Source organism: Microtus oregoni, unplaced genomic scaffold, assembly GCF_018167655.1.
Source record: "Microtus oregoni isolate MIOR12 unplaced genomic scaffold, Mior012 000015F_ref0000493, whole genome shotgun sequence".
NCBI lineage: Eukaryota > Metazoa > Chordata > Mammalia > Rodentia > Cricetidae > Microtus > Microtus oregoni.
Window position 1 is genome coordinate 29,328,541 of NW_024543074.1, and position 121,896 is coordinate 29,450,436.

Sequence of the window (121,896 nt, forward strand, 5' to 3'; positions counted from 1 at the left end):
GGGAAATGTTTTTTTATTAATTTGCAAGTGTGTGTGTGTGTGTGCATAAGTGTGTGTATGCTGTGTGTGTGTGTGTGTGTTTCAGTACCATATATGTGACTGGTGCCTAAAGGTATCTGATCCCTTGGATCTGGAGTTACAGACAGTAGAGAGTCACCATGAGGGTGCTGGTAATCAAACACAGATCCTCTGCAAGAGCAGGTGTTCTTAGTTGCTAAGCGTCTGTTCAGCCCTGGAAGCGTTACATGCTCGCTGATCGCTCTCTGCTACATAGGTAAGCCTGTGAAGGTTGTGTCTACACTGAATACTACATGTGAACAAACCTTTTGTGTGTGGTTTTTCCTTCACAGTGCAGTGTAACTGCTATTTCCACAGCCCTGGCATTGGTAGGTGCTGTGTATGAGTAGTTAAGTGATGGCTTAAAATGTATGGGAGGAGGCGTAATACAGTTCTGTGCACAAAGTTTCTGCGCAGACACAAACCACTGCACACACTGGGTGTGAATGAGTATCCTGGTGTGTTGGTGTTGGTGGCAGTCTTGGAACACCTGCAGCTACTGAGGGGGTAACTCTCAGCATGAGTTAACATACAACATTAAAAAAAAACATTAGTTAGGTGTGGGACTAAGTACTCAGGAGGCAGAGGCGGGAGGATCTCTGTGAGTTCAAGGCCAGCCTGATCTAATGATTTCCAGGCCAGACAAGGCTACATAATGGGACCCTGTCTCAAAAATGTATTGTGTTTATTGATTGGTTGTGTTTATGTGTGTGAGCACACACACACACACACACACACACACACACACTTGCCACAGCAATTGTGTCAAAGTCAGAGGACAACTTACAGAATTTAACTCTCTGCTGGGTGGTGGTGGCGCACACCTTTAATACCAGCACATGGGAGGCAGAGGCAGGCAGATCTCTGTGAGTTCAAGACCAGCCTCGTCTACAAGCACTAGTTCCAGGGGAGGCCCCAAAGCTACAGAGAAACCCTGTCTTGAAAAACAAATGAACAAAGAATTTAGTTTTCCCCTTCCATCATGTGGTTCTAGGGATGAAACTCAGGTGTTAGGCTTGGTGGCAAACACCTTTATCCTCTGAGCCTTCTCACCAGCCTACGTTATTTTAAAATAAAATGTCAAATAAAATTAGCTTTGTGCACTACAAAGCCCTCGTGATCCTTTCATCTTAACTAGTACGGTACTGTTGGGCTAGAACGCGCAGGCTCAGCAGGAGGCTCTCCCCTAATTCTCCCTCAAACCACCAAGCGAAGCAAATAAATGTCCACCCACCCTCTGGCTCTGCCTCTCACCACCATTCCTGCATTGATGACCAGTGCTGGGTCCCAAACACCTGCCGCTAAGCTGTTGTCTCCATCGAACACCCCTGGTCTGATTCTGGGCCCCACAGAGTCTCGTGCATATCACTTGCAGGTCCCTCACCGTGGTCCCTAAGGTTATCTCCCTCTCTGTTTAGCCTTCCAGGTCCGATTGATTTACAGAGGTCCCGCCTTACTCTCTGCCTGATCTGGGGATTGGGAGGGTGATGGACACCCCCCCCCCCAACTGCTGCAAGACCTCAGGAAACCGAGGTTCACAGTGAAAGGCTCCAGACAGACCTCACCAGGAAACAGAGCTGGGAAAATTATTGCTGAGCATTTTATCCTCACTACAGCTGCTAATGGAGCCTGGCCCTTGGAGGACAGGTCTAGACCAGACCTCCTCCTCGGGGGAGTCCCTAGGCCCCGGTGGTACTGGAACACAGGGTAACACCCATGTGCACTAAAGTGGTTGAACCGGGTGATCTTAGATTTGCCCCCAAAATGGGAGCTGGGCCCAGAAACTGGTCCTTCCAGGAGTCAGAGCTGCCAAAGAAGGCCCAAGGCACGCCTTGTGCTATTCCTTTGCAAGTCAGAAATTGGGGGGAGGGTTTGCAAGTAGAGATTTGTGAGCTTTTTTTCTTTTGAAGATTGGAGAGATTTGAGCCCATCCACATGATGAAGGGAAGAAGCCAGTGTTGATGGAGAGACGCTGGATGGGGTTCTAGAGAAAGGTAGTTTGTATCCAATGGGAACAGACCGGGGTATGAGAAAGATTACACCAGGTGGGGAGAGGGACGACATCATAAAGGAGTCCAGAAGGATGGCGCCAGCCGGGACTAGTCCTTTGTAAGCTAGTTCACTGCAGATCCTGAAGCTCTCTGCTTGTGTGTGGTGAGTTTGTCCTTTGAGTGTGCCTGTAGCGTGTAGCGGGGCGGGTTGGGGGGCAGAGGGAACGCTCTGTGTTATTAGGTGTTTACTACATGCTAGAAACCATGCTAAGCATTTTTTCCTGAGAAAACTCACTTTATAGACTCCAGAACCAATGAGTCAGGGGCCATTATAACCCCATTTCACAGCTGGGGGGGACACAGAGGCTCACAGAGGTTGTATGACTCATTTCTGGTTACAGGTTAGCTACCCAGTGAGTGTCAGGACTGTGCTTTTCCTGACTAACAAAGGGGCAGAAACTGATAGGATTAAGTCCCTGGGGAAATGCAAGTAGCCAAACCACTTCCTCAGAGGCAGGGAGCTGTGTATGCAAGTCATGCAAGTCGTTATGGGAAGTTGCCAAGGAGCTTTCTGGACTCTCAGCATCAGTGGGTGTGAGCAGGGAAGTCAGAGGAGGCTGTGAAAGGACTTGAGGTTAGATGAGGGGGGAACACACAGAGCAATATTCATCAAATATCCACATCCTCGAGGTCGTCAACTTCCTAGGTCCCAACACCCCTGGATGTGGAGACTTTCAGGAAAGGGCCAGTCCAGTGTCAGATATTCACAACAAACATTGTATGTGGCCAGGAAAGCACACAGCGTGGAGTCACCAGGGGCGATCCAGGAGCGGAGCAGCGGGCACTCAGGAACAGCTGCGATGGATGGAAGGCATGGGACAAACAAGCGAGAAAGGGCTGGGGTCTGCTCAGTCGTTGCTGGAGCAAAGGGCATCTCCTCCCTCACATCTTAAAGCAGACAGAGGTCTTGTGTGCTTCAAATTTGTCTGCTTGGAAAATCGTCCCAATTAGGGTCACTGTTTCCGTGACGAAACACCATGACCAAAGCAACTTGGGGACAAAAGGGTCTATTTGGCTTAAACTTCCACATCACAGTTCATCACTAAAGGAAGTCAGAACAGAAACTCAGATAGGTTAGGAACCCTAGGCAGGAGCTGATGAAGACCATGGGGGCGGGGGGTGCTGCTTACTGACTTAACATGATTTGCTCAGGCTGCGTTCTTAGAGAATGCAGGACCACCAGCCCAGGGGCTGGGCTCCCCAGCAATCACAATCACTAATTAAGAAAATATCCTAACCAAAAGAGAGAGAGAGAGAGAGAACACTCTGCTAGCTTGTCTGATTTTATGATCTTATTCCCATAATAAGATCATAAGTCCCTTCTCTCTGCTGACTCTAGCTTGCATTGGGTTGGCATAAAAACTAGCCGGCAAAGACGTGCATGAGGAAATCACCAGACTTGGTGGAACAAGCTGCATTCAGAGCTGGGCGTGCTGACATTTGCAGAGGCCCCCAGACATTTGGTTCTTATTTTCTCTCACAAAGCTCAGCAGCAACAGGGGCCAGGGAGTAGGTGGTGACTCAGCCAGAGGCATCTGGGACATCACAAGGGTGGGAGGAAGATGTAGGGCAGTGGTTCTTAACCTGTGGGTCACAACCCCTTTGGGGGTGAATGACCCCTTCACTGGGGTGACCTAAGACCATCGGAAAACACAGAGATTTACTTTATGACTCATAACAGTAGCAAAATTACAGTTTCGAAGCAACAGTGGAAATAATGTTATGGTCACCACAACATGAGGAACTGTATTAAAGGCTCACAGGATTAGGAAGGGTGAGAACCACTAATGCAGGGTGTTGGAGAGTGTGGTTAAGTTTAGGAGCTGCTCTCACCCACTTGTGGTAGCAAGTGTCCTCCTGCAGCCAGCTACACCCCTAGCCTGACACTGTCTAGTTTAAAACCCAATTATTCTTGCAAGGAGCCACACTGAATGGTGTAGAGCATTTTACGCTGCAGTTTCTACCGTCCAGAAACAGTCTCCTCACCGCTTCTGAGAGCCGCACCACCCCCACCACTCATGGCATCTTCAGCCTGGCTACAGTAGGCACAGTCTGTGCAGCGAATTCTATGCTCTCCTCCCACTGAATCAGGGGTGGCCCCTGCCTCAAATGGAGTCAGGGAGAACCCTTTGCTAGGGAGCTTGGAACTGGAATGAAGACATTCCAAAACCTGTCTGTCTACCCTCACGAACATGGATCCGACGCACAAAACATGAAAACACAGGATGCGCTGGTAGCCGTTTTCTGCCAGTGGAAAGGAACGGGAAGAGGAACAGTGAGGGTGGAAGGGAGACAACAAAGTAAGAGCGCACAGAGGACAGATGAGAGCGGTGAATTCCTGGGTCAGACCTCTCGGCTGTCCCCGAGGCCCTGTTGCCCGCCTCGGCCTTACACTCTTCTAGTAGAGCCTCCATTTCCCTCAGGTTCTCTCTAGGGAGCTCTTGTTAGTTATGAAGGATGAGTCCTAATTAACCCAACTGCCCCTGTCTCTGAAGGACAGCACTCTGGTTCTGCATCCCTCTGTTACGGATCCGTTACCCTCCTTCTCTTCCTCCCTCCCTCCCTCCCTCCCTCCCTCCCTCCCTCCTCCCTCCCTCCCTCGTCCCTCCCTCCCTCCCTCCCTCCCTCCCTCCCTCTATTCTTCCTTCCCTCAATCCACCCTTTCTCTTTCTTTCTTCTCTTTATCTCTTTCTTTGTTACCAAAGCGACGCTCTGTGTAAGTGTCTTCAAGTCTTCCTAATTTTACAGCTTATAACTAGGCATATGTTTCTAAATGACGGGGGGCGGGGGGAGATTCTTCCTTTTGTTGTTTTGTTTTCAAACCTCAACATGTGCTTCACAGTGGTCAAGTTCCAATGAGCCAGGCATGGTGGACACATTGATAATCCCAGCACTAAAGAGATGGAAGAAAGAGAATCAGGAGTTCATGGCCAGCCTTGACAATATGGCAAGTTCAAGGCCAACCTGGGCTACACGAGACCCTGTCTCAAAAACAAAAGAAGCTCCGAATGAGACAATGGTTCTCATTTCTCTGGGGCTTGTCGTCCATTGCCTTTTACTTCCTGTAGAGTTTTCTAACCCTCAGACTCCATGATGGCGCTAACCAGCTATATGTGAGGAACTGGATGCACAGCCATAAGACTACAATACCTGCCAGGTATAGTAAAGAGATTGGGGGAGGGGTGTGCACGCACACAAACAGCTGCGTGCCGTGGATTGGCACTCTTCCCACCCACTTCCTTCCCAAGAAAGAAGAGACTGGACACTATCTGAGGTGACCTAGAGAAGGGTGGTGGTACCTCTGCCACTGCTCTCATCTCCTCTCCTGCCCCCATCTTCCTCCTCATCCTCCCCCTGCTCCCAACTGAAGCCAGGCTTCCTGCATGCTAGGCAGGCTCTACCACAGAGCTACCCCTGGCCCATTAACCTTTATCATGTGGGTCAGCTCCAATCAATTGATTGTCCTGTTTGTCTAGTTATGATGAGAAAGATTTTGCCTCAGGCCAAGGGCAGAAGGCAGTCACATCCTTTGCCAAAATATCACACGAACCATCTCTAGCCCTGTTGTAAGGAAGCTGCTTGTTCGTCCCGGCTGCCCAGAACTGAAATAATCACACAGAAACTGTATTATTTGCAATACTGTTTGGCCAATAGCTTAATCGTATTTCTGGGTAACTCATATCCTAAACTAACCCATCTCTATTAATCTGTGTATCGCCATGTGGCTGTAGCTTACCAGGTAAAGTTCTGTCTATCTCAGGTGGGGGCTACATGGCTTCTCTCTGACTTCACCCTTCTTTCTCCCAGCATTCAGTTTAGTTTTCCCCTCATATCTCTGATCTGCCCTGCTATAGGTCCAAAGTAGTCTTTTATTAACCAACCGTACGCACAGCATACAGAGGGGAATCCCACATCATAGTCCAGTTGCTAATATTGTCCCCCTCTGAAGTCCTGAAGTCTCTTGACCTGAGCCTCCACAATCTGCAAAGCTCTCAGCACCACTGTCCTCCAAAACTCTGCTTAGATAGTCCATTAAATCCCTTACAGTATTCGACCGCTTTTCTAGTCCAAAGTCCCAAGAGTTTCCATATTCCCCCACCCCAAAAAATTACTGTCAGGTCTGTCCCAGCAATAACCCATTCCAGGTACCAACTTCTATCTTACTTACTTTTCTATTGCTCTGACAAAATGCCACAACCAAGCTAACTTTTTGTTTGTTTTTGTGGACCAAGTTTCTCTACGTAGCCTTAGCTGTCCTGTGACTCACTCTGTAGACCAAGCTGGCCTGGCACTTAGAGATCTACCTACCTCTGCCTTCTGAGTACTGGGATTAAAGGTGTGTGCCACCATGCCCAGCTGACCAAGGTGACTTACAAACTAAAGCATTAGAGGGCTTCGAGTTTCATAGGTTAGTCCATGATGGTGGAGAGACGCAGGGCAGCAGGAACAAATGAGAACCCTGGGAATCGCCCTAGTCTTTTGAAACCTCGAAGCCCAGCATTCATGATATACCTCCTAATCCTTCCCAGATAGTTCCACCAACTGGAGACCAACTCTTCAAACATGTGAGCCTATGGGGGCCATTTGCATTCAAACCACGGAAATACACTGTCAAGATTTCCAGGAGGTCTTGTGAGTGAGAGGACCCAAAGGCCCTAATTATAGTCTGAGGGTTCCTTTCACGGGGCTCAAGAGAAGAGGGGCTGGTTATGAAGGGACAAGGTTTAGTTGGTTCTCTACTTTGTTTGTTTGTAGTTTGTTTTGTTGTTGTTGGATTTTTTTTTTTTCAAAACAGGGTTTCTCTGTGTAAGGGCCCTGACTGTCCTGGAACTCTTTATAGACCAGGATGGCCTTGAATTCACAGAGATCTTCCTGCCTCTGCCTCCTGAGCTCTGGGATCAAAGGTGTACACAACCACACCCAGCTGCTTTCTCTATTTCCATTGTTAGTTTAGGTCCTATTTTTTCTACTGCTCAAGTTCCTTCCCACAATGCATCTGGCTTTAATCACATGCATGACCAATTTAGCATAGGTGTAAGATAGTAAGTAGGGGATTCTCCCTAAAGATGTACTAGAAGACAAAGTTTTACTCGTGTACCCTTTATCAGTTCCGGCGAGATGAGCCCTCCTAATCCGGGTACTTTAGGAATACATTTGAATAGAAATTTGTTTAAGTTTGATTATTCCAGAAGTGGAGAAACTTTGTTCAGAGATGGGAGTGGTTGCAGCGCCCAGCAGGTAGGAGGTTGAGAGGGCTCTGGGCTGCTAGATGCAGATGTGTCGTTGGGAGGGGAGCATGTACCTGGCCATGAACAGACCACATTACCAAGTTCCTTATTACAAAAACAGGGCAGCCTTGTTTCAACCACAAGGTTGAAGAGGCAGAGAATGGGGCAGCCTGGCTCAGCTTAGACAAGCGAGATTCAGCAGCTAGTGTCCATCTTCCTGTCCCAAACCCAATGGGAGTCCCAGGGCACTAAACTGTGCTTGCCTGCCACAAACATTCAGTTTGAACACCTGGGTTTTTCCCATCAGTTCAAAGGATCCTGAAGAACAAGGGCCATGCCCTCTTGGAGATTTTGTTGTTTGGTTCTCAGCACCCATTATACCCAGACCCCTCTCAGAGATGGCTTTACCCCGTCAGACTGGTGGAGGAGGTCACTAGGTAGGAGCCCCACAACATCGCTTTCTCCAGACTATCAGTCCTTGGAGAGGACTCCAAGTTTGAGGCCAGCCTGGTCTGCAGAGCTAGTTCCAGGACAGCCAGGGCTGTACAGAGAAACCTTGTCCTGAAAAACCAAAATTAGAGAGAGAGAGAGAGAGAGAGAGAGAGAGAGAGAGAGAGAGAGAGATTTAAATAGCCTAGAACTCTGGCGACATTTCCCCTTGCATCAAAATCTGCTTTATCAACTCTGATCTCCTAAATATTGGCTGTCAGAGAACAAACAGTCCAGATCTTAATCTGGTGATAATAGCCACCTTTCAGATTTTACATCGAACCACCCATCCCTCTTCCCAGTCAGACAACTGGGCGAGGGTGACACCCCGAGTGCAGAGATGCCCTCCTGGGGCCTCAGTGCAGCTCAGCCTCCTGGCCACATTGTTAGTTCAGGGACTGTCAGACAATCTACACAGAACCATAAAGCCTGAGGGTGAAGTCAGCTCCGGAGGAGGCAGAGAGAAAAGACAGAAAGACACCAGTCCTGTGGGCCTTTCTGGAACAGCCTTGCTTCAGCCACAAGGTTGAAGAGGCAGAGAATGGGAAAGCCTGGCTCAGCTTAGACAAAGATGTCCCTCTTCCTGCCCTCAGCCAAGTTCGGCTGTGTGAGAGAAGTGCCCATCTGATGAACCGTCCATCGTGAGCCTTCCCTCCGTGCTTGAGTCACAGTGGTCAGCTGTGCTGCAGAAATCAACGGAGGGCAAAGCTTTCTGTTGCTTGGATTGGGTCCCACTTGTCACCGGTGCCGATTTGGGCTGAGTCTTGTCCCTGACGTTTTCTCAGGTGTCTGCTTTTGAACCTGTCCTTTCTCCTTCCTGCACCAATGCCCCTCTCTCATTCCAAATAGCACAAAGATGCGTTAGGACCATTCGGTGTCAAGCTTACGTTAAAATAAAATTAGGTCTGGAATGTTCCTTCAAGGTCCATGTCTTGAAGGCTTGGTCCCCAGCTTCATGCCTTTAGAGGCAGCAGAACTCTGATGAGCTAAGAGAGAAATTGGGCCGCTGGGGAAACGCCTTTGAGTGTATCCTGGGACCAGGCCCCTTACTGTCTCTCTGGCCGTCCTCAGATAAACAGGAAACCCCTGCCATGCACTCCTGCCGTGGTGCATTGTATTGCTATAGGCTGGGAAGAACAGAGCCGCAGGACGGGGGCTGAAGCATCTGAACCACGACTGAGTGCACATTGTTCATCCTATCTCTGTTGGTTTGTCATACTGGGGACTAACACACCAGAGAAGCTCTAGACATTACTATGTCAGTCGGGCAGTGGTGGTGCACACCTTTGATCCCAGCACTCTGAAGGCAGGGACAGGTGGATCTCTGAGTTAGGGGTCAGCCTATAGGTCGAGGACAGTCAAGGCTACACAGATAAACTCTGTCTCAAAAAAACAAATACAAACAAGCAAACAAATATCTGGGACTTCTGGTCAGGGAAAAAACCTGGGTATAGCTTTTTAAAATGTTTCTATCTTTTTTCAGAATTTTGTATATACAGGTGTTTACATATATATAGGTCTCCGTGGGAGACCCTTTTTCCAAATAAAGGAAAAACAATAAAGGTTATTGATGTGAGCTTAGAGCCAACATGCGTGAGATCTCTGGTTCCCTGTGCAGTAAAATCCATCAAAAGGATATTTCAGGTGTTTATGTGTGTGTGTGTGTGTGTGTGTGTGTTTGTGTGTTCATCTTGAAAAAAACTCTTTGACCCCACATCCCCGGCCATGCTCCATCTCTATGGTTCCCTATGCAGTAAAATCCATCAAAAGGATATTTCAGTCTCACTGTGTGCACTCCTGTACCGTGTGTGTGTGTGTGTGTGTGTGTGTGTGTGTGTGTGTGTGTGTATGCGTGCGCGCGCATGTGTACCAAAGGACAACCTTTTGGGAATTGTTTTTTCCTTCACCTTGTTTTGAGGCAGGATTTCTCTTCTTTCTGCTGCTACATGTCACATGCATGTCAGATCTCTTTCCAGTCCACTCACTCCTCCCCCTCCAGGTGGGACCGAGTTCCAGGATTATAAATAAGCTCCGCCCCACCTGGCATTTTTAAATGCAAGCTTGCCTACATATCTAGAGCATGCAGGCCCGATGCCTGTGGAAACAACAAAAGAGCATTGGATCCCCTGGAACTGAGCTGCCATGGAGGTGCTGGGAACTGGACCCAGGTCCTCTTAACTGCTGAGCCATCTTTCCAGTCCCCACACGGCTCCTGAGGATCAAACTCAGGTACTCAGGCTTGGGTGCCAAATGTTCTTACCTGGGAAGCCACCTTCCCCATCCTGTTCACTAACTTCCAATAATTTTATAAGCTTGGGTAGTGTGAGTTTGGTGCAGAAGTGAGCACTACTGTTTCACTGTGGCTCTTGTTTTTGGTTCGGTCCTAACCTCCTTATGAATTCAGCTAGGAGGACCTACTGTTTAGACCTTCAGGGTACTCCCTGGAGCGGCATCAGGACATTTGTCTCTTTCTATCCGTGAGGGGTTGGCTCCAGAACCTCTGACATCCAGTTCTGCAAATGCTCAATCCCCTTATGTAAGTACAGTGTTTGTGTAGATCCTACACATAGTGCCACATACTTCAAAGCACTTCCAGATGACTCGCAGGGTCGTGGACAATGCAATGCTATGCAAATAGTAGCCATGACAGTTTAGGAAATAATGGCAAGAAAATTCCTTTGTACGTGTCCAGGGCAGACACAACCACTGCAGACTAGCAACATGGTTCACACAATCCAGCTGACAGGTATGGAGCTGTACATAGAAAATAATGAAAGCTGATAGGATATGGTCATTGGTAGAACTAGTCGGTAACTACAGATCAAGAAACGCAACAGGACCAAAGCTAGAAGACTTCACGTAAGCACGGACTTCCGGCCCATCCCTAAGACCCAGTAAATACAGCAAAGGGTTCTTTCCTTTTCTTTGCACCAAGAGGGCAAGTCCAGTCCTCTCCTATTTTGATGTTAGGCTGGACTGTAACTGACTTTGGCAAATAAAATGCTTTGGGAACAATTTTCCAGAAGAGAAAGGCCCTACCAGCCCCCAGAGTCATTCTACACACAGGAGTGAAGTCACCTCAGATATTCCTGTGGCAGCCTGTCCCTGGGTGGAAGGCCAGCTCACACTTCACAGAGCCCTACCCACATTGCAAAACCATGAGCAAATTATTCAGTTCTTCTCTGTTTTAAACTATTTTGTCATGGGGGAGTTTAGTTAGGTAACCAAAACTACCATATACCACAAATTCCCAAAATAAACAAAAAATGTTAAATGTCTTATAAAAAGAGAAAATATGACAAATTGAAACATGAACAGGATATCATTTCAGAATATACACAGAACAAAATATAACTCCTGAAATTAAGAATATGATAGAAGAAATTAAAGTTGATAGAGGATTAGAAGAGATGATTAAGACAACATACTAGAAAGTAGCAAAACCCAACATGATGGAAGTGGGAGAGAAAATAAGGTGGAAAATGGAGAGTCAGGTCAGAAGACACACCTGTCATTGGTGGTCACAGAGGGGACCCTACACAAAATGCCTGTCATTGGTGGTCACAGAGGAGACCCTACACAAAATGCCTGTCATTGGTGGTCACAGAGGAGACCCTACACAAAATGTCTGTCATTGGTGGTCACAGAGGAGACCCTACATGAAAGGATAAGGATGGGAGGGCAATAATGAATGAAATCATTTAAGACATCTTCTAAACATTTCTAAACATCATCTAAACAAGTTTCCAGACAGAAGGGCCCCAATGAGAGCACTGCCCTGAATAAACACAGCCGTGGCAGGTCACACGGAAGCTCTGGGTAAAGACACGATCCTCAGAGCTCCAGAAAGGATGTCAGGTCATCTGATAAGAAGGAGGAACTCAGATGGCCCGAGGCTCATTTGAAGCAACCCTTTAAAGCAGACCAGTATTTTCAAAATCCTGAGCAAAGTTATTTCCGAACTATTGCCAAGCATATAGGTGGACATAGGTGTTTCTATGCACACAACACTTACCTTCTCCTTCTTCTCTTTGCTCTTGAGAGGTGTGTTTATAGACAAAAAGAGCAAGCAAGGCAACACAGCAGAGAGGAGCGTGAGAGAGTCCAGCTGAGCAGCAAGTGTGAGCCCACTGTGGGGCTGAGAACCAGCTCTGGTTCTTTGAAAGAGCAGAAAGTGCTCTTAACTGCTGAGCCATCTCTGCAGTCCCTGGTTTATGCTTTAAACCTAATGCTTTAGTGTTACAGGAGGGTAGAGGCAAAGGTGTGTGTGTGTGTGTGTGTGTGTGTGTGTGTGTGTGTGTGGTGTGTGTAGCAACTTCCTGCAAGTTAAAACTTGGAGCTTCCTAGAAGGAAGCTCATTAAAACTCAGAAAACTTGGCTGGGTGTGGTTTAAGCATACACCTTTATTCCCCAGCACGAGGCAGGCAAAGGCAAATCTCTGTGATTTTGAGGACAGCCCAATCTTCATAGTGTGTTTTCTCCAGAACAGTAAGGGCTATGTAGAGAGACCCTATCTCATAAAACCAAACCAAAATAAACAAAACCTTAGGAAAGTCTAAGGGAAGCTAGAACCCCCCCCCCTCAGGAGTAAACAACTCACAAGTCTCAGGAAGTTCCTAAAACTTATCAGAAGTACAAAGCCACTCCCTCTCCAGAGTTATATTAGCAATGAGGACAGCTGAGGAGAGGAGACTCTCTAACCTGTAAGTTGTACACAGAGTTCCAGCCTTTATGAATCATTATCCATGCTAGGGTGGGCTTTTAGGAAGATTTTGAGTCATCCGTGTTCCTATAAGTAGCCCTTCTCGAGCTTGCCACGGCGCCTGCACAGTGACTGGAAGTGTTCCTGGAGGTCGCATCTTGCCTGGGTCTCCCTCGTCCCCGGCTCTCACTCACACGGTCCTGCCACGGCCTTCCCGCTGCCCACACCATGGGCCTCGGTACGACTCCTCAGTGCGAGTTGAGTGGATTGCAGCAGTGACATTTGCTGCTGGGACAGCTGTTCTCAGTTACCTGGCTTATGTAAAGATAATCGTACCAAAGCTATGGTGAACCTCCAGATCTAGAAAGACAACCCCAAGGTCGTGCATGCCTTCAACATGGAGGACCTGGGAGATAAGGCCCTGTACTGCGCTGCTGAAGGTCCAAAAAGTTTCCGTTCTGTGATGGGGCTCACATAAAACATAACGAAGAGACTGGAGACAATGTGGGACCTCTGATCATCAAGAAAAAAGAAACTTAATGGACATTTTCAGTGCTGCACCCCAGAGTGTTGTGATGTCACCTGATCATTTAATTAGAATTAATTAATTAATGAGAAAAAAGTAGCTCTTCTCCATATATATATTATATGTTATGTGTATATATAATTATTTCACTTGATGATATTATTACTTCAGTCTGTAATCAGTTCCCTATCTGGGGTGAATAGATATGTGTGTCACATCTCTGCAGGAAAAGACTCACGCAGCACAGCTAGCATCTAAATGGGGACACAACAGAACCAACTAGTGGCTGTTGTTGTGGCATAGTGGTCTGATGCTCAGCTATAGATGGACATCTCCATCAGTCCCCTGCAAGGCTTAAGGAACGCTGTGGAAGAGGCAGCAGGAAGAGAGGAAGAGCTGGGAGGAAGAAGGGGCGGAATGTTGTGCAGCTATCTCCTTTGAGTTGAAATAGTCCATCCTGGAGGGAGCAGAGAGGCTCATGGGATGTGTTTATATCATAGATATTGTAGGGCCCATGTCGCGGGGACCCCAAGAAGACCACCAGAGACACAGACTCACCGAAATGCAAAAGCAAGGTTTAATTCTGCAAATTGCAATAGGAACCTCTTCTTGCACATTGATGCAGTGGGGGCCAGAGGAGGAGTCCCACCCTTCTTAGGCAGGGTTTATAAAGGAAAAAGCCACAAATCTATTATTATGGGCATAAGGGGAATGGGTTACTCTGTGATTGGCTCCAGTCTAGGGGATTTTCACTCTGCTGAGATCCACCTTCAGCAGCTGGGCTGCAGTCTAGGGAACTTCCCTCTCTGCTGATGTCAACCTCGAGCTGCTGGGGCTCCAGTCTAGGGAACTTCCCCCTGCTGACAGCCACCTTAGGGCCTAGCACAAAATGGAGTTGGTTTTGTCCCTTTATTCTCCCCCTTTTTTTGTTGATCAACCCAATCCTGGGTCTCTTACAGTTAGTGCACCTTAAGTTGGATGGGCCCAATCTTTCCTTCATAAATTGGACTAGCCTATTGGGCATACATGGTCCAAAAGTCAGCAGGATCAGCAAATTTACCAGGGGTCCCGTCAGAGTGAAGATGAGCGTAGTCAACCAGGGGAACTATTAAACCAGGATTCAAACCATCCTTGGTTGGCTTCCCTTTCTCTCTTTGTAAGTCTCTCCCGCACCTTGGCCATGGTATCCTTTACAAGTCCTGAATGGCCTATACAGAAACAGCATTCTTCCCCCAGGGCTGCACACAGTCCTCCCTGTTGTAAAAGGATTAGGTCCAGTCCCCTTCTGTTTTGTAAAACCATTTCAGCCAGTGAGGAGAGGGAGTCCTGCAAGTGGGAAGACTGAGGTCTCTAGGTGTTCTATGTCAACACCTATAGCTTCTCTCAATGCAGAGTAACATTCACTTTGGGACAGAAGAGAGGCAGTCCCTGTCCACAGCCCTGCAAGGTTCACCCCTAGGAGGATGCTGAGTGTGAGCTCACGGGCTCCCTTTTTATTCTAGTTAGACCAGCATCCTGCCCCATTCTGTCCAGGAAACCTTGGTAGTCATGGTAAAGGAGCCGGGTACCAGTCTGATGAGGACACAGTATCTGTTGGAGTCCTTTATACCTGAAGTATGTGCACATGGAGTTAACCCCAGGAGCATGCCCACCAGGTGCCATTGTGGGGATTAGGTACTGTGCAGCTGCTGTGGGGGATAAGGTGACTTGCAAAGAAAAGCCTTGGCAGCGGGAACTTTACCTATGCAAAGCCCCTGTCCTGTTACTTGTTCCAGGGTTAGAGAGTGTGATGAGTGCCAGCCACATTCACCAGACTAGGCCGCTTCTCGAATAAGGCCCTGGACAGTAATTCCCTCATGATAAGGGGGAGCCGCATCAGAACAGAGCTAACAAGAGTTGGTTAGGGTTGGCCGTGAGGAGTTTAGTCAGAAGCTCCAGGAGCGGATGCTCTTCTGGCGCCAAAGGCTCAGTAATAGCTAAACTATCTGGGGCTGGTGTTTTCGGTGAAAGAGAGGTTACAGGGGGCTGGAGAGATGGCTCAGAGGTTAAGAGCACTGGCTGTTCTTCCTAGAGGATCTGAGTTCAATTCCCAGCAACCACATGGTGGCTCACAACCATCTATAATGAGATCTGGTGCCCTCTTCTGGAATGCCAGCAGAACAGTGTGTACATTATAAATAAATAAATCTTTTTAAAAAAAAAGTGAGGTTACAGCCAATTGCTGGGGCACCGGTCTCTTTGTGGGTGGGGGAGTAGGATTTGGGTCCAGTGCCTTATTGGGCCTATTATTGCTGGTTTTGTTGGCTCTATCTTAAGCCGAATTACAAGGGTAGATGGAAGATATTCCCCGTATCTATAGTATATTACACTCCAGCATAGGCCTGATGACCATCGTGTATCCCGTTTTCCTTGATCAGTGAAAGTAATTTTTATCTGGTCTAAGTAACCTGTCCTGCAGGGCTTGTCAGGCTGAGGAAGAGAGGGGCCATACCAGATTGGTCTTACATATTTAAAAGTGTCTAAGTCTGGTCTGCTTACACACCATCTCCATTCCCCATCATAAGACATGACACAGTCCCAACTTTTGCAAAAAAAGGTTCCAGGCCTCCACACTATTTCTGATGTGACCTGAGCACACGTAAAACCCATACCTCCTGGCGTCCACCTGGCCTGTTGCTCTATAGCCGTGATTCAGATCACAAAAGCAGAGATACAGGCCAGGCCACCAGGTGTTCAATGGGGCCACACGGGTAGTCTGGTACAGAGTTTCCTATGACTCTCCATCCTCGAGGACCCAAGTCACTTTAAAGGGTACGTGGGAGTTGACTTCTTTAGCAGGAGCAGAGGGAACCAGCATCAGCACCAAGAGGATCAGGAACGACGCTTGAGCGGGACCTTTAGGGGTTGTGGGGTGTTTGGATGCCTAGCACAAAATAGAGCTGGTTTTGTCCCTTCAGATATAAATGAACTTCACAGATCCTGGAAAACTGAAGACTCCCCAGGCTCCTCCCAAGGATATAAAAACAGGAAGGACTGCCAGGAAGGAGACTCTAGTATGTTGAGGTGACTGCGAGTCATGCAGAGGAAGCCCAGGGTTCCAACCCTCATGAACTGACACCCACACTGGGGTGGGCTTGGGCAATGCAGCTGCCTTTAAGTCTGAGATCCTGTAAGTAACCCCTCACCCATACTCCTTTAAGTCACCCCAGTTTGGTTCATAAAACCAGATATGGTCGTATTGCTGCTTTGATCTGTTGTTAGTTCCTTATCTGCGGTGAGTAGACATTTGTTCATATCTCCCCAGAACTCATGTCACACAACATGAGTGTGTGTGTGTAGTGTGAGTGCGTGTGCATATGTGTGTGCATGTGTCTGCGTATGTGCGTGTGTGCATGCATATGTGTGTGTAATATTATCCCTAGTTATTCTGTAATCTTATCAATCCGGCCTCTACCCACCACACTACAACACTGTTCTGGGTCAGCTCACGTGTTAGGCGTGGTTTCACAGAAATAGATTGATTTATGCCAAGTGTACCAGTGATATCAGCACTTTGGAGGAGGAGACCGGAAGATCAGGAGTTCACGGTCAGTCTAAGGTACAGGAGACCCTGTCTAACACTCTATACTCCAAACAAGGGCTTATCCACCCATTCATTCTTATAAGGTAATATCACAAGCTCTGAGGTCTTCTGGCAAATTCAACAATTATTTCTCCACTTTCTTCTTGCCCAGTCTCCTAGCAACAAGTGACCTGATTGTCCATTCCCTTCTTGGAGCTCTCCTCCTCATTGTAATAGTCTGAGTCTTAAATTCTCCAGATGCCGGAGAGTTGCAAATCTGAGTGCTCCTGGAAGGTGATGAAGCCTTGAAAGGAGGGGCCTGGTTGGGTTTCGGTTATTAAGGGAGTACCTTTGAAGGATCTTGGCAAATTCTAGACCCTTCCTTGACTGTTTTGGCTCCCTGGTCATGAGGTGATCATTTTTCTTCTAGCATGTACACCTACTGTGATGGCCCCAAAGCAGTAGGGACTAGGGCCCCCCAAAACCACGCGCCAACATAAAGTACTTCACTTTTTATAACAACGAAAAAGTTGCTGCAACACACACTGAATAATTTCTGCTGTTTCCACCTCTTTTGAAAAACTTCTGAACCTTCAGGCACCTAAGAGCCCACACTCCCTGCCATTTTCCAACTCTATTCTCTGTTAGCCCGTGGCTCAGACATCCCTGCAGTGACTTCCAGGTACACATCCTTCCGTGATCACTAGTGATATTTAATGGGCACCTAAACATTGTTTACAGATCAGAACCCCCAAATCTGTTAGTTTCCTAAAAACAAACAAACAAAACAAAACAAAACCCCTCTGTCTACAGCTTCCTTTTGACACTTCTCACTCATTAAACCTCTGCCTTACTCTTCTCCAGTGACCTCGGGGCACAGCCAATTCCCCCAGCAGGAAACCGTCCTCCCTAGACACACCCATTTTAAAAAGACATATTTTTAATTTATTGTTGAGATTTTCACATATGCGTACAATGTCTTTTGATCATATCCACTCCTATCTCCCCTCTCCAACTCTCCCTGAATTTCCCCCATGCCAACTTCACCTTCTCTTCCTTTTTAACAATAACCCACTGAGTCCAATTAGCGCTGCCCACACACGTGTGCCCTCGGCTCACCTGCCACCTCCTCTGGGTCTCTGAGGCCTTTTCTCTCCATCCCAATTTGTCAGACTCTCGCTTCAGCAATGTCTGATGTTTTTTCCCAGCATTCATTATCATCTAAATTTCTAGTGTGTACTGCATTTGAATGTTTTCCCTCCTTGTGCTTGGCTTTAATAAGCATCCAGGCAAAGGTAGAGTCTTGCCTGAATCCGTGTCGGCAGCATCTAACAGTCCCGGCACAGTGATGGCTCTCAAAAGTATTTATTAAAAAAAAATGAAGGGATGCATGTAGCTGGAGAAGAGGTATGGGAACCGGGGGAGCGGATCCTGCAACATACATTTAAATCTAAGCCGGCTCATAAAGAAATTCAATAGCTGTACTCCACAACCCAATTCCATCTCGAACTTGCCCTGGGGATCCGAGTCACTCCCCTGTCCCAACTGCCACTCATTGTCACCCCAGGTTTCAGTCTCTCAGCCCAGCTCCTCCCTGCCCTAATTCTGGTGGTGCTGTTTCTGGTGGCAAAGAAACCAAAAAGGAATTCAGTGGCAGCAAACACGTTTCCCCTTAACCTGGCATGGTGGGCGGGGCCTGCCTGAGGTAGAGTCACCCAGCCTGGTAGTCCGTCCACCTTGCAGTAGAGAGCCAGACTGGTTAGGAGTATGACCAAATTCAGGGTGAGAGTATCCACCGGGGAGGCTTGTGGGGCTGGCACCTGGGACAAGGTGTCTGTCAGCATCGTGGGGACCCAGGGAGAGAGCCCTTTAGTGCCTTTGGACCGTCTGGGCAAGGAGTTCACTGCCGGTGCTGTGAGTGTTTGGGGGAGCGGGCAGTAGCGATGGTGGAGGAGGGGGCCGGAGGGACCACCCTCGGCATACTAAACATTCCTTCCTAGGAAGAGGACTTTGAGGTGACGCTCCCCCAGGATGTTGGCGCTGTGCTGATGCTGCGCGTACACAAGGCACCCCCGAAGCTGCCCCTCCCGCTTGGGTCCCTCCAGCCTGACGCCTGGTTCTGCCGCTGGTTCCAGCTAGAGTGGCTGCCGGGGGCTGCACTCCGCTTCCCGTGCTATCAGTGGCTGGAAGGGGAGGGGGACCTGGTGCTGCGAGAGGGAGCAGGTGAGGAGGCCAAAGAACTGACTGGGGCTACTGCAGGGGCTCAGCAGTGTGGAGGAGGCCAGGGTTGGGACTGGAGCGGCGAACTGGTGTGAACACCAGGAAGGGGCAGAGGGGGGAGGGAGGAGGGGGAGGGGGACTACGCTGCTGGTCCCCGGGGTGAAGGGACTAGTGGGTGGGCGATAGTAGAAGGGAGAACATTTGGAGCCAGAGGTCAGGAAGAGTATCATTTCAATCCACGTTCCCACCCACAGCCAAGGTCTCCCAGGAAGACCACCACCCCGCGCTCCAGCACCAGCGTCAAGAAGAGCTGAAGGCCAGGAAGGAGATGTACAGGTGAAGAGGGAGCTAGCCATTCTTACAGAGGGACTCACTTGGGAGTGGGAAGCCGCCAAAACAAGGACTAACATTGAGGCTGGACCCCAGGCCCACGGCGTTAGCAACAGTGAGCACCTGGGACTCGCAGACCCTCTGACTCTAAACTTGTGGTTGAGCAGGGAAACACTTACCAAGCCTTTCGGGTGACTCTGGCACCCACTCAAGTTTGCAAACTGCTGCTCTAACTAGCCATGCCCTGTGGCTTACTCCTTCTCCACCTTCCTTTTGAGGCTGTTGTTTTGTTTCTCTCTTTCTCTCACCTGTTAGGTGCTTGCATTCTCTCATAAACACGGGCGGAACTGCAGACATCTCCTGGGGAACTCAGAACATGCCCCTAGAAATGAGACACACACCCCCCAAGATGGAGGTGCTTTCTCTATTGTCTGCTCAGTGCAAAGAGTTAGAGGGGAGAAGAGCTACCTAAATGCTGTGCTCTGAGAAGGTGGGAATTGCACAGGAATGAGGGGCCCCTGAGAAGTAAAGTCAGCAACTGTACTTGGGTGGACATTCTCAAAAGAGCTTGGTGCTCTTAATCTTGGCTGCTTTCCAAGTCCTGGGCTGCTGGCTTTTGCCCCAGGTCTCTGGAGACCAAGCAAGCATCGACTCATCTGTGTCCTGGTGAGTCTACGTTTGTCATGAAAGCCATGACAGTAAATCTCACAGAGACACCCAGGCGGGAGAGGGCAGATAGTGAAATCTACCTCATCCTTGATGATGCGGTGTTAGGGAAATCATTCAATCTCTTTGATCTTTATTTTCTTTTTATTTGAGTTGTTAGGGAAAACAAATGAGAAGCAGTTAAGAACATAGCTAATAAAACCTGGGAGTGTAATTCTGTACCCAGTCAAGGCTCTGGGCTTGTCCTTCAGCAATGCAGTTATTATAAAAAGAAAAAACAGGGCTGGGGATACAGCTCAGTTGGTAGAGCGCTTGCCTAAACAAGAAACCCTGAATTTGATCACCAACACCACAGAAAGCAGATATGGTGACATCTGTAAGATGGAAGCAGGAGCATCAGAAGTTCAAGGTCACCCCTGCCTGCGTTGTGAACACGGGGCTTAGTGTATGTGAGACCCTGCCACCCTTCCCGAAAACAAAAACAAAACAAAAAGCCACTCGGCAACAAAAACTCTAAACTCTGAGTAAAAGTGTGTGGTTGGTGTTATTCCTGTGTCTGCCTCTCTGTCTGGGTCTTAATATTATAAATAAAGTGAGGTTTCAACCCCAGCATGACCACCGTCTGGGTGCCAGCTAGAGAAGGCAGGCTCTCAGCGACCTCATGCCTACTGAGACCCTGCTGTCTACCCAGAACCCCAGATGAATAAAGTACAGAATTGTTTGAGACAGAGTTTGGCCACCATCTGGTGGCAGTATACTTTCATTGCAAACTGTCCTTTGATGTCAGAAGCTCAATCTAAAGGTTTTTTTCATTATTAAATTGTTTCGTTTTGATTCTGTGGATTAAACCCATGTACTTTGCATTCTAAGTAAGCACACATTCGTGACTTATATCCCCAGTCCTTTTATTTTTTATTTTTATTTATTTTTTAAAAGTTTATGCCTGGTGGTGGTGGTACGCACCTTTAATCCCAGCATTTGAGAGGCAGAGGCAGGCAGATCACTGAGTTCAAGGCCAGCCTGGTCTGTAGAGTGAGTTCCGGGACATCCAAGGCTATACAGAGAAACCTGTCTTGAACCCACCCGGCTGAATTGTAATTACATTTTTCTTACAAGTGTATGTCTATGTGTGCACAATATATGATATTCATATGGAGATCAAAAGGTGACTTGAAGAGATTGGCTCTTCCCTGCCATGTGGGATTTAGAGATTGACCCCAGGTTGCTAGGTTGACAGTAAGCAGCAATTTTTAATATCTATTTTTATTTACTTATTTTTTACTGGGGATTGAACCTAGGGCTTTGTGCATGCTAGGCAAGCACTCTGCTGCTGCTGAAGTGTGTCCCCAGCCCTGTGAAAGCTTCTACATGTAGAGAAAGGGCCTCCCCATGTCGGCTTCAATTCCCACAAGCTATTTTCTGAGCAATCCTAAAAGCTTGTTCAGCTTGTTGGGACCGAATGTTACTATTCCACCAAAAGGTCTCTGGTCGTGGCTTGCATGATCATGGGCCTTAAAGCCAGCCGCCTTAGGCCAGAGCAGAGTAAACCGATAGCTCCCCAAGCTGCAGAAGCTGAGCCGAGTGCCTCTAAATGCGATGTCTGCCAAAGCAACTGACTCCTTGGGGCTAACCCAGCTCAGGACTGCATCCATTCCCAAGATGCATCTCCGTTAGGCTCAGGGTACTTCAAACAGATTACAAGCAGGTGTGTCAGCAGAACTCAGGGTACTTGTAGAAGTACTAACAGGGAAAATAGCCACCTATCAGGCCATGAACCAAGGCGATTCCCTCCTATTTCCGGATGCTTTTCTCCTCCCCTCTCCTCAGCTCTCCCTCCATCCTTGTCTCTCTCCCTCCTTCCCCTGCTTTCCTGATTCCCAGCTCCCAGCATTCACATCCTATAATCCAGATACTTAAGACACCCTGTCCATCTGTTTGGCTCAGCTCCAACCTCAAATTCCTTAAGGGGGATTCTAATTGACCTAGAAGTCTCTTGTGGGGACATGTGGCTTACTTAAAACCCAGTGAGCATGGGAGAAGGGTCTCAGGGAGGTCCCTGTTGGCAGAATGGGGCTAGCTGTGGCCCGGGCCCCCCAGGGACTCTTCTGTTTCCATCCAAGGGCTCCCCACAAAGCCTTTGGCTGATCACTTGCCTCTCACCTACTCCAGCTGGAAGACCTACGCTGACGGTTGGCCTCGCTGCCTTGACCACGCGACTGTGAAAGACTTGGACCTCAACATCAAGTACTCCGCGGTCAAGAACGCCAAATTCTTCTTTAAAGTTCATTCTGCGTGAGGATGCCACACTGTCCGTTGTCCCCACCTCTATCTCCTCTCTTCTAGTCAGTTCCCAACCTCAGTATAGACACAGCTCACTCAGCCCTGCTCAAGGCATAGTTTCCTGTTCCACGGGACAATGGCTGCCTTGGGGCACTGACTACATCAGGCGGACAGGGGAGGGTCTCCTGGAGCCTTGTGCCTTCTCACACTTCACGTGTCCCGTCAGGTTTACAGAGCTGAAAATCAAAGGGTTCCTGGACCGCATAGGACTCTGGAGGAGTCTGAGGGAGATGAGAAGGATGTTTAACTTCCACAAGACTCCTGCGGCAGGTGAGGCCCTGGGCCACGATCTGGACCTCTTTCTGAGACATCAGTTCCCATCACCACCAGGAGGCTTGTAACGAACAACCACTTCACCTCGTGGCTTTAAGCAATCTCCTTGTCCTTCCTACTAGAACTTAAAGTACCCCCCAGAGACAAAAGAAGTGGAAGGCAGAAGGGACCCTGACCTGATCCAACAGTTGTCCAGATAACTGTGACCATCTGTGTCTGTGGACAAAGGACTCACAGCGAAGTTAGGCTGTGGTTACTAATGAGACTCAAAACCACATTATAATGTTTCTTGGAAGATGTACTTATTGGCTTCAGAAATGGGTAAAGGGGGGACTCACCCTAGTTTTCAGGGCACCCTAGAAAGCTCTCATGGGGGAGGGGAAGTTAAGTGAGTATTAACACTGAGGGTGAGGCTAGGGCAGAGAGTGCTCCAGGGCCGGGGGACAGAGAGATGAAGGCCCTGAAGATGGAAGAATAGGGCACCCATAAGAGGAAGAAGTTGCTGAGGCTGGCGTGGACTGAGCAAGGGAAGGAAAGTCAGGGAGAAGTCGTGCCCATGCTTGTGTGGACTGCGGCGGGCTGGATGCTCTCCTAGGCACAATGCAAGGCTAGTGAGTGGCGGCCAGCTGAGGAACACTGGGTGGGTTGGTGGCCTAAGACCAAGCACGGAGATTGGCCATGGGGCTCCAGCTGAGGTCAGCAGGGGAAGGTGGCTTCGTCATCACACATGGCTGTGGCTGCGTAGCAGTGAACTGGACAGAAGGGCTAAGAGACACCGAGGATGGCAAGTTCATATGACTTAGTGGAAGGAAAAGAAAGTTGCTTCCTACGGAGTTTCTGGGCTCTGCTATGGACAGTCAAATAGATATACATGCCATTCCTTGGGATGCCAGGAAGGGGGTGGAGGCTGAGCTGGAGGAAGAACCCACACTTGGGGATGCATTCGAGCCTAGTGAGTCCCCCGGGATGGTATCGGGGAGATGGCATGATGATAGGCTGAGACTAAGATTTGATCTTTAGTGAACAGGCAGTAACGAAAGCCAAGGGATCAGGAGGCCACTGTAAGGAATGAAGAGGTACCCAGGATGGACAAGAGGGAATTTCATCATTCAAGGAAGGAGAATACCTGTATGAGCTATGGTGACTGGTCCCCATGTCCCCCACCCTCCTGCAGAGTATGTGTTCGCGCACTGGCAGGAAGACGCCTTCTTTGCCTCCCAGTTCCTAAATGGCCTCAACCCAGTCCTGATCCGCCGCTGTCACAGCCTCCCGAAGAACTTTCCAGTCACTGATGAAATGGTGGCCCCAGTGCTGGGCCCTGGGACCAGTCTGCAGGCTGAATTGGAGGTGGGCATAGACTGCAAGCCCTGCCAACCTACACGAGTTTCTTCGCGCTCATCCCTATTAGAGACAGAGGGGACAACCATGTGTTACCTAACAAGAACAACCTCTCTCAGAATGCACTCCCCTGACAATCGTGGGTCTTCTTCTTTCTGTCTGTCCCCTCCTTTAGAAAGCCAGGTACAGCCATAGCTCCCCTTTCCCCTGCAGAAGGGCTCCCTGTTCTTGGTGGATCATAGCATCCTTTCTGGAGTCCAAACCAATGTCATCAATGGAAAGCCTCAGTTCTCCGCAGCCCCAATGACCCTGCTACACCAGCGCTCAGGGTCTGGGCCCCTGCTCCCCCTCGCCATCCAGGTCTGTAAGAAGGCAGGAAACAGGGGGAGGGTCCCACTGAGTGATTGACAGACACTGACACTGCCTTCCTCCCCGCTGGCCCTACCCACCAGCTCAAACAGACCCCGGGACCCGACAACCCCATCTTCCTGCCCAGCGATGACAAGTGGGACTGGCTACTGGCCAAGACCTGGGTGCGCAACGCCGAGTTTTCCGTCCACGAGGCCCTCACGCATCTGCTGCATGCGCACCTGCTGCCGGAAGTCTTTGCCCTGGCCACACTGCGGCAGCTGCCCCACTGCCACCCTCTCTTCAAGGTCAGTGGCTCAACAAGTCGGCCCAAGCCAGGCCTGGCAGCCCACGCCTTTAATCCTAGCACTTAGAGAGCTGAGGCAGGAGGATCTCTATGAGTTTGGGACCTGCCTGATCGATATAGCAGAGTGTCAGGACAGCCAAGACTACTACATGGAGAGATCCTATCACAAAACAAGGTGGCTCCATCCATAACCTAGCCTGCAATCAAGTCTGTGGAGTCCTGGACTTTATCGTGTACCCTATAGTGTCTCTTCCTAGTGGTCTGTCCTCAGATGGCCTTACCCCTCCAGGCTTGGATGCAGGACTCCCATTCTGACTGAAAAACATGGGGTAGGGTCTACAGCCAGGGCCTAGGAGAATATCTAAGCTGACATCAGAAAGTGTAAGCAGCCATGGGGGTGGGGGGGACCTTCTCCAAGACGTCTTAACTTGATGAAAGAAACAAATGTATCTTGTGAAGGCCCACAGGCCCTGCTCTATGCTCTTCAGTAGGACTTAGGCTAAGGAGGACAACTCCACATTGCCAGGACCCAGCCCTGCCCCAGGGATAGGAAACCCCAGGAAGTTTCCAAGGTCCTCATTTGACAAAAAGATCTGATGTTCAAAGGGACAAAAAGCCCTGCCTGAGGACAGAGGACAAGATGCTGTGGGACCTTGCGCCCATCCCTGGACGGGGAATACCGAATACTGTCACAAACTACAGCTCCTGGCCTTGCTTACTCTTTCTGTGCTGCTCACAGGGTGGGTGGCTTTGTGGGGGTAGGTCCGGGCTTCCCCAACTTTACCATCTCCTCCCCTTGCAGCTGCTGATTCCCCACATCCGGTACACGCTACACATCAACACGCTTGCCCGCAAGCTGCTCATCGCCCCTGGGCAGGTGGTGGACAGGGTAAGCAACGCCTTTGGCGGGAGGAAATTCTTCAGTTGGAAGAATCTGGAATTCTGGGGTAGGAGTGTCTCTGCTTCCCTAACACCAGCTTGCCCCTGCTTCTGAAGCAAGGTTCTGATGCGCAGTTCTTTCCCTTAGTCCACAGGCCTCGGCATTGGAGGATTCTCCGAGCTGATAAAGAGAAACATGGAGCAGCTGAACTATTCTGCCCTATGCTTCCCTGAAGATATCCTAGCCCGAGACGTGGAGGACATCCCGGGCTACTATTACCGGGATGATGGGATGCAGATCTGGGGGGCGATAAAGAGGTGAGGGAACCATCCCCAGGAAGCCACAGGGGCAGGGGAGGCAGGAAGACTGGGCGGGAGATGGGATGCCCTGGAGAGGTTTACGATGAGGAGGGCTGGAGAGCATGACTCTGGGCAAGGAAGCTTCTCGGCCTGGGTCGTGTTTGGAGCCAGTGACTGAATCCAGCTGCCTCTTGCAGCTTTGTCTCTGAGATAGTCAGCATCTACTACCCAAGTGATGTGTCTGTTCGAGAGGACCAAGAGCTGCAGGCCTGGGTGAGGGAGATCTTCTCTGAGGGCTTCCTCAGCCGAGAAAGCTCAGGTACAGGGACCTCAGCCCTTGGGCCCAGCCCCACCCTCTGGCCTCTCTGTGAGGTCCTAAGATCCCCAGCAGCCCCCACCCCAGCCCAGCTTTCCCACAGGTATGCCCTCCTTGTTGGATACCCAAGAAGCCCTGGTCCAGTATGTCACAATGGTGATATTCACCTGTTCAGCCAAGCACACAGCTGTCAGTGCAGGCCAGGTAAGGGACGGTCCGGGCGAAAGGCATTGCCATGGAAGGGCCAGAGTCTTGTTCTCACTTTGCCCTCTCTGCCTTCAGTTTGACTCTTGTGTTTGGATGCCCAACCTGCCACCTACCATGCAGCTACCGCCACCTACTTCCAAAGGCCAGGCTCGGCCCGAGAGTTTCATAGCCACTCTCCCGCCAGTCAACGCCACATGTGACGTCATCATTGCCCTCTGGATGCTAAGCAAGGAGCCCGGAGACCGAGTGAGTGTGGGGCTAGGAGGCAGGTCAGGCCAGGCTGGATAGGAAGTACATGTTGTTTCCCCTCCCTGGACCAAACTCAACCCCAACATCGAGCCCCCCACCACACTCGCACCTCACTAGAAAAGACACGTGACCCTTGGCCATCTCACAGTAAGGATCAAGTGTCCAAATCAGATGATGAAAACTATCGCTCTCAGCAGCGACAGCAACATGGCACTAAATGTTCCTTTAAATATTCAAATTAAATGGTCAAAGAACTTACAGATCACTGTCACTTGGGAAAATGTTTAGGAAAGGGACAGGGAGAAGCTCAACCAAAGAGTGTGCAAGGTGACTGGGTCGGGGGACAAGTTGTGGCTATAGCTGGCTCAGGTGGGTTGCAGCTGCTCAGAAGGTGGGGACCTCAACAGCTCGACCCTGTGATTGGTCCCCAGAGGCCTCTCGGCCACTATCCAGATGAACACTTCACAGAAGATGCCCCACGGCGAAGTATGGCTGCCTTCCAGAGACAGCTGATCCAGATCTCTAAGGGGATTGCGGAGCGGAACCGAGGCCTGGCACTGCCTTATACCTACCTGGACCCTCCTCTCATTGAGAACAGCGTCTCTATCTAAAATCCTGGAGAAGAGGGTCCCGTGCGACCTACAGACCCCTTGGCCATATCACTCCAAGCTGAGTGTCACCCAGAGAAAAATGTCTTTCAAAATGTACAGGTCCCCAGGTGCTTCTCCAGGAAGCCAGGCCCCATCTAACTCACCTGTGAAACACAACTACACAACTAATAAAACCAAAGCAGACAAACCTAAACTTCTGCAGAAGACAGGACCTCACAGGACAGGGACACCGGAATGTTTGCAAACACCGAGGCTCAGCTCTGATCAAGGGCTTTGCGAGTTCACTTTGTTCGTGTCCCATTATCCATGGACTGTCACAGAAGCACAGAATCCTGTCCCACTGCCCACAGTCAACGAGACCTCACAGTCATCACCTCAGACAGGCTTCTCGACAAAACAGGAAGCAGACCAAACAAAACCTACCAAGAGATCCATCGTCACCTACAGGCTGGCCTTAAAAATGAATAGAACAGGGGGCTGGAGAGATGGCTCAGAGGTTAAGAGCATTGTCTGCTCTTCCAAAGGTCCTGAGTTCAATTCCCAGCAACCACATGGTGGCTCACAACCATCTGTAATGAGATCTGGTGCCTTCTTCTGTCCTGCAGGCATACACACAGACAGAATATTGTATACCTAATAAATAAATAAAAAATGAATAGAACACTAAGAAGGGCTTACCAAGAGGTGGACTGCCACCTACAGGCTCACCTTGAATAGAACACTGAGAAGGGGTCATTGGAGGTCAGAAACAAAGAGAAGGAGGGGCTGAACATGTGGCTTTGTGGTTAAGAACACTGACTGCTCTTCCAGAGGACCAGGATGGCTCATAACTGTGTGTAATTCCAATTCCAGGGGATCAAACACCCTTTTCTGGCCATCAGGCATGCAGGCATAATATCCATAAAAATTAGGTTTGGGGTTTTTGTTCTTAAAAGAGGAGGTTAGACTACCCGGGCCATTTCTAGCCCACCGCTTCTCCAAGCCTTCCCCAAAGTGAACTGGAAAGCAGGTCCCGTTTCCAGAGAATTAGGAATATGAACACACCTCTAATACTTTGCCCTCGAAATTCCATCTTCATTCTGGATTCCCAATATTTCATATACACTCTCTGGTTCTGGTTGTTTGTTTGTTTGCCTTGTTCTTGTTTTTTTCTGGCGCAGACTCTGAACATTACTAAAGTAACAAATGAGCCATTTTGAAGTCACCTAGTGACTTTCATCTCTTATATTACAGGCATCAAAGTTCTGGGTCTTCGGTTTCATACAGTTTTATGAAACAGTACTCAGAATGTAACATTTATACTTGGGCTGGGTGGTCCACTGGTTAAGAGCACTTGCTGCTCTTCCAGAAAACCCAGGTTCAATTCCCAGCACCCATGTCAGGTGGAACCTCTTCTGGCCTTGGCAGGCATGGTACTCCTATACACATACACACATACATTTTATATTTATATATATTATAATATTTATATGTATACACTATTTACATAAACCCGTCATTGCATCCAGTAGACCCAGCTTCAGAAAGGGCCGTGTGGTCCACCAGACAGCCTTGAACTGCTCCTTCTCCATTAATAACGCTTTGCCAAGAGTTTAGACTTAGGCCTCTCTCACACCGTTTTTAGTTTCTGTCAATACGCAAGCCCTGGGACAGGAGAGCTGGCTCAGTGGTTAAGAGTGTGTGCTGCTCCTCCAGAGGGCCTGAGTTTGGTCCCCAGCATCCACACCAAGTGGCTCACAACTGCCTGCAACCCTAGCACCAAGGGTATTCCATCTCTGGCTTCCACGGGCACTTAGACTCATACGCACGTACCAGCATGCAGACACACATACCTACACATGCTTATAAAAAGTAACAATCAAACCTTTAAAAATAAAGGAACAATTCCTGATTATTTAAGCCAAGCTGGGGTAGGGGGGAGCGGGGAGGAAACTAAGTGGCTTTGAGTGTGGAGCTGTTAAACCCTGCAGTTTCAGGTGAGAATTGAAGTGTGGAGCAGTTAAACCCTGCAATTTCAGGTGAGAATTGAAATTCAGCAAGCAGCTGGGGGCACAAAAGTCGAAGTGCACTCTCCTTGGCCTTGCAGTGGGAAGAGGGAAGCTCCTGTTGACCTCTTCCCTTCCTGTATTTGCCTCAGGATTCCAAGTTCTTTTTTTTTTCTTATTTATTTATTATGTATACAATATTCTGTCTGCGCGTATGCTTGTAGGTCAGAAGAGGGCACCAGACCTCATTACAGATGGTTGTGGTTGCCAGGAATTGAACTTAGGACCTTTGGAAGAGCAGGCAATGCCCTGAACCGCTGAGCCATCTCTCCAGCCCAGATTCCAGGTTCTTGAAGGGGGATATTTTACCAACCTTGAGTGCCAGGAACTTGAGTGCCCAAGATGAGGTTGCCCCCAACATTTCCCAGCCGAGGGTCGGGTTAGGTTGGGGCCGTGTGACTGAGTCTGGCCAATGGACTATGAGAGGAAGAAATCCAGGTTGCTTCCAAGACTAGCAGTTCAGCTGAGGCACCCCCCCTTTCCATTTCGGGTCCGAGGCTGCCTTGCAGGCATGTGGTGTGAACTCCAACCTTACCTCTGTTGCCGTAAGCTTGGGAGGACAAGGTTAACAGCCACGGTGGCCAGCATGGCAGAAGTTCTCAGTGAACACATGCTGAATGCAGAAACTGATACCCAAATAGTTCCCAAATCCCTCTAGTGAGTTTCTTAAAGGTGGAACTAGAACTTATTCAACTTTAGATGCCATATGCCCAGAAACATCCAACCACTGTTTTAAATAATAATAATAAGTGGATGGATAGATGGTAAAGATGGACAGTCTCAGGGCTGGGGCTCAAGGAGAACACTGAGATTGTCCCTTTGGGTAAGATGTTTGTTAGGAGAATTCTTAATGGTTTGGACAGACAGTCGCAAGGTGGGGGCTGTGAGGAGAGTTCAAGCCCCCATACTGTCAACAGCAAAATGGGGACTTTGATGAAAACACAGGCCCATGAGGCAGAGTGAGGGTCCCTTCTTACAAGCCTCAGGAGGAAGGGAGGGGTTTTATGCAGCCAGGCTGTCTGTGATATACGAAGAGGGAGGGGGATGGGTCACCACTGTCACCAACAGCTCTGGGATATCCCAGGGAGTCTGCCAACCTGAGTTCTGTAAGTTTCCTTGGAGAAGTGAGAATGAAAGCACTTCTCTGGAATCTGGACCCCTGACTCTTTCCTGACTCACGGACAGGCTCTTACTAGGGGCTCGCCTTTCCTCTGTAGCAGCTGTCAGAAAGAGGCTGCAGGTGGGTGAGGCCACAAGAGTCCACACCCTCAAACCTAACCTGGGCACATGGATGAACTTGTGAGCGCTACTGTGCTCCAATAATAAATAGATTGTTTTAATGTTTGTCTTTTAAGTGTGTGTGTGTGTGTGTGTGTGTGTGTGTGCGCGCGTGTGCATTTCAAGACACAGTTTCTCTGTGTTGCCCTGGCTGTCCTGGAACTCACAGAGATCTACCGTCTCTCTGCCTCCAGAGTGCTGGGATTAAAGGTGTGTGTCACCACTACCTTTAACTTATAATAAAATTATATATTTTAATTATATGTATATGAGTATATTGTTTGCACACCTAAGCGCAGTGCCCAAAGAGACCAGAAGAGGGCATCAGATCCTCAGGAGCTGGAGTTACAGTGTTGGCTTGTAGCTGCCAGACAAAGGTCCTATTGCTCTAGCCCCTCAGCATATGTCTTTTGGGATGAACTATCATCTACGAGAAGGAAAGAATCCAGTGTGTCTCAGCTGTAGGAATCCAGGCAGGCAGTGTCCACCCAAGCTTGAAGAAGCTGCGCCTGCCTTCAGTGCAGGACCTGTGAGGCTGTGGGCCCTATTACAACGGCAGTGGAGGAATAAACCAAAACCAAAATCTGGCTTTGTCTCGGCTGTTTTCAAAAACCACTCATTTTGGAGAACACATAGCTTAGCAACATGTTAGTAGGTCTCCCACTAGCTTGCTGTGGACTTCTCCTTTGCCACGTGTACTAGGCAGACTCAAGCCTGGGGCATCAGAGAAGAGGGAATGGCACCTGAGAAGACGCTCCCATCAAACTGGCCTGTAGGCAAGTCTGTGTGCATTTTCTTGCTTAGCAACTGAAGTGGGAGGGCCCAGTCCGCTCCTGGCAGCAGCATCCCTAGTCCTGGGTGGTACAAGAAACGCAGCTGAGGGGCTAGAGAGTTGGCTAAGTGGTTAGAAGTACTTATTGCTCTTGAAAACGCCTGGGGTCTGAGTCCCAGCACCCAGGTGGTGGCTCACACCTTTCTGTAACTCTAGTCCCAGGGGATTCAACACCCTATTCTGACCTCAGCAGGCACCGGTCACACATGTGGTGCACAAACATACATGCAGGGAAAAGACACAAATGAATTGTTTGGAGGGTGAGCTGAATGGGAACCCGGAGAATAAGCAGCATTCCTCCCTGGTCTCTTCTTCAGTCCTTGCCTCCGAGTTCCTGCCTGAGTTCCTGTCCTGACTTACCTCGGTGATGGACTGTAATGTGGAAGTGTAAGATAAAAAAAAAAAACACTTCCCTTCCTGAGTTGCTTTTTAGTATGGCATTGTTCACAGCAACAGAAAGCAAATGAGGATACCACAGTAATTGTTGACTAAGCTATCTTTCAGGGACCCAGTAGCCACTCCAGCTGCTGGTAGTGAAATTCTATTTGGCCCTTTATTTACATCTGCTCAGTGGGTGACTGAACAGGTGAGACGGGTTAGCACCTTTGCCTTCACACTGTGTGTTTCTTCTTTGTTGTCTTAACCTACACTCAGATTCCAGTCAGTTCTGAGTATACACACAATGATCATTTGAGAAATGTTTGCCCAAGACAAATTCGGGCGAAGCTTGACCTAACTCGGTCTTATCTCTCTCTTCCCAGGTCAAGGCTGACAAAGCACCCCATCCACCAGCGCCAAGACAGGAAACAAGAGACCGTGGGAAGGAGCAAAATGAGATGGTACCCAAGTTCCCGGGAGATCAGCACCTAGCTCCAGGAAGTACGGGAATACTCCAGGTCTTTATTAGCCTTTTCTCTCACATCATTCCCCACTCCATGGCCATGAGACAATTCCTCTGCAGTTCAGAGTCCGGTTTGTTCTTTGGATTTACTTTTTTCTCTTACATGTATATGCCACAAATGTGCTTGCTTACCAGACCAGAAGGGTGCCAGATCCTCTGGAACTGCAGCTATGGGCAGTGGTGAGCTCCTGTGTGCTGGGAACTGCACTCAGGTCCTCTGGAGGAACACTAGGTGCTCTTAACCACTGAGCCATCTCTCCAGAGTCTGTCTGGAAGAAAAAGTTTCCATTACTCCATTCTTTTTTTTTTTTTAAATAATTTTTTTTATTAAGAAAAGAAGAAAAAAAAACATAAACAAAAAACAAGTTTCCACCTCCTCCCAGCCTCCCATTTCCCTCCCCCTCCTCCCACCCTTCTCCCCCTCCTCCCACCCTTCTACCCCTCCCCCCACTCCTCTCCCCCTCCCTCTCCAGTCCACAGAGCAGTCCAGGTTCCCTGCCCTGTGGTAAGTCCTAGGTCCTCCCCCCTCCGTCCATATCTAGGAAGGTGAACATCCAAACTGGCTAGGCTTCCACAAAGCCAGCACATTAAGTAGGATCAAAGCCCCGTGCCATTGTCCTTGGCGTCTCATCAGCCCTCATTGTTCGCCATGTTCAGAGAGTCCGGTTTTATCCCATGCTTTTTCGGTCACAGTCCAGCTGGCCTTGGTGAGCTCCCAGTAGATCAGCTCCACTGTCTCAGTGGGTGGGTGCACGCCTCGTGGTCCCGACTTCTTTGCTCATGTTCTCCCTCCTTCTGCTCCTCATTGGGACCTCCATTACTCCATTCTTTGGTCATTCAAAAAAGTCTTTCTTTTCTCATTTTTTTCTTAGACATTGATTTCTCCATGGTATGAATTTCTGGACCTGAGTTCAGTCACACTAAATCACTTACAAATACACACACACACACACCACAATACAGCTAGTCCTTGGGTTCTTGACCGTGGGAGAAGAGAACATTGTTACAGCTAACATTTGCCCAAGGAAATGGTGAGTGAACTTTTCAAATTAGTGGGCCCACGAGAATAAAGATATTCTAAAGAGACTTGTGCCCTCCTTTTGACTGTCAGACAACTGAAATAATGGTACCAAAGGAATTTCAGATTCCCCAGGAATCTCATGCTGGGAGAAGGAAAAGGCTGGAAACTTGGTGCAGCCAGAAGAGGAACTTGTCTACCAGGAAGAGATTCACACAGTCTGACAGCTTGTCAGACCACCTTGCAAGAAAGACGGAGCTGAGACAATGAAGGCTAGAAGGACCACTGGACCAGGACTACACAGGTCTGCTGCTCCTTGCCCTCCGTTTAAACCTAAACCTCTGTCAGGACGCCAAAGATGGAGCAGTGCTGGACCCATTCATTCGTTCTCTTCCCGACGTGCCACAGTGGAGATGTAAATCACCCCCTCCCCGAGATCATTTACTTCATTGTATAAGACAGGGTCTCTCTATTTAGCCCTGGCTGTCCAGCACTTACTGAGTAGACCAGTGTCTGCCTCCAGAGGGCTGGCATTAAAGGCATGCGCATGCGCCACCACGCCCTGCTCTTTCTTGGGGCATTTAAGCAGAACTGCAGAACAAACTAGGGCATGCTAAGTGTAGGAAATGGGTCTGGGATCACACACACACACACACGGGTGCGCGCGCGCGACCATACACCCCAAAGTATTTCAGCAATGTAAAAGGTTTGACTTCTGAAGAAGGGCACAAGCGAGCAAGTACTCCCAGCGGGGTCTCACCAGCCTCTTATCTCTAAGGCGACGGGGATTTTTGTACCCACGCTGATGCCAGAGTATGGCCTGCCTCCTATTCCTACATGACTGGCTAACACAGCGTTGTTGATCAATAGGAACGCAGCTTTCGAGCACAGTGTACAGTCTTGAACACATATTTTGGCTTCAGGAAAATGCTGTCGCGGGAGGATTTTTCACGGTGGCGTTTTAACTGTTTCCTTTCAGTGTGGCGCGACTCTCTTCTTAACTGCTCATAGAAAATACAGTCTGTTTCTTTCACATTCCCCGCACTGAGCAAGCACTTTTCCAATTTAGCTCTTCCCTGGCCCAATAGAGCTCTTTCCCCATTTTTAAAAAATATTTCTTTTCTCTTTAATTGAAGACAGGAGATCGGGCCCAACTTTTTGGGACTTCCGGGACTTCAGTCAGCTCTCTAGCAATAGTGAACAGAAAGGGAAGACTCATCCACAAGTTTCTCGAATCAGGAAGCCTGACGAGGGGAGCGGTTAGGTGCAGAAGCCAACCATACGCTCCTTGCCGCCCCAGGAGGCAGAGGGTGCAACACTGATAAAAAAAGATCAGGCTGGTGGGCACAATGCGGCCACACCTCCTCTGCTCTGCCCTGCTCCAGGACAGAGGAGAGTGGGGGCCGGGAGGAGTGCTCACAGTATATGGACGCTTTTCCCCTGGGTGAGGTATCAAGCCAGAGAGAATCGCTACAGTAGCTTGTCACCCTGACAGACCATGGCAGGCTGCCTGTCCTCTCTTTTTATATCAGGCTCCACTAACAGTTGCCTTGGCCACCGACCTTCAGCTGTGAACAGGAGGTGACACTTTCTGCAAGATGCTGAAAGGAAGACCTCAGTTTATACGCCGGAGCGTGTCAGCGCGCTAGGCCGGCAGTTCGGATCAGCGTGTTGCCAGGGAACACCAGCTGCCTCTGGATCGCACAGCAACTGACACGAGAACAAGAAATGGCTAAGGGAGGAAAAATGAATATTTCCCACATGAGCGGCAACAAAGTGCCATGTAAAACAGTGTGTGGAGAAAGCCTGGTGGCACGACCAGTAAAAAGAATTTACTGACACTTTGAGAGATTCTGTTCAAGTGAGCAAGAGAGCAAAGGCAAGTTCCCGGGAAAGGGGCGGGGGCGGGGTGAGCCACGGCTGTGTTAAAGATTCTACAAGGCTGATTGGTTGATTGGCACTTCTGTGACAGGCAGGGGTTTAAGAGTAAGAAGTACTTCCTGTTACTGTAGAGGCGCCAAGTTCACTTCTAGGATGGGTAGCTCATGACTCTGGTTTCAGAGGATCTGACTCCTTCTTTTGACCTCTGTGGGTACCCACAGAGTCATATCCTTAATAAAAACAATCTTTTTAAGAATTTAAGAAAGGGCCGGGCGGTGGTGGCGCACGCCTTTAATCCCAGCACTCGGGAGGCAGAGGCAGGCGGATCTCTGTGAGTTCGAGACCAGCCTGGTCTACAAGAGCTAGTTCCAGGACAGGCTCCAAAACCACAGAGAAACCCTGTCTCGAAAAAACCAAAAAAAAAAAAAAAAAAAAAGAACTTAAGAAAGGGAGCTGGAGAGATGGCTCAGAGGTTAAGCACATTGACTGCTCTTCCAGAGGTGCTGAGTTCAGTTCCCAGCAACCACATGATGGCTCATAACCATTTGTAATGAGATCTGGTGCCCTCTTCTGGCATAGAGGTGTACATGCAGAAGGAACACTGTATACATAATAAATCTTTTTTAAAAAATTAAGAAAGGAATATTAAGTCTACGTCAGCAACCTTCACAGCAAATGTAGGAATCTTGTTTGTCAAACAATGAGAAGCTTCAGCCAGACTCCAGGGTGGCCGGTTCCTTTCCCTGTCCATTCCCCCATAATTTCCCCCCATAATTTCCCTCTTTCTATCCTGTCCTTAAGACCACTGAAGAACCTTCCCCAGACCCCCAAACTGACAAATTAAGAGGACAACTGCTTGTCTTTGTGTGTGTGTGTGTGTGTGTGTGTGTGTGTGTGTGTGCTTGCCTGCACCCCTGTGTGTCTGCTGCTGGTGAGGCCAGAGGAAGGTATCAGATCCCCTGGAACTGGAGTTACAGGTAGTTGTGAACAGCCATAGAGGTGGTGCTGGGAATCAAACCCCTGACCTATAGAAGAGACTGCTGAGCCGTCTCTCCAGCCCCAGCTCGTCCTAAGGACATCTGTTTTCTAGGGAAATGTGGCATTGTTTATCTTTGCTGCTCATTATCAATAAAGACTTCAGACTCTGTGAAGCTCATGTTAGACGGGTCCTTCAGAAAGTCAAATGGGTTCTACTCAATAAAACAGACAACTCAGTTGTCTAGTGTCCAGTAAGGCAGTGATGATTAGTTGTGTTTGTAAACCCAGTAATTTGGTTGTTTGTTTTCTACTTTTCTAGACAGGGTTTCTCTGTGTAGCTCTGACTGTCCTGGAACTCACTCTATACACCAGACTAGCCTCGAACTCAGAGGTCCTCCTGCCTCTGCCTCCTGAGTGCTGGGATTAAAGTTGTACACCATCATGCTGGGCTTTCTGATGAACTTCTTATCCCCCAACGATTGGTCTGAATACCCCCCCAACTCCATACCTGAGACTTTTCATCTTCCTTTGTTGCTACCTTGTTTTTCAGGCAGATTGAGGCTGAAGCTGGAGCTCACAGACTGGCCCCCAACATCCCTGGGACCCTCCTGTCTCCACTCACAAGCACACACTATACCAGGCTTTGGATGTGGGTCTGGGGACAGAAACTCAAGCCCTGTGCTTACACAGCAAGCGCCTTGCCAACTGAGCCAACTCTTCAACTTGCGTTTAATTTTTTGAGAATTATTCTTTAATCGGTTGGAGGGAGGGGTCCACGTGCCACCTAGATAGTGATCTAGGACCTCGTCTCTTCAGTCTCCTCCTGTTAGCTTCCTCCCTGTCTTTGCATCCCACTACACCACCCTACCCCATCCAGGCGGCACTTCCTACCCAGGACCCCACACTTGAAAATGCCTGAGGCCTGGGACAGGGACAAAAACTGGCAGGGAGTGACTCAGTGTCTGCTACTCCAAGTGGTTCACAGAGACTCCGCCTACCAGGCTGGGGGTTCATAAGATGGCGACAAAGAGGAGGCCCCAATTTGGGTTGCAGGGGAGCCAATCCGAGCCAGCTGGACAGGGACCACAGAGTATCCCTGAAGCAGAAAATAAACCCAGTCCTCCCTAGGCCCAGAGAGACAAGCCCAGAATGTCAAAGTGGCAGCCCGAAAGAGCTAAGGTTAACTGAGGGCTTGGGGTTGAGCTATAGATAATAGACATCTCTTCAGATCCCACCCACAATCCCTCATGCCCTGGAGCAAGGGGAGGGTTTGAGAACGGGGCTGGCACAACACCTTTGAATAGATACACCTCCGCAGGGCACAGAGTCGAAGTCAATTAAGTGCACAGGTTTCTCCAGAACCACCTGCCCTGTCACCCCAAATACTCTCAAGGCCCCCACAATGTGAGTTCCTTCCAGACCCAACCCTGCCTGGGCTCCTGAGACACTCACCTACACACCTGAACCACCAGCCACGGCCAAGTACCAGGTGGGTGTGGCCACCAGCTCCTGCCAGGGCTTGGGTACCCAGGACAAAGGTGTCAGTAAGCCTAGCGGGGACTGTGCGAGAGTCCCATCCTTTAGCTGCTGAACAACTGCGGAAAAGACTTAATCTGTGTGGGGAGAATGCAAGAGCCCCTGGGCCTACTTGCCACAGCTCACCGTCCACTCTGTCGTCTACTGCCCCCGGGAGGAGGACTTAGAGGTGACCCATCACCAGGAATAACCATGAGGGGCTGTTACATGTACATGCACATAGGGCCCCTATCTCCAAGGGACAAGACCCCAAACTATCTCTGGTTCCAGCTGGGACCCCAGATCTCCTATTAGGCTGCTTCTAGTGGTTTGAGGAGGAGGGGACTTGATGATGGGGAAAGGGGACAGATGAGGGGACAGGGCCTGGGCCCTGTCTGAGAGGCAAAGCAGGCCAGAATTACCATGGGTCTGTCTGACCACATAATTGAGGGTATGATGGGGAGCAGAAAGGGAGATACAGACAGGGGTGGGAAGTGATTTGGGGGTTTGGACAGGAGGTGTTCGGGGTTGGACTCTCAGCACCCACATGGCTGTTCACAACTATCTATAACATCAGTCCCAGGAATCCTCACCTCACAAGGACTCGGGGGGGAGGGGGGACCAAGGGGAGTTGGGGAAGGTAAGGAGTGGATATAGCACCTCTCATTCTGTTCTTCCAAAACTCATCTGATGGGGCAGCGACTCTGTGCTCTGTGCCTACTGTAGCCCACGAGCTAACAAAAGGCGGCAGGAATATTGGTGAGCTGTTTGGGAGGCTGCTGGTCCCTAGAGTCCTCAGCCCGTGCTCAGCCTGCTCAGTTCTCCAGAAACAAACAAACTCTCTTACAGTTGCCCTATGAAGTCAACAGAACCTGAGATCTGGCCAAGAACAGCATCCCAGATATCCTGGCAGACACCAGTTCAGGCCCCAGGTCCTGAAGCATGCCCTACGCAGCCAAACTCAGATTCTTTTCTCCATCTCTGCCCCTGGCTAGGCAAGTATTCCCCCGAGGCTGCTCCATGTCTGTGTGCAGAAGTCAAGGAGAGAGTTATGATAGAACTACCAAAGAGCTCAGCAGGGTGGGCAGTGCTATCCGACCCAAACCTTTACATCAAGACGCAGGCTACAGACCACAACATAAAACAAGTAGAAAAAAATCCAAACTAGGAGCTGCAACATTGGCAGCAGCTGTAGCTGTCCTGGGCATGTGCTGTCTTCTACCATCTGCCAGTGCCCATGGCCCTGACTTGCTGATCTGGGGAGATGCAACACACAGACACACACACGAGGGCAGGCACACACGCTTTCACCATGTACCTAATCACACAGAAGGAAGCCCACGACAGACCAAAGAACAGAAACCACCAAAGTCAAAGTCCATCTTGGTAAACCAATGAGTTTTACTGAGGTTACTTACAGGAGCAGAAGTGACTCAAAGACACTTCGTCACCAAAGCCCACTGCAGCATGGGAAACATAAAAACTGGGATCCTGAAACACACTGCACAGACTGCAGGCAGCTCAACGGGTTGGAAAGCACCCTTTCCAGACAGCTCCTCTGCGCTCTGCTCTTTCCAAGTGGCTGGGCTTACTGGAAAGTCCTCTTCCCAGTTTGGCTTCTCTGTGAGTGACTAGCTGGCCTCTTTATTGCTTGTATACTTTTAGGGGTGGGAAGGGCCTGGAGGATCTGGTGGGTTTCAGGGACTTCCTGAAGCCATTTTGAGTTGCTTACTTTCTATCCTAACGTGGAATTTCTAATGTAGAATGTTTCAGTCTTGGGGGAAACTGTTATACACCTGTAAATTCCGGTTCCCCAGAATAGCCTCCTGTCAGGCCTCAGCTAGGTTCTCTCCTCCCGGCTGCCTTCCGTGACCCCAGCTGCGCTAGCCTCATCTGATCTTACTTGGTCATAGTCCCTTGTTCAGTGGCCAGATGAATCAGTATCACACCTAGGGTGGCAAATAGCATCCCAGGAGGGGACTGTGTACAGGCTCCAGTGTGAAAGAACCAAGCCAATGTCATAACTGCTGCTCAGTCTTCTCTCAGAGATCAGGTCTCAATTTCAGTTTCCTGAGACTGAACAGCAGTTTCTGAGGAAGAGCCATAAATAAAGGAAAATCAGTCTCCAACACCCCAACAGCAGCTCAAGGATAGGCCCTCCAAAAAAAAAAATGGAAAACTGTAGCCCTGACTACCCCTGACTAACCCCTGACTAGCCCGACTAGCCCTGATCAATTAAAGCGTACTAATACGATTTCCACTTGCTTAAGCCAATCATAGCTAAAATGACCTAACTTCCTTAGACACCCCCATCAGTGAGGCTTAAAAGAAGCTCCCACCTCCCTCTCGGGGTGATTGCCATTCTGCCTTTGTAAAGGATGGTCAGCTCCAGCATGCTGGAATAATAATAATAAGAATAACTCTTTGCTTTTGCGTTGGATCTGGTCTCTTGGTGGTTTGGAGGGTCCTGACTCTGGGCACAAGTGGATCTGTGCTGACTAAATTTGGGGTGTCAGCTTGACTTCAGTCCTTGGATGTCCAATATTCCTACCCACCATGCCGCTACCCTGACCCACCACCAAAAGTCAGGCCGACTTGACAGCCTCACTTCCTGAGCTCAATGTGGTGACCCATGCTCTTGTATCCTACCGGGACATCAGCCATGAAAGGAAGCAAAGTCCAAGGTGGGGATGGGAGGGAGTCTTGGGACAATAGAGAAGAGACCTTGGGGACAGTAGGTTACTTGGCAGGATGGGTTCCTTGGAGTGACTTACAGGAGCTTGCAGGTGTGACTTAGAGTAATATGGATTCCGGGAAGGTGGAGCTGAGTCTTGTACCTGAGTTTGGGGTAGTTGGGGTTTCTTGTTGACTGATGATCTTTTGTCCATTTTGGCTTATGTTTCAAGTTGGTCTCATCTTGGGGTCTGGCTCCTCTACATAGGGATTGGGTAACGAAGTCTCTGTGGATGGGCACTTCAGAGGGACCAGAACTGTGAGCGGAAAGGTGGAATCCAGGTCCCAGTGTTTTTTCTTCTCTCTGCACCCTCAGCAGTGTCTGGGCACCTACCTAGGCAAGCATTTAGATGAGGACGCTCCACGGCAGAAACGGCCTGGCCTGAATCTCTAGGGCTATTTAGGATTGGAACCTGGAAGTGGAACCTGGCGCTGCCCTATGCCTACCTGGATGGCAAAGAACAGCATAGCCGTGTATGTGATCCCCCAGACCGGGAAACCAGCAGACACTCTGAGCGCGAGGACAGTGTTTGAAGTAATTTTATTGGAAAATAGGAGTTAGTGTGTGGAAAGGTAGGGAGGAACTAGATGGAAATGCTGTTCTCAATCAGCACCGGGTCCAGGTAGTAGTACGGGATGGTGAGGCACTTATTGCGTTGGCGGATGTTGTGAGAGATCTGGGCGAGGTTCTGACGGAAAGACTCAATACTCCTCCGAGGGGCCTCCTCCACAAAATGGATGTCTGGGAAGTGGCCAAGCGGCCGCTGCAGGACAAAGAACCAGGTGCTGAGACAAAACCAAGCCATCTTACCCGATCCTTCCTGTGGCCTCCCACTTCCTGCTTCCTGTCCCTGCACCCCTCAGGCATCCTTGCCACGCCCCCGCCCATGCTCAAGAGCCCCGCACCCTGTCATCAGGCTCCCGGCAGAGTGTCCAGAGCACTAGGAGCACGATGCACGTGGTCTTCACATCCGGCAAAGTGTCCATGTAGGTCTGCAGAGTAGTCAGCCCCTTGGCCTGCATCGGGGGGTTCCGCATGGACGACGGGAAGTTGGGCATCCAAGAGGTGAACTCTAGCTGGAGTGGAGGAGAAGAGGTGTTCTGGGTGAGAAAATACCTGGTTCCCGCCAACCAACCCTGGGCACCCTCTCCGGTGGTTGACTTGGACCCCTGCCCCAGAAGACCCTGGGTTGGATCGGTGGAGCTGGTATCACTGATGGGCCTGTAGGCTGGTGGGGCAGAGAAACTGGGCCAGGGCTACAACTGGCACTGAGGTTGAAGAGGGAGTCTGTTGAGACAAGCTGGGGTTGGACCAGGGATAAACTGAGTGTGGCTTGGGCTTGGAACCCACTGTTTAGGGGGACTGGGGCTGAGGTACCTGGCCCGTGTTGACAGCTGCATGCCTGGCGGAGCAGGTGTACATGACCATCGTGACATACTCGATCAGCTCAGGTATAGTTCGCAAGCAGGTGGGAAAGCCTGAGGGATGGTGGAACAGACCATGCCATGTTAATCGCAGACCAGGCTGGTGCCCAGCAGAGGGCGCCTCTATTCCCAGCTCATCCTCTCTTGTCAATAGAGTGGCTGGCGACCTGGGGTTCCCTCCTTCAACCTGCTCTGCCCTCCTGTGGCCAAAAACCTTCTTCCCGATCCAGCCCAGGACTACACTGTCTTCTCCAGTCCTTAGCTAGCTCTGGGTTGCATCCTCACTTGTCTTACTTAAGCCCCTCCCCTCCCCCCGGTCACCTCCCTCCTGGATACCAAAACATCATCCTAAACTGTCCGGCACACATCTGCGTGGGCCGATATTTTAACACATAAGTCTTAGCTTTTTTGCAGAACTCTGAGTGACTCAGGATAGTCCCAGATTCCTCAACCAGGATACATGGCTTGATATCCGCTTCCAGAAGTCTGCTGACCTCCACCCTCAGCCCCAGCAGCAGGAGGACATATTCATATGCCCCCTCTAGCTTTTGGGTTTTTCTACATGCAGCTGACACTCAGCAGCCCCTCCTCATGTGCCCCTCCCTCAGGAAAGGACACATGCTGATCTCATCCCAGCTCTTGCTAAACGTCACCCAAGATGCGCAATCTCAGCCAGACCATGACTTGTGGCCTCCTCACGCCCACTATGCACCCACTACTCCCCACTGGGTGAACTGCCTCCTTGGCCTCGTCCAGATCCTTCATTCTTGCCTCAGGCTCCCCTAAACTGCTCTGGTTCTGCCATGGTGGAAATGCCTGTTCACCGGTGCAACCCCTTCAGGCCAGTCCATGAGCATCGCATCTCGGAGGTGACACCAGTACCTGTCTTGGTCCCCTTTGCAGCCTCAGTAGCCAGCAGCAGTGCATTGAAGCATTTGCAGAGTGTGTCTCTAAGTGTCTTTAAGTATTATGACCTCGTGATGCTTTCCACTCCTCTCCTAGAGCCTGCCACCCCCACCCTCACCCTAGCTCCTCGACCACCATATACTGTCCTTTCTCACTGAATGTCACAACTTATTTCCAAATCCACAAAAGCTTGTTTCCAGGAAGAAGGCCTGGGACACTGCCAGGTCTCAGCAGAGACAAGATGTAGCCCTGAGCTCAGACAAGGCACAGGTGCTTTGTCGCCCCAACCCCAGGTGCTGCTCTAAGGCTCAGGGCAAGGTCCTGTGCTGATCCTAGACAGAAGAGTGCTTGGGCCTTCTTCGGCCTACAGGGAGGCAGGCACAAACCAGGAAGGGACACGCCTGGAGATGTCCCCTGAGTCCCAGGTCCCTCTGGGCTCCCATGCCGGTACCTGAGCTCTCACGTTCCAAGAGGCACTCCTTGAATATCTCCTGCACCCAGCACTGCAGTTCCGGGTCACCCTCCACAGCTGCGTCGTTCGGGTAATAGTAAGTGATGATCTCTGTCACATACCTGCCAGGAAGATGGAGCCTCAGTAAGAGTTTCTCCCACAGCCTCAGGTCACGCTGGCTTTGGCTGGCCACAGCGCCACCCCAGGCCTGTAGTAGGCAAGGCCCTTGGGGGCTATGAACAAGACCAGAAACTACTTAAATTTTTTGTAAAGTGTATACAAAGTTACTCTTTCTTTCCCAGACAGAGCCAGAGGCGGGGGGGGGGGGGGGGGGGGGGGGGGGGGGGGGGGGGGCTCTCAAGCAGTTCCGAGTCTAGACTGGAAGCCAAAGCAAGCATGTTCCAGTCCGTCAGGCACAGGCAGCAGATGAATGAACAACCCCAAGGCCCAGGAAACACCCAAGCCCAGGTCCTTAAAGGTCCCCACACCCCTCCAACACTCCAGGTGTCTGTCCCCCTGAGTACCACCTGCTGCTGTCCCCACCTCACCTCTCCATGGCATACCACACGGCCAAACTGTCATCACGGAAATAATACCCAGGCAGGTCCTGGACCCCACGCTCCACAAAGTCATTGGGGATGCAGAGGCTTTTGTAGGTGAGCTCAGACAGAGCCCGAACCATCACCTGCGCGAAACCCTCTAGGCCCAGGGACATGGCCTTGAGGAAGAAAGAATTACATGAGCATTCCTCCGAGCCTGCCTCCTAAATGCTATACTATGTCAGTCCCTCTGGGACCCACTCTGGGCCTAGGCTGTCCAAAGGCCAGGGACCTTTACATTCCAAGTCCTGTCTCCGTACCCCCCAAAACATCCTCTCAAATGCTGCCCCTTTCCCCACCTCCAGAATCTTAAACAAGTGGCGCTCCACTTGGAGATTAACTGCAAAGGCCAGAAGAAAACAAGTGTCATGCTGGAATGGGGGGCAAGAGTCTTACCCTGGCAGAGAGGCCCCCTTTGTTGAGAAGGAGGGCCCGCCCAATGCTGTTGATCTGGACGTTGTATCTGGTGTGAGGAATGAGGAGCTGGGCAGGAAGGCAAGGAGACAATGAGGAGAGTTGAGATTGCTCCCAAGGACCTCAGCACCCCTACTCCTGCTCCATCAGACCCTCAAACACTTTGGGGAGATCCCACTACAATCCCTCTCTGGGGATCCCCCAGATGCCTCGCAGGGCTCACGGGACACCCTCCCCACCCACAGAACTGACCCAGGAGCTTTCAAAGTCCCCTTCCCCCAAACCTATACCTTGTACAGGGGATGGCACATAGGAAGGTTCCTCAGCAGGGCCAGACAGAAAGCTTCCCCGATGAGATGGCTCTCCAGCAAGTGTGCGATGGCCTCGTGACAGTAAAACTCAGCATAGCGTACCCACGTCTTCGCCAATAGCCAGTCCCACTCGGAATCATTGGGCAGGAAGATGGGACAGTCAGGCCCAGGAGTCTGGCTGAGCTAGGGGTGGGGAAAGAGGTGGGTTAGTAAGGTAGAAACCTCCACTGGAGGAGGCAAAAGAGTCCTGTACTCCAGTCCCTCTGCCTTTTGAGCATCCTGGGGTCCTTCTTCTTTCCCTACATTGGCTCTTGTTGCGCCCTGTGCCCGACCCATCTTCCTGAACCTGCCTCTGCCCAGCAGCTCCCACTTTCTTTAAGAAGGCAGGTGGATCTCTGAGTTTGTGGCCAGCCTAGTCTACTGAGCAAGTTCCAGGACAGCTGAAGTGAAACTCTGTCCTGAAAAGCCAAAGGAAGAAGGAGAAGCAGCAGCAGCAACTTCGGGCATCGAAACGTGATGGTACATGCCCCGAATTCCAGCACTCTGGAGGCAGAGGCAGATGGATCTCTGTGAGATCCAAGTCAGCCTAGTCTGCACAGTGAGTTATAGGCCAGCCAGGACTAGATAGTAAACTTCTGGCTGAAGAAGGAGAAGAAAAGGAGGGGAAAAGGGTAGGAGGAGAAGGAGAAAAAGAAGAGAAGGAGGAAGAAGAAAAGGAAAAAAGAAAAGAGGAGGGAAGTCAGCCACAGCGGGGCGGGGCAGGGGGACCTGGTTGAGAAACTCCCTCTTCTGATAACCCTTCCTACCACAACCTCCATAGCCACCAGGGCAAGCACTGGACAAGTTCCTGGGCCTGGGAGAGAGGGGACACTATCACTGAAATTTAGCCTGCATTGTCCCACCTATGAGCCAGACCATCAGGTCTTGGCTGATGCCTCCAGAGAGAACCTTTTTCTAATTTTTAAATGACCCTTGTGAGGATCTGTGAGGAAGAGATGCCTCGGCTGCTTCTCCTGTCAGACCACAAGCCTAGGAAGCTGCTGAGTGTCAGTCCCTCAGGGCTTCAGCAGAGGTGGGTCTGCAGGAGGATAAGGGAATGCCATCAACAGGACAAGCTCCAACCAACCGCCTGGCCTGTTGGCATATGGGCTTCTATGTGTGCACACTCACAGCATACACATGTTACACCTAGGGCCCACAAAGGAGAGCACCGCAGGGCTCCAGACTCATATAAAGGCACATAATGGCAACAGCCAGGTGTGCACCTACAAGGAGATGGTTCTCATCCCAGGCTCCACATGACCACATGTGGGTCAGGGTATGCATGTGCATGGGAATATTCTCAGATGCACACACAGGGTTGTACGCAGGACTTTACACAGGCATACACACTGACATGGACACGTACTTGCCCACATATGCACAAGTAGTACACAGGCTTACACAACCATAAACATACAGAGAGACATTTAGGCACATGGGATCAGCGCTGGCCACACGCTCACACAGCAGTCCCACCCTCACCTTCCCTTAGTACCTGAATGGCAATGGGCATCATGCCGTCAGGACCAAAGTGCAGCAGGCAGATGGGAGCACAGTGATGCTGCTTATGACCATTGAGCTCCACAGTGGGGATGCCCTCCAAGATGCGGTAGTCTGCCAGGTAAATGTTCCCCTTCTGGAGGGAAATCACAATGGGCAAGCAGTTAGTCACTAAGATAGGGTACCTTCAACCCAGAGTACTGCCCCCAAGGCTCAGTGGTTGGATGAGGATAGGAAAGTGGGGGTGAAGGCATGGGTGAGACTCAAATGGACCTTGTCGATGGAGAGGCATGGAGATGCCCAAGAAAAAGCCAGGGACCATGCCCCGGGTAAGCCAGAGAGGGCCTCACCTCTAGCTCTGCTTGTAGGCAGGTTCCCTCACCCAGGAACGGGGCCACCATCTCATCTGTGACAGGGAATTTGTCTGGGAGCTGCGTACATCTGCGGATCAGGCCTGGGTTGAGGCCATTGAGGTACTGGTACCCAAAGAAGCTGTCTTCCATCCAGTGCTCAGCCACATACTCTGGGGGAAATAACACAGGAATGTCACGGTGAAGTCCGGCACCCTCTCAGAGATGGGGAGATGTAAGAAAAAAATAGTGGACATCAAGATGAGTCTGGAAGGGACAGGAAGTTCCTAGCTTTGCGTTGAATGGCCAAAGGGACACAGGATGATGATCTTCAAGAAGCCTCAAACAGGGTGCGCCTGCCTGATTCTCAAATGACCCTTCTGTTGCTCCCATCTGAACCCCTGACCCTATGAGATGAGGCTTCCTCTTGCCCCAAAGACCACCTGACTCCCTCGTGTTCTCTTGGGGTGACCCTCTCCATACCAGAGACAACAGTCTTGGTAGCAGGAAAGATATTCTTAATGTCCTTTAGTCTCTTCCAGGAACGTTTGCGATCCACCAGGCCACGCAGTTTGAAGGCCAGCGCCCTAGAAGGTGAGATACAAGGAGCAGAATGTTAAAGAGGAGCTAGGTGCACAGGGAAATGACAGGGCCACCTACTTGCTGCAGTTTCTGGGTGACCAGTGTCTCCGGGTCTTTTTGCTCTGGTCTGTGAGTGTCAAGTGTCAAGTTTTCCACTGTCACCCCCCACCCCACCGCCCCCTGCCTCCCCCAGTCTTTCTGACCTGAGGGGGGAGGGGAGGCACGTCTCTGCAGGTGCCCTCACTCACGCACACTCACATGGGCCCTAGGCGGTAGAAGAAGGAGGCTGTCTTGACGAAGGAGAAACGAAGATTTGAGTTTAAGAACCTGGTGGCCTTAATGTTGATGAGAATCGGGAATCCTGGAATATAACCATTCCACCTGTGTGGGGAGAAAGGGGCTAGAGTGTCTAGGGGGCAGGGAGGGGCAGGTACTGGTCTTGTGGAAGGGGAGAAGGGAGAGGTAGGTACTGGTCTTGTGGAAGGGGATAGAGGACAGGTACCAGTCTTGTGGAAGGGGAGCAGAGAGGGGCAGATACTGGTCTTGTGGAAGGAAAGCAGGAAGGGACAGGTACTGGTCTTGTGGGAGGGGGGCTAGGCCAGCTTCTAGTCCTTACTCAGGCCGGTTGGGGTTGCGGCACCGCCGGGCAGGAGGGTGATAACTAGGAATGTCCACGTAGTTGGGAAGGCCAGGAACAAAGACCCTCCAGCTGCAAAGAGAAACCGGGTTCATGGGCCCTGACACCCAGGAATTACTCCAGTCAGGGCAAAGCTGTCCATACCCACCACCAAGCTCTGAACCTCCCATGGCACCCTCCCACTCACTGGTAGAAGTCCTTCTTGGCTCTGATCTCTTCTTGTCTGTGTTCCAAAAGGATGGGGAGTGTGTCATCTGCTGTAGTCTTTCCTGTAGGGAGACCAGAGAGGAAGGAGGTTCAAGGCTGTCCCTGTCCCTTGCCCACCCCTGCTGTCTTCAAAGAGAAGGCATCCATCCCCAGGTCAGCTCTCAGAAGGAGGAGCTAAGGATAGGGGAGGACCCTGTAGGAGAGAGAAGCTCCATTTCCCTGCTAAAATCTCCCCCATAGTCCTACTCTACCCTTCAAGCTCTCTATGAAGTCCCCCTTCTAGCCCCACTGAAGTCATGGTAACCAATAGTTCTGGAGAATTCACATGCAAGGCACTTTCTAACACACTATGTTTATACTAATAATTTAAGCTACACAAGAACAACCTAATGAGATAGATGAATAACTCCCTTTCCAGAAATCCAGAATGCGAAAGTCTCTAGAAATCCAGTCTGCTTCACGATAAACTCATTGGCTGGGATCTAAGTTTACCTGAAGCTACATATAGGATTTGTTTGTACAGGATTTCTATATGTATTCCCGGTTAGTCTGGAAGTCATGTTCCTCTTGCCTCAATCTTCCAAGTGCTGGGATTGCAGGCAGGCACCACTATGTCTGGGATTATGTATAGTCTATTTCACTCACCCAACATAACTATAGTTTTGATTAGAAATATTAGTATGTGTCATTAGAAATACCCTAGTGATAGAATTTTCACATACTTCATGTGTGTGTGTGAGAGAGACAGACAGACAGACAGACAGATTTCTAGTCTAAAAATCCAAAATATTTCCAAATCTTAAGTTTCTTGGATGCCAATTGAAAGTCATAAGTGGAAAATTCCACACCCTGACCTCATGTCACAGTAAGAAAATGTAAGCACACTACAGTGTTCTATAAATCCCTTCAGCCTAGGTATCAAAATTATAAATGAAGCAAAGAAATCTGATGTCTCATCAGATCTAATCTAATTGAGTCTCATAACTGAGATAGCGCATGTGTATGCAAATATTTTTTAAAAATACAAAACGCTTTGATTCAACCATGTCAGGTAAGAAATATCCAAGCTGCAGTTACAAAGATAAAGACAAATCTAGGCATCTGGGACTAGCTAAGAGCACTCGCTGTTCTTGCAGAGGACCCAGATTTGGTTTCCGGTACCCATAGGATGCTGGCCCTCTCTGGCCTTAGGCACTAGGCATGCATGTAGTAAGCGACACAGGAACAACCTAATGAGATAGAGGAATAACCCACAAATCCAGAGTATGAAAGTCTGTAGAAATCCAGTCTGCTTCACAATAAACTCATTGGTTGAGATCTAAATTTTTTGTATACATTGCATGCAAAAAAAATCCATACACATAAAACAAAAATAAATATTTTATATTTACATAAAACAAAATATGTGGTTTTATAGTATATATATGTACATATACATGCATATGAGCATACACATGTCTGTAGCTTCTAAAGAAAATCTAGATTTCAAAATACTTCTGACCCTAACATCTTTAAATAGATGCTGTCCTATCATGCCCATTTACAAGGGGAAAACAGTATTAGCATGAAAAGCAGCTAAGCTGTGATTTGGTCCAAAGCAGGCTGCTTCTGGACCACATCCCTCACCTAGTAACAACCTCGCCAGTTAAGCCTTTTGCAGCTCCTTTGAGGTGTTACGTCAGTGGATGTTCACATCTACTGTGAAGTAGGTTCTGTTATTCATTCATTTTACAGACAAAAGTACCAGAACTGAAAAGACCACAGAAGCATGCCTAGGTGTCCAGGAAATAAATGACTGAGATGAACCTCCAGATCCGACTCTCTCCAGCCTCCTGGCTGACTGCCCCAGGCTGGTATGTGCCCGTCAGGACAGCCTCATCGTTTCTCTCAGAACCCTCACCCTGCCATCCATCGTCCTCTGATTTCCATATGCCTCAGCTCCTCCTGTTGCACTCTGGGAATGGTGCCCCCTGAAGTTATGCAACCCAGATCCCCAGCCTGGCTTCATCCCCAGGGCGGAAGCCTAACTCCTTCGAGGGCCCAGCAGATGACTCAAGTCTCCCTGCCCTGGTGTTGCGTGGCAGCCACCCCACCCAACCCCATTCTTGCCCAGCCACCTAGTGTCACCTGCCTGTCCCCTGCCCATCCCCTTCCATGCCACACAGACCTATCACCATGGGAAGGTACTCTGCGTCCCCGGTGACTCTCATGATGACATCCTCACCCTCCCCTAGCCCTACCTCTCCATCCTCAGCCTCTCCTTTCCCCTTGGCTGAGGCCCCATTCCCTCCTCCAAGGAGAATATTCTAGCACAGGGAAATGAATGAGTAGTCTGCCCGAAGGATGAGACTCTAGACACCACCATCCTCAGTTATGCCCCTTCCTCCTTAGAGAGAAGCCCTGCAAGGGGTAGAGTCTCGGTATAAGATGTGCCTCTTGCCACCATGCCACAGCCGCGCTTAGGAAGCTCCCTTAAGAGGCTGGATGAAGGCTTATGGCAGAAGTGGGTGTGGGCAGCCCAGGCACTCGGGTCCTAGCTTTCTCCCTTAATAGCAACCACACATCCTCCCCCCCAAAAAAAGCAAGGCAGCTTTGCTCTGCTACAGGTCTGTCATTCCCCCCATCCAGTAGAGCCAAGAAGCCTGAATGAAGAACAAGGTCTCCTATGGGAGCAGGGAGGACCCTGGATCAGTAAAGGAGGCCTTTGGGAATAACAATGAATCCTGTTAAGAAACTAAGGTGTCCCATAGGGATAGCAGAGTCCTCTGGAGCAACATAATGGCCCATTAGAATATAAATACATACTATATATTATATATAGAACATATATTAATATTATAATAATAATATAAAATGGATAAAAAAACTAATAGGACTACTGAGTAGAACACAAATCCAGCTGGAACAATGGAGCATCATATATACAATACATACAATATATACGTTATATAAATTGTAATATATATGTTCTATTATCAGCAGGAATCACATGGTAGAGAGAACCAGTTCCCACAAATTGTCCTTTGACCTTCACTGTCACACAAAATAAACAAAAAGAAAAAAAGCATCAGTATCAAACACAAGGCTTGGCATGGTAGCATATGCCTTTAATCCCAGCGCTCAGGAGGCAGAGGTAGGAAGATCTCTGTGGGATGATTGATCTACACAGTGAGCTCCAGGACAGCCAAGACTACAGAGAGAGACCCTTTTTCAAACAAACAGTCAGACCATATACAACGCCTTGGTGACCCAGAGAGCTAAGAAACTAATTAGACTTCTAAGTAGAATGCAGATTCAGCTGGAACAATGGAGCATCCTTTTGTAAAAACCGAATCCTGTTCCAGAGGTCTTTGCAGCGTGCCTGGCATCCAATAGGAGCCAAGGGAGAGTGAAGGATGAAGGGGAAGAGTGATCTGGGGATGCTCGCTGCCCATGATGCTCATAGTGGTCCCTGGACCACACACACTTGGATTCCTCCAGTGTGCAGCCCCACACTGGGCCCAGAAAAGCAACAGTGACAGTGACTGCGGATGACCATGGCAGGAGATCCCTGATTGGCTTGATAGGACCCTGGAGTGGCCAATCTAGCATAGCTGGGCTAGAGTGAGGAAACTCACTGCATGGGATACGATGGCTGGTGCTGGCTCACCTGTGGCCTCCCGGAGTGCCAGGGTCTCATAGCCATCCATCCACTGGTAAGCTGGGAAGTGGTAGACACGGCAGTTGGGGGCACAGATCTGCACATAGTTGCAGTACCAGGGGTCCTTGGGTAAGAAGGAATGGGGCTCCTTGTGCAGACGGATGATGATAAGCTCCCCTAGGTCCTGCTGGCACTGCACGGTGTACTCGTCCACCTGCACAGAACAAAGGGGTGAGTGACTTGACCAGTTCCTCAGACCTCCCACGAGGCTTACCCTCTACCCAGGCCCTGCTCATGTTAGTGAACTGAAGAGTGGGCACAGCTGTGAGCCTTCTAACTTGGCTGCCCTCTGCTGGGCCCATCTACCCAAGGCAGGAAGGACCTCAGGCTTATCCCTCCTTCCCAGTTCCTAAGGTCCTGTCTTCTGCCCTCTTCCCCAGCCATTTGGGGCTGCAGGAGCCATTTAGAGTCTTGGGGAGCTGATAACAAAGGGTCAAAGGCCAGGCTTTCCTGGCATCCTTCAGTCTTAGCATGGAATGAGGGGTCCCCCAGGCCCTGCTCCTACTTCTTAAGAAAGAAGTAGGAATTCAGAAGTGGCCACACAGATGGAGGAGCCTATTCAGGTCACACAGGAGCAGGTGGCTGTCAAAACCACCAAGAGTGGCTTCCATCAGGACAAAGCAGGTCCCCACTGGCCAGGCTGGTCGGATGCCATTTGAAGTCACAGAATCCAATGCAAATGGAAGCCAGTTGTGATGCAACTTGGCTGAGAAAGAGTGAGAATGAAGAAGAGAGGTGATAGAGGGGGTAAGGATGGAAGGGACCTTAAGGAAGAGGGCTGAGATGAATGAGCTCAGAGAGAAGAGAGGGAGGAGAGAGAGAGAGAGAGAGAGAGAACAAGGAAACAGGAGCAGGAGGGAGAAGGATGGGTTGTTTGGGAGGGATGAGAGAAGAGGGAGCAGAGGAGAGATGGTTGGGGCGGGGAGCCTTGGGAGTCCACAGAGGCTTCTCCACTCTCCTGACCCAGCTCTGGCTCCTTCCCCATGCCTCCATCCATCCTGAGTTTCCATCTGTCCTGGGTGACTCGCACACTTACCGCCCCAGTGGCAAAGTCTCTCCCAAAGTGGTTCAACAGCTGCTTATGGCTCTCTCCTTGGGTTCCCACAATGGTCAGTGAAATGGAGTCCAGGGTCCCCGAAAAGAAGTCAGTGCCCGTGGCCACCTTGACTTTGTAGGTGGCCATGGCCGCTCTTCAGGAGGCAAGAGAGAGTTCAATCCCGGACACGATAGCTGGGACCTCACGGTTAGAAACAACGTAGGTAAGGGAAGCCAGGCAGAGAAAGAAGAGTTGACTGGGTCAAACTCCGCGATGGAACAGTCAGCGGGAACCACTGCCCGGAGGATGCCTCTGGAGTCGGGAGCAGCTGCTGCCCTTGGCGGGCGAAATGTGAGCCGAGCAGGTGGGGCGGGGCCGGGCTAGAGGCTGGTGAGCAGGCGTCTGCGCTTGAGCCCTATAGGAACTGATGGGGAGGGACCATAGGCAGGGCGCTGGGTCTGCCTCTGAGAGGGCGTACTGAAGATGTTGAGGCTGAAGCAGCCTTCAGGGTGTGGGAGCTGTCCAGGCTGAGCCAGGGCCCCAGGGAAGTTGGGGGAGTGGGCGGGGCAGGGACTTCAGATCTTTATCAAACTAATAAGCTCCTTCGTCCGGTTCGCCCCCTCGACTGTAGCACCAGGCACCCCCTGCTGAGCTTGGCCGAAGTCAGAAGTGACCTGCTTTGGAAGGCGTGAGTGATACAGACAGCGCTGTCCAGTGTCCTCCCCGGGATGGACTCCCGCGCTTGCGTTAGAACCCAGGACGAGTCTGCTGAAGCTGGAACTAAAGACCACAAGAGATTAGAGAGGCCCTAGAAGGCTATGGGTGAAAAGATTTGGATCTGGAAATGGGACCTGTTGCTTCTTTCCCAGTCGGTATTTACTTAGGAAGAATTGATACTGCATACGCAATTAGAAGGCAGAGTGAAAAGTTGAGGCAGGAGAATTAAACTAAGAGGCTGGGGGTGCAATTCAGTGGTAGAGAACTTGAAGAGAATGTGGGAGACCTTGAGTTCAACCCCCAAACTCCAAAAGGAAAACTTAAACTAGAGTCATGCATGGTGGTCACACCTCTAATTCCAGCTACTCGGAGGCTGAGACGGTGCCACCAAAGTCTGAGCGACACAGGGAGACCATCGCACTAAATAAATAAATAAATAATTTTTGTTTGTTTGTTTTAGATGTATGGATGTCTTGCAGCATTTGGGTGCCTGGTACCTGTGGAGGCCAAAAGGTGACGCTGGATCCCCTGGAAGTGGAGTTATAGAAGGTTGTGAGCCACCATGTGGGTGCTTGGACTCAAACCCCAGCCCTCTGAAAGAGCACCAGTGAGTGCTCTTACCTGCTGAGCCACACCAGGCCCCAAATTAAGACATTTTGTAGGTGCTAAAGATAATATAATGGGAAAGATGTCATACATTCAGACATAAGATGCTTTCTTACTACATCAATGCAAAATTCTAGAACAGACAAACTCTTACACCGTTCAGACCAGCAAGTGCTTCCAGAATGGGGAAGGCTTGTAGGCAGCTAGAATGTTCTCTCTGATGGTCTGACTGATCTACAGGGCACTTGGCATATTTTGCTAAATCTATGCTGTTCTTCCATTTCATAAAGAACATACCCTTACCAAGAAAATCTTTTAAAAAAAGAAAAAGAAAGAAAAGCTGAAAGAAAATGCTGATCATGATGGCTGGAGGCACAGACAAGTAGATCTCTGTGAGTTCAAAGCCTGGTCTACTTAGCAAATTCCAGGCCAATCAGGACTAGATACTAGATAGTGAGGTGCAATAAAAAAAAAAAAAAAAACCCAGAATGGAAGGAGAAGGGAGTCAGGGATGTGGTTCATTTGGTAAATATGCAAGTTTAATGACCTAATCTGAGTTTGAGTCCCCGGACCCACATAGTCAAAAGAAAGAACTGACTTATGAATGTTGACCTCTGACCCCCAAACATGTACTGTGGTACATATTCTCACATATGTCCACACACACACATACACACACCAAATAAATAACTTAAAGAAAAAGAATGCAGCCGGGCGGTGGTGGCGCACGCCTTTAATCCCAGCACTCGGGAAGCAGAGGCAGGCGGATCTCTGTGAGTTCGAGGCCAGCCTGGTCTGCAAGAGCTAGTTCCTAGTTCCAGGACAGGAACCAAAAAGCTATGGAGAAACCCTGTCTCAAAAATCCCAAAAAAAAAAAAGAATGAGACAAGAAAGGTCGGGAATGAGGGTTACGATCCGATAGGATTGAGTTGGTCGAAGACCTAGCCCTAGCTGTTCCTTACCTCCGTCTTTCTCTCACTTCCTTCCCTCCCCCAAGCCCCTCAGACACAAGGCAGGAAATAGACCTGGAACTTACTGAGGACGAGGAAGGAACTGCAAGCTTACTTATTCACTATAATTTTGCATATTAAATGATCTGAAGATAATAAATCTGGAATAGGATCATAACAGCTTGAGTAGGGAAGGACTGGGGTGGGCGGGGCCTTGAGATAAAAGCCCGAGGTCTGAACCAACAACAATGAGGAAGGTCCAGCTTCTGCTCCCACCCGTAGTGTTCAGGACCCAGAGAGAGTGAGGAGAGAGTCATGCCCCTGTCTTCTGGGACTGCCCTCTTCCCTTCCACCTCCCAGGGCAGCACTTGCCAACCAGGAAGTACCAGCTTTGGTTTCCTCCCTGGTGGCACCCTCCTGTCACCATCAAGGGAAGGTTACACAGTGACCATGCCAAGTTAGCAACAAGGGAACTCGGCCTCTGAGACAGAGAGAGGGGTACCAGTCGTTCAGAGTTGGAGGTGACTGCATTTCGGGTTAGTTTAGAAATAGGAATGCGGCTGGGGCTAGGGATTGGGATGACTTTTTCATGACTCAAATCTGCTGATGTCACCCGGTGCTCCCCACCATGCCTCACCAAGCCTGGCAGCATCTCTTCCTTGCCTTTGGGATGATACCATGTGCATTTTCTTCATTCACCAGCCCCTACTGCATGCCCAGCTCTGTATCCAGCTTGGAGAACATGGTGTAACCAAAACAAACTGTGCACTCATGGAACTAACATTCTAATGAGGGAAATAGATAGCATTACATAACATCCAAAGAAACTGAATAACATTAAGTGGCAATACATGTTGAAGGGGGAAAAATAAACCGGGGAGGGAAGACATGATGAAGTGCAGGGCTTGGAGGCTAGGCGTGGTACGGGGCTTGCTTACTAGGTTTAAGCCCTGGATTTGATCCCCAGCACTGAAAACAAAAACACAAACAAAAATAAAACAGAGCAAAAACAAAAACAAAAAAACACAAACAAAAAACAAACAAACAAAAACAAAGCAAACCACCCTGGGGCTTTTGTACAGAAGACTAAATTTAACTATAAATGGTTCTCAACACTCTGTCTTTGCTTTCTGTATTTACCCTACTCGATTATGCATCTATAATTTATTTGGTCTAGGTTTCTCCCCATCTCCTGCCATGATACCTGAAATCAAGGAGACTCTTGAAACACGAGTTTTGTATTTGTTCATTTTTCAAGACAGGGTTTCTCTGTGTAGCCTTGGTTGTCCTGGAACTCACAGATAATGCCTGCCTCAGCCTCCCGAGTGCTGGGACTAAAGACGTCTGCCACCACCAGCTGGCTAAATCTTTTTTTTTTTTTAAGATCTATTTCATTTTCAGCTGGGCTTGGTGGCATCTGCCTTTAATCCCAGCACTTGGGAGGCAGACTCAGGTGAATCTCAGAGTTGGAGGCCAACCTGGTCTACAAAGTAAGATCCAGGACTGTTACACAGAGAAACGCTGTCCTGAAAAAAAAAACAACCTGGTCTACAAGAGCTAGTTCCAGGACAGGCTCCAAAACCACAGAGAAACCCTGTCTCGAAAAACCAAAAAAAAAAAAAAAAAAAAAAACAAAAACAAAAACAAAACAAATAGATGATTTTATTTTTAATCATGAGAGGGACCCCTGTGGATCCCGGGGGTGTTGGATGCATCAGAAACAGGCAGGTACTAGCCTCTGACATGGGTGGTCTGGGAAAATAGCCCATGCTAATCACTGCCCCTAAGACACAAAGCTTGGGTGCGTTAGTGATAAGAAGACGACGGTCGGGGTGGGGGTAGGTGAGATTCGGAGAGGAAAACTAGGTTAAACTAAATTCTGGTAGGACGATGGAGGCGGGGAATGGGTTAAGAAGGATGAAGATGATAGAATGCTGAGGATGAAGGTCATGGCCCAATCTCTGGGTGACTGGCAGGCTGTTTCGTCCCCCTAGGCACAATGCCATCCTAAGCTGAGGATGGAGCTGTCAGGCAGGTCAGGCCCGCCATCCTGGGCGCTGCTTGGCCACCCTCATGACTCTGCAGATCCTGAGAACCTGAATATACAAATCTGCATCTCAAGAGCAATCCATGCAAATGTTCCTAGCCTAGTACTTTCTAGCCACTCCCCTACCCTGGAGACTATGCCTTCAGGGGGCTGCTAATGAAGATGCCGGAAGGGATAGATTGAGACGTGGAAAACATCATCCCTGGCCCCTTGGGGATGCCAGATCCCAGGGCACTGAGGGTAAGAGGTTCAACTGTAACCTTCTGATCTAGTAATAGTAAGATGAATGATGGGAGTGAGGAGGTAGGGGCTCGTAGGTATCCTAGAGGACTGGACAGGAGAGGGCTCGGGTGATAGATGGAATATGATTGAGGTATAGAAAAGGGTGGGGTGACCATGCATAGAGAGAACTATTTCTACCCCATGAAAAGCTGTCTCCCCAATAATGACTCAGTAGCAATAATTCTCATATATATGAATATATATTCATATATATATATATATATACATATCCCCTCTAATCCAACCCATGTTCTCCAGAAGCTGGGGTGACCGCTCTGGGTTTAATCCAGCTTTAAGCCTCGGGTGGGATTTATGTTCCTCAGGGGAAAAAAAGAGATAGATTCAGTGGGGCCAGGACTGGAACTGGGGACTTGGATGGGGTTGGGCATACGGATATGGATGGGCACTCCCCAATTGTGACCCAAACGTGGATGCATAACTCTGGGTAGGTGCTCACTGAAGAACTGGTTCTCCTGGACCAGGGGTGGGACCAGCATACATGAGAGGCCCTGAAATAGATGCACATTGGCCGGGGAGGCTCCTGACACCCACCTACACTAGGAGCTAGGTCCTCACTGTTGGGGCACCCCCCGACCTTGCCCCACCCCAAGCCTGAAAGGCTGGTAACACCTGGGGCCCTACTCCTCTGGGGTGCAGAGAACGAAATCAAATCAGACTCATCTCTTTAAAAGCACAGCAATCCTCCTTCCAGTCAAACCCAAAGACTAAGCATAGATGGGGGACGTGTATGACCCAATATCTCTTTCCAGCCACCTTAGCTTCCTTTCTGTCCTGGAAGATGTGCCATTGATTTTAACACCTCCCCAAAACTGTTTGGAGAGTGTTTTGTTTTGGGGAATTTTGGTTTTTTGTTTGTTTGTTTGTGTTTTAGTTTTGGGGGTTGTGTTTTTTGTTTGTTTGTGTTTTAGTTTTGGGGGTTTTTGGTTTTTGGTTTGTTTTTGTCTATCCTTCACTCACACCAGTACATTTGCTGGCAGCCATCCAAAAGGACGCCTCTATTTTTTGTCTGTCTCTCCATCACCTGGAAACAAGAGTCAGCCTGGGGAATTCAGAGCTACTTCCCTGGAGAGCAAAGGTATCATGAGTCAAGCAGATCCTAAAAAGGCAATTCAGGAAGGGACTTCCCAGGGCTTCTGGGACAGATTTGGACCTCTGGGGTGGGGAAACTTGTTCGAGGCTGGCAGAGAAGAGACTGGCATGTGTCTTACTGTGACGATCAGCCTTCTCGACTAATGGGAAAGCGTGGAGGAGTCCAGCCCGCATGCCGGAAGAATCCCATTAAACAGAGCTGCAAAACCAGGCTAAATCTCTTCCCTGCTTCTTGCATTTGGACGTGCCCAGAGTCAGGGCCAAAATCCTCCGTGCCTTCAGGTGTGCCTTCCCAATAAATCTTCTCCAAAGTTGGCTTTCTGAGAAACTAGATTCCAGTGATCCACCCTAGTCCTTCCCTCTCCTGCTCAGAAGCATTTTTCAGGGTGGGTATGCCTTCGAATAGACTTTGAGCCACACAAGGAGTGTTCTTTGGGGATACAGCTACCTCTGCAGTGACCTGATCAAGGCCTGGTTAATGCCATCCCCATTGTCCTCCCATCACAGCCTAGCTGGTCACAGGAGGGCACCCCCAGAATTTCTTGGTGCTAAAGCAAACCAAAACCTGGTGGTTTTAGCTAAATCACTGAGCTCTTTAAACAAGCTGTCCCCAAATACCTCTGTATGTGCAGTAGTATGAGGATTCCACTCTTCCAAAATCAGGAAGAGACAGTCCAGTCTTTGGCACAGTTCAGGTGCATCTACATGCACACACACACACACACACACACACACACTTATTTCAATGGGACAGTTCTCGAGCTAGAGAATGGGGAGAGGAGGCAGGTGGTTTTCCTGGCTCTGTGAGACAGTCATTATTTGAAAACTTCAGAACAGTTGAAGGATCTTCACTGACTGAAGTTGGTAGTGGTCTGGTGTGGAACCAAGAGACTCTGTACAGCCTGCGAAGTCCTTGGCTACAGAAGGCACTGGTAGAGGAGACAGAGCTGTCACCAATTATTCTGATTCTAAAGTGGATTCCGCTGTCGCCAGAACCGCAGGAATACAGAAACAGTCCCTTCTGTCACCATTCAAAGATAGATGTTGTTTTGCAACTCTGGTCAGACAGAAACCATGACTGGCTTTGGTCAGGCACCGGATCTGACTCAGGTGGCAGAGGAGACAGGTGTAATGGACAGTGCATGCCTGTGACCCCAAATTACAGGGGCTCAGATCCCCCGAAGGCACTAGAAGCAAAGGGGACCCCACGCCAGAACTTGGGGAGCAGATGCATGATAATTGAAGGTTTGAGCCAGCAGGGGCTACATGATAAGACTCTGTTGAGGGGGTGAGGGGTACAAATGGTGAGGTAGACTGGGCCTGAGTCAGACAAAACAGGAAACAGAGACCTGTAACAGCTGGGGGAGAATGTGAACAGCTGATCGATGTAAACAGCAAATCTTTATATTTTATTTATTTGTTTGTCTTGTTTTTCTTTTCTTTTTTTTCTTTTTTTGGATTTTTCGAGACAGGGTTTCTCCGTAGCTTTTGGTTCCTGTCCTGGAACTAGCTCTTGTAGACCAGGCTGGCCTCGAACTCACAGAGATCCACCTGCCTCTGCCTCCCGAGTGCTGGGATTAAAGGAGTGCGCCACCATCGCCCGGCTTTGTTTTGTTTTTCAAGACAGGGTTTCTCTGTGTAGCCCTGGCTGTCCTGGAACTCACTTTGTTGACCAGGCTGAATTCGAACTCAGAGATCCATCAGCCTCTGTGGAATGAAAGGTGTGTGCCGCCATTGGCTGACAGATCTTTAAAGACTATGACTGGAAAGGAGAAAACCATTCTGTCCAGATTCATCCGGTTCAGTTAGGGAAGGCTAAATTATGCCACAGTAACAAACAGTCCCACAAATTTCAACAGCTCCACCGACAGCCAACTCAAGCATCAGAGCCTCTGTTAGAGTCCCTCAGACATACAGGTGCATGCTGTCGCCTCTAAATGCAGAAGCAGTGAGTGTTGGACTGTCTCCGTGAATTCCAGAGAGGAAAATGCCACTTCTGTCTGGAACTCAGCCCACAGTTCTGCGTGTAACTCCACCCATGTGCAAGAGGGCAAGGAATGAGTTTTCCAGGAGCAGAACTGGATTTCAGTAACCCCACTAATAAATAGTACCACACCCAGAACCTGGATTCTGTGACTTTGCAAAATGCTTACTTCCTTCCTTTCAGTCCCCTGTGCCAGCTGTTCCTTCCCTTCTTGACGACTCGCTCCAGGAGGTAAAGGCATGAATATAGCCTAACTAACCAAGAGAGTCTCCAGAAAATATGGCCCACAGATTCGCTCTTGCTCTTTGCCCCAGCACTTCTACACCCTGCCGCTATACATCATCATCATCGTCATAACAGAGGAAATGGGAACCGAATATGCCAGCTTTTATTGAAGTCACCGGGCTCAAAGAAGGAGGGAAACAACAGAGTGCCAGTGGGCAGGAGGAGAGCTGGAGAAAGCGACACATACAGCCAGGCTAGACCTCCTGTTCTCAGAAACTCAACTAGACATCCAAGTGCACAGGGCTGACTCTTTCCTTCCCCTTAGAAGTGCTAGGAGCAAAGTGGAGTCCGTGGCAGTACCGGGCACACACCCTTCCATTCCAGTTTCAGGGCTCTTTCAGAGAAGGAAGCTGAATTTAGTGGTCCTGAGCTTGGGAGAAAGGGATAAGGAAAGAGTTACCCCAAGTGAAAGACTGAGTTTGAGGGGGATGTGGAAGCAGAGCTCAGAAACTCAAGCTGGGCATCCCAGTATGGAAGGAAGATTCCCACATAAGAGCAAGGAAAAGAACTCCTTTCCAAGGAGCATATTGTGCATTTGAGTTACGTCAGCGGCTTTGACCCTGAACACTGCTGTACTGATCTCTCACAGCTCAGGGCCCATTTATATAACGTTAGGGCCATCTTGATCCCATAGGCAGAGGAGCAGGTTCGAGATGAGAATAAGGAGGATGGAAGGGCCTAGAAGGCCCTAGGAAGTCGGCCTTCCCCTTAGTTGGAGCTTCCTTTCTTCTGGGATGGTGTGAAGTGGGGCTTAAATAGAGACACTGTTCTCGATGAGAGGAGGGTCCAAGTAGGCATAAGGCAGTGCCAGGCTCTTGTTGCGTTCCCTGATGTCCTTTGAGATCTGTGCCAAGCAGTTCTGGAAGGCTGCAATGCTTTGCCTTGGGGCCTCCTCTGTGAAGTGTTCATCTGGGTAGGTGCCCAGAGGCCTCTGGGAGAAAATAGGTCGAGATGTTAGGAAGATATTCAAGATAAGATAGACAGTAATGAAGGTTCACATGTCAACAGATAAAGTCAGGTGTTGTCTAGAGACACAAATCAGCTACCACCATGGAGAACACGAGCCCTTCAAATCACAAGCCCAACCCACTATCCCTTCATTACAGCCTGATTCAGAACAGCCCCCTATGGTATTTTGAATGAGGATGTCTCCCATAGGCTCATATATATCAGTGTTTGCTCACCACTTGATGGAACTGTTTGGGAAGGATTTGGAGGTGTGGAGGAGGCGTGTCAACCGGGGTGGGTTTTGAGGTTTCAAAAGCCCACACCATTCCTGGTTGTAAAACACTTTAAATTGCCAACTGTGGTGGTACATGCCTTTAATCCTAGCACTAGGGCAAGAGGCAGACAGCTCTCTGTGAGTTTGAAGCCACCCAGTCTACATAGTGACTTCAGGACAGCCAGAGCTACACAGTGAGACCCTGTCTCAAACAAACAAAACAAACAAAACCCAAAACATCTTGAACTTGTAGATCGGATGTAAACTGAGTCTCAGCTATTGCTCCAGCACCCTGCCTGCCTGCTGCCATGCTCTCTGCCATGACAATCGCCATGATGATCATGGAACCATGAGCCCCCAGCTAACTGTTTTCTTGTATAACTTGCCTTGTCACAGCAGTGGAAAAATGACTAAGAACCCCTCCCAACTAGCCCCGGAAACCTGCGAAGTACAGAGCAGACCGCGACTTGGGCCCTAGCCAACCTAGTTGGAGTGCTCCCCCTGCTGGCACCCCTCTCCATGGCACTCTGATTTTGAAAATCCATTCCTGGATCTCAAAGAGGAAGAATGAAGAAAAGTCCAGCCCCCTCCACCTTCTCCCCTGATCCACTAGGGTTTTTTGTTTGTTTTTGTTTGTTTGTTTGTTTTCATTGGTTTGTTTTGTTTTTTTTAAAACTGGGTTTCTCTGTAGCTTTGGAGCCTGTCCTAGAACTAGCTCTTGTAGACCAGGCTGGCCTCGAACTCACAGAGATCCGCCTGTCTCTGCCTCCCGCCCAGCTGCCTGATCCACTCTTTAAACTCGAAGGCCGCAGTCATATTCACCATTCAACAGCAGTTAACAAATGTGTTCCAGAAAACAGGTCCAAGAGTATAGCTGGCACCACACAGGTTTACTAAATCCAAGCCCAGAGGCCAGCCAGCCTCCTGGTTCTGAGGTCTTTACAGTCATCTGACATCATGAAACCTTTGCCATAGATAGACTCGCTATCACCACAACACTGCCACACTTAGCAACGTGATCGTCCTTGGATAGGACAGTCCTTCCACAATCACCGTCATAGCGTAGGTCCAAAGGCATGGGTCCAGCTTCCTAACCTTCAGGCAACACCAGGGCTACTGATGCCTTAACATGTCTTGTTTCCATTTGACTGCGTTGGTGGAGGCCTTCAGACTACCGCTAAACAGCGGAAATAATAGTGGACATTGTTTTCTTGTCCCTAATTTTTCTTTTCTTTTTCTTTTCCCACCGAGACAGGGTTTCTCTATGTAGCCCTGGCTGTCCTGAAACTCAGTCTGAACCAGACTGGCTTCAAATGTATAGATCCATCTGCCACTGCCTCCCAAGGGCTGGGATTAAAGGCATGCACCACCACCACCCGGCTCTTGTCCTTGATTTTAAAAAGACATCTATTTTCATCATAAATACAGTGTTGGGTTTTTGTTTTGGTTTTTAAGATAAATTTTTAGCATCGGGCAGTGGTGGCATGCGACTTTAATCCCAGCACTCAGGAGGCAGAGGAAAGTGGATCTCTGTGAGCTGAGGACAGCCTGGCCTACAAAAGCAAGTTCCAGGACAGCCAGGACTGTTACACAGAGAAACTTTGCCTCAAAAAACAAAACAATCAAACAAAAAGATATGCTTCATGGGTACTTCATTTGAGACAGACTTTTATTAGTAATGGCTGTTTGCAGTAATCAAGCCTTTTTTGCCTGTGTTGGGCTAATTATACACTATGCCTTGATATTGATGCAACAAACGATATCGCTACACTTCATAAGGTGAACCAACCTTTCATCCTTAGAATAAACTAGGCCTTGCCACGACGTATTACTGTTTACTCCACAGTGCTCTGCCTTTATTGGCTGATACATTTTTAAGATTGTTGGAGCTAAGTAGAGGAGTTTATAATTTCATTTTCTTAATTACAGCTGACATCTAAGTATTTTATGTGAGCCATCACAACCGTACCACAACCCTGAAGACGGCTTCTTTTATCGGGCCACTTTAGAGATAAGGAAATTGAGGCTTGGTGTGGCCAAATTAGAGAGATCACGGAGCTGTTGAGTGTGACCCAGGTCCACCTCCCTTAAGGTCAAGGCCTCTGCTAGCTGGAGAAGCAGACTCCCAGGACTGAGGAGGATTCCTCCTTTTCCTGTGGCTTCCAGAAGTTTGAAAGACAAAGGAACTGGACGTGGTTGCAGTTCGGCTGCCTTTGACCCCAGACTTCAGCAGGTGAATCTTCTGGGATCACCAGCCTGCACACCACACCTACCCTTACGTCTGGTTTGCACGTCTTTGAAAATCTGTTATGTTTTCTTAGAAAGTCATTCCTTTCGTCCAGGTTTCCAGTTTCGTGTTCATGAAACTGTAAGCAGTATAATCTTGCAATTTTAAAACTTTCTCTGTATGGTTTCCCCTTCCTATTCCCAGGGTGTATTTATGTTCTTTCCTTTCTTGGCTTGATTAGAAGTCTTGGGCTGGAGAGAGGGTGCAGCTGATGGAAGCTAGGCTGGCAACCAAAATGTTAACAATTGTTTATCATGTCTTTATAGTACTAGTCTTTTCTCAGGGACTGCCTTGTGCTCAAGGTTGGCCTGGAAGTCACTAGATAGCCCAGGCTGGCTTCAAGCTTGCAGCAATCTTCCTGCTTTAGCCTCTGGAATTATGGGTATGGACCACCACACCCAATTTATTATTGGCTCTTTCTTTCTTTCTTTCTTTCTTCCTTTCTTTTCAGTTTTTCAAAACAGGGTTTCTCTGAAGCTTTGAAGCCTGTCCTGGAACTAGCAACTAGCTCTATAGACCAAGCTGGCCTTGAACTCACAGAGATCCACCTGCCTCTGCCTCCAGAGTGCTGGGAGTAAAGGCGTGAGCCACCACCACCTATTATCGGCTTTAAAAAAAAAAAAAAAAGACAGAATGGGTTTGGTGGCTAAGACTATAAACTGCTAGCCAGGCACTCCGGAGGCAGAGGTTGGTGGATCTCTGTGAGTTCGAGGCCAGCCAGCTCTACAAGAGCTAGATCCAGGACAGCTAGGGCTGTTACACAGAGACTGCTGTTGCCAAGGACCAGAGTTTGGTTCCCACCACCTGGTGTTTGGTAGCTGACAATGCCCGATTACTCCCATCCACAGGACCTGGCACCTTCTTCTGGATTCTGTAGGCACCTGCCCACATGTGTGCATGTATCTATACCCTTACACACATTACTAAGATAAAACACACTTTAAAAATGTATTTTAAAAAGTACAGCATGGTGGTGCACACCTTCAATCCCAGCACTGAGGAGGCAGAGGCAGAAGGCTCTTTGTGAGTTCAAGGCTAGCGTGGTCTACAAAATGAGTGCCAGGACAGCCAGGACGACTCAAAAAAAAAAAAATGCTGGGTGGTGGTGGTGCTCACCTTTAATCCCACTCGGGAGGCAGAGGCAGGTGGATCTCTGTGAGTTTGAGGCCAGACTGGTCTACAGGGAGAATGCCAGAACAGATTCCAAAGCTACACAGAGGAACCCTGTCCCGAGAAACAAGAAATAAAACCAAAACATTTTACTATTTAGTAAAAATATAATGAAAGAAAAAGTTGTTAAAGAGATTTTTTAAAAAGCTGCCATGTTTCTAGCACCAAACCAAACCAAACCAACCATGAGAAACAAGGGCGTGCAGAGGTGCCGTGTGACCCTGACTTGGAGGCAAGATCACGGGGACAGAGTTGCATGACAGAACAACGCAGTGTGTGAATGGCCATGATGGTAACCGATGATTCAATCGCTGTTCACTTTAGCCTAAACTCCTCAGCTGCCTCATCTCCTCTCTCCAAACCTGTCCCTCTCAGCCACTGACAGCCACAGGAACACCCTTGCTGGAACAAATTAAGTCGTGTAACTTCTAGCTTAAAAGCCTTGAGTGGCCTCATTGTCCTCTGAACAAATACTATGCAAAGTCCTGCCTTACTCTTCACCCTGCCCTGCCAGGTCACTTCCCTGAACCTCGGCGATCATAAGAACACCCTAGACTCTCCCTTCCACTCCTGGGTGTCCCTCCCTTTGCCTAGAAACCAACGTTGCCCCTCCTCTGCCAAACTCCTACTTGTCCCACAGGTTTCAGCTTGTATGTCACCTATTCCATGAAGCTTTCTTGGCTTCTCCCATGTAGGTTTCCCAAGGCCCTATTTTTGCCTTGGGAATAACAATAGGCATTGCTCCCCACCAATGCCTTGTATGCCAAGAGTACTCAGGAAGTGATCTTTAATGGAGGGTTATATATAAGAACTTCCAACAACACTCTGATGTTCCTCTTCATTCACCTGTATGTCACATGAAGGCATCAAGAGGGTGGGGTGGGGTCACATTCAACTTCATATACCTAGTATCAAGCACTATGCTGATATGTAGGAGGAGCCCCATATTTAATGCTTAGGTGAATTAATGAGTGGTTGGTGGATAAATGTGTGATTAGATAGATGGCAGGATGGATGGGTGGATGGATGGATGGGTGGGTGGATGGATGGTTAGGTGGGTGGATGGATGGTTAGGTGGGTGGGTGGATGGATAGGTGGATGGATGGATGGATGGATGGGTGGGTGGATGGATGGATGGGTGGGTGGATGGATGGTTAGGTGGGTGGGTGGATGGATAGATGGATGGGTGGATGGATGGATGGATAGATAGATAGATGGGTGGATGGATGGATGGATGGATGGGTAGATGGATGGGTGGATGGATGGATGGTTAGGTGGATGGATAGATAGATAGATAGATAGATAGATAGATAGATAGATAGATAGATAGATAGATAGATGAATGGATGGGTAGATGGATGGGTGGATGGATGGTTAGGTGGATGGATGGATAGGTGGATGGATGGTTGGGTGGATGGGTGGATGGATGGATGGGTGGGTGGATGGATGGATGGGTGGACGGATGGATGAGTGAGTGGGTGGGTGAGTGAGTGGGTGGGTGGATGGATGGGTGGGTGGATGGATGGATGGGTGGATGGGTGGATGGTTAGGTGGATGGATGGATAGGTGGATGGATGGTTGGGTGGATGGGTGGATGGGTGGGTGGATGGATGGGTGGATGGATGGTTAGGTGGGTGGATGGATGGATAGGTGGATGGATGGATGGATGGATGGATGATGACTTGTAAATTACATAGAAGTCAGAACCCAGCCACTAAAGTGGCATTTGCTTCTATGTGTGTCCTTGGAGATCAAGTATCATTTCCTGTGTAGACGAAAAGACTCTCCAGGCATCTGAGCAGCAGACATAAATGGCTTACAACCCTCCTCCTCCAGAGCGCTTCGCTGCCTAGTCTCTGCAGCGCCCAACCTCTGCCCCACTCCTCCATGCACACACCTGGTCCTTGGGCTCCTGGCTGACCAACCAGAAGAGGAGAAGGTTGCTGCAGGTGATGTTCACTTCCGGGAGAGTGTCTAGGTAAGTCTTCATTGTTGTGTTCCCCTTGGCCTGAGGTGGGGGCTGCCTCATAGACGACGGGGCATTGGGCATCCAGGCGCCAAAGTCATGCTATGGAGAGATCCCCGACACCCCAGCTGGATGAGCATAAGTTCCTCTCATTCCTGATCCCACCTCAGCCATCCCAGATCTCAAAGTTGAGAAGTCCCAGAAGTCCCACAAGCCCAGCTCACCCCTTGTCATCCTCCACCCAGTGTTCCAAGATGGGGTAGAGTGAGTCACCCTGAAGGGAGGAACCCAGAGAGGAGGCAATCCTAGACAAAGGCCTTGGGCTGGCGTGTCTTGAAGCAACTTGATGCTCTACATAGCCAGTTCTTGCCAAGGTCAGTTCTGTTCCCAATAGAAGCTTCCCAGAGTCACCACTGTACCTCTGGAAGCAGCTCCACCCAGCCATCACTCGGCACTAGCCCTTCACCCCACCCAGTCACTGCTCCCACCTCAGTGGCAATCGTAATCCCACCCCAACCCTGACCCACCCATTCGCTCAACCAGAACTCTGACCTCAAGTCCATGGCCAAGTCTAATCCACCTTTGGAACCTAACACCTTGGGTGGCCCAATGCCCCTAGGCCTGCTCTCCCAAGCCTTACCTGCCCACTATTGACTGCAGCGTGCTGGGCGGAGCAGTTAAAGATGATTGCAGTGAGGTACTTCCCGAGCTCTCCTGGAGTGCACAGCCGGCTTGGGAAGCCTGGGTGTGGAGAGGAAAGGAAGAGGGTGTGGATGTGGATGGGAGGTGCTGGATTCCTGGGGGTTTCTCGGGGCAGGGGCTGACCACTAGGGAAGAGTGAAAGATTAAGGGACTAGACATAGGCTACAACTATCCTAGGACTAAGATTAGCACTGGGATGGCCACCACAAAAGGCTCTGGACAGAGCCAGCATCAAGCTGCCTCTCTCTGACCCGGAAGGCACTTCCATCTCTAGGCCACTAGCAGTTTATGATTTAATTCCACTCATGAGACCAATATCCGTGCTGGACACCACCAGCTGAGCATCCTCTGCCTGACTTAGCAGAAGAGATTGCCACAGATGATGTTACTGAAAAGTGCACTGTGAGGAGAGCAGAAAGGAAGAGTAAAGGAACAGTTTGGAACCTAGGGGAGCTAGAAGGACAGAAATTGGAGCTGAAGCCACATTGTCTGGGGAAGAGAAGGAGTCCCTGTCTCCGCCCCAGCTGAAGCACAGGTGAGACTTAAGTACAGAAAATTGACAGAGGCCGAGTGTAGAGGCTGCATCTACATTCCCAGACTTTTATTTTAGTTTTTGTTTATTTGTTTTTTGAGATAGGGTTTCTCTGTAGCTTTGGAGCCTGTCCTGGTACTAGCTCTGGTAGCCCAGGCTGGTATCGAGCTCACAGAGATCCACCTGCCTCTGCCTGCCGAGTGCTGGGATTAAAGGTGTGCGCCACCACTGCCCAGTTTAGTCCCAGATTTTTGGGAAGTTGAGGCAGGACTGCTTGAACCTTGGGGTTCAAGGCTGATTGAGCACTGCAGTGAAATCTCATCTCAGGAAAAAGCAAACAAGCAAAAAACAAAAAGGGCCAGCAAAATGGGTGAAGGGCCTAGCTGACCAAGCCTGAGCACCTGAGTTTGACCACAAGGGGCACACGGTGAAAGGGAAGAACCAGCTCGGCAAGCTGGCCTCTGACCTCACATATGTGCCATGGTGCACACGCCTTTACTCACACATGTGCATCATACACATGCACGTACAAAATGAATAAATGTAATGAACATCAAAAATAAATAGAACAATTAAAACATCATTTAAAAAGATAACACAGAAGAGTTGGGGCATGGCTTCCATGGTAGAATGCTTTTTTTCTTCTTCCTTCCTTCCTTCCTTCCTTTCTTTCTTTCTTTTCTTTCTTTCTTTTTTTCTTTCATTCTTTTTTTTTTTGGTTTTTTGAGACAGGGTTTCTCTGTGGTTTTGGAGCCTGTCCTGGAACTAGCTCTTGTAGACCAGGCTAACTCACAGAGATCCGCCTGCCTCTGCCTCCCGAGTGCTGGGATTAAAGGCGTGCGCCACCACCGCCTGGCCTTTTCTTTCATTCTTAATGTTTGATCCCAGCACGGCACAAACCCAGTATTGGTAGCATATGACTGTAATCCCAGCATTCCAGAGTGGAAGCAGGAAGACCATTTCAAGGCTATCCTTGGCTACTTACTGAGCTTAAGGTCAATCTGAGATATATGAGACCACATCTCAAAATAAATAGATCAGTAAATAAGTGAGCAGCAGAGGGGAACATTGTCAGGCTGAGCTCAGTCCTCCATCTTTGCACCACACAAACCTCATCCAAGTCCATGTCTTTACTCACTTGCTCTGATGAGTGCAATCACAGTCAAGTTTAATAAAGCAAGATAGGAGAGTTGAACCAGTACTAGCTAAACACCAATGTGGGTCTTAAGGAGAAAGTAACCATCCCGGAGAGAAGAGCATGGATTTTGGTACTAGTGTGTGTGTGTGTATGTGAGTGTGAGTGTGTGTGTGTGTGTGTGTGTGTGTGTGTGTGTGTAACTGATACCTCTCAGATGCCAAGGGACAACTGTACTTTTTTGTTTGTTTTGTTTTTCAAGACAGGGTTGTTTTTATGTAACAGCCCAGGCTGTCCTGAAACTTGATTTGTACATTAGGCTGGCCTCAAATTAGAGATCCTCCTGCCTCTGCCTACTAAATGCTGGGATTAAAGGTCTAAGCTACCACCACCCAGTTTGTTTGTTTGCTTGTTTGTTTGTTTGTTTGTTTGAAAACAAGGTCTCTACGTAGCTCTAGAAGTCCTGGAACTCACTCTGTAGACCAGACTGGCCTCAAACTCACGGAGGAGATCCAGCTGCCTCCGCCTCCTGAGTGCTGGGTTTAAAGACATGTACCACCATGTCTGGCAAGACAGCCATATTCTTTATCCAGCTGGTTCTCACACCTCCTCCTACCTCACACATCAGCAAAGACTTCCAGAAGCCCATCTTCCCTGACCACCACGCTTTCCAGCCACCATCTCTCCTGTCACTTCCACCTTTTTCCTTTGTGGGGCTAAATCAGGAGTTGGAGGGGTGTAGAGCATATCAAGGCCCTGAATTCGACCCCTACCACAGGCGCACATGTGTGCACGCACACACATCATAAGTCACATGATGTCACCTTTCACTAGAACCTTCTAAAGAGTCCCTCTGTTGCTCACTTTCTCTGCTCCTTCTTTCTTCCCTTTACTTACTCTACTCTGGCTACCTAGCCTTTGTGATATTCCTCAAACACACTGGTACAGCCAGACCCCAGGGCCTGACACTTACTGTACCACTGCCTGAGTATTCTCATCTCAATTAATATCCTCGACCCCTTGAGATCTCCCCAAGCTCTAGCTCCGCACTCAGTCATTCTTTGGTTCTCTGTATGAAATATTCTCCCTAGTGAGATTCTGGCTTCCTCCCTAACACTCATGGTCTTCTAACATGTTTGTTGGCCATCTCTATCTCCCTCCAATGCCCCATTAAGAGCAGAAGTTTTGCCGAGTGGCAGGGGGAGCACACCTTTAATCTCAGAACTCATGAAACAGAGGCCTAGTCTACAGAGCTAGTTCCAGGACAGGCTCCAAAACTACAGAGAAACCTTGTCTCGAAAAACAAAAACAAACAAAAAAAAAAAACCTAACTAGAGTAAACTGAGCAGTGGTGGCGCACGCCTTTAATCCCAGCACTCTGGAGGCAGAGGCAGGGGGATCTCTCTGAATTCAAGGCCAGCCTCATCTATAGAACAAGTTCTAGTTCCAGGAAAGCCAGGGCTATGCAGAGAAAGCCTGTCTCAGAAAAAAAAAAAAAATCCAGGGCAAGTTTGTACTGGAAGAGCTGTCGCCACTCTGAAAAGCGCTGTAGTGTATAGACTCATAAACAAGTTTAATACAGAGGGGGCTGACCCAAAAGTAATTAAATCTCAGTTTGAGTTTTATAGGAAACAAATGTGCCAGGGCAATGAAGCAGCCAGGATCCTGATTAACAGTAAAGTTTGCAAAACACAGGGAAAGGTCACCCTTTAAAATACCCGAGAGAAATCCGAGTGTCGTCACCTTAACCTAGAAATCACTCCTGGTCTTGTTACTGTCGAGACAAGCTGACATCAGCTGCTTCGCAGTGTGATGCAAAGCGCCAGGACAGGATCGCCTGGGAAATATTCTTGCCAAAAATGTGCAACCTTTATACATTCCTTCCCGTTTACAAAAACCACACAAGACAGGAACAAGATGGGTCACACAGGAGAGAGAAATTAGATACGTTCAAAGGTGACACCCTGCCCAGCACGAGCCTGGGGTTTTCCATAGCTCCATGTTGTGGAACAAATAGCAGGGTGCCAGGGGTGCACTGGCATGAGGGTGGCCTCTGAGTGTCTGAGGCCAGCCTGATCTGCCTTCAGAGCTTCAGGCCAGTAAGAACAACAGTGAGACCTTGTGGGAAAAAAAATCAAAGCAAATAAATAACAAAAGGACTCCAAAAGCTGCTGCTGTAAGTAAAAGTAAAATGTGGTACTTGTTGGCCCCTCTCCCAACTGGATCAGTGGAGGAAAACAGGGCAACGTGGGGGAATGTGGACTAACTGTGAGGGTGACACTGGTGAACGCTGCCACTTCTGTTAAGTGTAGGGCTAAGTGTGCATAGCTCAGTGGAACACTTGTCTACCATGTAGGAATCTGGGTTTGAGCCCCAGAACTACAAAAAACCTATCAGAATGGGACCGTGGACTAAGTGTGGCGGCACATGCCTTTAACTCCAGTGCTCCATAGGGCGCAGAGGCAGGCAGAGCTCTGTACATCGTAAGCCTGGGCTACCCTGATCTACATGCAGAGTTCCAGGCTGGTTAGGGCTACATAGTAAGATGCTGCCTAAAAGAAAACTCCAGAAGTCAGAGCAACAGATTAACCAAATGTGGCAAAATATTGTAGGATCCCATAGGCAGGTCAAGGGTCACTAAGACGTACTCTGCTGTCCTATATGTTTGAAAAACTTTGTCTAAAAAGATGAAAAAAGTACAAAGTCCCTTCTGGATAGGACTGCAACAGCTGTCTATTTGAGGGTGACTCGAAACTAGCCTCTGAAACAATCAGTCATCTAAAAACCACGTCCCTACTCAGAAGACTTGGGCCAAGGTAAAGGAAATTGGCAGATGGGCATTTGAGCCACTTTAACACAACACAGACCGAAGGCTCAGCGGGTCAGGGTCATCAGGGACTGATCCCTGAATGCCGTCCCTGGGATCCATGCAGTAGGAGGAGGAGCTAAGTTACCTACACATGCGCTGTTGTGCACCTATCACACAAACAAACATATAAATAAAAAAGGATTAAAAAATAAAAACAGCTGGCCATGATGGTACACGCCTTTAATCCCAGCACTCAGGAGGTAGAGGCAGGCGGATCTCTGTGAGTTTAAGGCCAGCCTGGTTCCAGGCAGTAAGGACTATATAGTGAGACCCTGTCTCAAAACAACAGGAGAGAGCATTCTTTGGAAAAGGCGGTGTTGGTTTTTGAACCCGGAAATCCACCATGGAGGAGTAACAGAAGAAAGGTTCCTGCCATTAGAGATGCCCAGACAGGAGTCTCAGAGCCAGGCTAGCCAAGAGTTAGGTCCACGAGGAGCAAGGGGTCTCATCTTCCCTGAGACTGAGAGAATACTAAGGAAGGCTTGGCACTGCATTTAAGGAACAGAAGTTGATGTTTTCGGGGGAGGTTGCTTGGGCAGAGGGAGGATGCAAGGGGACAGGGAGATATGTGGGATCAGAATGCATGACATCATATCCACAAAGAATCAATTAAACAAAATAATTTTTAAAATATTTTCAATAAAAGAAAAATAGAAAAAGAACTGAAAAAAAAGGGAACAGAAGTTGAAAGGAGCCATGTCAGAAGATAGGGAAGTGCCTCACTTAGCATGAGAGATGCCCTGGGTTCAATCCCCAGTACCACATTAAATGCAATTTATTAGTGTGGATTTCAGTAATAAGAACTGATTGATGCAGAAGAGGTAGGTGAGGATGAGAACTGGACCAGCAAGAGCTTGTGAGTGGTATGGATGAAGACAAAGAGGGGTACCTGAATTCTCCCGGCCGAGGAACGCCTGAGCAAAAATCTCACCCACCCAGGCCTGCAGCTCAGAGTCCTGCTGCACCGACGCATCGTCGGGATAATAGTAGCTCACGATCTCGGAGACAAACCTGCAAGACAGAACTGCTGGTGCCTCTGGAGTGAGCGGCAGCCTGGACAGAGGCCAGCTGGTGAGGCCCACTGACATTCAGGGAGGGCAGAAGCAGTGACCAGAGTTCACTATTAGGAGTCCCCAAAGAGAAGTGAGTTCAGTTGACCCCCAGATCCAGCAGGAACCACTGTCTAGACTCCCGGTAAGTCTCCCGCCCCCAAAATCAAGAAGGTTTTGGGTCTCCTCCCTGGATGGCAATGAAGGGGAACATCATTCTGTTCCCTCCCTGTTCACCACTCTGGAGAAGAAGCCCTGCCTGCCTCCACAAGCTCTGACCCTCTTATCCCTCTGAACAAGGTGCCCCTTCCCTTCCTCCATCGCGGCTCACAGTCACCTGCTATGGCACAGGGGACCTGTCTGCCAGTTCCTACTCTTGAGAATTTCTTATGCTGAGTGGAGTCTGAGAACACCTAGAGACTCAGGCCTCAAGAGCGCCAACTGACATGAACGCAGGAGTCCACACTGCCCCCTGGGTCCCGAGACCTTGGTGGCTGGAAGGACCTGAGGGTCCCCACACCTCTCAATAGCCGCCCAGATCTTCAGGCCATCGTCCCGGTAGTGGTAGTTGGGGATGTTCAGGACCCCGCGAGCCCGTAGGCTATCCGGAAGGCAAAAATCCGTGTAGGTGAAGTGGGCCAGCCCTGTGCTCATGAGGTAGATGAGGCCGCGCCTGCCGATGGAAGTGACCTGGGGACACAGCACACAGCTGGACTTCCTAAATTGGCTCACACCCCACCCACAGTGCCCGGAGATCTGCTGGACTAATGGCTCAGCTCAGGGACGGGCATGTGTGATTTATCGTGCAGTCAAGGACCACAGATCAAATACACATACGGGCCTGCTTAATGTAGGCTTCTCGGACTGAGGACCTACGGGGTGCGTGGGAGGGGACCTTGAGGTACTGATAACTACAAGAGTGACAACGCAGGAGAGGTGAGATCTCAGGATAAGCGGGGAGCAGGGCTGAGCTAAGGTCGACTAGCCCATTGAACCTACTTTTGAGGGTGTGAAACCCACGGCTGGGAGTGGCCAGCTGGGTCAAGGCTTAGGGGAGGAGCAAACAGAAGATTTGCAAAGAGGCGTAGCTTATGGGAAGAGGCAGGAGAGGATTACACAAGGGGTCTTGCAAGCGGGAGCAAAACTTGTGGGCGGGGCAAGGCACGCTTAGGGGCGGGGCCTTATGGTCGTGGCGGGGAGACTGCACCTTGTCCACGAGGCCTTCTGGGTTGAGCAGCGTGGCCCTCGCGATGGTGTTCACCTGCAGCGTGTAGCGAGTGTGGGGAAGCAGGAGCTGCGAAAAGAACGAGGTCACGTGAACCGAAGGTCAGGGTAGGCCTGGATGCCCCGCCCCCTTTAGTACGGACCCTGCGTCCCGCGGACCTTGTAGATTGGGTGACAGAGTGGCAGTTGACGCAGTGTGGCCATGGAGAAGGCCTCGCATAGCAAATGCGTGCACAAAAAGTGCGTGTTGTTCTCGTGCACCAAGAACTCAGAGTTGCGCACCCACGTCTTGGCCAGCAGCCAGTCCAACTCGCAGTCAGTGGGTAGAAAGATGGGGCTCTCCGGTCCTGGTGTCTGACTGAGCTGCGGGCGAGAGGAATAAGAGGTGTGGCTCAAACCTATTAGCCTGAGGCTCCACCCCCCAAAGCCTCGCCCCCCAGGCTTACCTGGATGGCCAACGGCAGCAGAACCCCCTGTGGGTTGAGCCACAACAGGCAGAGTGGAGCTGCTACGTACTGTTGGCGACCGTTTAGGCAATGGACAGGGGCCTCCGCCAAGATCCAGTAGTCCGCTAGGAAAATATGCCCCCTCTACAGAAGGCACACATAGACTTAACAAGCCCTCCGCCCACACCACCACCCCCCCCCCCCCGCCCGCCGCGTGTCTCTCTTCCCTCTCTGCTCTGTGCAGAGAGGAGCTGAGCTCCTCAGCGTGAGATTCAACAATTCTTGCTACCTGCACTAAAGGCCAACGCTCAGTACCGCACCCTTCCCAGAATGCCCGGAATGAGGTCTAGACGAGTCTGTCATTGTGGAATCCCTCATCCGGCCTCTGGGCTTGAACAAGCCCACTTCCTCTGCTCCTCCCCCAATACCTTGTCCATCCTACTCTCTCAGCTCGGAAGGAATCCCCTCTTGAGACCTGACCTCAGTGTATCCAACAACAGGAAAGGCAATACTCAATGAGTTTACCAACCATAGCCCCAGCATCGGAGAATGTCTGAGGGCTTGGCTGTCACAGAGACTAGGCTGTCATCTGCTCCGGTCCTCAGAGTTCCTCGTTCTTTGTCATTGTTCCTGCTACACCTGCCAGTCTCGTGGCTGGCCTGTCCTAAAGCAGCTATCTTTGGCTTCAACACTTGTGATCTCTGAGACCCTAAAAAAGGTCTCAAACCATCCCAAATCCCACCTGGGCCCTCCTCCATATCTGTTCTTGAAAAGTAGACAGGCCTGCCCGGTGGATGGGGCCCACAGACGGGGACTATTCCACCTCTACCCTCCACATACAGCCCTAGTCCCCAATGGCAACCCACCTTACTCCCTCCTGTTAGGTCCCCTGCCAAGGCCCTCACCCACCTCTAGCTCTGTTTGTAGGCAGGTGCCTGGTCCCAGCAAGGGTGCCACCATGTCATTGGTGACAGGCAGCTTGCTGGGCAAGCTGGAGAGGCAATGGAGCATGACAGGATTGACACCGTTCAGGTATTGGTACCCAAAGAAGCTGTCCTCACACCAGTGCTCTGTGACGTACTCTGGGGGGTGGCAAGAGAGGGAACCAGTAGGTCTGGAAACTACTTCCCAAACTCCGGTCCTGCCCCGCCCTTCGCTCCTCATTATGGCTTCAGTTCTCCCCCCAGGAACAGTACGAGGTGCACAGATCTACATTTTCAGTTGAATACTGGACCCTGAGGGCCCGTATGGCAGCGTGGCTAGCCCACTCGAGTGGCAGTACCGGCATGAGAACCGAATTCTCTCTCTCTGACCCCAAATTCCAGAACAGCTGGCAGTAGGCGTAGGGAAGGGAGTCATGTGGCTCTGATCAAAATCAGGACATCTTAAATGACCATGAGTCTCCTCTGGCTGAGTAGAGTTTCTCTATATCCTCTCTCCTATCCTTGCCTAAGCAGGTTCCTGGGCTCCTGAGGAAAATCTGAAGGATGCCAGTGATGAAGCCAGGATCCCAGCCCGTTGGAATCCAGCAGCTGGCATGAGCATGGCATACAGTAAAAGACTGGCACCCCCTGCCTGGTCCTGCACACCTGAAGTGAAGGTCTTGTGGCACCAGAAGATGTTCCGGATGTCATCCAGCTTCTTCCAGGAGCCCTTCCGGTCCAACAGACCGCGAATCTTCATGCCCAGGGATCTGAGGGACAGAAGAAGGTGAGAGCTGAACTGGCAGGGGGTGGGGGCAGTAGGAGTTACTGTGCCCAGCCTGGAGAGAGACAATAGGGCCATTTCCCAATTTTAAGTGCCTAACAACCCACATGGGAGAAAAGTCTAGCACTCAAGTGAAACCCTGCAGACGGCAGGTTCCTGCTTCAAACCCAGCCATCCCTAAGAGGAAGGAGGGCGTTTGTGGACAGACCCACCGGCTTTCTTCAAACTTCTAAGATCTCTTAGATCTTCCATAATTCCTTTCTGCCTATAAGATAAAGCCCCACATGCCATGAAACCTCACAGCTCCCTGTGCATCTGTTACTTCCCATCATCCGACTGTGAGTTCCTTAGGAAAAGGACTCGGCTCTGTACACCCTGCCATGCCCATCTCCTCATGGGCACCCACCAAATGAGCTGAACTAAGGGAAAGGGAATGGGAAGGTCTGTAGCAAGTGGTCGCTAAGACAGCTGTGCAAGAGTGTGGACAGCTGAGGAAGGCAGAGGGTGGGAGCGGATTCATGACCTTACAGACCCAAGGTCAAGGTCATCTACGCTCACTTTAAATGCTGGCACACTCACTGCACAAACATTTGCTGAGTGCTTTTCAGGCACAACCAAATGAACAAGGCAGAGTTGAGCCTAGAGGCACAAACCGATATATAGTCCCGGCTACTCACAAACCTATATATAGTCCCGGCTACTCATCTGGCTAAGGTGGGAAGATCACACTCTCAAGGCTTCCCTGAGCTACAGAGAAAATCTGGAAGCCCTCAGTCATGAAGGCGGAGGCTGAGGAGGCAAATAAGCAAAAAGACACTTTCTCTCTCAAGGGCCTGCCACAAATGCCCTTCACAACGACGTACCTTGATCTTGCCCTTCATTTGACACCCCCCCAAAACTCCTGCAAGGCTGCCTGAGAACAGACCCTCTTCCCTCTGACCTTGCTCAGAGCCCCCAGCTGGTGACCCCATTCCTGTTTAGACCTTCACAACCTTCTCATCTCTACATCCCCTGATGCCCCATTGTCCTGACTGAGTTTGGTAGTGCATCCTGGTCCTGGAGTCTGAGCTCCCTGTGGCTGCTGGAAAAGACGTCCATCCCAGACAATCTTTCCTGCTTGCCTCCACCCTCTTCCACTTGTCCTCTTTTGAAAGAATCATTCTAGACACACATGTGCAGGAACATTCTAGACACACTTGCACCAGAAGAGAAGACCCGGTTCTTGTCTTGTCCTCCTTTGAGCCTCCACATGCAACTCCAGATGAGTTTTCTCCCAGAACCCTTGGCTCATTGTCCCCACCCTGGACTCAGCCATCACTTGCTGTCCTCTCACCTCTTCCCTGCCAGGCTTGTTTCAATCCAGCCCTTCTAACTAAGAGCCACACCCTAAACCCAGCTAGCCTCTGTCTTCTTCTTGTACCCAGGGCTACGGGACTCCTCCCTCTGGTCCTACACACTGAACATCCTAGCCATCAACTTAAACTGATCATGAATGCCCAACAGCTCATTAACCACATGCATGCCTCCTGAGTGGTCCCTTGGATTCCCTCTATCAAAAGGTATCTCCTTGAAGGGACCCTCTATCGAGGGATTTTGTGCTTGGCATTATCTCACTTGCCTTTCCTTAAAACTTACGATGGCTCAGTGATTATGAGTGCTAGCTTCTCTCAAAGAGCCTGGGTTCAAGAGCCAGTACACACACTGAGTAGCTGGCAACCACCTGTAAACTGATCTGATGCCATTTTCTGGCCTCTGTGGGCACCTGCACACTTATGTCAAGAACTCACATAGACACACACACAAATTTTTAAAAAATCATAAATTTTAGACTTATGATGTCCTAGTAAGTGGGTCATTTTACCCTTCAGACAATTGTCCAGAGACTTTGTAAAAATTAAAGTTACGTTAGGCAGGACATGGTGGTACAGTCTACACAGTGAGTTCCAGGACAGTCAGGCTATGTAGAGAGACCCTGTCTCAAAAAAACAAAACAAAACAAAAGCAAAAAAAAATTATAGTTAAACATCCAGAAAATATGGGCTTTAGAGTTGAACCTGACATGGTCTGGCTTCACCTCCTCAAGACTAAGAACAGAGCCTCTCTATCCTACTTCCTATGGCCCTTGAGACCCATGCTTTGCCCAGGACAAGTGCCCTGAAGAACAGACATAGGGACCGAAGGACAAGGCTAAGGGAGCCTGGGAGGAAGGAAAAAGGACTGTGAAGATCTGTGGGAGGGGAAATGGGAGCAGAGAGAAGAGCTGGGGCCTGTCCTGTGAGGGCCCATGGCAGGAGTAGAAAAGAAGGAACAGTGGGCAGAAGGGCAGGAGAGGCAACACGCTCACGCAGGGATGGCATTGAAGATCAGTGAGGCCGTCTTGGTGGCTGAGTAGCGGATATTGGGCTCCATGTGCAGCAGGGACGGGATGTCAACTTTCATGGGAAAGCCAGGCAGGTACCGGTTCCCAGGGCTGAGGAGAGGCAGGTAGAGAGGACAGAAACCAGTCGGTGGGCCTGGAGCCTATCCCCCTCAAGTCCCGGGATGTTCTAGTTCTCCACTCATCGCCTCAACCCGCCCTTTCTGCTCCCAGTCAGAAGGAAGGGCTTTCGTCTCCACAAACACTTCAGGACCATCACTGCCCCCTCCCCCCGGCGCGCTCCTGAGAGGTGAATAAACTGTCCTCCTTAGGGGCTCTGATACCCCTTTCCATGCCGCCAGGCCCCATTTCAACAACCATCTGCATCCCGCCCCTCCACCCACTTTCCAAGCCTTGGTTCTCACTTGTCATCTTGGTCCGCACAAAGCACTGTCTTGGTCAAGGCAAATTTCTGATCTGACTCGATCTCCTCAAAGCTGCTGACATCCAGCATGCGAGGGAACCCGGGGGCATAGATCTTCCAACTGCCCAGGGGAGGAGGCAGAAGAGGTAGGGTCATCTTGGGATGAACAGAATCCTTAGCTTCTAAAAGTATGACTTCAGGTGACCACTGCAGCTTTCTGGCTATGTGACGAAGAATTGGATTTTCTCTGCGAAGGCACTGAACCTCAGATAGGGAGGCGACACTCGGGATCTTGTGCGTGCTAAGCACAGGCTGTATGGCTGAACCACATCCCTAAGCCCCAGAGATGGGCTTCTGTTATTATTAAGATAAATCGAGTGTGATGGCACACACCTGGAATCCCGACAATCAGAAGGTTGAGATAGGCCAGCCTGGGCTACCTGGTGAGTTTGAGGGGGCACTAAGACTGGTAAGTGTAGTACTGTTTCCAATATGGGGACCTGGGTTCCATCAGGGCCACTCAGAGGATGAGACTGGCAATTTGATGGTCTTGGATAAGTGTTGGATTTGGGGGTTGTTTTCTTGTTGTTGTTAGCAGGAGGCTTTTTTGGTTTTTTGGGGGGGTTTTGAATTTGGGTTTTGTTTTTTTCAAGACAGGGTCTCTCTGTGCCTTGCTTATTGTGGAACTTTCTCTGTAGACCAGGCTGGACTTGAACTTGCAGCCTCCCTAGTGCTGGGATTAAAGGCGTGTGCCACCATGGCCCGGCAGATTTGGGGTTTATGTGAGTGTGTGAGGGATCAAACTTGAGACCTAGAGAATGGTAGGCAAGCTCTCAACTCCTGAGACACAGCTGTGTTCCCAGTCCAAGGTGACTGTTGGTATTGGTAGTCTGGGTCCAGACTCAAGATCAGTGTTAGAGTGGAATTAAGTTTGAGAGACGATGCAGATCAGAATTGAGATCCCACGGTTTTAACTGAAGTCAGAGTTAGGAACAATCTGAGTAAGGCTGAATAAAGATGGTGGCTAAAAGTCAAAGTAGGCTGTCCTCACCGATAGCATTCTTGGCGGGCCTGGAGTTCCCGTTTCCTGTGATCCAGAAGGAGGGGAAGGGAATCTTGACAGATGGTTCTTGCTGTAGGGAATGAAAACCAGTCTTCATATCAATGTCTTTTCAAACTGCTTCCTACTGACAATGTGTCTGAACTCTCTAAGTCCTGATCCATGCTATCTCCATGTGCATACTTGGGGAACGTCCACACGCTCTTTGTCCATCCACCATTGCCATATTCCTAACTGCTCATGTCTGTCTCCTCGAGGACAACCGTCATGTCCCACTCATTGTATGTCCTCCCAGGGTCTGACTTGGTGCCTGGCATCGTGTTCATAGCACACACTTGATAACTGTGAATGAATACATTTTAATAAAGCCACCATGCTCTCTGATGGCGAGTGGGGATTGATAGTAAAGTCATGAAAAGTGCTTTGTCGGCTGTGGATAGTGTGCGCTTGCCTCACTTTACACAGAGTACCAATCTCTCACCTCTGAGACATATCACCACACACACACACACACACACACACACACACACAGGGCAACCCTTGTGTTGCCTCTGTGGAACAGATAGTTCTGGAAGCAGAAAGAGTTTACACTAGTATTCTTGAAATCCAAAATTCAACAAGAGAGCCTAGCTCACTTCCCAGACACTTCATCCCCACCAGAAAAGCTAGAAGGAAGTAGGGCACAGGGTCTTTGCAGCTAAGTTCTCTAAATACCCATGGCTTTTCTACCTGTTGAAATGTAGCTTGTGAGTTAATTACTTTCTGAGCTCTGGAGAAACATATTCTAGAGAAATGCAGCGGGATGCCATGGGTTTTCAGCTGCCTGGTGTGAGAGTATCTGTCTGTATCTGGTGTATCTGTCTATAAGTGCCTATCTGTGTGGGCCTGCTTGTGTGTGCCTGCCTGTGTGTGCCTGCCTGTGTGTATCTGCCTGAGTACCTATCTGTGTGTGCCCACCTGTGTGTGCCTGTCTATGTGTGTGCCTGTCTGTACCTGTCTGTGTGCCTGTCTGTGTGTGCCTATGTGTGCCTGTCTGTGTGTGCCTGCCTATGTGTGCGCCTGTCTGTGTGTGCCTGTCTGTGTGTGCCTGTCTGTGTGTGCCTGCCTGTGTGTGCCTGTCTATGTGTGCCTGTCTGTGTGTGCCTGTTTTTGTGTATCTGCCTGTGTGTTCCTGTCTGTGTGTACCTGTCTGTGTGTGCCTGTCTATGTGTGCCTGTCTGTGTGTGCCTGCCTATGTGTGCCTGTCTGTGTGTGGCTGCCTATGTGTGCCTGTCTGTGTGTGCCTGTCTGTGTGTGCCTGCCTATGTGTGCCTGTCTGTGTGTGCCTGCCTATGTGTGCCTGTCTGTGTGTGGCTGCCTATGTGTGCCTGTCTGTGTGTGCCTGTGTGTGTTTGCCTGCCTATGTGTGCCTGTCTGTGTGTGCCTGTCTGTGTGTGCCCGCCTGTGTGTGCTCACCTGTGTGTGCCTCCAGAGGAAGAAACACTACTCAGAAAGCCCGTGTATGTCAGGGCTTAACAATGCTCTTTATCAAAAGTTATTTACTTTTAGATCCCAGCATTCCTAACCCCAGTCCTATTCCCTACACCCTGAGTTCTGAGAGACTCGATTCCTAATCCCAAAAGAAGCTACTGCAGTACTGTGCAGTCCCTGGCCCTGGCCCACCTGTTCCTGGCCGCAGCTCCACAGTGCAGTAGCCCTCAATCCACTGATAGCTGGGAAAGTGAGTCACTGTGCCATCTGGGGCAGTGACGCTGATGTGACTGCAGTACCAGGGGTCCTTGCGGAAGAAAGCAAAGCGCTCCTTGTGTAAGCGCAGCAGCAGGATCTCACCCAGTTCTGCGCAGCGCACCTTGTACTTCTGAACCTGGAGTGATGGAGGCGCAAGCAAGACAGTGAGAGGAGGGACTGCCGCGGCATCTTTGCACTAGGAAAGGTGCATTAGAACCTCCACTTATTCTGGCAGATAAGCCTGAGCACTTGTTGATCCATGCGGCTCCTTTGCGTGAATGAGAAAAAGCCTGTCTTCATATAGAAAAAGGCACCACACAGTGCCTGTGCGGCGTTTTGCTAGCATTCCTAGCCTCCTTGTCCAATAGGGCACTTTTATGTAGGGCAAACTCTCCTAGCGGCTGAAAAGGGGGAAGCAGACCCCTTCCAGAGAACAGGAAATCCATGGTCAAAGTGAGGAAGCTATTTGGCAAAATTCTAGGGTCACTAATGGGAGGAGCCGGGCCAAGCAGTGGTGATGCACGCCTTTAAGCCCAGCGCTGAAGAGGCAGAACCAGGCAGTTCTCTGAGTTCGAGGCCAGCCTGGTTGGTCTACAGAGTGAGCGTCAGGACAGCCTAGGTTGTGCAGAGAAATCCTGTCTGGAAAAACCACTAACAACAACAACAACAATAAATTGGAGGAGGTGTCAGGAAGCCAGGGAAAGTTCTCAGAGCCGCTTGTAAGTGCTCCTCTCCACAGTCCTGTCTCATCATTCAAAAGGCAGGAACCACAAACGAAATGGTGATAAATCTCCACAGTCCTGTCTCATCATTCAAAAGGCAGGAACCACAAACGAAATGGTGATAAAGTTATGGTCATCATCCCGTGTTCAGCAAGACTTGAGGAATCCAACCAGAGTAATCCTTAGCCCTGTCAGGTTCCCCGTGAGTGAGGTCTGTTCCTTAGAGGTCCCCAGTCTCTCCTGTGTACTCACCGATCCAGAGGCAAAGTCCCTGCCCACACGATCCAGCCTCTGCTTGGGGCTCTCACCACAGGTGCCCACCAAAGTAGCATAGATGTTGTCCAGTGTGCCAGCCTTCAGGTAGGAACCAGTGGTTACGCACAGGCGGTAAACTGCCATGCTGGGACCCGATAACCCGAAAACAGTAGCTGGCCCAGAGAAGGTGAGCTACAATACAGGCAGAGCAGGGTCGTCTCCTGGGGTTGGGGGAGGGTGAGCCTGGAGAAGGGCCCAGCTCTGAGATGTTCCTGGGCTCGCGCTCTCTCTCTCTCTCTCTTTCTCACCGGAGCTTCACTGGTAGCTCAGGAGTACTCTCCCCGCCCACAGTCTGGCACCCTAATACTTGTTTGCTTGCCTCTGACACAGCCGGTCCCTCTGGCTGGCTCATCCAGATGGATATCAGGAGACTAGGTCCATCGAGGAGGGAGGGAAGAAGGGAGGAGGAACCAAATGCTGAGAGGGAGACAGGGAGGAGGTGACGCGTGTGTGACTGGGACACTACCCTCTGCCTGATCAGAGGCTTGACTAACCTCCTGAGACCCATGTTCACCCTCTCCCCTGTTTCCACCCAGACCCTTCTCCTCCTATTTCCAAACCAGAAACGGGCACGAGAGCACCAGAATTCCTACATGTGAATCACACCGTACGTCAGAAAACTGCACCAACCCATAAGTCACACGTGACTTCAGCAACAACCAAGTAAACAGGACGCTCCTCTCAGTACGCGGCAGGTGGTCATGGTCCCCATCCTGCCACCCAAACACCCGTTTCTTCCTCAAGCCTAGTCCCCTCTCTGTCCCCAGGTTATGGTATTTCCGATCTCTGTGGCGCCGGTGGAACAAGGCCAGCCTAGTGAATGGAGGCCTGCCGGGCCGCATCTGGAGGGCCCGTGTGACATTCTTTACGCTCCAAGCCCTCCCTCAGCCTGCCTGCGGACCGTGGGAGGCAACCACGAGCCCTAGGAGCCGGGATCTAGGTCACAAGGGCGAGGGACGGAAGGTAGGCTGGACCAGAGCAACCCGTAGCCCGCAGCGGCCCCGCGTGGCCGGTCTAGGCGCCTCGGGATTCCAGCCTGCGCGGTCCCGCCCTGGCTACCGTCTTAAAGAGACCCGTGAGGCGCCGGCATAAGCAGGTGAGCGGCCTCAAGTCAGGATCCTAGACAGGAAAATACAGCCTTTATCATCTAGGTGAATGTAGACGGCAGATGTACCTGAAAATACTCTTTTAGAAAAGAGTGCAGAACTAAGGCAAGGGCCCGGATAGCTCAGTCGGTAGAGCATCAGACTTTTAATCTGAGGGTCCAGGGTTCAAGTCCCTGTTCGGGCGCTTGGCTCTTTTTGTAAAACTCTACCCACAAATTGCTGCTGTCAGGTTGTTTTACGAGAGCGATGTGGTAATAAAATAATTCTTTTAAAAGGAGATGTAGATTTGCGAATTGGGAACAAAATGCCGATGAGTGATGATAAAGGGGAAGAGCAGTGTCTGTGTAAACCACGAGTATGAAATTAATTTTCCTAAAAGCCGCAAGAAGAGTAAAAAGGAATTGACGAAATTGCTTTTAATAATATATTTCAATTAATACAGTATTTGAAAATCTTACTTTAACTTGAAGTTGGTATTTTAAAATAAGCAATTTTAACTTAATTTTTGAACTTCTTTTGTAATCTTCAGGTTTAGAAGAAGCATTCATATGTCGGGTTATAACCACATCCAGCAGTTGACTTTTTCATGCCATTGCTTTGTTTCGTTGTGGTAAATGATAAAAATGGAATGATACGCAAAACAGAATGTAGAATAATGTATGTAATATCCGAAGATGAGAACTTGAAGGGGGTTCCATGGTGTAATGGTTAGCACTCTGGACTCTGAATCCAGCGATCCGAGTTCAAATCTCGGTGGAACCTTAGCTTTTTTTTTTTTTTGTAATCAACTTAATAACTTTGAAATTTATCTGTTTTTTATATTGAGTAGTTTAACTCTGTATTACCGACCATCAAGTAGAACTTATAGAAAATAATTTACGTACAGTGGGATCTGCGCTGGACTTGAATATACAATACAAAATACAATACAATACACTATATTTACAGGCATGTTTACAATGGAGATAGGTTATAAACAGGTCACTTCTAAGGTTGCTTACACATCTTGTGTATGAATACGAAATGGGTCTAGCGCTCTGTTGGCAAGCCAAAGGTAAAAAGCTAATGCTGAAACACTAGCCAAGCAATGGTTGTCATAAAATTTAATATTAGACGCCTTAATAATAACAGCAGAGGCTTAATAACTAATTAATTAACATAACAGCGTCTACTTCTGTAGTACAAGCCAGAGCGCCTCTGGAGAAAAACTCTGATGTGGCAGCGGTGGGATTCGAACCCACGCCTCCGAAGAGACTGGAGCCTAAATCCAGCGCCTTAGACCGCTCGGCCACGCTACCCGCACGACGACTGCGATTTCCCGTCGTCTTCCTAAGAGAGTAGGACAGCTGTGCAAGCCTCACAACCGGGAACCCGACGCGAAACTCCTTTGTTGTGTATTTCAAACTCGGGATGAGGAACCACAGGGACCCCAAACGACTTAGTAAAGAGGCTAAACAAACGAACCAGGAGACACAGAGACTTACTACAAAGCACGTTTATTGAGTGGGATCAAGCCTGGGAACCGCGCAAGTCTGCGCTCGGTAGCGCAAGGAGCAACCTGAGCTGTGCCCTGCTGGCGAGCTCACATCCCGTGACTGTCCCTCCGTGCTCCTTGCACCTGCGTCCACCCTCATGCCCGCCTGGCTCACGCGGGGGCTACAACTCATCCCGCCGGCCTCCGAGCCCTTCGCCTCCAGCTCCTACGACGCTCGGCCCAATTTTTGTGCACACTCTCCCGCGCTACCCTTGTTCTCTATGCTAGTCTCCGTATGCTGGGAGAAGGCGCCGCCCGCCAGGTGGCTCTGTGGCGCAATGGATAGCGCATTGGACTTCTAGTGACGAAAAAGCAATTCAAAGGTTGTGGGTTCGAATCCCACCAGAGTCGGTTTTATTTATCTTCTCTTGGCTTTCGTTAAAAAACTAAACACCCACTTTATTTTCAAGTTCAGTCTCAACCTCCGTCGGTCGTACGGCTCCTTACTTACCTGTCTGCCCCAGGGCTTGGGCCGTGGAGAGCAGGCCTAAAGGTGGGAGAAGGGTAGGGGCGTGTCGGCGACATAGAGGCAGGCCCCTGGCTAGGGGACACACCGGGATTTAATAACCATTTTATTCCATGCACTAGGGACTCGGGAAGGGACTGGGCCGGGGTAGAGAGGGTACAATCCTACACACAGGGTAGCGGGGCAGGGAAAAGGGACAGGAAAATATATATTTATATAGATACTCTAATATAAACCACATCTCACCCGCGCGCTGAGCCCGCGCGCCCCGCTGCCCTCCTCGCCCGGATCCCTCTCCTGCCCTCTGGCTGGAGTCTCTACCCCACCTCCAACCCCCGCCCCAGCCCCCCCAAAGCTCAGGGCCAAGGTCTCCAAAAGGCGGGCGGTGGGAGTGGCGGGGCCTTGGGCGCCCCGTCTTGTCTGTAAGGCGGCGGAGGCGGCGGCAGCAGTCCGGTGAGGGGCGCCGGCGCGCCGGAATCCCGGGCGCGAGGGGAGCAGTGGGATGGGGACCAAGCGCAGCGGGGACTAGGGGCGCCCTGGTGCACTTGGGGGCGCTGGTGCAGCGCGGGGCCAAGGATGGGTGCAGCAGGGTCCAGCGGTGGGCGCGGCGCTGGGAGCCCTGGATCTACGGCCTCTGGCCTGGGCGGTTTGGGACGCCGGTAGCCGTGCAGCGCGGAGAAAAGCTGGGAGCGGGCGGCCGGGCTGGCGTCGTGCGCAAAGGCCGCCAAGCGAAGCAGGCACTCGCGGAAACCGGACAAGTAGCAGCTGGCGAGCGCCTCGGCGTCCTGGCCTGGGGACCGGGGAGCCCCTGGTGCAGCCGGCGGGAGGACAGGCGGGCAGGGGAGGGGCCCAATGGGGGTGAGGGAAGGGGCGGGGCGCAGAGATCCCGAGGTCAGACGGGCGCACAGACAGAGACGGGAGATCAGATGGACGTGTAGAGGAGGGGAACGAGAGAGACACAGAGACAGACACGCGCAGGTGTCATTAACCTCGCCTCGGAGCACGGCCGGCCGCTCCCCCAAGCCTCCGTCCCCCGCGGAGCCCGCCCCTTCCCCAGCCCGAGCCTTCCTGGCTCGCACCCACCCTCCCGCCCTCCGCTGCCCCAACTCCCGCGCTGTACCCGGGGGCTCCACCCGGCTTCGCTCCCTCAAGTAGCCCACGGCGAACTCCAGAATCTCCGCTTTCTCCAGCTTCGGGTTCCGGAGGTTCTACAGACGGAGGGAGGCGGGGCGCAGAGACAGAAAGGGGTGGGGAGAGAGGGGGAAAGTGGCTGGGGGAAGAAGGGAGGGGCGGATACGGGAGCTGCGGGTGCCCCCATGACTCGCAACCGAATGTGGAGGTGACCAACAAAGGTCCCTGTCCCACCCTGAGACGAGACTGTCCAACCTGAGGGAGTGGAACCATTTCCCAACTTGTGAGGAGTGTGTAGGAAACAGCAACCCGGATGGTGAAAACCACCGCAGAACTGAAGCTGGCTGCTCCGGGGGCAGGAGGTAGATGAGGACATTTAGAAACCCAAAGAGGGAAACTGAGGCACGCTGGAAGCTCAGTTTACAGAGCCAGACAGAAAGCTTACAGACCCACAAGGTGGCGAAGATCGAATTCTGAGAGCGAGAGGGGGTGTGGGATGGGATTTCAAAGGCTAGGCTTGGGTCGGGACGCCTTAGAACCAGGGTCACCACTCCAGCTTATGTCCCCATCCCAGTGGAAAGCCCTGGGACACACTAAAGGGCCTGGGGTCGGCGGTGGAACTGACCTGGTCCCTGGTCCTCTCCAACAGTAGAAGCCGCAGCTCTTCCAGGCTGCGGTTGATGCGGTCCCGGCGCCGCTTCTCCACCAACGGCTTCAGCATCTGTGACCAGCGGGAAAAGGAGAGCGGACCGACCGGACCGAGACTCAGCGCCGCCACGCGAGCGTCCGATCCTGCCGCTGGGAAAGCCCCAGGCGTCCCTTTCCCCTCAACCCCTGATTGCCTAGGGCTGGTCCATTCGTCCACTCTCACTGCCTCTTTCCCAGCGCCCCAGGGTTGGTGAATTTCAGTGGCTCGTCCCCTCTTCTCCCCGCTCCCTGCCCCTTCTGAGTTCTGCTTCCTCCTCTTGTCTCCCGTCTGCGACTCTCTCTTCTCTCTACATCTCTGTCTTGCGTGGTCTCTGCGTATTAGCGAAGAACTTTGGAGACGTTCTTTGCCCCACCCTCACGGTACGGATCAGAGTTAGTAGCCCAGAGTGGAAGGGAGACACAGAGCACGATCACACCTCCTGGAGGCAGTCGCCTAGAAGTCGCCACTGGTTCTCCTAAAATCTCTCACCCGGCCTCGCACTTCTGGAACCCAAGTCTTCTCTGTAAGTCAGATGGGGTTCACAACCGCTTACTGACGGAGAGCGTCCACATCCTCTCCTCCTTTTGTCCCCGCCCAGCTCCACGGGCTCAGTCCTCTAACTTATGTTGTTCTGTTTCTTTTGCTTGCTATGTGTTTGTAGGGCTCACTCCATGGCCTCGAATTTGCGGTAATCCACCTGCCTCAGCTTCCCGCCCCCACCCCAGCGCTAGGATAGACTACGGTGCCCAAATTCTGGCACTCTCAGGAGCTCTCCAGGCCACAAGCCACAGCCATAAACCCCTAGACCTCGGCTTCGGCCAACCACGCAAATTCGGCTCTGACCCTGTCCTCTTCATACAGGTTCTTTGGGTATCAAGAGCATCTCTGTCCTTCCAGTCAGTCCTGTGTCTCCATCCTCACCCCTAACCCACAATGTTAGGACCTTTAAGTCCTCTGGCGGGAAAAGGGGGTCCTTGCTCCCACCCTTCCCACCTCTCACCTTGGGGCCGTCCCTATTCTCAGCTCGATCCCGAGTGACCATTGCGCCTCCGGACCCTGTGGTGGACGCAACGCGTGGTCCTTAGATCTTTATATCCTGCCTCAGCAGGGTAGGAGGGATAGGACCCGGACCCGCCCCCTTCTGCTCCAGGATGCCTAGGGCCAAGACCCCGGCACGAGGCTCCCGGAAAGGCGGGGACTAGAGGGGGAGGGGAAGGAGAGGAACTGGCCCCAAGTGTGGGAGCAAGGGAAGGAAGGGGTTTAAGGACCTTAAGGGGCTGTATAAAAAGGCGGGACTCAACTGAAGGGAGGGGAATATTAGGGGGAGTTTAAATGAATTGGGACACAACTCGCTTAGACATGAAATTTGGGGATCTAGAAGAGTAGATTTCTTGGAGGTTCACTATAGCCTCACCAACACTGAAATAAATTTTAGCGCTCTTCAGCCTTGGGCAGGAGCAACCCCTAGAGGCGCAGAGCAGGTCAGTCTGCGGGATTCTATTGGCTAGCTGTGGGAACGCTCACCGGGTACCTTCTCTTCTACTCAGTTCCCACAGTCACTCCGCTGCTTAGCCCTGCAGACCTAGTGAACGCAGGATCTGCCATCAAGCGGCTATTACTGAAGCGTGTGCCCCGAGAACAGGTTTCCTTGAGGATGGCTGAACTAAGCGTGGGGGGGGGGGCAAAGGAAGCTTCTAGAAAAAGCAAGTATAAAGTCCTTTTAAAGTATAAGTAGGAGTGAAGAATCTTTCCATTTGCAAGTATTTGGTTTAAAACTAAATTCAGGAGTATGGCTAACGGGGAAAACCTCACCACAAGCACACCGGAGTTACTTGCCTCTGGAGGCGTCTAGTGACTGTAGGGGAGCAGGAAAATGTGAGATTTGCAAAAGTAACAAGAAAGGGTTGGTTACAAAAAGGGATCCGCACCCACCTCAAACCAAGAGCATGACCCTCGACGGAAGAATGTGTCAACACTTAGAGACTTCAGGACGAAGTGCCTAAGGAGGTAAAACCGAAATTTAGCATGACAAGAACACCTGGGGAAAGGACACCATAAAGACAGGGGCTACAAACCCTACAAACTGGGCCAGAAGGTAGTTGTGGAGTCAGAGACAACTTCCAGAGGCCCTCCCCATCCTGAGCGGTTTTTCTGGCAGAGGCTGCCTTGCCAAACGCAGAGCAGGCGGGGCCCAGACTTAAGGAGGGGGCTCCCATTTGGGATTAGGGCCCCCAGTACATCCCACCTTCCCTACTTCAGCCAAATGGGAGCACAGATGTGTGGCCACAGCAGGCCCCGCCGCCCCCCTCCTTGGGAACCAGGATTGGGGTTGAGTTTTTCTCACCTGCACGTGAGGCTCGAGGGCCGGGGCAGTTTGCACCCGGGTGTGGGGCCGCCCCTGGCCATATGGAGTGACTTTATGGCCCGGTGGCCGGATCCAAGGAAAAGAAAGAATGGCCCGGCGCTCCACCCACCTTAACTATCCTTCACAAACCCTTTCCACACAGACTTGAGCATGGCTAGCTCCGCCTCGGACAACTTTAGATACATTGATTACAAAGGTTTCCCCCTGTCTGCATTGGTGGTTCAGTGGTAGAATTCTCGCCTGCCACGCGGGAGGCCCGGGTTCGATTCCCGGCCAATGCACAAGTGACGGTTTTATTTTTTTTTTTTCTTTCGAATCAGGAGAAAATTAAATTAATGAGGCTCCAGTTCAAGCAAGCGACTTTTCTTAAACATTTCAACCAAAAGTGAACTGTAGTGTTTTGTTTCCGCGGCCGCCCTGGAAGCTCCGGAACTGGTCACTGACTCGGCAGATCCTCATACCTCTCTCCCACCTCTAGCCAGGGAGGTTCTGGCTGCCCGACACACACACCCCAGTCCTACCCTCCGCAACCCAGAGAAAGGACACGCAGCTGGGATCCCTGCCCGGGGTCCTCTCCGCCCACGGCGGGGGAGGACCGGGTCTTCCTGATCTTTCTTTCCCTCTCCTCTCTCTCCCTCGCATTTTCTGCTCTGAAGCGCCTTTTCCCCAGGTCCAAGGACCTGGGCATGTCAGCCTTCTGGTCTTTCGGATCTGAGTGCTTCTCAGCGACTCCATCTCGCTCTGATTTTTTTTTTTTTTTTTTTTTTTTTTAAGGCCTCAAGGCTGGGGTTCTCAGGGTCTAGGGTGGTCTCTTCGGCCTCTGAGTCTTGCGTCCCTCTGCTGCTCCCTCTCTGTACCTCTCCCGGCTGCCTAGTCTTGTTTCCTGGTCCCTGTCGCCAGCGGGGACCCTGCGCTCCCACGCTCTCACCCCCGGTTCCCCGCAGCTCCCGGGCCCGCCCCTGGCCGGCAGCTTTGATCCCGCACGCGCCGCGCCCGGGGAGGGCGGGACCCTGCACGGCCACCTGCCGAAGCCGCTTGTGAGCAACCCGGGGGCCCTGACGCCCCGCGCTCCCTTTCCGCTCCCCTCCTGAGCGCGCCGCTGCCCTCCGCGCCCCTCCTCCCGGCCTTTTCAGGTTCTCACAGTCTGAATTCCGGTTTAAGCCTTCCTCTCCTGTCTCTTTCAGCCTGGTGTGTCTCATCTTGGACTGTGTCAGTGACAACACTCCCTTCTCAGTTCCAAGCTGGGGCCGTGGTCCTAGGAGAAAAGTAAACGATCTTGTCATCACTGCTAGCCCAAGTGGTACATTTGCCCGCTCAATCGTAGATCTGTGTGTGCCTGCTGTGTGCCCACTATCGTAAGGATTTGGGGGTACATTGGCCCTGAGCTCTCCCGAAACGTGCATTATTGGAGGTGTGGGGGACAGGAAACAACCAAGAAGGCAGAAAATAGACTAGGGTAATTTCCCGTGGTTGTAAGGAAAAGTGCAGCCACGTGACAGTGAAGTGCTTTCTAGTTTAGTCGGAGTGGCCAGAGGCAGCCCCACGGCGGTGATAATACCTCAACGTGGTCACCCACGAGTCCCAGCCCTCCTGTTGAAAAGAGATGTGTTGGAGAGCTAAAGAAAGAACCTAGAACAGAGAACTGGGGAATGGAGGATGTAAATTGGGATACAAGATAACAGAGCCCATTTCACAGGATTTTAGAAGCCTTAGAGGGTCTTGGGGATTGAGTGCAATGGAGAATTCAAGGCCAGCTTTGGCAACAAGATCACTTTTGAGGTGACATCATAGCTTGAGCAAATGTTCTTTTAAGAAAGTGTAGCCCCCACTTTCCTATGCCATACCCTGCATCTTCCCACCTCTCGATGGGAAAGGGGTCTTCCCTGCTTCTGAGGCCCATTCTCCACCTCCTCCACACGCTGGCATCAACCCACCCATCTCCGACCCCACCCCAGATTCCCATTATTCCCATGGGCATCAGAAGTGCTACAGGCCATTTGATGATTTTGAAGAGTAGAAAAATAAACCTATGGGTTTAAGAAAATAGGTTTTCTCAGCCTGCTGAAGGCCTGTCTGAGAATTTCAAGTGCATAAGCTGCTTCACCATGATGCTCACAAAATTGAGGAACCCAAAAATAGAATCTAGGGAAAGTTCCAGCAAGGTGTTCACCGGGCCATAGCATTCTGTAAATTTCACATACACATGAAGAAAAATAATACACAAAATATTAAGGCAGTCTGTGGAGAATATTGTGCAGGTCTACCAGGAGTCAAGGTGCTTTCCCGGCATCTGTCAGTGTTCTGCTTGTTAAGTATTAGTTATGGTTTAATCATCATTGTAATTATTTTTAAGACAGGGTCTTGCTTTCCTCGCTGTGTTTTATTTCACTGGCAGCTTATCAGATTTCCCCCCTAGTATTAAAATAGGATTGAACCCAGAGTTTCATCCTCTGTCTGCTTTTTAAATATGTAAATTGCTACATTCTTGCATTGTTCTAAATATTATTTCTTATACCTCATTTATGCACTATGGGTAGGGGTGGCCCACACCTTTAATCCCAGCACTTGGGAAGAGGCAGGCGCTTCTCTGTGAGTTCAAAACCAGCCTGGTCTACAAGAGCTAGTTCCAGAACAGGCCAAAGCTACAGAGAAACTCTGTAGAGGGAGGGAGGGGACACACGACACACAACAACAACAACATAAAGTTACCTTCCAGTGAGACTAGTTGAATGAACTGAGTAATTTGACTCCAACCCCTTGCTCTGGTGCAGGTGTGGCCTGTGATGTGGCCTGTGTAGATGTCCCTAGTGTACCTTTGTTGTGTGTGTGGGGGGGGAATCTCTATGAAGATCATAAGCCTCTGTTTCAGAAAGAGCCTGTGTCCAGGAATGTCGTGGTTGAGCTTGTGTCCAGGCATGTCATAGTTGTGTCCTATCAGCACATGTACAGGTATCTATGTCTCACTGCACCCTCCCTATGGCTGAGGTTCAGAGGAGGGCAGTGCGTGGCCACACGTTGGGCCCCGAAGGATGCAGACAAAGACTGGTACAGTTGGTGCTGTGCTTAACTTCCTGTCCCCCACTGTGACATCTCCCCAGGCCTGGGTTCCCAGCCTCTTGTCCTTGCCCTTTTGCCCTTCAGAGGGAAAGTGTGCTTGTTAGGATGTCCTGAGTCCTGAGTAGCAGAGTCCAAGCCAAAGCAGAAACACAGGGGAGAGTTCTAGGCTCCTAAAGCAAACCCCTGTGGTCCAGATTCCTGGCGTCTTGTTCTGTGATTCAAAACTAAACGGGAATCACAGACCCAGATAAAATAGAAAAGAGCGCTTTTCTTCCTTTCTTTTCTTTTTTGTTGTCTGTTTCAACAGGAAAGAATATCATAAACTTTAAAGACCCCAGCTATAAAAGGTGAACCCCACCTGCCATTTCTTCAGGCCTCAGCACGTTTATCCTACCTGCTCTGTTCTGGCCCCACACAGACAGTTCCAAACATAGTCAGCTCTGTCCTTACCCAGTTCTGTTCTTGCAAGGTAGTGGGGGGGGGGGGGAGGGCAATATGTACCCTGGAGAAAAAGCGGAGAAAGGGAGGAGAGGGTGAGAACTGTGATTCTGCAAAGTCTCATCCTGGAAAGATGGAGTGCCAGGACATGACGGCCCCCATAACTACTTTCCTAGCGCTTGAGGCAGGAGAATCAGAAATTCAAGGTCTTCCCCAACTACAGGAGATGCTTGGGATCAACGCCCTTTCACGTGAGCTCTGTCCCTGGCCCTGCAACCATTGTCAGCCTCAGTCATCCTTGACTGAGCCACTGATATGTGATAGATGGCAGGGAAGAGACAAGTCTGGATTAGGACGTAATAGTGAATTCGGGGATCCTTAGCTAAGCCTTGCATATTAGAAAAAGAAACTGCTGGCTGATCAATATTGAATGTTAGAAAAAGAAGACCCAAGGGGAATCCTAAGGGTCTTAAGTGTAATCAACTAGAGAAATAGAATTCTCATTGACCAAATTGAGAAGACCACAGATGAAGCAGCTGTAGGGAACAGTGTATCCCTGCTAGACAGCCAAGAGAAGATGAGGAAAGGCATATAAGCATTTGGGGAACATTCGCAGACCTGGAGGTGGAAACAAGAGGCCACGTAAAGTATTATCTGGCATTTAAAGGTACTAGACCAGAAATTCTCCTAACATGGCCAAAGTATCTCAGGCACCCTTGCTGTGTTCTGCAGTTGACTTCCTTCTGTAGATGGAGATGTTTCTCAATGTCATCGTTGCGCAGCCTCTCTCTTTGTGTGACGCCTAGACTCCTCCTGAGACATGCCATCTCAAACACATTCAGCCGCTGTTCTGGGGAGAGTTTCATTGTCCAGGTTTCAGAGTTGTAAAGAAGGCAGCTCAAGACAAGTGTCTCACATACTTATAATTTTGTTGTCATTATGTCTCCTGCTGACCGAACCTTCCCTAGTGCCTGGAATGCAGCCCTTGGTATCCCTATCTGCCTCTTGACGTCGGAAATAGTTCCCTCCTTTGAACTGAAGATAGCACTCCTTGGAGGAGCGTGTGGGATAAAGTGAAGAGGAAGACCCAAAAGACAGTGGATAGACAGCATAAAGGAAGACTGTGTAACCTTGTGCATGACAATAACACAAGCATCTAGGAGCGCTCAGAATAGGAACAACTGGAGAACTGCCATAAACGGGCAGCCCATGCATGCTTAAGCATTGCCAGGACATTGATGATGATGATGATGATGATGATGATGATGATGATGATGATATCAGAGATGCCTCAGCAGAAAGCACAGAGAGGAGAGGCCACTGGAAGACTGAGCCTTGGACTCCCCTAACACTTAAGATCCAGAAAGGGAGTCTGTGAACAAGCTGCTAATGGAGCAGAAGGGACATCAGAAGGGTGTTGGAGGCTGGGAGGCGAGTGGAGAGGCTCTAAGGGCAAGCATCCGGCTCTTGTCCATTTAGGAATGTAATGGCTATCTGTAACCTTAACAAAAGGAAGCTATGATGGTGAGAAGGGTGTACACATGGTTGGAGGGGATTCAAAGGAGCACTGGAAGGTACAAACAGTGAGATCACTTATTGTTACACAGAGTCACAAGGAATGAAATGGTAACTGGAGGACAGCATAGGGTCCAGACAGTGTCTTACTGGTTTTTGACCTTTCCCCGAGTTGACTTAGACCACTATAGTCTGGGCAATCAGAAAAGAATAGAGGTCTGTCTAGCTCAGTAGTCTGGAAGCTGGGAAGCGCGAGAACACGGAGCCAGCATGTCTAGTGAGGGCTTTCTTGTTGACAGAGGGAATCATACGATGTGACGGAACAAGTAAACTTGTTGGAGTCGTTTCTTAGAAAGCTGTAGTCGGCTGGGCGGTGGTGGCGCACGCCTTTAATCCCAGCACTCGGGAGGCAGAGGCAGGCGGATCTCTGTGAGTTCGAGACCAGCCTGGTCTACAAGAGCTAGTTCCAGGAAAGGCTCCAAAGCTACAGAGAAACCCTGTCTCGAAAAAACTAAAAAAAAAAAAAAAAAAGAAAGCTGTAGTCGGCGCAGGGGCTCTACTCATATGATATCCTCTAGTTTAAATAATGTCCTTAAGACCCTACCTTCCATCAAATTACACATCTGGGGATTAAGTTGCCAACACAAGGACTTTTCAAGGACACACAGCAGATATTTTTGTTCTTGTGGACGGAATCACCACGTCTGGAAGCTGATGGGAGCAATACATTCGAAAGGGAAATTTTGATGGCATGGAAAACAGAGCAACGAGGGTCAGAGGGATGGAAAATCTAGATGTGGAGGTTGGCCATACTTCAGTGGAAGCGTTCTGTATTCGTCAGGGAGAGGAGGCAGGGTGGCGGTTAGGGCATGCAGCTGTAGCTGTCCATGGGAAACTGTCTTCCCAGTGAGTCAGAAAACAGAGCCTCAGCTCTGCACAAAGAACTGTAGACATACCGATTGAGAAAGCTCGACGAGGTTCTAGTGGCTCATGGTTTTTTCCTCATGAGTTCTGTGCAAGTGCTGTTGGGTTTCACGGGTGGGCCCCAGGTGTTTCCAAGGTAGGTCACACCTGAGGGGAATTAGGATCCGCTGGGATCTGGTGCGCACAGTGAAATATTTTTAATAAAAAAAAAAAAAAAAAGAACTGTAGACAACCAAGAAAAGCTGGGAGGGGAGAGAAGGCCCACCCCAGGAAAGTGTGTACAAACTGGTTGTCAGCCCTGAAAACATATACAGGTAGCATTATACGAACCGAACAGGCTATATTTGGGAATATATGTGTATATACATATATCTATATGCATGCAATAACAATTAGAAAAATAAGGTCATGAATCTGAAGGAGAGCAGGGAGGAGTATACAGGAGGTTTTGAAGGGAGGGAAGGAAAGGGAAGTGAGAAATAAAATCAAATTACAATCTCAAAAATGAAAAATAGATTTGAAGGAGAGGCGAATGGGAGATTCGTGGTTTCGGATGACACAGTTGAAAAGTAGAGGAGAAGGTTGAGTAGATTTTGAGTGGAGCTGGGAATCTTTGTGGTTTGGAATTGAGTCCACGGTAGTTTCAGCTTCGCACGGGGGCGCTAGCGAGCTGATCCCAGGTGGCTTAATCTCAGTGAGCGCGTCTACAAAGAAAGAACGAACTAGAAAACGAACTGTTTTTCCGCTAACCAAAGCAGCAACACCTAATACCAAAACTAACCACTACGCTGTGAGCAGGATTCGAACCTGCGCGGGGAAACCCCATTGGATTTCGAGTCCAACGCCTTAACCACTCGGCCATCACAGCCGCGTGCGGCCACGGACTAGTTGTGGAACTATAGCTGCCTATTAAGGCCCTGGCACTTGGCGGACTCGGCAGTTTTGTAAAAGCATGTGCGCGTGTGCCGTGGCAGATGCAGGCCGCGGTGGTACCCGGTAAAACCAGTTCCCGCGAGGACGGCGGCTTCGGAATCTCAGAAAACTGGCCCTCCGAAGGGCCTAGGTGAAGAGAACGCCTTCGCGACAGACGTCAATAATTCGGCAATAATATACCACGTCCCAGACAAGTCAGGCACCGCTGGGATTCGAACCCAGGATCTCCTGTTTACTAGACAGGCGCTTTAACCAGCTAAGCCACGGCGCCAACGAGTTTACTTGGCGCTTCTAGGACCAGCTGTTACTGACGGGAGGTGAGCAGGGAAAAGTGAAGTCCAAAAATCTGAACTGTACCTCGGTTGATTCAACTCATTCGGGCTCCTTCCTTGCAGGAGTGAGAGGTCTGATGTCTTAGCGACCCAAACTGACCAGCTGAAGAGCTATTTCCGCTGGTGTATTGAGGTGAAGCTAAAGAATTCAGCTAAACTACCACGGGTTTCCCAGCGCTCCCACGTGCTTCTGCCACAGTAGCTGAGACGAGCTTGCCAGAGACCTTAACCACATTCTTCTTGCTTCTCTGCATCACAGGATAACCAAGCTAACTAACTAAGGTAATGGTAGAGTGTAGTTCTATTGTGTGAGCAAAGCCCGAATAGGGCTCATGAACCCACCTATTACAACCTTGCTGGTGGTAGGGACAATCCTCCCCTCACCCAAACTCCCGACTTCATTCCACAAAGTCTTGAGTTTTTGGTTTTTCATTTTGTATTTAAAAAAAAAAATAACAGACACAATATCAAAAACACAAATGCCATTGGTAGAGGGTAGAGCTGAGAACACCTGGGTCCCACCTGAGGGGCAGCACCAGGGACTCCATGGTCCACCAACCTCCCCTACCCTGGAGCAGCTAGGGGTTCAAAACCCCTGGGTCCTATACATGGACCCCAGGCTCCCCTCCTCCCATCTTGAGATGAGGTAGGAGAGTGAGCTGTCTCCCCCAATAAATAAGTGCGGCCCCAACCCTCTGACTGGGACTCAGGCTTAGCTGAGATTGAAGAGGCCAATTCAGCAGCTTGTCAGCCACCTGAACTGGATGAGGGAAGGTCTCCTCAGCAGGGTGGGGACGGACAATCCTCCAAACTGGGCTGAAATCTTCTGCTCTCTGCTAAGAGGCCAGAGGCAGCTCCTGGGTCCTGGACTGGTAGTGGGGGGTCCTGCCCCTTATGGGGAGAAGCTGGGGCAGTTTCCTATTGGTTGGTCCGGCCATATCTTGAGTTCTAAGAACCCGAACATGGTTGAAAAGGAAGCCTCTCCTAGACTGCTGTAAGTGACCCCCCAAATGGAGACTAGCTGGTGCCGTTTTCTGCAGGTAAAGCTGGACTGGATGAGTTCCCACCTTGTTCTTCTTCCTCCATGGCACAGTCCTGAGAGCTTGAGCCCTTAACCCCAGTTTGAGTCTGGGCCTCCTCACCACCACCAGCACCACCACCAGCACCACCACCAGCACCACCCTCGCCTCCACCCTCCTCCATGGGCTCCAGCCCCAATCCATCCAGTTCTGAGAAGAGTGGGTCATCAGAATGGCCAGGATCTTGAATGCTGCTACCGCAGTCCACACAAGCCTTAGAGGGAAAGCAGGACGAGTTAAGCAGGCTCCTCAGTGGGAGTTGGCAAGCCCAGCATCCCAACCTTAACCTAACCCCAAGTCCCAAAATAATCTCCCAAGAAACCAGTCCACACGTGTGGCTAAGGGCTAACAAGGTTGGAAAATCCTCCAGTGAAGGAGCTGGAGAGCCCAGCTTCAGACATCAGTACCCACATGGTGCTCAACCATCCTTAACTCCAGTTCCAGAGCTCCCGCTTCTGACCTCCATGGACACAGGACCAGGCACACATGTGCTATATAGACATATATGCAGACAAAAACACTCATATACAGAAATCTGAAAATTTTTAAGAAAATGCTCCCCACTACTATGGGATGGTATGGGGGGGCAGACAAGTTCTGTGAAAACTCATGAGGTAATATGGTTTAACATTACATAATGCAACAACAGATTTAGGGGATTAGCATCCTTCAGAATTAATGATCCAAAGACACTGAGACCAGACTTTACTCCTCTATCCCTTGAACCTGAGCTCAGTTTTTTCCACCCTAGTCTCTTCCTGGCTTCCCAGACTTCTCTCACCATGACATCAAGGGCTTGAGGCAGCTGGCCCTTCCGGACCCAGGAGTGCACAGCACCCAGTTCCCGCCGCTGGTCCTCCGAGAACCGTGGCTGTTGTTTCTGCATGGCTCGGAGCATCTCCCGGTCTTGCTTCAGCACAGAGGCCGTGTCCCTGGGTGAGGATGGCAGAGGCTAGGATCCAGACCCATGATGTTGCCATTCATCTTCAACCACAATTCCTTAACCCACTGTCTTCTGTGCCCTCCCTGACGGCAAGTAAGATTTCAATACCAGGAAAGCTACTCTCAACTACTCATGGGCCCCAAAGGACAGGGGCTTATGCCACGATGGGTACCTCCAGGTCAGACCCGCCCCAGAAAGAACCTCAGATATCTGGGTCGTGCAGGGAGGCTAGTCTGTGCTGCTCTGAAAGGAAAGACAATGAGGCCTCTAAAGCTCACCTGGCAGGCACCTGGTAAGTCATCATGACATGCTGGTCAGCATTGGCCATGAGCAGCCAGATGGGATCCTGGAGCACATACTTGATGACCTGATCCCCAGGCTCAGTCCTGGCCTGAGCAGCACCCGCCTCAGCCTCTGAAGAGTCAATGCTACCGAAATACTTGCTTGTGTGGCTGCTTTGACTGCTGCCTGTGGAGGAGTGGGGAAGGCCAATGGAGCCAGTCTGGCTAACACATCCACCCTCTTTAAGGCTCACTGTGTCCAGCCCCTGGTCTTAACAAATTAGGTCAAACTGGGGCTTAGCTTCCCACCTCCCCATCTCTGTCCTACTCTGGGAAGTCCTGGAGGATGGCACTCACGAGTAATGCTGGCTGAGGTGCTCCCCCCTTCATGGGATCCTGAACCAGACCCAGAGCCTAAGCCAGAGCCCAGGGAGCCCGAGGCTGCAGAGCCTGTGCCAGAGCGGGAATCTTCTTGTAGTAGTAGCTCCAGCAGATCGCTGGAGCCTGAAAGTGCGTCCTGATTGGAGGACTCAGTTACCTCCACCTGGAGACAGAGGGGGGTGGAGGGGGACAGGAAGGCAGTAAGGAGGCAACGCTGTGGCTTCTTCTCAACTGCTTCTACTGCCGAGGAGAACCAGAGGAGACACACCTAACCCAACCCAACACATCTGTGCTCCCTGCTCCATGACACAGGGCCAAGCTGAGAGGAGAGAGCTGAGGAGTAGCAGGGAACATAATGCAGACCCTCCCCAAGAGGCAGATACACTCTCAGAATGTACACTGATGTCCACTGTGACGTCCTCCACCTGAGGGACAGAACCGTCCCTTCCCAGGGGAGGCAGATACACCCTCAGAATGTACACTGATGTCCACTGTGACGTCCTCCACCTGAGGGACAGAACCGTCCCTTCCCAGGGGAGGCAGATACACTCTCAGAATGTATACTGATGTCCACTGTGACGTCCTCCACCTGTGGGACAGAACCGTCCCTTCCCAGGGGAGGCAGATACACTCTCAGAATGTACATTGATGTTCACTGTGACATCCTCCACCTGTGGGACAGAACCGCCCCTTCCCAGGGGAGGCAGCTGAGTTCTGCTCCACTCACAAACTCCGCTTGGACCCCACCCACCCACAGCAACTCCAGGCAGCTGAGAACTGACCCAGGCAGAAGAGGGGCAAGGGCTGAGGGCATTGGGAGAGGGGGAAGAGGGACTTGTTGCTCACCAGTCTGGCCTCTGGCTCAGCAGCCTCCTCACTGGGAGGGAAGGGCCCAGCACTGCTTCCAGGGCCCCCTGCAGCAGCACCCCCCTCAGTGCGCGGGGACTCCTCAAGCTGCAGCAGATTGAGCTGAAGTGGGGAACTGCATCTTGAGTTGAACAGTGGGGAGTCTGGGCGGTGCGGGGGGCTAGGGGCCAGTGGGGGCAGGGATGGAGAAGGCGAGTGGGAAGGAGTAGGTGGCCCCTCAGCAGGGGCCTGGGATACCCCATATGGATAGCTAGGTGGGGCAGGGAATAGATAGTTAGGGAGCACCAAGGCCACCATTGGAGTCACCAAGGGAGAAGGGAAAGTAGCAGGGGACACAGGTGTGGGGGCAGGGGGAAGAGGTTGGGAACCTCCTCGAGGGGAGAACATTGGGAGTGGGTAGGGTTGGACCACTGCTGGGAAGGGGGTAGTGGCTGTTGGGGGTGGCCAGGGTCCAGAAGAGGGCACAGGGGAAGGATGGGAGACATAGCAAGGAGCTTCAGGCTGGGGAGTCTGGTGGTGACGAGAACGTTTTGCTTTAGATCTGCAGTGGTGTCGGCGACCAGGGGGCATGGGGCCATGGTGGCAGCCTGTGAAGGAAAGACCAGAGTTAACAAGGAGCCTGCCACCTCCACTGCCCTAACACACTGAGAAGGACAGGCAAAGGGCCGAAAGAGCTGCTCAGCCTGCACGCAAAAAAACAAACTAGAAGCTAGAAAGTAGGGAAAGTTCCAGGGACGAATGACAGGAGCCAGGGGACAGGGGGGTTTATTGTGAAAGAAGCCAGGGAAGGGCAAGGTTACATGAGGATCAAGCTGGGGTGTGCAAAACAGAGGCACACTGGTGGATAAGAAAAGGCAGAATGGGATCCACGGATAAATAGGCAGGTGACTTCAGTACTTCTGCCAAAATCCCTCAGGCTGGGTCAGCCTGGATACTTGTCCTGCCAGTTGAAATTGTGCTCTGCCTAACTCACAATAGAGCAATTTGGTGGGCAGAATAGGCCAGGCCTCAGTCCTACGTCCTGCAGGTGCCTGCAGAGATCTCCTGCAGGTACCTAGACAGACTACTTTCCATCTGGAAGTCCAGCCCCATCCGAGAGTGGCCCAGTCTCTGCAGATCACCATCAGTGATGCTGAGTCTCATGTGAGGGCAACTTTTGCCATTCCCAGGCTAGGACTCGAGGAGCTTACCTGGAACGGAGCACTTTCACCCGCTCGTCTCAGTGCCAGCCCCCCAAGCTTCCCTCTTCAGTTTCCAGCCCGGAAGCCTGGCCTAGCAGGAAGAAGCTATCTAGGTGTCTAAACAGGGTTCTGAGGGTGCAGACTGCATCAGCCTGGGTCCCAGGGCAGAAACATCTCCCTCACCACCACATGTCCACCCTCAGCACCTGGCCCTAGGCTGGCTGCATAAAAAGCATCTCAAGGAAGGCCCAGGTGGCTACCTCGCTCGCCACGGGCGGAGGGTGCCACAGAAGAGTTGTCAAGTCCACGAAGCCTGCCAAGGTCTCTGAAGCGGCTGAGGAAGGCTTGCTCTTCCTTTTGTGTGTGCAGGGACAGCACGGCCTTGGTCAGACCCACTGGGCGGTAAGCATCTGGGGCTGGGTCAGGAGCTACTGTGGGGCTGGGGGCTGGGCTAGGGATTGGGCCAGGGGCTAGGCCAGGCAGGTCCTCCATCATGGTGATGTCTAAGGAAGGTGAGATGGGGAAAAAGTGGTGAGAAACATCTCAGACATCAGCACATCCACACCACAACCTCCCCGCCAAGAGCTAGTCCTGGACTTTTCTTCCCATGCAAAACTATCCCAGGAGAAAAGAGGATGCTCAGTCCCCAGCCATGGGCAAGACCCTGCAGGAACCCCTGGGGTAACACCTCTGCCTAAAGGAAGCCCATATCTTGCTTTTCACTCGTTTAAGGTCTACCCAAAGATTCCGAAGAGTCTTCCTATTCCTTGCTTTAGTTCCTCTATGGTCAGCACCTCCATGTTGGCCCCCCTCCCCTTACACCCTGCTTTTATGGTTCAACTGACAGTAAGAACACAGGAAGAAGAATGGGGTTGGGGTGGGGGTGGGGAGCAAGCATCAGAGGTTAGCAGGGTAGACAGTGAGGAGCTAAGGTGGCCTCCTTCTCTCCATGGGGGAAGGGGGAGAAAGGCAGGGAGAAAAGAGAGGGATCAAGTGGGGCCCAGTCACTGCCCCTCACTCATGCCCATACCCGACTCCGGGGGCTTCTTGTCCCCCACATGGACGATGGTGGAGCTGAAGCTGCACTGGCTGGTGACAGACACCACGCTCTCTGCCTTATTGGCCAGCGCGAGCGGGCTCAGGCTGCCTCCCACCACTGGCTCCTTCTGAGGAGGGGCCCCCTCCCCAGACAGCACTGCTGACGTCGGATCTGTGCGGAGAGATGGCACTGGTTACCCACCCTATCCCTTGGAAGGTCCAGAGAGGGGATCCCAGGGAAGAGTCGGGAAGGATTGGCTCAAGGGAGGAACCTGGAGATCAGGAGGCAAGAAAGGAGGGCCGGGAAGAGCAGGTAGGAACCCCCAAGGCAGAAGTGTAAAAGCTCAGGATTACCAGGACTACAAGGGCAATGGGAGCCAGGCATGCACTGTCTTTACCTTTCTTGGTCCCCACAGGAACTGGGCCTGCCCTCTGCTTGTCGTCATCAGAGGCGGAGGAGGCAGTGCAAGAAGAGGAGGAGGCACATTTACGCTTCGTTGTGCTGGGAATGTTGCAGCTCTCCAAATACCTGGGGTGGACAAAGCAAAGAGTTTAAGGGCAGGACCTAGGGCAGGAAAGAAAGCCTGAGAGAGAAGGTGACTGGCAGGCCTTACCTGAGGATGCTGTCCAGGCAATTGATCTGCTGGTAGGAACAGCTGGAGGCTTCCTTCCTCTCCGGCTCTTCAGGGGCCAAGGCTAGTGGGGCTTGGTTGGGAGCAGGGGCCATCTCCAGTTCAGGGTTTGGGGACTGGCAGGGAAGGACTTTGGCCTTGAATGTACCTGTAGCAGGGACAAGAAGAAGAAAAGGTAAGTGGGTTAGGAATGAGGGTAAGGGGAACCTGAGGCTTTAATCCCCATCCCTGTGCTCTACTATGTTACCAACTTACCAAGGAGGCGGGGCCGAGGAGGAGGCTTGGCCCTGGACTCAATGAAGAGCTGTTGTCCCTGGTGCTTCACCATATGCACATCCTTACAGATCTGCTGGAAAGTCACCTGTGGGACAGCAGAGCACTGGGCAGCATTGGGGTGCTACTGCCTGGGGCCCAAGTATCAGTAAGAAGACCCGGGAGCCTAGGCAATGGTAGCATGAAGAACAGGCAATGTCCCAAGAGAGCGGACCATGAGAAAGGTGACTTGGGAGAAGGCTACTCACTGGAGCAGGAGGCCCAGGCCCCTCAGCATCACCCCCATTGCTATCACTGGAGGAGCCAGGGCTATGGAGAGGACCGGGGGACATCAGAGGGCCAACTCCACAGAGTCCTGTGGGGCTGGAGCTGTGCACAGGCTGCCACAAGGAGAAAGATGGGTTGGTTAGATATCTACATCCTGCCCCCGGACCACTTCACTCTTGAGGCCTTCCTCAACTCTCACCTGCAACAGCAGTCGATGGATCTGCTCCGAGAGCTCCTGTATATCAGAGTCCAGGGACAGAGCCGGGCTGGGGGTTGGGGGAGTGAAGACGTCCTCATTCAGGGGTGCCCTGCAGGATGGTAAGGGTGTACAGTCCTTTCCTTGATCCTGTCCTAGTGCCCCATCCCCAGTGCCAGATCAGAGAAATGGCACACTTACGTGCGCACTTTATGGCGGCCCAACACGAAAGCCACCTTGCGACTCCAGGGGTGTACAAAGCCAGCCCAGCTCGTGTCCATGGTGACATATTCCCCATTCCGAGCACAGAAGCGAATAGGAGAGTGGTCAAAGGGCTGGCCTGCCAGCTGCAGAACTGTGGGAGCAGGAAAGGAAGTGGTGTTAGTGGGTGGGAGAACGGAACAAAGTAAGGTGGAGAGAGAGGCACACGTAGACACACAAGAGACCAAAGCATTGAGCGACATCACCGCAAGGGCAGTTAAGCAACCCTGGGGACAAGCAGGGCAGGAGAGCAAGATGAGGAGAACTCACTCTTCTTATGAATGGCCAGCATGAGGGGTCGGTCCTCAGGATGCAGAAAGAGGAGCACTGGAGCCCCCAGGAGATCCTGGGGCAGGTAGCCCAGCAGCGGCGCAGCCCTGCAATGAGAGGAGCTGTCAGACCACGGGTTGGCCCTAGTTACCCACCTTCCTCATGTCTTTACCTTACCTTTCATCTACATCCTGGAAGAGGCAGCTGGGTGTGTGTCGTGTGGTGAAGACTCTCTTGTCAGGAGGGATCCGCGGAGCTGCAGCACAGAACGTGAAGGTTTCATTCACAGAGGGCTAGCTGCTCAGCCCTCCTCTCTGCCGAGGGTCTGCTGCCCGGCATTCCTCCTCTCAGCTCAGACCTGGCTCGATGGCCCCCGGAGAGCCTGAGTCATCTGGTGACTCACACCAGAGATGACACTGAGAATCACCTGTCACGGCTCAGTGATTTCATCCTACCCTACCTCAGCACGGCCTGACCCCTCTTCCTGACAACCTTCCTAAACCCTAACAACCCCGCTTGTACCTCCCAGATTCTCATCTTAACTTCACTCCATCCTGGAGGGAAAACCGTCCTCCCATCTCCCCCAGGGCCAGGGCCCGGGCCCTAGCCTAAGCACCTTCATAGCCAGAGTGGATGCGCTCCGCAATGAGCAGGCAGCATGGCTGTGCAGGGGCCCCATCTGAGACCCGAATCTTGGTCACATATGGGGTGAGGCGAAACGGCTGGTACCGCGGCCCTGGATCCCGGTCAGGACCGCCTCTGGCGAGGGAAAGATGAAGGTTAGAGGTTTCCAGGGGAAAACCACCCACCCTCTTGTCCATCACAGAGATAACGGGTGAATAGGAGAGAAGGCCTGCCTCCTACTCTCCCTACCTACCTGATTCGGCAGAAGACAGACTTTTCCTGGGTGAAGTCTTTGAGGCCTGACCCTAGAACGGATGAGAATGACCATAAGCACAGTGCCATCCTGGCTGAGAAGAGCCCAGGAAAAGAGCCTAGGTTCAGACTGCTCATAGCAGCAGCTTCCCGGAGCTGTTCCGTCCTCTGCATAGCATAGGGCACTTTACCTGTAGAGGTCCCAGGGCCCCAAGTGGGCAGTCGAGATGGTGTAGTAGAGCCATAGAAGACACCCACATCCTGGGGAGCTAGGAGCTCCGAGAAGCGGGCACCCCGAAACACATCCCGCTTGCAACGCAGCAGGACAGCCGCCTGCTCAGAAATATAGACAATCCGGCCTGTCAGGAAGGACACGGCCACAGAGAAGGTATCCTAGGAGACCAAGATGAAGTGGAAACTTAGAAGCTGTAGGAATGGGGATGAGGGTGTGTGAGAACAGAGGATCCAAGGTGCCACTGACTTGGTTGCGAAGAGTGTATTCAGATGTGATATGCTCCAGTTCCTCCAGGGTGTAAGTAGACATGTCCATGGCACAAGGCTCACCCTCCTCCAGACTCCACTGCTGATAATACTCCTGGTTAGCTGTAGGACAAGGGTATTCAAGCCATCTCAGTAAAGAAAATGGAACTTACAATAATTCATGCCCCGGCCACACCGTCAGGAAGATCCACTCACCCTGCACCTGCTTGACACATGCCAAGGCATACTGCAGTGTGGCCAGGGTCCCAGAGCGGCCCTTGCCCCGACGTTCAGGTGGCAGTCGAAGTTTGAGCTCCCGAAGTGCGGTCATGAGTTCCTTCTGGGTCCTGGCCCGAGCTGACTGTTCACTGCTACAAGGCCCACAAGGAACAAAGGGGTAAAGACATTAGCCCCAGAGTCCAGCCCTGCTCCCCTGGCATCTCCCACAGCACTCACGCCACACACCTGCAGCCACTGGTAGACGGGTTGTCCTGCTCCGAGCTGGCACTCAGGAGGCTATACGCAATGGAACTGCTTGGTGGGGATGGGCTCTGGGAATTTGTACTAGAAAAGAAGTAACAATCCAAGGTGAGGGCCATGTGATCAACAGCACCGTGCTAGCACTGCTAGACTCCAAAGTACATGCACACACACACGCACACACGCACGCACGCACGCCCGCACACACCTCTTGTTGCTCTCAGTGGTCTCCAGCAGGGCTGAGTCCTTGCCATTGCCGGAAGAGGAGCTATGAGAACTCCGCTGAGACGCACCCCTGGATTCGTGTCCATTGGATTCATTGCCACTTGAGCCATTGCTGTTTGCATCAGTGTCATCAGCCAGGCTGGGCCCTGGACAAGGCCGGTGCTGGGAGGCCCCAGGTGATGGGACTCCTCCTGGACAAAAAGGTTCTCCGGGCCTGGGGTCTCCTCCCCCATCAGCCCCTTCTAGGGGGCCGCTCATGTTTGGGCCATGCAGCGGAGGACAAGACAGGGAAGGTGAAGAGGTCACCACGGGTGCACAACGGGGTGCTTTTGAGGCTTGGATAAGGAAGGTGGGATGCCTGACTCTGAGGGCTTACTAATTTAATCACAGCACCTAGAAAAAGAAACCAAGAAGGAAGGTTTAGCGAAGCTGAGCACCTGCTGGCAACAGGCAGTCCTTCCTGTCCCTCACTGATGGGACTCAGGCCTGGAGCTAACACTAGAAAGAGAATTAAGTTCTGTTTCCCGGTCCCCTTAGGATACCACAGGTAGGAAGGTACTCTCTGAGGCCTTCTCTTCCGCCCTCTGCCAGTGTGGAGTGGGTAGAGCCTGAACAATTAACTAGAACTATGGCTGTGGGACAAAGCTTGCAGGTTTCCTATCCCCCAAATTCTTATCAGGTCCCCACTTGGTCTGGGACTCTGAGGCCTCTCAGAGCAGGGGGCGAGCTGATGGCCTCCTATATTTAGGCTTCCGGGCTAATTTTATCCGGGGGCGGTGCCACCCCCGCTGCACATGCGCGTCGATGTGCCGGGCCCCACCACGCGCTTCCGCCACAGCCACGGTCGCCTGGGAAACCGACGTCAGCCGCTGAGCTCAGCGGTTGCTGGAGGGACCACAGGAGGGCAGGAGCGACCCTTCCCCCACCCCCTATTGCTGTGGAAGTGGAAAACCGACCCACTCTCAACACTGGCCAAACCACTCTCATACTGGCTTGCAAAGACCCGGGGTCACCCATCTTAACAAATTCCCAGGGCCGAAGAGGCCCAGGAGCCATGTGAAGAGATGAGCTATATAGGGACTCCAGGAGCAGGTTCTGGCCTCCCCAGGGAGAAATACACGGCCTCTCCTCTCTGTGGAAACGCCCCCATTCTAGCTCTTGCCTTGCTTCATCACTCTGATCAAGACACTGCTTTTCTTTCTTGGGCCCTTGCCCACTTCCGAACATGAGGACTGGAGTTACCACTTGGCATAGGCAGGGACCCAAGCATCTTTTCCAGTCCCCTACTTTTCTAGTTAACGCTACCGCCGCCTTAGGTAGGGGACACATAACAACCAACATATAGCTCTTTCCTCTACTCCCTGTCTAACCACACCCCCATCCCAAGTATTTTCCAAGCACCAGGAGAAAAGGGGAGGCTGTGGCCAACAGAAAGAACTAGCAATAGCACTGGGAACAGGATGTTCCAGCATGAAGCGGCTGACATCACGACCGGCATGGGGCCAGGAATTGGAGGGAGGAAGGCAGGGAGCAAAAACCTAAAGGGGTCTTTGTGCCAGAGTAAACCCGAGGACCCCCCTCCCGAGTGACAAGAAAGGGTAAGGAGCCACATTCGCTAAAGGTTTGTTGTTGGGCTTAGGATGGCTGCGATGGAGACGCAGAGCAGGAGGTAAGGTGAGCAAGGAAGAAATGTAGGCAACCCGGGAAGGGTTGAACACCTAGGGCCCCAGGGGCGGGGAAGGGGTGGACAGGGACAAGAAAGGCGGATTAGTGATTCGTTGTCCAAGCGCCAGAGCTGAAAATGACCCATCACATTGGAAGAAGGGGTAGCTAGCCAAGCTCCGGGACAAAGACTAGCCCTAGGATTGCAGTAGAGATCCCTACCTGGCCGTTCGAGCGCCCTCCAGCCGCCTGCGGTTTCAGCTCGCAACCGAGAAGCTCCGAGAGGCTGGGAGGCGGGTTGCATAATGCCAGGCCCTGCCCCTCATTGGCCTTCTGCCCGAAGAGCCGCAGGCCCCGCCCCCAGTTGGCTAAGGATCTCTCCCTGGCACCTGATTGGCTACTGGCTCCCACTGAGGTCAGGGCTGTGTCACACACATCCTTGCACGTGGACTTGGGTGCTGGTGCTGGGCTGAAGGGCCTCAGACAGCGCTCAGTCAGCCAATGGGTTCAGGATGCCTCGCACGGTAAATAACGAAGGGGAAGTGAAGGGGGGAAGCTACTCCTTTTCAGGGAAAATGTCTGAGTCCCAGTGGGTGTTCAAGAGAAACCTACTTCCGGAACAGACCAGCCTTGCAGAACAAGACACCTGTCCTGGAGCTACCCACGGGGAGTGGGAGAGAGAAAAACGTAGACTGATATTTCCTGGCTTCTCCCCAACCTTGTCTCAAAGAATCTAATCCCTTGATCTGACACTTCAGATCCTGGGAGAAGGACAATTGAGGGTCCACGTGTCATTAAGGGGTGAGTGGGTGATGGGAGGATACAGATAATAGAAAGGGCAGCGAGAGCCAATGGCTACAGTGAAAGGAAACAAAAGCAGGTGCCTCGATGGCCAATCAGAGAAAAGGTCTCCAGGCAGCCAACTTGGTGACTAGCACTGCCTCTCTGCAGAGGATGCAGCCACCCACATTCAGGGCTGCCCCCAAAGTGGGGGCCAGGAAACCAGAACTGCAAAGGGGGCAGCAGAGAAGGCAGCTGAGGCCCTAAGCAGAAAAGGTGGGGTGGCAAGGGCTTTATATTCCTGCTGTTTAGAAAAAGCAAGCTAAGGTTCGAGCAGCAAGCCCATCCATGTCACCTACTGTACGCTCAGCAGTAACGGAAGTCAGTCTAGTGTCAGGACTTGACACCCCGGAGACTGTCGTAAACATGACGACTTTGTTTCCATCAAGGATAGGTAAGAGAGGGAGCCTCGCGAGGAGAGGAGGCAGCAAAATACAATTTAAAAAAGAAAAGCGGTGCGCTGACTCCTAACTGGGTCCCGGAGAGCAGCAGTGACACGTCCCCTCTATCCAGACCTGGGCTGAGTAGTTCCTCTCAGGGTTCCCTGGAAACGTAGGTGGCAGGTGAAGAGGCCTCCAAGCAGCCTCTGACATAATCAGCTGTAAGTGCACGCCCCTCGCTGTCACGTGGCTAAAGCTTTCCTTAACAATAGTGTTTCCCTTAGAGGGGGCGGAGGGGCAGGGATCTGTAGAAAAGCTGGGACACAGAAGTGTTATAAAACAACCCAGAAAGACAGACGCAGGAAAACGGAAAACAAAAGACATGTGTGCCTGACTCCTCAGCTTCCTCTTCCTGAAAATGATCCTGCTTTCCTGCCCCCTCGTACTGTTCTCTCCTTTTTTGTTTTTCAGACCCTCCCTCCCTCCACAGCTCTCAAGGATTCAGGTGTGCCTCCTCTGACCCAAACAGCCACCGCTCGCCCACCTCCGTATCTGCCATTTACACAGACAAAAAGGGTTTCAGCCCTCCAAAAGCCCCCACCTGATCCCAAGGCCCAGGTTGTCAGGTCTCACCGTCCCCACAGTAACCAGGCTCTGCTGCCGTCAATGGAGAAGAGGGGGCGGGAGACAGTGCTGACGTCAAAGCGGAGGAAGGAGGCGGGGCGAGGCAGCCGGGGGAATGTGGGCCATGGAGACTGGAGAGGCAGCGGTTTGGGAGGGAGCCAGCCCCAGAGGGCGGCGGCCAGCGCACTAGGGAACATCGTGTTCTCTTGGCTGGTGGCCCAGGGCGTGCACTCAGACTTGGCGCCTCCCCCAACCCAAAGACAGCCGTCCCGTACAAAAGCCAGGGATTCCTGGAGAGACGGTTAGGAAGGAGGAAGGGGTCCCACTTCCCTGACCCCAAGCCTGACTCTCTAGTCGAGATTTGTGTTGGTGGGCTCCCAGCTGGCTCTTACAGCTTCTGGCCTTGGCTTTTCCCTTTCACCAAACTGTACACAGCTGCTGGCCAGGTACCAAAGAGCCACCGCGGGTAAATCGGAGGACCAGGTTCAGCGAGGGAACGCGCACCTTTGCTCCTTCCTAGAGGGGCCCCTTTCAGAGGCGGGATTTCTAGTTACTATTACAACACAGCATAGGTGGGAGGGGGTCCGGGGAGCTGGATTTAGGATGAGGGAGTCAAACTGGGACAGAGTAAGTAGCCTCTGTCTGGAACCCAGATCTTGGGAGAGGAATACAGGGGAGGAATGATGGAATTTGGGCTGCTGCCTGCAGACCAGAAAAGTCAGGAAGAGGGAAAAGCGGAGTCATCAAAACTTGCAGAAAAACAGAAGATGAGGGTTATTCCGAGCCACAACATTCAGATAAATCCCTATTACTATCGTTTTGTTATCTTATAATTTCTGTTTTAAATGACCCAAGCGTTAGACTAAGTACTTTACATACACTGTTCTTTTTTAAGTCCCAGAACAACTGACGGTAGGTATCACTCTCCTTTCAGAGGGACAACTCAGACTTAGGAGGTGCTACACTTGCCTTAATTTTCTGCTTCATAAAATGTTCTCGGTTTCCTAATAATGGAGCCTGAGGTTTAGGCTCTGAAGATGGCTTGTCCTTCTGCCTTCCACCCTCGGGGCCCCTGTGAAGTTACTGAGCCTCTACTCTGCATTCCAGCACTGTCAAGCCAGGACCTCTCAAACAGTCCCTTGCTTCTAAGTTTGGTGCCTAGAACATAAGCTGCATCCAGTTCCCTCTTCCCTCTCAGTCTGATCTCAAGGCATTGTTTCTACTCCACACACACCACCGCAGTTCATTTTTTTTTTCAGTGCTCAAAAGCATAGAGATCATTTGAGAAGTCTCCAGTTACAGTGCTTTCCTAGGAACCTCACTTCCTCCCTCTCCCACCTATCCCCCCCCCCCCCCCCCAGGCCTGACTAGACACCAGAGCAGCTTTTTTGGTGCCTCCTCACCTCTAGCAGCTCGAGAGGAGTGGGCAAGCCGGTGATACAGAAGCTCTCTACCCTCTTCTTTCAAAACCAACCAACTGCTAGCTCATTTCTGTTTGCAAGCAGGTCTCTAAGACCCCGATGCTGTCCTTTCCGCATGAAACAGTAACCCAGCGTCGTGATGCGACAGTCTGTGCGAGTCACACAAATCGGCACATCAACCTTTCTTGGGTCACCACCCCACGCTCCCACCTGCCCTACCAGGCAGGGCCTTTCTCCAGGCTCCGACTCCCTGCCTCTTCCAAGAGGAGCCCACCAAACTTTAAACAGCTCTCAGGCTTCCTAAGGCAGGCGCCTCAGCTCGCTCGGGAGGCTGAGGGTTTCTGAGCATTCCGCGCTAGGCAGTGGGGTCCGGGGACCCTGGAGAGGTGAGACATCTGATATTGGTACCTCCCACTGACGTTCCCTAGAGCTGAGTTTGCAGCCCACAACCATCAAACACTCCTACTGCAGCGAACACGCCTTTGCACGATTCCACACACACACCACGCCATTGACACCCCTTTTGGCCGAGTACATCTCCACAAGAAGAACAAAAACAAAACAAAACAAAAAAAAACACTTCGACCGTCCCGGAGTAGGGGGTTACTCACAGTTTCGATAGCACACATACATAATCCAAATTTCTTCACTATTGGGGACATTGGGTAGCTACTCCACAGGCTCCTCCAGGCCCTCCCTCTGCCCATTCTGTCACGCCTCCCAAGCTTATTGGCTTAGAGGCGCCAGCCCATGCCCCGCTCCGCGTGCTGCCGACAAGCCCTTGCAAAGCCACCATTGGCACTTCAGGGCGCAGTCATCTTGCCATTGGATAACTTGGTAACCGGTCACGTGAGGGAGGGGGCGACCCAGCGCGTTGATTGGACATCCCACCGGAAGCAACACCCCTCACCCACTCCCAAGGCTTTTATTGGCTGTGGAAACAACCCCGCCCTACCTAAATCAGTGACGCAGATGCTAGCCCTGCCCTAAAAACTTTCTCATAGGCTGAGGTCTCGGAGATGTAGGGAACACGTGCAGGCCGGCTCACGCGGCAACTTGTTTACCGAGAAGCTGGGGATTTTCCTTGACGACACTTATCCAAGACTGTGGAGTCTGCGCAGGCGTACCGAGCGACTTGTACGCAGGCGTAGATGTGATAGGCTATGGCGTAGTGGGGATCCTTAAAGAGACCCCGAGAGGCTCCTGGTGCCCGAGTTTTGTTTCTCTGATTATCCCCAAAGCTTAAGTCTGAGCATTAGCGTGAAGAGGTCTTTATATTGTATGACGATGATGGTGAAAATGACCGCCTCCTATCTGTTTTCTGTGCCAGACGCTTCTTGCCAAGGCCGGCTCACTACTCATAACCTCACAAGAGACGAGATGCAGAGGTTACATAATCAGTCAGAATTCCCATGTTAACATGTTGATGAAAAAGCTCTGACACCCGTGAAGGTATGTCGATGTCTTAGGGTCTATGGAAAGCTTAAACCTCTAAGTAATTTCAGGGATTAAATGCAAAAAGCCTAATATATTTAAACTCTCCATAAAGGGAGTTAGGATAGAGTACTGCAAAATACAAGACACCTGGGCACCTTAGACCCTCTAGAATAATCTCCAATGTAAGGGCCTGAAAAATCTATTTTTAGTAATGCCTCTAATAGTTCTTATTCTTGGCAAGGTGAGGTGGCACACACCTTTAATCCCACACGAAAGAGACAGAGAGGCACTTGGATCTCCAGGCCAGCTCCCTCTACATGAGTTCCAGGGCAGTCAGAACTGCATGGTGACACCCTGTCTCCCCACCCTGCCCCCCAAAAAAGTTATTTTTATTTAGGCAGGATCTCACTATGTAGACTAGGCTGGCAGCATGTTTGATTAAAGGCACACACCACACCTGGCCCTCTAGTGGTTCTTAGACTCACTTCTCTCTAGGTTCAACAGCCCTGGATAGGGAAGGATCACCAACATCCAGCAAGTACCACACACACTGGCAGTGACTAGTCCCTTATACCCTGAACGCAGAGGGAAACACTGCCTCTTTCCTACACAGCTACATCTCAGTGATGCCCCTGAAGTGTGTATATGCGGACAGAGGTACTTACAGAGCTTTGAGAGCTCAAGAGAGGGGCTAAAGTGACAATCACACAACCAAGTGCAAGGGTAGTATGCCATCTATAGCCAGCTTTATTCCACAGTTGGCTTTGTCTCATCAAGCTGATCTTTCAAGCATTCATCTGGATGTCTGGTGCTGAGCTGTAAAGGGGACGAAATGCCCCCACAGAGCAGCCCAGGAGAGAACGGCTTTGAAAGAGCCTAAGGGGTGCCAGGAATTCAATGGTAGCAGCATACTCAAGGCCAGGGAGTGGGGAGCTGGGAACCTCAGGCTGTAGAGTTCACCTGGCTTAGACACACCAGATTCCTTAGTGATTCTCATCTCCTAGTGCCCCACATGGCCACTTTGGGAATCACACTTTGCAAGAGCCCAACTGAGGTCATGGCCTCTAGCAACAGGCCAGCTCCTCCCAATGAATCTTTTCCACCCCATTCCATTATACCTGAAGATCCAATACTCTTAATCCTGGTTAAGAAAAAGACCGTAGACACCACCTGGTTACTCATTACACGTTTATTGTACATTTTCACAATCTGGATGCGCCACAGAATTGGGGGCATGGGGAAGGGGAAGAAGGAAGGCAGGGGACACTGGGATAATATTGGGGGTCTAGAACACAAGCACCCCCACCCCCAGCATCTCTCCTACCCTTTCACACCACAGTTTAGATCTCCTTGGTTCCCCTCCACATAGAAAACCTGGTGTGTAGGGGGGAAGAGTTTGGGGACACTCCCCCCGCCGTGGTAGGTTAAGGGGCTGTACCCTCAGACCCCTAAAACTGTGCCATTTTAAAAGACTAGATCCTTCTTCTATCATTTCACCCAAAAAGGGAATAGCTTGCACTCTCTCTCTCTCTTTCTCTCTCTCCCCCTCTCTCTCTGGACTTAACAGCCCTGGAGAAAGGTGAGGATCCCCACCATCCAGCAAGTCCCATACACATATTGGCAGTGACTAGTACCCCCACCCTGAATACAGGGGGGCAGTCAGAGGAGCTGGGCAGTGATGGGGGGCAACACCCACCCCCAGATTGGGGAGGAAAGTTTTCATTCCAACCTCTAGCAAGTAAGAGGCCAGAGATTTCAGGCAGGAATTGGGGGGATTCTAGTTTGTCCTGCTCCTCCCCAAGGCAGTGATGACACACACACACTGGAGCCACCCCTCCTCAAGGAATCAGATTGTGGTCAGCCCCCAATTCTCCTGGTGGGAGGAGGAGGCAGATCAGGCAGATGGGAGGGAGGGAGACCTCCTGGGAATGTCAGTTGAGTGCCCCACATGAAAACTGGGGAGCAGGAATGTAGGGAGAGACCCCGAGTGGCAGAATTATTGGTCCATCATAACACACTGAACTCCAAGACACACACCAGCTGGGGGGGAGGAAGAGAAGGGTACAAGAGGTTTGGGAAATGGGGTAAGGGAGGTAAACTAGACTAGAGGGGCTGGGAGGGGGCAATTCTGGGGCCCAGAGCAGCCTGGTTCCCCAAAAGCCTAGGCTCCCCACCACCTGCAGGTAATGTCGTGCAAATGAAGTGTGATAAGAGGACCAATGGAGACAAACTCTTCAGAAAAGAAAACACAGAGAAGAGTGATGGAACAAAAAGGAAGAAAACACAAAAGATGTTGGTATGCAAATGATATGCTAATTAATATCTTGGAAGCTCCCAGAAAACCTTGGAATTCTTAGGACCAAGTGGGACCAGTCTCAGAGCCTTCCAAGGGATACAAGATGCAACCTAGGGAAGCCTGGACAGGTGGGAGTTTTTGTTTGTTTCTGTGGAGTTTGCTTTTTGTTTTGGGAGGGTCAGGAATTGTAGAGGGAAGCTAGGGAAGGGCCAGTTAAATCCAAGGGAAGGAGGAGAGGGGCTATTGCATAGCAGATGCAAATGAGGGGACTTGGGGCTATCAGGAAAAGAGGAAAAGGGGCAGAGGATGAGAGAGAGAGGTGAGGGGAACCTCAGGAAGGGGTGTTAAGGACAACCGGAAAAAATCTTCTAGTAATAAAACTACAAACAGACCAAATATATATAATATTATATATGTATAAATAACAGCTGGCTATTTACAGGGGGCACACACACGGACACACACACACGGATCCAAGGGAGGGGGGCTGAAAGATATGGCTGAGAGGTGGAGGAACGGCTGGGGGTGGGAGAGAGGCCCTTCTTAGGCAGGGCAGACTCCTCAGGGATTTAAGTGCTGAAGTAAACTGTGGAGAGAGGGCGAGAGGAGGACAAGGGAGAGGGGTAGAAAGAGAAAGAAAGCAGTGTGTCAGGCCTGGCCCTGTTCCAAACCTCCCCACTCCCCAGCTGGCTGGCATCCCTTCCCCTCTCTGAGCCTCAGTTTCTTCACCGATATAACAAAGAGAACTTGACAAGTGGGTATTAAGAGTTTGTAAACTCCATAATAGGGCAAAGAAGCACAGAACCTTTAATCCACTGGGCATCCAAGAGTGGAGTACTTGATTTCCTGGTCGCATCCAAGCCCCTCAACCCTCACTGTCTTCCACTCCCCAGTTCTAGGATCCCCAGACTTGGCTCTCTTAGACCCAAAGGGTTCTCAGTGGAGCGCCAGGGACTCACCCAGTAGAATTATCTTCAAAATCCTAACAGAAATTACCCAGAACCAGGCAAAGTAAGGCTATACAACAGCCTAGTTTTTTGGCTCTAGATGAATCAGAACTGTCAAAAGCAGCAAAATGTGTTTTCGTTGAAGAGTAAAAACTAGGTTAATGACCTTCAAAACCCAGAATCCACAGGGATAACCTCTACCTCTCCAGGGAAAGGGCCTTGGACACTCCTGCCCCACTCACCGATGATGATGATGAGGATGATGGCGCAAATCACTCCCAAGATTATCATCATCTAGGAGCGAGAGGGAGGGTCAATGAGACAAACGGTGCCGCCCTCAGTTGCCCTCTGGCCCTCCGACCTGTCCCTATCTCCTGCCCCCTTACCTTGAGGTTTTTCCACCAGTATTTGCGCTTGAGCTTTGCAGCACTTGTTTCAAACTGGGAGGCCCCTGCCTGGAGGGCATCTGCACGATCATCCAGCTCCGATAGCTTCTGGTCCCGCTCCAGGACCTTGTCCACATTCACCCTCATGATATCCACCACCTGGGGGGAGGGGTCCACGAGGCAGGGGGTGTGCCAAGGCACGCCTTAAGGAGGGCACTTCTTGAACATGTGCCCATTGTGCCACACATGGAACATGCACCCGATGTTTCCAGGCTAACATGCCAAGGACATACATAGAACATGCCTAGCACACCTGGGGACATGCAAGGAGCACACATCAGGGGCATGCTGCAGCCATACACTTCAGATGCCACAGCAACACCCTCTATATGGATCAGCCTATGACCAGAGAGAGCACACCTGCCCCAGCTGGCACACCCCAGCCTAGCACAACTGATTAACACCCCATAACCCTTCAAGTGCATGCTGACAGGGAAACAGATGGGACACGGTGGGTCTCTGACCCAAAATCCACAAGCGTAAACTGTCATCACACCTTCAAGCCAAGATGGGCTCCCACACCTATCTGCCAACCCATCATCTTGCACCTTTGACACACACACTCACCTCATCCACCTGGGCCTGGGTCTGCTGCAGTCTCCTATTACTGGTAAGATTTGGAGGGGGTGCAGGGGGGCCACCCTCGCCGGCCGGGGCGGCAGGCGGGACGGTGGCAGCGGTAGCCGACCTAAGGAGGAGAAACGGATTAAGATTCAGGGCCTGAAGCCTCGGGCCCCGCGGCCGGGGCTCCACCCATCCACCTGTCCATCCATAGTCCTTCCAGTCTTCCCTTGCGTGAGGAAAAGCCACCCGACAGGAAACCCTGTCACTCTACGGCCCCGCTGCGGTTGAGCTGCGTGACCTTGAGAGACCCTCCTTGTGCCTCAATTTCCCCGCCTGTTAAATGAAAGCGACCTCAGAGATGCTGCTCGGGGTCGACCCGAAATGACTGACAGCCATGGTGGTTGGGGTGGGGCGGGTGGACGCCGGGTCCGCTTCCTCCCGCGGCCATCGCCTGGGCCAGACCGCCTGGGACAGGTTCCGGGCGTCCAGGCGCGGTCATGGGCACCAGCCTGGTCCACCGCGTGAGAGGGGCGGGCGGGACCCCCGTGTTTCCCGGCCCACTCCTCGGGGTGGCGGCCCGCGCGGGGCAGAACGTCGCGGGTGGCGAGTGGCGGGCGCCCGACTTACATGGCGGGGGCAGCGGGCAGAGGACTTGGCAGAGGCAGTGACGGCGGCGGCAGCGGCGGCGGCGGCGGCGGCGGCTGCGGCTCGCGCTGGCTCCGACTGGCTCTGGCTGCCCGGGACTGGGAAGATGGCGGCCGCACGTCACCCGCATCCGGGCACTGCGGCGGGGGCGGGGCGCGGCAGGCGACGCGTCGCTAGCGGACCGCGGGGGCGGGGCGCTGCAGGACCTGGGGTCGTCGAGCTGGGTCTGTGGGCCCTAGTGGTGAACCTGGCTCGCAAATCACCGCTGTCCCCAAGGCGTCTGCCGCCTGCCTCTTTTGGCACCCACAACCGAGACCCACACCTCACCCTCATCCTTGAAGCTGTCCTTACCTCAAACAGCCTAAGGTCTCACCCTACAACCTGGTCCCAACACCTGGTGACCCGCCCTTGGCTCCTGGAAAGGGTTGAGGGTGGAAAACAAGAAGCAACCAAGGCAGGTGCCAGGACAAGACTGATAACTGGAATCCTGACGCTGGGGTGGAGGGCAATTGTGAGACCTGACCTCACCCTGCAACTGAATGTCTCAAGGGAGGTCTGGGGCCTCTGATTTTCTAGCAGGGTATGAGCAAAAGGAGTTAACAGAAGACACCCCAGAACGCGCACACACACACCAAGGGCTGTGAAAACCGCCCCTCCTCACAGATAAAGTAAATTCAGACCAGGTGTGGCTGGCAGTCAAAACTGGAGCAGATCCCACAAAGATTAGACAATCTTAAAGACTCCAGGAAGGGCAAAGCTGACTGATGTTGGTTTGCCACATGGTAACCGCAGGCTGGTCCCAGACAGGGGTCAACGGTCCAGCCCCAGCTTAGATTCTAGCATTGGGACTGGGCCGAAAAAGAACAGTGGGCAGGAGCGTGACACCTGCAGGGCGTGTGTTGTAGGCACTGCTTCACCTGCAGATTAGCCTCACAGACATGACCTTGGCAGGGCCCTAAATATGTCACACGTGTAGACACTCAATAAATATTTGTTAAACGGCTTGATCTAGATAACACAATAGGAGATTATCTTAGACCTGGTCCATCCCTGACTGCTCCCTTTTAAGTACACTGACTGCCACAGCAGCTGTACATACGCCCATCCTGCATCTAGAGACCGACCAGAGAGCCAGCTGTCTCTTTAGCAAGCCTCCAGGGTGCAGGAGGCATTTTTAGGGGAGGACTAGTGGCTCTGAGTTGGGAATACTCATTACATCCCTAAGAGAGCCTTAATCTCAGAGACAGGCAGGCAGGCTCTGGCTTCCTTCCCCCCACTCCAGGCTTCCCAAGGCCTCCGGAGTGTGAAATCCTCCTGCTGCAGTGCCCCACCCCCTCCCAGCAGACGCCCCAGGACCGGTTCTGTCGTGAGAGGTGTTATTTCCCAGCTGTCTGGGGGAGGTGAATGAGCAGGGGAGTGCGTGCTGGGTGCAGGATTCGCTCTCGGCTGCCCTCCTCTCTCAGGAGAAGCCATGAGCCTGATCTTTGTTTAGGCTGAGCTCCTGAAAAGAACCACTTTGGTGGGGGATCTCAGATCAGCTGTGAGGCTCTTGTTTTCTGTCCCTGAGACCACTCTACTTTAATCACAGAACAACAAAGGTGCCAAATTCCATTATTTCAAGTTCAAATGTTTTAGTGTCTGAATAGGAGACATCTTTGAGGGTGGGAAAAGAGTAACTGTAAGCAGAGCCCCACACACAGCCCAGTACTCGGCCTGAACTAGAAGGGAAACAGTAAAATCTCAGATCCGGATTTAGCCAAACGCAGAGGGCAGAGGATATGGGAGAGAGAAGAGTCACAGACAAATCTGGGGAGGTTAGGCCTTGGCATATCGCTGGGAAAGTTGTCTTCCCAGGGGACTCTGGGGACAGCAACAGCAGGGTAAAACTGAAGGCACATGTGAACAGTGGAAAGGACCCAGTGGATTCATCTTAGAGAGGGGACTGTCACTGCACAGCCCAGCCCACCTTGGCTGTGGTGTTAAGAACTAAATTTAGATCAATGCTGGGGGTGGGGGAGGCTGTAGCAGAATAACTGAGTTCATCTGGAAATGTGTCGAGACTGTTTTCTGCAAACAGGTAGGACTGAGACTCTGAATAGAAGAGCTGAAGAAAAGCACACACGGTATCTGTGAGCCCGAGAGGCTTGCTTCCCACGCTGGCCTGCTTCCGGGGATTGGTGGCAGAACTGCTAGGCCCGGGTCCTGAGCTCGGAAGGTGATGGGGGGGGGGCAGGGGAGCCGGAGTGCTAAGACAGTCTGCCAAGTGAGATAGCCTGGGGCCTGGAGACGATGGCTCGGGGGTTAAGACTATTTACGGCTGGTCCAGCTTCCCACATGGCAGCTTGCAGCCATCTGTAATTCCAGTCCTAGGGGATCTCACCATTTCTGGGCCCTCTGGACTCCAATGTGCACAGGCATACACGCAGGCAAAACTTCCATACACATAAAAGTAGTTGTTGTTTTTAAAAGAGTTAACAGAAACAAAACCCTCAAAGGTAAGAACAAAAATAAAAAAAATATGCAGGAGAGGAGCGAGCCCAACGTTCATTTCTGTTGTTGTTGGTTGTTTTCCCTGTGTAGCCCTGGCTGTCCTGGAACTCCCTCTGTAGTCCAGGCTGACCTCGAACTCAGAGAGATCTACCTGTCTCTGCCTCCCAAGTGCTGGGATTAAAGGCATGCGCACCACTGCCCAGCCCAAGGTCCATTCCTGAAGAGCTCCTTCAGGGCTCTGATGTAGGTGACACAGAGATCACACTTTAATGAAAGCTTGCTCCACTATCTTCTTCCTCTTCACAGGACTCCTGGGTTTAGAGACTGGGGTGGAAGGGGGCTGGATTACTTATCCCCACACTAACTCATGAACTCCTTCCATCCTCGTGAGTCAAACCTTGAGAAGCCAATAATTAATTTCTGGGATTTTGTCCCCTCAATATAGCTCTCATCAACTTTTAGATTGTTTCCAATTTCTTGCTTTTATACGCTATACTCTTATGAATGCTGGTAGCATTTGATATATTAACATATTATTGATATATTTGGGCAAACCTAAACTGAGAGCAATGTTTTGATGGGGTCTTTGTTTGTTTGTTTTGAGACAGAGTTTCTCAATGTAACATGCCTTGGCTGTCTCAGAACTCACTCTGTGTTGGGGGGGGGGGGGTCCACGCAAAGATGGGGACA

At 50.9% G+C, this 121,896-nt stretch overlaps 6 protein-coding genes, 7 non-coding genes and 1 pseudogene across 19 annotated transcripts; 6 read left to right on the forward strand and 8 right to left on the reverse strand.

Annotated features, from left to right (window-relative positions):
- The first annotated feature begins 12,493 nt into the window (after positions 1–12,493).
- LOC121456341 lies at positions 12,494–13,114 on the forward strand (annotated as a pseudogene).
- A 5,268-nt stretch (positions 13,115–18,382) lies between these two features.
- Positions 18,383–26,999, forward strand: Alox15b (arachidonate 15-lipoxygenase type B). Of its 3 annotated transcripts, XM_041665431.1 has the most exons (14): positions 18,383–18,529; positions 18,616–18,838; positions 19,090–19,171; positions 22,001–22,123; positions 22,338–22,441; positions 23,619–23,791; positions 23,996–24,142; positions 24,235–24,438; positions 25,240–25,326; positions 25,465–25,634; positions 25,814–25,935; positions 26,036–26,136; positions 26,215–26,385; positions 26,820–26,999. In XM_041665431.1, exons 1-14 carry the CDS (start codon positions 18,383–18,385, stop codon positions 26,997–26,999), a joined length of 2,034 nt encoding a protein of 677 aa, XP_041521365.1. The 3 variants fall into 3 exon arrangements, with proteins under 3 accessions (XP_041521365.1, XP_041521366.1, XP_041521367.1); XM_041665432.1 differs by lacking the exon at positions 25,240–25,326; XM_041665433.1 differs by lacking the exons at positions 25,240–25,326; positions 25,814–25,935 and having other exon boundaries at positions 25,465–25,624; positions 26,039–26,136.
- A 13,765-nt stretch (positions 27,000–40,764) lies between these two features.
- Positions 40,765–52,487, reverse strand: Alox12b (arachidonate 12-lipoxygenase, 12R type). The gene is made up of 15 exons (XM_041665465.1): positions 52,341–52,487; positions 51,254–51,458; positions 47,585–47,666; positions 47,377–47,469; positions 47,019–47,141; positions 46,662–46,765; positions 46,179–46,351; positions 45,824–45,964; positions 44,266–44,469; positions 43,958–44,044; positions 43,511–43,680; positions 42,963–43,084; positions 41,559–41,659; positions 41,087–41,257; positions 40,765–40,944 (listed from the first exon to the last, which is right to left on the reverse strand). Exons 1-15 carry the CDS (start codon positions 52,485–52,487, stop codon positions 40,765–40,767), a joined length of 2,103 nt encoding a protein of 700 aa, XP_041521399.1.
- A 7,827-nt stretch (positions 52,488–60,314) lies between these two features.
- On the reverse strand, positions 60,315–83,638 carry Aloxe3 (arachidonate lipoxygenase 3). Of its 2 annotated transcripts, XM_041665789.1 has the most exons (15): positions 83,173–83,638; positions 82,133–82,334; positions 80,462–80,543; positions 79,412–79,531; positions 78,975–79,100; positions 76,513–76,616; positions 75,833–76,005; positions 74,924–75,067; positions 74,637–74,840; positions 74,461–74,547; positions 73,774–73,943; positions 73,094–73,215; positions 67,607–67,707; positions 66,898–67,068; positions 60,315–61,252 (listed from the first exon to the last, which is right to left on the reverse strand). In XM_041665789.1, exons 1-15 carry the CDS (start codon positions 83,317–83,319, stop codon positions 61,073–61,075), a joined length of 2,133 nt encoding a protein of 710 aa, XP_041521723.1. In that variant the 5' UTR covers positions 83,320–83,638; the 3' UTR covers positions 60,315–61,072. The 2 variants fall into 2 exon arrangements, with proteins under 2 accessions (XP_041521723.1, XP_041521724.1); XM_041665790.1 differs by lacking the exons at positions 80,462–80,543; positions 82,133–82,334.
- An 814-nt stretch (positions 83,639–84,452) lies between these two features.
- Positions 84,453–84,525, forward strand: Trnak-uuu. The gene has a single exon. It is a non-coding gene; the product is annotated as a tRNA-Lys (tRNA).
- A 506-nt stretch (positions 84,526–85,031) lies between these two features.
- Trnaq-cug lies at positions 85,032–85,103 on the forward strand. The gene has a single exon. It is a non-coding gene; the product is annotated as a tRNA-Gln (tRNA).
- A 454-nt stretch (positions 85,104–85,557) lies between these two features.
- Trnal-uag lies at positions 85,558–85,639 on the reverse strand. Its single transcript has one exon. It is a non-coding gene; the product is annotated as a tRNA-Leu (tRNA).
- Positions 85,640–86,139: 500 nt separating this feature from the next.
- Positions 86,140–86,226, forward strand: Trnar-ucu. Its single transcript is given in 2 exon segments — positions 86,140–86,176; positions 86,191–86,226. It is a non-coding gene; the product is annotated as a tRNA-Arg (tRNA).
- Positions 86,227–86,697: 471 nt separating this feature from the next.
- Hes7 (hes family bHLH transcription factor 7) lies at positions 86,698–91,724 on the reverse strand. The gene is made up of 5 exons (XM_041664425.1): positions 91,423–91,724; positions 90,093–90,159; positions 88,098–88,193; positions 87,462–87,549; positions 86,698–87,149 (listed from the first exon to the last, which is right to left on the reverse strand). The coding sequence occupies exons 1-5, from the start codon at positions 91,722–91,724 to the stop codon at positions 86,698–86,700; spliced, it is 1,005 nt and encodes a 334-aa protein (XP_041520359.1).
- Positions 90,736–90,806, forward strand: Trnag-gcc. Its single transcript has one exon. It is a non-coding gene; the product is annotated as a tRNA-Gly (tRNA).
- A 5,521-nt stretch (positions 91,725–97,245) lies between the features above and the next one.
- Trnas-cga lies at positions 97,246–97,327 on the reverse strand. The gene has a single exon. It is a non-coding gene; the product is annotated as a tRNA-Ser (tRNA).
- A 262-nt stretch (positions 97,328–97,589) lies between these two features.
- Positions 97,590–97,663, reverse strand: Trnat-agu. The gene has a single exon. It is a non-coding gene; the product is annotated as a tRNA-Thr (tRNA).
- A 482-nt stretch (positions 97,664–98,145) lies between these two features.
- Positions 98,146–113,128, reverse strand: Per1 (period circadian regulator 1). Of its 4 annotated transcripts, XM_041664408.1 has the most exons (24): positions 112,993–113,015; positions 111,585–111,662; positions 107,438–107,847; positions 107,215–107,313; positions 106,966–107,120; positions 106,751–106,872; positions 106,461–106,662; positions 106,271–106,322; positions 106,010–106,152; positions 105,571–105,649; positions 105,394–105,500; positions 105,064–105,217; positions 104,866–104,974; positions 104,648–104,779; positions 104,382–104,487; positions 104,109–104,274; positions 103,893–104,023; positions 103,487–103,666; positions 102,717–102,959; positions 101,255–101,862; positions 100,385–100,571; positions 100,025–100,214; positions 99,585–99,735; positions 98,146–99,017 (listed from the first exon to the last, which is right to left on the reverse strand). In XM_041664408.1, the coding sequence occupies exons 3-24, from the start codon at positions 107,710–107,712 to the stop codon at positions 98,742–98,744; spliced, it is 3,867 nt and encodes a 1,288-aa protein (XP_041520342.1). In that variant the 5' UTR covers positions 107,713–107,847; positions 111,585–111,662; positions 112,993–113,015; the 3' UTR covers positions 98,146–98,741. The 4 variants fall into 4 exon arrangements, with proteins under 4 accessions (XP_041520342.1, XP_041520340.1, XP_041520343.1 ...); XM_041664406.1 differs by lacking the exon at positions 111,585–111,662 and having other exon boundaries at positions 112,993–113,128; XM_041664409.1 differs by lacking the exons at positions 111,585–111,662; positions 112,993–113,015 and adding an exon at positions 110,938–110,956.
- A 1,864-nt stretch (positions 113,129–114,992) lies between these two features.
- Vamp2 (vesicle associated membrane protein 2) lies at positions 114,993–118,859 on the reverse strand. The gene is made up of 5 exons (XM_041665196.1): positions 118,699–118,859; positions 118,075–118,195; positions 117,448–117,606; positions 117,304–117,355; positions 114,993–116,700 (listed from the first exon to the last, which is right to left on the reverse strand). Coding segments are annotated over exons 1-5 (351 nt in total). The 5' UTR covers positions 118,701–118,859; the 3' UTR covers positions 114,993–116,683.
- Positions 118,860–121,896: the final 3,037 nt, after the last annotated feature.

Excerpts from the sequence above, each read along its gene's own strand:
- Alox15b (XM_041665431.1), top strand. The coding sequence starts at position 18,383 with ATGACCAAATTCAGGGTGAGAGTATCCACCGGGGAGGCTTGTGGGGCT. Across the intron at positions 18,839-19,089 it reads GGTGCTGCGAGAGGGAGCAG|CCAAGGTCTCCCAGGAAGAC; the intron begins GTGAGGAGGCCA and ends TCCCACCCACAG. Across the intron at positions 25,936-26,035 it reads CCTCAGCCGAGAAAGCTCAG|GTATGCCCTCCTTGTTGGAT; the intron begins GTACAGGGACCT and ends GCTTTCCCACAG.
- Alox12b (XM_041665465.1), bottom strand. The coding sequence starts at position 52,487 with ATGGCCACCTACAAAGTCAAGGTGGCCACGGGCACTGACTTCTTTTCG. Across the intron at positions 41,660-42,962 it reads CTTGGAACGTGAGAGCTCAG|GCTTTCCCACCTGCTTGCGA; the intron begins GTACCGGCATGG and ends ACCATCCCTCAG. Across the intron at positions 40,945-41,086 it reads GCCGGGAGCCTGATGACAGG|CGGCCGCTTGGCCACTTCCC; the intron begins GTGCGGGGCTCT and ends TTTGTCCTGCAG.
- Aloxe3 (XM_041665789.1), bottom strand. The coding sequence starts at position 83,319 with ATGGCAGTTTACCGCCTGTGCGTAACCACTGGTTCCTACCTGAAGGCT. Across the intron at positions 82,335-83,172 it reads GGGACTTTGCCTCTGGATCG|GTTCAGAAGTACAAGGTGCG; the intron begins GTGAGTACACAG and ends CCATCACTCCAG. Across the intron at positions 73,216-73,773 it reads ATCTGGGCGGCTATTGAGAG|GTTTGTCTCCGAGATCGTGA; the intron begins GTGTGGGGACCC and ends TCTGTCTTGCAG.
- Hes7 (XM_041664425.1), bottom strand. The coding sequence starts at position 91,724 with ATGAGACACACCAGGCTGAAAGAGACAGGAGAGGAAGGCTTAAACCGG. Across the intron at positions 87,550-88,097 it reads TGGAGAGGACCAGGGACCAG|AACCTCCGGAACCCGAAGCT; the intron begins GTCAGTTCCACC and ends CTCCGTCTGTAG. Across the intron at positions 87,150-87,461 it reads AAGCCGGGTGGAGCCCCCGG|GGGCTCCCCGGTCCCCAGGC; the intron begins GTACAGCGCGGG and ends CGGCTGCACCAG.
- Per1 (XM_041664406.1), bottom strand. The coding sequence starts at position 107,712 with ATGAGCGGCCCCCTAGAAGGGGCTGATGGGGGAGGAGACCCCAGGCCC. Across the intron at positions 106,663-106,750 it reads AATACACTCTTCGCAACCAA|GATACCTTCTCTGTGGCCGT; the intron begins GTCAGTGGCACC and ends TTGGTCTCCTAG. Across the intron at positions 104,024-104,108 it reads TGCCTGGACAGCATCCTCAG|GTATTTGGAGAGCTGCAACA; the intron begins GTAAGGCCTGCC and ends TGTCCACCCCAG.
- Vamp2 (XM_041665196.1), bottom strand. Across the intron at positions 117,607-118,074 it reads CCCAGGCCCAGGTGGATGAG|GTGGTGGATATCATGAGGGT; the intron begins GTGAGTGTGTGT and ends CCCTCCCCCCAG. Across the intron at positions 117,356-117,447 it reads ACTGGTGGAAAAACCTCAAG|ATGATGATAATCTTGGGAGT; the intron begins GTAAGGGGGCAG and ends TCTCGCTCCTAG.